The sequence below is a fragment of the Musca autumnalis genome, unplaced genomic scaffold (genome assembly GCF_047663935.1).
Source record: "Musca autumnalis isolate F117 unplaced genomic scaffold, ASM4766393v1 scaffold_2, whole genome shotgun sequence".
In the NCBI taxonomy this organism is placed as follows: domain Eukaryota; kingdom Metazoa; phylum Arthropoda; class Insecta; order Diptera; family Muscidae; genus Musca; species Musca autumnalis.
The window spans coordinates 94,800,941-94,945,119 of NW_027411755.1; the positions used below are offsets into that span (position 1 = coordinate 94,800,941).

Sequence of the window (144,179 nt, forward strand, 5' to 3'; positions counted from 1 at the left end):
TATTTTCTTTTTCACTTCGCTTTGGCTGTGAGTTACAGAAAAAATTCCTGCTGAAGAATAAATCGCAACAACAACACAGAACGAAACACCATCCGGCCGCATACACACCGCCGAAGGAAAAACAGGTTTTTCACCCTCGCTTTTGCGTCTTCTATTGCGCCATACAAACAGCTCTTTAGTACAAGCCCTGTTGTTACGCTCTTTCACAAAAATCCTCTCCCTCTCTCCCAAATTTTCTAAAATAAAAAATATGTTGGTACCCAAACAAATAAAATTGAGATATGTTACAAAATGTTGCAAACATATATTTGTTTGGATCCAAATATATTTCTAACATATATTTTTCTGCGTGCACTTATGATCTAAAATATTTTGAAAAATGTCTCTTTCTGTATTTGAATCATATTTATCACAATCTGGCTCATACTGAGCAGCTACAAATAGCCTATGAATTCCAAGAGGAGCGGTTGAACATTGAGACGGAAAACTCCAAACCTTCCAGAAGGCAACTACCCACTTAAACCAAGGTTCATAAAGATGCCAATAGGTTTTTATAATTAATAACATCGAAATAAAACATGAAAACTTATATTGGAACCAATTGGCATCACTAATTGTAGTCTCCAGACCTTAACCTATTGAGTACTGTGTAAAATATCACCAGATTTCACCTAAGCACCTGTGGTTTAAAAGCCAAATGACGCCGTTCAATTCAACTGAGTTTACTTCATCATCCACAATGTTTTTTATATTGCTTTCCCATCCCATCACCAGCTCAGATTTGAACATGAACTCCAACTCCTCTCCATTAAGAATTTCCGTCTCGTGAATTACCTACCGCAAAATTGTTCGCACTACTCCGTATGGACAGCATCTAAACGTGCAGTGAAATCCTGACTCCACAATGCACAGGCGTTACCGTTATATTGGGGCTATAACAAAACGGGGACCAGTGTCTACAATTTTTGGTTGAAAAGTTTCTCAGCACCGGGAAACTTAAATGCCAAATTTCAGCTAATTCGGTCTGAAAATATAGCTAAAACGTCAAAATATCTGTAATCGGGCAGTACGGTTATATGGGGGCTATACCATAACGAAGACCGATATAGACCATTTTCGAACTTGACCTGCTAGCAAACAAAATACGCATCTTTTGAAAATTTCAGCGTCCTATCTCAATTTTTGCGGAATTGCACAAACACCCACAAAATTAAAACACACAAAATTTTATAACCCTTCTATTTATACCCTACACCACTATGTGGAAAGGGTATTATAAGTTTGTTTTGGTAAAAATGCATGTAACACCGCGAAATATTCGTCGGAGACCCCAATGTGGTATACCAATCTTCATATCTCGGCGAGATAAAGCGATTTTGAGATGTGTGTCCGTGTGTCCGTCTGTCCATTATAAATTGTAATCAAACTCTAGGCCGCAGGTATGGACCGATCGTCACGAAATTTGGTATGGAGGTCGGTTTCACATCAGAATAGGTCGCTATTCTAATTGGTGATGATAGTGAAATATTTAGCGGGTGAAATGGACCAACAACATAATTTTTATCCGATTTTGTAGCTGCTCTGTAGATCGCAATAATTCTCTGATCGCCTCGAAATTTTAAATAAGGTAAGTGTATATGACTAAGAAGAAGCTTGCAATTTTAGATGGCGATCAGATAATATTTAGAGGGTTAAATGGACCACAACTTTTGTGTGTATTTTGTGTATATTTTTTCCTGGAAGAAACATTCCGGGCAAGTAAGCTATACTTGGAAGAGGAACGCTTGACCTTTCTATGGATTCCAATTGTGTTGGTGTACATGATAAGATCACAGAGTTACAACCAAATATACCCAGTTATTTGTTTGTAGTGTTTTCATAAACACGCTAGAGTTCGCAATTATAGCTCAATAATCACGAAATTTTGCACGAAGTAAGACTTTAGGTCGAAAAAGGTGCCTACAATTTTGGATGATGATCTGATATTATTTAGCGGGTGAAATTGACCATTACTTTTGTATGAAAAATATAAACATTTTATATTTGGCCCATATTTTAGTTTCTGGAGGGCATATACCGCCAAAGTAGCCTACATATGAAAAAACAACGACTGGCCTTTCCACTGATACAAATTGCTATAATGAGTTTGGTAGATAACGAAAGTGGGTTTTCTGTAGAAAACCACATTTTCCTCCCATGCTATAATTGTCTCTATCATGACAGAGAAATTCCCAGTTTGTGCCCCAGTAAAATGTTCGATGACAAATCACGAGTTGAATCATGAGTGCAAGTGATCTGGCATGTCATCTTTTTGTCATTTTCACTCATGAATTTTATATGAGCGTGACCCCCAAAAGATGACGTTCTTTTTTAGGATCCTAGCATGTCATTTTAACCAATGCTTTGACATGTCATTTTAACCAATGCATTGACATGTCATTTTAACCAATGCTTTGACATGTCATTTTAACCAATGCTTTGACATGTCATTTTAACCAATGCTTTGACATGTCATTTTAACCAATGCTTTGACATGTCATTTTAACCCATGCTTAAACATGTCATTTTAACCAATGCTTAGACATGTCATTTTAACCAATGCATTGACATGTCATTTTCACCAATGCTTTGACATGTCATTTTCACCAATGCTTTGACATGTCATTTTCACCAACCCTTTGGCATGACATTTTCACGTGTTCTTTGGAAAATGAAAAATGCTGTATTTAAATAAAATTAATGACAAAAAATACTGTTTATTAATTTAAACGAATTCATGAAATAGCTTCAAGTTAATTATCAATGTACATAACATATATTCTTAAACATAATAACGAGATCTGTGATCATTTATTTCTATGAAATCAATGATGTTTAATTCATGACAAAAAATACTGTTTATTAATTTAAACGAATTCATGAAATAGCTTCAAGTTAATTATCAATGTACGTAACATATATTCTTAAACATAAAAACGAGATCTGTGATCATTTATTTCTATGAAATCAATGATGTTTTAATTGATATCAAAATAACGATTTTGATGGGAAATATAATATTTTATATAATATATTATGATAGTCCATTTATTAATCGTTGGTACTGAAGTTCAAAAAAGTCGTCAGCATGATCCTTGACACCACAATCATTTTCCTTTTCTGTTTCTGCTTCTGCTTCGTTATCGGTCTTCTTGCTTTTAATTTTGTCCTTGGAAATTTTATTTTTTGCCAGTTTAAGGCCATGACGAAGTTGCTCTTTGAACGATTTATTCGTATTCCCGTCGACATATGAACCCGCTTAAATTAAAAAAAAATAGTTTTTTAAACAAATACGTACTGGGCACAAATATACTTACCAAAAAAAATTGCCATAAGCTTTGGGAAATTTAACAATCTCATTTTATTGTGCGTGCCATCGATATTAAACTTATTTAGGACTTCTGGGACAACTAAGTCAGCAACGGATTTCCTAATACCTCTCGATCCGCATATTGATCTTACAGACGCAATCTGAAATACATAAATATCATATTATATGAAATATTTCGTAAAGTCCTCTAAAACACAAACATACATATTCTTTTTCATTTCCTGAGTCGATGCTGTTTTCCAAGCAAGTAAATTCTTCTATTGACTTTATAGGAAAAGAATTGGAAAATTTTGGCGAACAATTTTTTAAATTATTTTTAATTGCAGTAGTGTTTTCGGCCAATACATTTAAAACAACACAGGTTTGATCTTTTACATCTGAAAGAGTAAAATAAGAAAGCTGCATTAGTTGAGTTTAAAATTAAAAGTGAGAAAACTTCAAGTTCAGAAATAATGGAAAGTAAAGTAATTTCAGTGAAACCGTGTACACAAGTTTCTTAAAAATATGTGTTTTTTCAAAAAATAATGCAGAAATTCAGTGAAATTACTCTAGTGTGGACAAGGGCAAAGGATATACCAACTAATTACATAACAATTATAATTCGGGCACCGAATGTACTCCTCGTTGTCTTGGTTTTTTTTTTATCTATTTTCCACAGTAAAGTCCATGATTCTTCCTGAAATAATGGTAAAAACTGGATGGTTACCAACTAAAATGCCTTGTCGTCGTTATAACTATCGAAAGGAAAAGAACTCAAAATAAGAGTTGCTTCCTATGTGCATATACCGGTACATTGCTTCAAGTACCTTCTCCGCAAAAGTGGAACTCTTTAATCCAAATTAAATCTATTAACAATGGGGGTTATCATGAATGAAATTTCCCCGTGAGTTTCGTCTTTCTGCCGTTGCAACTTAAGGGAGAAAGTGAAAAAATTCACGGGGAATTGCCGTTCATGATAACCCCAAATATGTAAATAAGGACATACATATATTCGGAACATTCACAAACATTAGTTTCTTTATTTGTTTGTCTGCCAGTTCAAACGCTCGAAGAAGTTCACAAAATTCTGAAAATTGAAATTCATAATTTGTTGGCGAAAATATTTTTCTTCGATCTGTCATAGATAAAAGTCTGATTCAGGCCGAAAGAATAGCTTTGTGGTGCATTTTCATGATTTTCCTTCCAACCGTTTGACAAATTGAAAATGCTTTTGAGCTCAAGTGATAGAAAATAGGTCTAACGCGAACAACATTTTTTCTAAAAAATTTTCTTCTCCAAAAAGCATGAATTTTTCGGAAATTTCGAAGCCTATATCTCGGAAAATATGGACTTCCCAGACATAATATATATCTTGGCGTAATCAGCATACAGCGAACTAGCTGTGTACAAAATTTCAGAATTTTCTGAGTCCGGCCACTACACTCATCTTAAGCCCAAAAAAATATATTACCAAATTTATAGAAAGTTTTTAGGAGATAGAAAAACTGTAAAGTACTTTCAACTCGCGCTACGGAGATAACACTGTGCAACACTGAAAATGCAAACAACTTCTAGTATGGATTTTCTGAAAGTACTATTTGAGACGACAAAACCCCTAGTTGGGTTTTGTCTTTTCAGATCCAGTTTGGATTTTATGACCTTATCAAAACAGAGCTAAAACTGCACTTTTTTTGCATTGATCAAGGCTATATCTCAGAGACGAGTAGGAATTTTGCTTTGTAGCCTTTAGCAATATTGTAGCCCTGCAGAAGAAGAACATATGTGTTGAACTACAACTAGGAAAACTGCATTTAGAGCTTCAAAATCAATAAAATGCAAAATTACATATTTTCTGGAATTTTGGTCAGTAACTGCTAAACTATTGGGAGTTGAACCACGTAACCTTCTGAAAAAATCTTCAAAATGTGCTCCACAATTCTTCGGAACATTCTGATACTCTAAAATGCTTAATTCACGTTGTTTCAGCTGTACAAAATGTATTTCAAATACTGTTTACACGGACAGTTTATTGCACACATTTGTAATTTCACTGCATTGTTGATATATTTATGAAATTGTCGTTGAACAAGTAAAAAAGTATCAGTCGGCTTTGCCGACAGAGATGTACCCTCAGCCTGTGCAAATTGAAACACTTTTTTCACAAAAAATTATGTATGTATTTAGGGGGTTTCAATATTTTGGTCGTATGAACCGACAAAAATGTTGATTAAGATTAAAGTTCAAAAATTTTGCGGAAAAGGTACTTAAAGGATTGGACCGACATAGACCATGGGGGTGCCATAGGATATTTTTACACCCTTCGGGCTGTTTTCTCAAGAAGTATGGACTTGCCCCTGAAACAACTTTTACCATCGTAATTGAGGCAGCGAATGTAAGTTGCTTCAACAAAAAACAAAGTGATTCAATAGCAGGCCTTAAAGTGAACTTATCCAAAATGTTGTGTGGGAGGTACGGGATGGAGTGGACAAATATAGTCCATATTCGAACCTGATCTATCTGGTAGATATTATGAGAATGTGTAAGTAGTATGGACCAAATCGGTCACTCCCATCAAGAGTTATCGTGCGCACAATTTTTCTGAATATTTTTGAACATTTGTGGGGTAGGTACCTGAAGGAGTGGACCGATATGGCTTATCTACGAATTTAAAATAAGTTTGGACAAAATATTACGAAAGCCAAATTTTGGACCGAATCGGCAGATCCGTTCGAGAGTTATCTTGCGCTCCAACCACTACACACGGTGTAACAGGGTTTTTTGTAACTTTCAGGCTATTTTCTCAGGAAGTATGGACTTGCCCCTAATAAAACTTACAGCGTCGTATACAGGACAGCGAATACAACTTGCGTAAACAAAAATCAAAGCGATTCGAGAACAGGTCCTAAACTGAACTTTTCCGAAATTTTGTGTGGGAGGTACCCGAAGGAGTGGACCGATTGAGTCCATATTAGAACCTCATCTAAGTATGGTAGAAATTACACGATGTGTACAGTATGGACCAAATCGGTTATTCCCTACAAGAGTGCGTACAAGTTTTGCGACAATTTTTGAACATTTGTGGGGGAGGTACCTGAAGGAGTGGACCTATATGGCCCATCTTCGAACTTAAATCGATTCTGCACAAAATATTTCGATACCCAAAATTTGAACCGAATCGATTGATCCGTTCGAGAGTTATCGTGCGCACCATCCAGCCAGACAGGCAGACGGACGGACATTGCTAGATCTACTCAAAATTGTCTGAAACGGATATCGTACAAACATACTTGGGGTCTAAAACCATTATTTCTATGAGGCACATTTTTGGTCGTATCAAAGTGTAAATACCCTCTTTAGCCTAAAGGCTGAGGGTATAAAAATATACAATAAACAGCGTGATAGAGGCATTTTACAGCAGTAGAATGTTCTGAAGAGTTGTGTAGAACATTTCAGCGAATATTTTTTCCAAAGAAAACAATACGGAAAATTTTACAGTTTTGGAGATACGGTGCCAAATATGTAGAAATTATGGAAATTTTAGATATATTATACATTTTGAATAAATAAATGCAGTTTTTAAAGATGATTTTTTCGTCAAATATCTTCCTCTCACCCTTATCTACAAGTTTGCTGCAGACGTCGAAACGTGGTTCCTATTGGTTTCGGAGATATAGCTCCGATTTGTTTAAAAAAGTCAATATTTAGCCCTGTATAGATGGGGCTATAAAATCCGAACTGGATCTGACAAAACAAAACCCAACTAGGGTTTTTTCGTTTGGGTCTGTACTTCCATAAAATCCATAGGAGAAGTTGTTTGCACGCAATTACCCTAAAAATGTTGCACAGTGTAATGGGAACTGCTTGAAGTAATTGCTTTTGGTCTGTTCCAGAACTGCAAGAATCTACTAATTTTTACTATTTTCTTCGATAACATAAAGGGAAAATTGTTATCGTAGTAAAAATTAGTAGATTCTTGCAGGTTCTGGAACAGAGCATTTTTTTCTTATTGAAATATTGTTTTTACTGGCAATATTTTTCTACAATGAATTTTTGGAAAAGTACCTGCATGTATCTCCAAGAAGTATACAGTTGGGATTTTTGTGGACTCCAATACACATCCAAACCACAGTAGTCTATGACATCCAGAGATCATGTTTCATAATCGATATATATTGAAAATTCATGAAAATTCCACTTTTGAACGTTTTTGTGATGCAGCTTTTTTCATTCTTACAAAGAGTTAAAATGTAAACAAAAAAATGCTTACATTAGAGTTGTATAGTTCATGAACGAACTACTTCAATTGAACGATTCATTGAAAAGAGCGATTGAACTGTATCAGTCAATGTAGTTCAACGAACGACTCCCAATCATGTCAACGCATAAGATAACGCCGTCGTCTATGTTGTTGGATACATTTGTAATTTCGCTAATTTACGAAATTTGTCGGTAATTTTGCAATCAAAATAAAGTTATCGCTAAGTTCCACCGATAGAAAGATGTTGTCAACATATATTTGAAGTTTTTATGCATAATTTTGCGTTTCAATTTTACCGACATTTGTTTCAAAAAATGAGTTGAAATGAGAGAATAGCATTACTGCGCTGTTAAACTAGATCCTTCAAATGAACTAGATTGTACAACTCTAGTTTACATGTCACCCATGGAACCATGCATGGTTTAATAAGAAAGGTTAGCCAAAGCTTTATGTCAATTTAAATTTTTTTCATTCGAGTATGCCTAAAACTTCAAAACAATATAAACAAACTGTGTATGTGTGTGTGGTGTTTGAATAATATGCCAAACAATTTTAAAAACAATCGAATTCAATGATTTTTAAAATTGTTTTTAGACCATTTGTATGGAAGAAATTGGTGAGATTTGCATTGAAACAATCATTTTATCATATTCACAACTCGATTATGTGGAGAAAACTTAACTCTTCATTCATTTTTCGCGTTTTTTATAAAATGCTCAAGAAATGCATTGTAAACAAACCCAATTGTTGCTTTTATTTTGAAGTTTTAGGAATTCAAGAAAAACAAGGTTTCTATAGATTTTTTTCATTTAAATCTACCTCTTTACTTATACCATGGAACCATGCATTTATCAAGTAAAAAGTCACACCAAATAATAGGTCTGTTTGATAACTTCGCAATTAAAACGTACTTTCATGAACAAATTTTTGGGTTATCGAACAGAACTTATGTATATATTTATATCCCATCAAGGCAAATTTATAGAAGGTAGTTGCACGAATTACAACAACTAACAATTTTACAAAAACAACATTTTTGTTTTTGAAAATAAAATGTCAATGGAAATATTGAACAATAGGGTCTTTCTAAAAAAATGTAAGGGTGAACATAAACACATTATGAAAATCCTATAAAATGGAACAAATTTGAATCAAAATGTAATATTAAATCGTTCAGAAATGTCGGAGGTCCTTTTTATTACACTCTTAGGATGAAACCAGCCATGTTTTGGAAGCCAATTTTTAAATTTATAATTTCAGGAATATACCCTATTAAATTTTGAAAACTTAATTTACAAAAAAAGTAAAAAGGCAGCTGATTGTCACTTCTACCTTCTATAAATATGCCTTGTTCCATGTGAATCAATGTTTTGTTCCTCTTTCCACAATTTGTACTTCGTTATTTTCAAATTTCAGATACATGTATATTTACCTTTAATTTCTTTTTGAAGCACTTTGTTGTTTTCCGTGCACAGTTCATTGACCTTTCCCTGTAACGTATTGACAGTTTCTAAAATAAAATATTTAATTGGTATTTCATAATATATTGCATTTAATTGTCATCTGGCAATATTTACCTGTTAATATGTCGATCTTTTTGTTTATTTCCATGAGAAATTGCAACGTTGATTTTGGTGTCATTTTTGGATTTTGCTGACTCATTTTCCTAGATGATATAGAAAAATTAATGTAGAATTGGAAAAAGTACTCCTCCATTTCTATAAGGAATCATCATTATTTTTGTTAAATTTTTTAGATCATGGATCTGTTCTGCACTGCTGGTTGAAAGATTTTCACTAAAAGCAATGCCAACATCTAGTGAATTTACAGGATAATAGAAAAATGGTTTGAGGTTTAGGAATTCTTTTCCATCAAAATTGCCATTTTCGTACAATTTCGATATAACGAGGTATGAGGTATTGCCTACGCAGCATAAATTATCCGGAGATGTGGTTTTATAAAGAAATCCATTAACATATATTGATTTAACTCGACCTTTTTTAATAATAACATCTTTTTCTTGTGGTGAAATAAGTATGTCCTTGTTGTAGAATTTCTTGTATATTTGCTGCGGGATGTGTTTAGGAATTTTTATACTTTTCTTCAAAACGTTCAGAAAATTTTCAAAGTCATACGCCGAAAATTCCATTAAATTGCCAAATTTGCTGTGGCATTCCGCAATATGGAGCATATTATGTATATTGTACGACAAATACTCCTCGCCGTAGAATAAACCGAAGTTTTGGACAAATTGTTGAAACATATTTGATGCATTTATTGGAGATATTGATGAACTGTATGTTGTTCTTCCGACGAATATCCTATAACCAACTGATAGCAGACAGAAATGTTGATAAAAATCTTCATCAACGAAGTCTTTTAAAAGAACAATTCCAGTGTATAGAGCTAGTTGTCGAAATTCAACTGATTTCCATCTACTTAATTCGTCAAGTGCCCTTGGTTTTCTGCAAAACTCGGCAGTTATATAAGGAGAGAATGATAGCAACATACTGGACATGGCTGATTTTTTCGTGGCATTAATATCTTGAGTTGTGTTCTTAGTCATTAAAAGATTTAAAATTTTTTTCGTGACACCCAAATCTAAGAGGTGCATACAGTCGAGTGGAAATTGGGTAACCATCTGTATACCCAAAGATTCCAATTTTGATTGGCACTGTATAGTAAGAGGCTTATGATACGTAATGTCAATCCTATTTTTAAAGTCCTCATCCGTTCTTTTCGGACCCACAGATGATGAAAAAACAGTTCGGTTTCTCAAACGCGTTCCCTCTTGTAGACAACGGTGACATCCATTTAATGCGTTGTGTGATTTTGTTCCACAAATGAAAGATTTTGCTGGAGTATCGCATACAAAGGCGCGTATGGATACTGTAAATCTACCTTCATCATTTATTCTCCGAATTTCCTCCACAAAGTCGTGCAAATAAGTATCGACATTTAACGGCTTTTGTTTTCCGACATAAGTGCCGACTAAAAAAACTCCAATCAAAGGTTCATCCACAACCTTACACAGAATTGGCCACAAACCTACAGCTGAACTTTTGTAAAGTGGAAGGCCATCTATTCCCACATCCAAATTCACCACAGACTTCTCTTCTATAATGTTCTTCACCTTTTCTAGTTGCTGTTGTATACCTAAGTGCACATATTGTCCTGGAGCCACTGTCCTGGTTACACACTTTTTATTCTTCTCAAGCAAACCATTTACGCTGACCGGTACGTTCAAATTTTCTTCCTTCAATATTTTCAGAAGGCTATTGCAGCACTTAACACTTGGAGCATACTTTAAAAACCACTCTCTTAGTTTTTCTTGCAACGGAATTGTCCTTGATTCCATAAATGTTTCGGACTCCACTTGCATTGGCTCCTCACTTGGTATTGGCTCCTCACTTCCTCTTAAATTTTGCAGCATTTCAGCCATTCTTAGTTTTTCTTTTCTTACATTTCTCTTATAAGTACTTTTCGAACTCATAATTACCTTTTTAGTAAAATTGAAATTTTGAAGTTTTAATTTGTTTCCTTTTTGCTTAATCGCGCTTTTTTCTTTAATGTTCGTTTGTTTGTAGTGCATACTTGGTTTGGTTACTCATAAGTAACCAAATAAGAGTAACCAAATATGCAAATATGTCTCCAAGAACCATTAATAAGGTAGCAGCAAACATAAGACTTATGAAAAATATTTTTTGAAAGTAAAATGATAAATATTATTTTCAAAAACAAATTTAACAAAACAGTGTTATAGCTGGTTTACATTTGCGACTTTTTCGTGATTTCGTTGGGTTTTTCGTAACTTCATGCGAAATCCAGCAACATTTTTCATGATTTGATATATAAGAATGAAATAATCTCATTTCGTGATTTCAGCAAAATCAACATCGTAATCGCAGTGCTAATGGTATACAACCAAAAGTTGCAACACTTTTCATGTGGCACAATGAAACAGGTAGATGAATCGGTGAATTGTTTCAACAAAAAAATTGTGATACTTTTTTAATAAAACTGACTATTTTTACATGGTATGTTCCAGAATTTGCAATAATCTACCAATTTTTACTACAATAAAATTTTTCCTTATGTTATCGGAAAAAATATTAAGCATTAGTGGATTCTTGCAGTTCTTGAACATATCAACAGTTGTTGTGACCTTATATATTTTCACAAAATAAGGTTACCTTATTAATATCCTTTAAATGGTATTGGGTAATCATGAACTTGGTACATGGGTATTTGTTTACTTCAAGTGACACATGAAAGTTGCATTACAGAAAAATAAATAAAATCAAGTAACACCTCTCCAGGCGAAAGGCAACTTAATATAGAAAAAATAAATAAATAAAATCTGATGTTTCTTTGGAATAAACAACAATAATGGTTTGTAAGTATTTTCTATCTTTTGACTTTCCCAAAATTGGCCTGCTTAAATTTTATAATTATCTTATGAAAGTTAAAGTTTGTTCCTGCGCGCACGTTTGGAGATGATTTATTTTACTGGAGACTTCTGACCCAGAGTGACAAGATTAATGGTTAGTATCACTTTATTGTATGAATTTTGCTTGCTCAGTCCTATTGACCATTATTATCTCCAAGCAGATGGATTTTTTGTTGATGACGGTTCCGAGGTGGACAATATGGCGCATTGAATAAAGGCTATACATTTCAAACTCCATTGGCTGTTCCTGTCTCATGGATGTGGGTGTTTTAGGCGATTATTGGCAGAACGCAGATTACTCCTATTACTTTTTTAAAGACTTCCTGTGTAGTTGATAATTATGTCACAATTACAGTGTATTCACATTCCACACATTCTTCCACAGTTTTTAAAAATATCGTACATGGAACTGTCTCGTTTAATACTGCGCTGTTTGGAGGCGTTTTATAAATGCGTATCTCTCTTAATCATGTTTAAAATAAAAGTCAATCAATAAATTTCAATCATAAGATGGACATTCACCTTGTGGGATGTGTAAGACAAAATTACCACTGGGTTTTAAACCCATGCCTGTATTTTCGAGTCCCCGATAACATAAGATTTGAATTTTTATGTGAATAAAAACAAATATATGCACTTATACAACAAAATTTATAAACGACGATTATTTAATAAATAGATCTTTAATAAGGAATTACAACAGAATTTTTCTGCATTAATTCAGCAAGTAAGCAAATAAAAAGTCTGTTCCAAAACTCCAATAGTCTGCTGTGCTGACAGATATGTCCCTCAACCTCGGAACTAAAGAAAATAAGCAAACACAATACTTCTGATGTCTATAGAGTTTCGAGCCCTTGGCCCAATTTCTAAAAAAGATGAGTCCTTTATCTGGACTATTTTCTAAATTTGTAACCCGAAGCAACCAAGCCCAGAAGAAAATATACGATTTGTAAAGGTTACTATCATTGAGAGTTATCTTTTTAAATTTTTTTTTGATTCTTACAGGATCTGGAACAGACCTTTGCAAGAATACACTAATTTTTACTATTTTCTTCGATAACAAAGGAAACAAGTAAAAAAAATGTTAAGTTCGGCCGGGCCGAACATTTTATACCCTCCACCATGAAATACTTATATATAGAATAATTGGTTTCCTTTCTGTTGCGAGGTAATAATAATTGGTCTGAAAACGTAGACAAACGTCAAAGTACCTGGAATCGAGTGATGGCTATTTCAAAACGTGCACCTATGTCCATATTTTTTGGTGGAGGAGTTCCTTGATCAATGAGAATCCTAAATGTCTATTTATAGCTTTTTCGGTCTGAAAATTTAGCTAAAAACGTCAAAATAGGTGAAATCGGGCGGTACAGTGAACCGGTATAGCACATCTTCGAACTTGATCTAAGTTCAGACTCAAGTCATATGTGTACAAATTTTCAGCTCCCTATTTCAAGTCGTTCGGAAGATAGCGTGATTACAACAGACGGACATGGCTAAATCGACTTAGAATTGTACGCTGATCAGGAATATATAGACTTTATATGGTCGCAAATGATTATTTCGATGAGTTACAAACGGAATGACATACTTAATATACCCTCCATGGTGGAGGGTATAAAAGTGTTATCGTAGTAAAAATTGGTAGCCTTTAGCTGGTTCAGAACAAAATTTTCAATGTACTATATCGTCACCATAAATGCCGGAAGACGTAACCCACAAAAATAAAACATTACAGGAGAAGCAAAAAACTTTATAAAATGAAAAACTGTTTTATAGAATATCAATCTTATGATGGCGAGTATTTGGAGTATTATCAATCATGTACGAATGGGAATAAGGAATGAAACTAAAACGGCGAAAACGCTTGGTTTTGGGATCCGTCATTACAACAACATCTGCAATTTTATCCCATTTTCTGAAAAACCATTTCTTAAATAGGATCCTTATTTTTCAACGTAGAAGCTTGAAATTTTGCCAGATCATGTATTTTAGCTTAATGTATCAGATTCCACCAAAAAACGAATTTTGATTTTCATGTCGGTTACGTCTTCCGGCATTTATGGTGACGATATAATAATTAAACTGTTAACAAATATATTACTAATGTTGGTTATAATAAAAAATAGTGTTTCATCTAAAATTCTGTGATATTTTTCTATATACGTAAACAAAAACACAAAATACATCTCTATTGGATCCATGGAATGAGTTCAAATGATGGTGAAAAGATCGGATCTTTCATGTCATCCATGGAATGAGTTCAAATGATGGTGAAAAGATCGGATCTTTCATGTCATCCATGGAATGAGTTCAAATGATGGTGAAAAGATCGGATCTTTCATGTCATCCTTTGAACCAATGCAAAAGATGACATGAAATCACGTCATCTCATAGAACTCCTTCCTCAAAATTTTGCTGGGGCATTATTGCGAATTGCGTGGAGCCCAGGCGTATTAATTGTCCAATTGGATTTTTTATACATATCGCACCTGTTCAACATAAGGGTAGTAACTAAAAATTTTTACTTTTTATTACGAAAATGATTTACCCTATCCTATCTTTGTCTATCCTCCTATCTTCGTCTATTCTTTCGTCAAAAATACCGGTATTTCACTTTTCATACTACTACTTATGTACCAACAGTTTTTGTCTCTACTGAAAAATATAAAAGTTTTAGTTACTACCTTTTTGTTGAACGGGTGCGATATACTGCAGCATGGGGTCGCTTCGCCACGTTTTTTTTTTTTAAATGTACTCGGTATCGCTACCTTTAAAGTTTTTTTTTTTTTGAAAAATTAATTTTGGTGAAGGTGAAGACACCCACTGACCTCCTCCTGGCGTATAATTTTGGGATTTATACATACAACAATTTACCGCCAAGTCCGAACGGCGTGCCTTAAGACACCCCTTGTAGAGAAGTTTTTCATGGCAGAAATACTCAGGAAATGTCGTCAACACTACTAAGGGGTATTTCGCCACCTTTGATCGATTCCCCGGCCAAGTAACTTCAAACGGTGGGAAAATACTCCTCAGTAATGTTGGCGACATTTTCCGAGTATTTCAGTTATGTAAAACTTCTCTACAAGTGGTGTCTTAGGGCACGTTTGTGGAGCAATTATTATATTATTATTTAATCTTGATGTGATAAGGTGGCAGAATCCACAAAGTTATTTCTTACAATAAGTTTATTTGTTCCATAAATGAATTTTGATTTGCTGAAAGCTAATTTACAGGGGTAGTGGTGTAGGGTATCACATGGTCGGCCCCGTCCGACTATAGTCTTTGCATACTTGTTTTCAGCAGATTTCATTGGTTTTTCCCATTTTCAAAAGATAACTGAATTTCCTTTCTTACTGGTATCTCCTATGCAGCATAGAGCACGAGGAAAAACATTTTCCCGTTTTTAAAGCGTTTGTCGAGATCTCAGCGTTCTAAGCCACTGCCAATGTATCATATCAACAAAACTAGTCGACATGATGCCAATGTATCATATCAACAAAACTAGTCGACATGATATCCAAAACTTCAAAAACTGAAGGCATTACAATTCATGAAGGAAACCCCCCTTCGATTGTATATGTGTATGTATTGAGAAAATGATTCCTAGACAAGACACTAGGGTGACTTGATAAAGAAAAAGACTTCCATAAATACTTCATAATTACAAAATTGTAAAAATGTTTGTATAAATAGAAGTTATCAAAATCAGCCTTTGTCTTCTAGCCATTAGCATTCAAATACGCCTGATGAGCCTGGCTTAAACCACCAGGCGAAACGATCGTAGCGTAATGGTTGAGTGTGTGGTATTTCGCTAGAATTAATTTTTCAATACAAAACTCCTTAGGCCATATTAGCTCGATTAATCCAATTAATTAATTAAAAGCGTTTTTTATATTTAAACCACTATGTCTTAGCCATTTGGTATACGTTTTGGATACGTGTCTTCTATCATGTTGTGATGTCAGAATGTGGTAAATAATCCTCCACTTAAAAAATTATATAGTGACTTCAAGCAACGTCGGTCCATTTTTAAGGAAAACAACATTTATTCTTAAAAATACATTTATTTGCTTCTTCATATAAATAAGTTTTCTTTAAGGCATAAATTGCAACTAATTACAAAGTATCCGACTCTATGGATTATATAACTCATCTTCTAATTTTTATTCAATTTTAAAGTAATATACTGCAGAACAAATGTTTGGAAATACATAAAAAGATCGTTGCTTGCCAGAGCTATAAGTTCAAATCATACGTTTTAATTTTTGAAAAGAAGTTGTCTTTATACGTAATTTTATATTGGATTTTATTGCGTTTCTAATTTAATTTTTACTCGACTGGTTAAAGTGATTTAACGCAGATATCTTTTCACAGCACATTTTCATTGACAATTGTATTTCTTGTTGTTGTTGAATTTCTTTCTACATGTATTTGTTTAAATTATATATTTATGTGTATGTTGTTTTAAATTAAGTTTCCAATAATTCAATCATTTTTATTTCCAATATTTCTTTGTTAACAACGAGCTTGGACAAAATATTATTTTTAAAATATTTATTATTTTTTTACATAAGAATTATTTTTTTTTTTATTTTTTAAAATATTTATTTGATAAAAATTTCATTTTCTACTTAAATATCTAAAATATGTTTAAAGAGACAATATTAATCGCTTAACACTTATTGTAAGAACTACACATATAAACATACATACTTACGTATACATACATATATTTGCATTTAATTGTCCGATTTAATGACAATGAATACCGCGTATACAATCGGAATACATATAAATTATTCTTAAGAAAAACTATTTCCAAAAAGGACAGGGAAACTCCTTTCATATCAAAGCCCAATTAAATTTATAATTAACATAGAAAGAAAATGTAAGAATGTTATCCACTCGAAATGAGTAAAATTTGGCATTTGATTTTCTCTAGGGACAAACAATCTCCCTGCAGAAAATTTGTTATATGGGTCCACTTTTTGAATATTTTGACAACATTATCCATTATTACCCCGTAGAACAGTGCCAACCCGATTCAGGAGTTTTTAAAGGTTTTAGCCACACTATATAATTCAATAGCCGTGACGTGGCGGTGGGCTAAGTACATTAAAAAAGGAAACTAATGGGTCGATTCCGTATTGCGACACGAGTCGTGTCGCGGTGCCAGATGCAATTTTTACATTACATATGGCAACAATCGCCTGACGCCGTCAAATTTTGTCGTCATAATGTTCATTTTCCGGCGACAACAAATTAGCTGTGGCCGCGCAATTTTACAAATGAATAAAAACGAGAAATTGAAACGTAAGTAACATCATTAGTGGTGCAGAGTGTGAGAAAATTAGCTAAGAATAAGAACACCGCTACTACAACAACTTTTACACAATTTTTCCTCTATTAACTACAAGTCATTGTCATAGGACCTTTGAAAACTTCCTCAGCAGCGTCTTTTGGAAGCCGAAAATAGCATTTAAACCTAAATTATAAACATTTGGATGATTGTTGGAAACAAAACATCTATTCACAATACTGATGCAGTTCTAAAGGATTCGAATTTCCTCTTAAATGTCTTCTTATAGATGCTACGTTAGATCTCCTCTATAATCAAAAAATAGTTCCACTAAGCTTATAATTTTATAAAAATATTCATTTTGTTTACGATTTGTTCTGATATTTTTTTTTCTCATTTATTCAAATCAAGACAAAAAACGCTTCGCTACATCGCCGATAACTTGATATCGGCAATTATTTGCTATCGCTTTACGTAGTACAAATTTTAAATTTTGTCGCAGAGACGATTGACAACGCGACACGACTCGTGTCGCAATACGGAATCGACCCATAAGATTAAATGTTACGTCAATATAACTTGTGGCGGAGGGTATGAAAAGTTGGCCCGCGCGTAACGCCGTTTTTAACTGTGACAAAATATCAGAATTTTAAAAAATTCCGTTTTGTTGTGGTACTTCATTTACTTTTACGCTGTGCAACATAATCCTTCAACTGAGGATTTTATGAAAGTACAGACCCAAACGACAAAAACTCTAGATTGGTTTTGTGTTGTCATATCGAGTTTAAATTGTATGGTCTCATCTAAACATGGCAGAATATTTACATTTTAGGGACTATATCTCTGAAACTGATTGGAATTTCGTTTTAATCTCTGGGCCAAACTTGTGGATAAATGCATGAAAAAAATATTTGGTAAATAATCAACTCGAAAACTACATTTATTGCCGATATTGAAGGAGAAGTTTTTTTCTGCATTTCGATTTCAGACTAAAGGCCTCGGCAGAAATGACTTCAGCCAGAAAGCCGCTTATGTGTCGAGGCCTTAAGGGCCATTCTTATATCTTGTCTTTAATTTGTTATCTCTTACTTTAACAAAAGTTAGGAATAAAGTTCGCATTACCAGGGATTTGTTATTACATCTTCCATTTAGAATAAATGCTATATTTTGTAAAAATATTGCAATATGAATCAAAAAAATCTGTATAATTTAAGTTTTCTCAAATCTGATTGGTTAATTTAAATTTGCTGTAATTTGTTCTTGTTTTTGGTGCAGCATACTCTCGGGCGCACTTTAAATTTTAAAAGGAACACAAAGTTCCTCTTTATTTATCTGACACTTATTCTTAAATGGGTTATTTGCCGGGTCTAACTCAATTTGAATCGTGGAAAGATACATAATCAAGCAACGCTTAATATGAAAATGGACGTTCAAATCAAAATGCATATCGTGCATGTCATCTTCAGGACGAGATAATGTACCATGTTCTTTGCCAAATGATCTATCCAGCAAATATAAATTACTCCGCCTGTACAACACAATTTTTGACACTGTTCTAAAACGTAGTACACATTTGCCACAAAACTGGTCAATTTCGTTAATATCAAAGTCTAGCTGAATAATTACTTTCCCAATCTCTAAATAATACTTTAGATATTTTGTTTCAAAAAATTGTAGCTAAATATAGTCCATCTTCGAACATGGCCTACAAACAAAAGACGGATCTTTCCAAAATTTCAGGGTCCTATCTCAATTTTTGTGGATGCTAGAGTGATAGGTATTTATACCTATATTTAAAAAAATCAAACAAAATCGAAGAGTGTTTAGAATAGTTATTACATGTAAGAGTCATTTTATGCCAGATTAGCCCCGATTAGCCTCCAGACTCAAAAACCAGGTTATTCAACCAGTTTATGAAAATGCGTCACAGGGTGTGGTTATTTTAACCGATCCGCCTAATAACAACATATTTATTTCGTAACTCCGTTTTAAAAATCGTGAAGACCATTCTTGTAGACATTTTTTTAAATTTATAACTTTTACTTTAGCTGGTATTTAATAGATATTATCATTTTTTTTTTTGAAAAAAACCTCAAAAACTGTTTAAAGGCCTCGACACATAAGAAGCATGGCATTCTTGCTTAAGTCATATCTGTTAAATGACTAAAGACCAAGTTCGACCTAATTCAAATGTGATTCTGAAATCTTTTTAATTTTTTGGACGCCTTAAGGCCTGAGTACATAAGCAGCCTCGCCTGCTTACCTTGCTTTCCTGCTTCATTTCTGACATAACAAATATAAAAGAATAAAGAAGACCGAGCCAATTTCGAACTGGGTTGCCGTTTTCTTCGTTATTCTTTTATCAGAGGCTGCTTATGTACTCAGGCCTTAAGGCGTCCAAAAAATTACCTATGACCCTGAATAACTTTTTTGCATATATGAAATCGATGGTGACTTTTAGGGCATTGCAAATGGCAAACTCTAGTTCTCCACCCCATTATACGCATGCCTATTTTGACTGGGCTAAATGTTATTGGGATTTTTCGAAAGGTCAGGATTCCCTTTTCCATCTATATTCATATATGTTACATCGTTGTAAAGTGTGGTCCACCAATAAAGATATTGGAATAGAAAAAACAAACTTTTCTTTTTTCTAAACTCTAACTTCTTCCAATAGTATTTTCCGTTCAGGGTTGCAAATAGAGCTTTTGGGTTCTCCCGCTCTACCTACCGATAAACGGGGATCTCAAAATCGTTATTCCCGGGAATATCGTATTTTTTGTTTCTAAATACCAGGGATCAACGTCTCCATGATTTGTCCATCTTCTTACATAGTTATATGAAATACAACACAGTTTCCATCCAGTACCTTTTCTTAGAGACCCAGAGCCAAATGTTCAGTTCCGACAAATGGCTGACACTATTTCGATCTTTGGCCTGACCAAAAACTAAAAAAGTACGGAAAATGCATAGATTTGCTTACAAAATTAGACAAGATAAGAAATTCTTTCGCACCGGATTGACTCGAATCCATAGTATTGCGGCCAGCGGCTGCCAACCCTGCTTAAAACCTATGGTTCTAAACAGGTTTCTATGCTGCTACAACAATAACTGAATTAAATATAATTTCCAGTAAATTTAATTGTTCATTTGTAGCTAAAAAGCTTTTACTTCTAAACGTTTATGTTTTAATTTTTACAGATGTCTTGTTTACTAAAAAAGAGTGGTAGTATTCGCCAACAAATAATTCTTGTTTAAATTTATAAATTTATTTTTATATATATTTTTTTATAACTTTAAATTTGCTAAAACATTTTTATACATATACATATGTACTCATATTTGTTGTAATAATATATAAGTATGTATGTATACATGTTTCGCAGTGTGTCATATTTAAAATACATTCTTTTCCTTTGCTTGTCACAAAATATGTTCTATTCTAAAATGTAAAATAGTCATTACTACTATTATTATTTTTATTATTAATTTTATTTATTGCAGATTTATTTGCTAAGTTTGAGTTTGTCTGTTTATAATTAATATCTATTTAAAATCAATCGCATATGTACTATATAAAATAGTGTCAGTTTCATATCTCTTTTCTCTATATATGTTATATACGTATATAATTTTATTTTATTTTTATGTTAGTATATCACACAAACCGGCTAATACAAATGACTTTGTTACCATGTTATTCGTTTTAGTTGCAATATATTTGGATATTTGCCACACAATTGTAGATAATCACTTTCACAAAAAAATAGCGGCAATTCTAATTTTATATACTAATGGTATGCATAAAGCTCATGGTATTAACCAGTAGTCAATCGTCCTTTTATTTACTAGATAAAATTAATTATTATTATTATTGATGTGCATGAAGTAGCCATAGACTTTTTTGTATCTAAACACGTTAATGAAACATAATAGATAATGTTGTATGTACTGCTCAACTACCATCAAAAATTCACCAATAGTCGCAAATGTTTGTCGCAAAGTACGATCAATTTAGACACATTTAAATTACACTTCAACATTAGCCCATTTTTCTCATCTTCTTAGTGATTGTATACCTCTTGAATATTGGACATAATAATAAATGTGAAGATTTTTATCTTTTTAATTTAAAATCTCGTTCTAAAAACGTTATTGTAAGTACAGATATAAATAACTGATATGAAGGACCTTTTACAATGAGGTTCACTGAAAACATACCTGATGATATGTGTGGAAGAAACTTTTCAAAACATTGCAATGCAAAACCAGTGCGCATATATTTAATTTTTTTCATACAGATTTTCTAAAGTTTAAAGCACACAAGCAACTCTCTTTCGATTTTTGGTTCGAATAATTGACAATTTTTATATGTTTTCGGTATTTTTGTAACAATTTTTTTGAGAGAATGATTCAAGGTAGAAGAAGAAGAAATAGTTTTAAAATATTAGACAAATTCAAACCATTTTATGAAAACTTTTTGTTGCCCAAATAAAGCAAACCCTAACCCTAATTAAGTTGGTATTCTCAATATGCCTTCATCAGTTTTGGAAAGAGTGCAATAGTTTACAAACTAGTCCTGAACGAAACTTAATGATCTTCCAAATATATGTATGTAGATGCAGGTGTTTGAAGTAAAAGGGAATGTAGTATTTATTGCACGTCCATAGGAAGGAATATTAGCATAATAGTTTTTATCTGTAGGAAACCGTTTTGGGAGACAATTTGATTGTTGTTATTCCCTCTAAATACTGGCAACCTTTTGTTGGCTATCTTCATCATCATCTTCGTCATCTGGGCCAATTAATCCACTACGGTCGTCATCAATTTGTATTTTTTGATGCGAAAGATTTCGCGAATGTTTCTTATGGCCTGAGGACGATGTCACAGGTACAGCTGCTTGTGTTGCAACTGTATTGTCGCTAATATTTGGCGTAGTTGTAGCGTAATTTAAGTCCTTGGAATTGGTGCGACGATGTCTTAGAATACTTAAAGCTGTTGTTTCATTACCTACAGTAGTGGAAGTGCTGGTGTTAGTAGTAGAGCAAGGGGCGGTTTGAGCAATTCTTATATTAAGATCTTTCGAATTGGTGCGCGAATGACCTTGAGAATCAGAGGCGGTATTACTTAGTACTGCCTCGTTTGTTTCATTGGAGTTTTTCAATTTGTTTTCCATTACCACATTTTTGAGTAAATTAACGTTTTTCTTATTGTTGTGGTGATTGTGGTGGCCGCGCAAAAATTCCGGATCAAATCTAATGTTATTCGGCATATAGATCTGATCATAGGAGTGATTACGCGAATGTTTTCGTACGAAATGGCCACATCCAGTTGTTAGTTCATCTTCTTCCTCTTCATCTGCTTGCGGCTTAAGTTGATTTTGTATAAAACGAATACTGAAATTAGGATCGTCCCGTGAGCAAGAATTGGAGTGAGCCACCAATTTATGGCGGAATTCGGAATTAAGGTCACTTGAATTATTGCGGGAATGTGTATGAAGCTTTTTCAAGTTCTTGAATTTTGATGTTTCGCACGCGTCCGTGGCATTATTAGTATTGGTATTGTGATCCTTGGCAAAGCTACGTATCATCTTCACGTCACAAGATGCGCTGCGGAAGTGTTTCTTAGATTTTGTTTGTGGCACGTTAGGACTATTTGCGGGCAATGTGTTGTTGCATTTATCGTAGCTGTAAACAGATAGCGTATAAGTTTCAGGGAAGATCAATGGAATAACATCTTAGCTTACCCATATTCCAGTTGAATTGTACGCGAATTATTACGTGAATGTCGATATGTATCAGATTTCAATGCTAGCTCACCACCGTCATCGTAATTTAAATGGGAATCATTACCACTCAGCTTTTCTTCAAATACTAAACGAAAAAGATCATTTGTTAGTTATGTATAGGTAAGTACATACAGGTATGTTCATAATTCACGACTAGCATGACTTACATTTGTCCAAGCTAATAATTGATCCTATTACTGGATCACTTGGATTCAGTGGTTTTGTTTTATCCAATTGCTTACGGCGCCTGACAAGCCAAAAATCAACGATGAATATTACCAGAGCCACAATCTTGACTGTTGCACACAGACCAACATATCTACAAGAAAATGTGGAACATGTTTATTATTTTACTATTTAACTAAACTTCTTGATTTTGTTTTACATACTTGTAGCGGAACTTTTCGATATCGTAAATGAGGCATCGCCCTCCTTTCTCACCACATGAAGACTTCCACAACAAACAGGTGGAGTCAATTAGATTACCAAACAGAATTGGTGCTGGGATATAACCAAACAAACGGAATATAACAAACTGCATACCAAGGGCAAATGATCGCTCTTCTTCAGACACAGAGCGTAGAACAATCATTAGAAGTGGCATTTGGGTGGCTGCTACAATGAATGTCATGAAGAAGAGTAAAATAAGGAACGGATAGATATTGCGACAGGGATTGGCACAAGGACCGGCAGTAGCAACAGGAACTACAGTGACTTCTGCAAAATTTTCATTGGCATTCAGGGCCTGTGCCTGACTGCCACCAGCGCCCATATAAATGCTGCTGGAAATATTCGCATGAACACCTGAAAAAGAAATTAGGTGGCGCTCTATTACATCCAACCGAATATGTTTGGATAACTTTACACTTACATGCACAATTTGTATAATTGGAACTAGAGGAAAAGGCAGTACATCCCGCATGACATGGACTAAAATATGTTAGACCGTTATTGCCACACACAGGCTCAACATCGCTGGTTAAACATTCACAACCAAAGTTACAGGCAGCTGTTAAATTTACTTGGAATGGTTCCAACGCTCCATGTTTGGAATTATTATAGTAAGGCATGGTGGTTCCGGCCATCTTCAGATTGTCGCAGCCCAAGAAAAATAACAGTGCATAACATCCCAGACAGATGATATTCGAAATCAAAACAAATGTAACGGCTCCTTTTGGCTTCAACTGGAATCGTTTAAGTACACAGCCGCCAATGAAGATGCCAATGCATGCTCCAGGTATAGCAATGGATCCAGTAAAGACACTAGCCTGGCTTTTACCCACACTGAATTGTGTCTCCAAGTATTTGGGTAAAAATACCACGAAGCCAGAAACTATCATCAACTCCATGCAGGCCCCTAGACATGTCACAATATAAACTGGGTTTGTAACCAAGCGGAGCATGGATTGTGGAATATCTGTAAATATTCAAAACATATTAGCAGATAGAAGTTTGAAAAATCACAAAGAAATGCATTACCTTTAATATCTTTTCCATAGCCGGTATCAATTTTAGGTTTTTCTGGTTCATCTTTAGTGGCCACCGATACAATTTCCTTCTTAACTCTACCGATTTCGTCGGTGTTTCGTGGTAAACTGTTCGAATTGTTCGGTATAGCCGGTTGAACAACAACAGATGCTTTACGAATTTTCTTCTTTTCATGTGTGAGAACCTGAAATATTTACAATTAAAAGAAAGTATTTAGGAATACTTATTCCCAAAAATGGGATTCAATGAAAATTATGATACTTTTTTTAAGATGGGGGTTTGAAGCACAGAAAAGCATTGCGTAATGGGCTTCATATAAACCACCAAAAACTATAGATCTTCGATAAGCTCACAACTATCCCTTGGACAATCGTTATGTAGCATCAATAAAATCGGCGCTGGGAGGGCACACCAGTGGCGAAGCTGCCCCATGTTACCCTACTTACTTTTAAATGTCGTGATTGTGATTCCATGGCATGATTTCATCCCTTTATACCCTACACCACACTGTGTAAAAGGTATTATATTTTTGTGTATGTTTGCATGTAACATGCAAAAGGAATGGTTACTTTTGACCATCTACATAGCATCACATTCTGTGTTGATTTATGTATGTCCGTGTATGTCCATGTATTTATGTAATCAAATTACAGATCGCATTTATTGTCCGATTCAAATAAAAATTGGGAGAAGATCATTTTTTCGGCCAAAGGACGTACGCTATTTATTTTGGTAAGAATCGGTTCAGATTTGGATATAGCTCCCATATATATTTTCGGCTTATTTTAGGTTTTGGTGCAACAATCGCTATATGCATGTCCAATTTTGATCAAATTTGAAATGTGTGACGGAATTTGGTTTAGAAAAATCTTTGCCAAATTATATCGAAACCGGGTCAGATTTGGATATTGCTACCATATATATTTTCGGCCAATATGAGGCATTTGATACACCAATTTGATTCTTTCCTTACTGGTTATGTTTAAGAAAACTTCATTTTTATTTTACTTACCTTGGGAAAAGAGAAAAACGGAATAGCAACAATAAGCAGCAATACTCCACACAATAGAAAACCTCCCCACCACATGCCAACCCAACGGCGATCACCAGGATCTGCAAAAACAAAGGGGAATGTCATCATTATATTAACTATAAAAGTCTACTCTCACTGTAAATACCAATAGAAATTATCGAAGATGATAACGAGTCCATATGGAAAGACAGCAAGTAGGCACCCAAAAGAAAACCAACAACCGGTCCAAATGCTGCCATACTGTACATGCAACCAATATACATGGACGAGCTTTCCGTTTTCACATGATCATCAACATATGTCGTGCCCAATGTAAATAAGGGACTTCCACCACAACCCAGTAGAAGTTGAGCTATGACAAACAACAGTACAGGGCCAAATGTAGACAATTTACCCTCGAGGCAGTTGTCTTCTCGCAGCGTATGCGGTGCTAAGGGTGGATTCGAGAGCCCACTAGACAGTCTTCCCAAATCCATGTCTTGATTACGCACTAAAGCACTGCGACATATATTATCGGATGTTTCGTTAGCTATACTGACACCCGGATTGGCTTCACCAGTAAAGTGTGGGACCATAAATACCAATGAGCCAATGCCCATAATAACCGCACCTGTTTTGTTTGTTGATACAATAACAACATTTAGATAATTATTTGTGAAATTTATTTCCTTAGTATACTTACCAATTCCGATCCAAACGGGTATGTGACGCCTGCTTCCCAAATAGCTTACAAATATAACGGTAATGACATTACCAATCTCATAACTGGACGCTATTAGACCAGAATAACTGGACGGTATTTCGAATCGTTTTTCGATTGTTGTTATCACTGAATTGATATAACCCGAACTTAATGCCTGCTGAAGCGTTACCAACATCGACAACAGCAGGACAAATATCTTGATGCGAGCAAACTTCTGAACGCCTCTGGGTCGACACGCCATTATGCCACAGTCTTGAGAACGTAAATCGTCATCATCATCATTAAGGCCACATGTTGCATTACCACTTGCCACAGCATAGGCATTTTGGTTTCCGTGTAAATTGTTATGACTGTGCAAGGTGTTTCCTAGCACAGCCGAAGATTGACGGCTGTGACATTTTATTACAGAATCCGAGCAGGATGATGTTTTGGCTTGGAGATTTCGGGCATTGTTTGTAAGTACTGTTGACATTGTAGTCGTTGCTGTACTGCCTATAGGATTCGCTGGTCTACTTGCCAGTGTGCTGCCCTCCGCCATATCAATGCTGCTATCATCGCCACTGTTCGTTTCAGAATAGAGACCGGTCATTTGATACATTGATTCCTGTCTTCTGTAAGTATAAAGACATTTTTGAAATTGAATTAAATTAAATGCTCTTGAAAACCTTCTGTTAAAATTATTTTAATTTGGTTTACTATATAGGATTTTAGTTAAAAATAAGTTTCCGGTTCATGTATAAGTTGAGTCGAAGCCGCTAATAAAAAGGATTAACTCATTACGAGTTTGTGAGCTCCCGAATTACATTTCACGTCCTTCTTCATGTAATGTAAAATAGTTTTGAACTTTAATTTAATGAAACTCTAAGTACCTATATATGAAATGTCTCCTTGTATCCCTTGTCCCTTCGGGATATTTGTGGAACAATTATAATATTGTATTATTATATGCATGTATATGAAATGATTTCATTGAAATGTCGATGTCGTACAAATTTTTCGGCGAAGTAAATTGAGTTTTTGGGAAATATGTGGTAGGAAATAGTATAGCGGAGCACTTTCCTCCTCGTTCTGTCCCATAAACACAATTTACTTTACCAAGAAATGTGTATGTGTGACATCGGACTAAATGAATGTTTAGAAGACCTAATCGGTCTGAATAAATAATTTTTCATTATATCACAAAATATTCGCTATTTGGACAACTGTTCGGATAAAAGTGGATTTTAAAGAAATTTGATTTCGCTAGTCGAAAAACATGTTCTTCAAAAACATGTACGAAATTGTTACAGCAAGGCCTTCATAAATTTTCTATTGTTAGCAATAAGAGAAACATAAATGAAGTCTATTTCACACATTACTGACAACACATTGACATGCTTATGTTTGGAATTTCGGAAGTTAATTGACCGACGACTATTACGCCATGTTCATGTTTATCCTGGCACATTTAAAATACTGACGACCCTTGCAGTGCATGTTTGTGGCCAACCCCCCAAACAACAGAAGAGTTATTGATTTTCCAACACGTCAATTATTTACAAAGGACAAATAGCAGCCAGTAAGCGACCACATAAACGGTGTGCAGTTGTTTTCACCTGCTGCAGTACTGAAAGGGCCTTCATAAAACTAGACTAAGAGCTTACCTGTGACCCTTGCGATGTGAACTAATGTTGCTGTGAACGGCACAACTGGCATTATTTGTGGTAGCATTACAGGAACTGCTGACACTTGGATCTTCCATAGACTGGACAAGATTGTCGCTGTATCTTCGAGTACTGTACGAAGGGCCGACATTGGTGTCTTGTTCAAATGAGGGATTTACATATTGTTGGTCCGTGTTGCAGCTGCAGTGACCGGCCTTTTCCGGTTTCTTTCCGGTCATGATTACAGCATTCGTGTTACTGCCTTAACTATATATTTGAAACTTCAATTTTTTTTCAACTCAGAACGCTCCGATCCAAATCTACAGTAGCATTTCCTGAAATTAATACAATAACAATGAAAATTAGTTTTAGTGACATGAAAATAAGTTTGTTCGTGTTTCGAAATAAAAGATAACATTAATCAAAATTGTTGTTATACCCTTCACCATTATGTAAGAGAGGTCATTAGATCTTTGTTTTGCCCAGAACGTTGGTAACACCTTAGATGTTGGTCTGAAAAAGGTATCTCGACGAATGTATTTTAAAATTTTATTCTATACCATTTATGAGTATTTTTGGAAGACGCATACAGTGCCACCAAAAAAAAAGGTGATCATCAATCAAAAACGTGCAAAATCGGTGACAAAATTGGAATGGAAAAAAATATTTATGTCCTGCCATGAAGCTCCAACCCTATTTATACCCTACACCACACAGTGGTAAGGGGTATTATGTCTTTGTGCATTTGTATGTAACATACAAAAGGAAACGAAATAGACCCATAGTTCCTTTTGGCGATATACATATAATCACTTTCTGAGCCGATTTATGCATGTCCGTCCGTCTGTTTGTCTGTCCGTCTGTCCATGTATTTTTGTTCGCAACGTTGGTTGGTTGGTTTTTTAGCCATAGGAAGAACGCTATTGCTTTTGGTGAAAATCGGTTCAGATTTGGATATAGCTCCCATATATATTTTCGCCCGATTTCACGTATTTGCTGCACCAATCACGCTATATACGTCCGATTTTAATGAAATTTGGGATGTTTGACTCAATTTGGTCTACAAATAAGTGTGCCAAATTATATAGAAATCGGTTCAGATTTGGATATAGCTCCCAAATTTATTTTCGCCCGATTTCACGTATTTTCTGTACCAAACACGCTATATATTTCCGATTTCGATGAAATTTGGAATGTGTGACTGAATTCGGTCTGGAAATAAATGTGCCAAATTATATCAAAATCGGTTTAGATCTGGATATAGCTCCGATTTATATTTTACATATTCACAGTGGTGTAGGGTATCATATAGTCGGCCCCGCCCGACTTTGATCCTTTCCTTACTGGTTTTTCAATGGACTAATGTATATTCTTTGCAAAAATATATTGGTAATATTTACCCAAAACACCACCGAGATCTGGCCTTAGTTTGAAAGTGGGAACATCTCAAAGGTTTGTTTAGGGTATCACATGGTCGTATTTGCCTTTGTTACTTGTTATATCACATTTGCATAGTAACTTAGACAAATAGTTAGTTCATTTAATCTAGGACCGGACAAAATATATGTACAATATTTTTATTATTTGTTTGCAACAACTATATGACAACAATTATACCATTGACAATTAAAACAACATCTAATGCGTGCATCTAATTGCCCAGACTGTCATGTGTGATACACTACGGAATGCATTTGGGCCCGACTCTAGAGGCCCATGACACCGACAGTCAATTAAATCATGCCACTCTGTGATTGTTGGTGAACATATTTTGTCTCGAAGGCCTTCTTGTTATTTACAAGCTGACAATATTAACCTCCTCAGGGAATAGTGGCTAACATTCACCCACATGGGAATTTGTTAAATTACTTATACGCGTAGTAAACACAACATACATTATATGTATGAATGTACATTTGTATGTATGTAAATGTATCTACATGAGTGTATAAACATACGCAAATAAAATACGTACATATATCAGCGATAATTGACGATACATATTATATTCCTACTTGAAAAGGTTCGGAAGAATAAATTCATATATACCAGCAAATGTATATAAATATATGACAATTAGGACTATAACAAAAAATGCAAGTCCTATATGCGGAATGGATTCGGTGAAAAAAGTTCCCACACCGAACGCGATTTGCAAAAGCCTTTTAAGTATGTTTGCTTATAAATATTTTAATGTTAATTTTTTCTAATTTTTGCTTTACCCTACTATTTGGTGGTATTTTTGATATTTGCAAAAAAGTTATAACCCTAATGTACATACACATCGTCACCATAAATGCCAAAAGTCGTAACTAACAAAATAATAATTTTACAGGAGAAGCAAAAAACGTTATAAAATGAAAAACTGTTTTATCTTATGAAGGCGAGTATATGGGATATTATCAATCATATACCAATGGGAGTAAGTATTGAAAGCAAAACCGCAGAAACGCTTGGTTTTGGGATCCGCCATTACAAAAAAATCTGCAATGTTATCCCATTTTCCGAAATGCTTTTTCTTGAGTAGAATCGTTATTTTTTATGTATAAGCTTGCAATTTTGCAAGAGCATGCATTTTAGTCTTATGCATTTTAGTCTTATTCAATCAAAAGACTAATTTTGACTGTGTTGGAGATACGACTTCGGTCATTTATGGTGACGATATGTAGATTGAAACATAGAAGAAATGTTTCATTAAAGTGATTATTTCCTTATTTTTTTAAAGAAACCGCAAAATTGTGAGCCCTGAAAAGGGTATAATAAAACAATCCGAACAAATAATCTGAACATTACAAATCAAAAAAAAAAAAACTGCTAGAATTTTGTCCATTGCCAAGATATTGCCAAAATCACAAAATTTGAATAAACATCTCGTATCCGTAATTTCTTATTGGTATTCATTCAATTGCAAACTTCAAAAAAAGCGTAACGAAAATTGCTGTCGTGTTCTATGAATACAAAATAGGTTCTGCCAACGATTTTATTCTAAAATTCGGAGATTCTAGATAAAACTAAACGTACGTGATTTAAAATTAAGCTCATAGTTATTAACAGTGATGGTTTTTAAGGTGTTGTGCCAGACGTCGTATTGTCTTTATTGTTTTTTTAATAATGTATTGAACTGCCCTAAACTACAGGAAAGCTTTCGAGGCTCTAAAATCAATCGTTACCTTTTGCTGGGTCCCGTAGCGTTGCAGCATCGAGGGAAATGAAAAAGCGGATGAACTGGCGCGTTGCGGATCTGAGTCAACCGACACTTAAATCGACAACTCAATCAAGCCACGCTTGTACAATTTTAAACAAAGATACCAGGACAGGGCTGGTCAGATTTGGCACAACAAACCCGGCTGTAAGGTGTCCAAGGCAATCTGGCCCATTCTCTCCAAGCGAAAGACCACATCTCTGCTTTCCATGGGGAAATCTGATCGAACGCCTATTATACCGCTGTCCAATGCTCGTGACCCGTAGAATGCAAGCCATGGGGGAACACAAGATCCAATCTGTGACAGCCATCGGCCAACTCGAGCCAACAAACCCGCTTCTACACGAATACAAACATATAATTGTTGAGGTGACGGCCCCTGGTCGAAGATTCCTCCGAGTCAATCCGGATCATAGAACCGGCCGCCGTGGGGTTGCATAGCATGTATAAGTCGTCCGCGCATGCCACAGCTATTTGCGATAAGATCAGAAGTAGGAACAAGGTGCTCAAGTCGATGGTCGGCAGCACTTGGGGAGCTGACAAAGAAACCTTGTTGACCACCTACAATGCAATAGGCCGGTCTGTGGTAAGCTATGCGGGGCCAGCGTGGTCTGCAAAGGTTAGCACTACGCAGTGGAAGAAGATTCAAACCTGCCAGAATGCTGCCATGAGGACTGCAACAGGGTGCCTCCTCATGACACCAGTGGACCATCTTCATGAGGAGACGAAGATTTTACCAGTGCGTCAACACAATATGATGTTATGGCAGTGAGCATCCCTGTCACGATTTAATGGACAGGCTTCATCCACCCAGGCACGTCAGGAGAGATCTTCAGGATCTAGAGAGAGAGAGAGAGGTCCAAAGGTATAAAAGAGACCCTCTAGACCTACGAGCTTATCAGGCAGGCTTGGATAGCATTCACACTGACATGGTTGCGCAGGCAGTACAGAGATACAGTGTGAATGCCGTACTTGGAGACCACCCCCATCCATCGCAGCAGAAGAACGCCAGCTGCCAAGGCAAACACGACTGGTTTTAGCCCAGTTAAGATCCGGACGATGCAGCCGCCTCAATTCGTATTGGGCCCGAATTGACGCCACGATACCCAACACATGTCCAGCATGTGGATTGGGACCACACGATACACTGCATTTGTTTAGCTGCCCAGCTAACCCCACTCACCTGTCTTCTGATTCCTTATGGACGCAACCGGTCCAGGTTGCAGAATTCTTGAATCTGGATACAGAGGAACCTGATAACTGAAATAACACACGACCGAACACATTTGCTTTGCTACAACAACAACCTGCTTCTACTCGCCAAAGGTCTGAGATGGCTTCAGCGAGAAGGAACTACTGCACCATAACATGCCAAAACTCTTTCACTCTCTTCTCTAAACCTAAATCGTATATAATCTTTCGATATCTCTGAATTTCTATTATTTTACATATACATACTTCATATACCTTTGTACTTCCTCAGGCGTCTACAGCCTGACATCTATCTTCTTCTCTACAACTTACTCTTTAACAGGATGAACACAATGGACCACAAGGTCTCCGAGTGGAGTGGCTGTCTATGACAGCTGCGCGTCCTTTAACCTAACCCAACCTAAAAATGATGATTGAGGTTTTATGCCTCATAAAATTCATAAAAACTGTAATGTTGCCCTCGATTCTCACGTTTTATGTTATTGTCCTATTGTTGTGTTATATCTTACTTATTACACTGTGCAACAAAATGGAAATCAAGGTGTGGGGAGTGGACTTTTATTTTGGGGATGAAAGCCATTGATGAGTATATACAGAACCCTAAAGGGCAGATCAGCCGTAATTATAAATTTTTGACTTATAACATGGTGAATTTTTTGCTGGAGACCCCATAAGCCATCAGAAATTCGCGTTTTATCTTTGTTCGATGTTGTTTTATCTTATTTTTGAGATGACATGTCTTCAGTCAAATCTAATGAAGATTTTTTTCGTAGAACATGCCGCCCAGAAGGTTTTAGGTACGCTTCCTAAATGTGCAAAAACGATATAATCTTGTTTTAGCAGTACTTTACCCAAACCTGCCCCGGTTACTCTATATCTATTTTAATACATACCATTTAAGGTATTGAATGTGAATAATTCTTAGAGTCATCAGATATATTGACAATAATTGGAACTGGTTTTGCCTCAATGGATTTGATTTAGGACATATCACGGTTTTCAGGTAATATGGATAACTGAGAAGGTTAAGATGTTCATTTCCTGCTGTCAAAAAATATTTTTGTAATTTGAAAACATAGTTATCTTTCCTCCTGGATGACATATTATTAAGACCATGATGGGCAGACAAAGAAAATACTATATAACCTTCCATTGTTTGCAGCAACATTCAATACAATACAATAGGCCATTCTTTGGCACCCCGAACAGAAGCTTCTTGCATTGAGTTATCATCTACTGCACAGATTATAAACCACAACCAATATTTTTTAATATTTTTATTATGAATAATGTTAAATGAGTTGCTGCTGTTGCAATCTAATAAAATACAAACATACCTTTTTAATGGCGCTTAAAAATGTTTTATAGGTATTGTTGCACAGCGGACTCTAATATTTATAACAATTTCTGTTTGAGAAAACTTATGAAGACGCTTTTGGCCAGAAAACATGCATTGCAATGAATTGGAGCGTACCAGGTATTAAATTTCCTTTCTTTCTGCAACATAACCACGAATACATCTTCTCACTGTTCAAACAAACGGTAAAATGCCTCGGTAAAAAGACGCTCTTTATGTTTCGTAGTACACGAACTATGTGTGGCTTAACTGATAAATACGTACTATGTATGTATGTAAGTACTTGGGTATCAGCTGTGGCAATGAGCATGATTTTTGAAGAAGAAATAGTTTGTTTCTCGAAATATACATTTGAAATCATATCACTTTTGGAAACCACGATTGTAGGAAAAGAAATTGTACAAAAAGTTCGCGTTTTTATTTAATTCAAATAAAACTACAACATACTATAGGCATACATACATATGTATGTACATACATATGTATGTAAAAATTAAAACTAGGTTAATAATTATATAGATGTTGGCCGATTAAGCTTAATTTATATTTACACCTAAAATAAATAGGCATTTGGGGCAATTACATAATTTAATTGACAGAAGATATTCTATGGATTTGACAACTTTAAACAACTAAAACCTGTTCGATGGAAATGCGGTTTTAAGCAAAATCATATATAGTTAGACAAAAATTTTCCCACTAATAAATTAAAGTTGTTTTAATAAAATATTAAAACAACGACTATGGGATTAAGCCTGACTATTTTGAAAAACAAAATAGAAGTCATCATCCCAAATAAAAAAACGCCAACCCTCCTAGTTAGACAAAATGTAAAAGTTATGTCATATATCTGTGGTTTTCATACATATCGACATAAGTCGACTTATGTACATTTGGTGCCACGTAGTTGGATGTTTTGAGAGCGTTCATGAAGTTAAAACCTTTAAAATACCGAAAATCGGGAGGTACCGCTCTATGGGGGCTATATGAAGGCGTGGACCTATACCGACAAATTTCAATTGTAAAGTTTTATACACTCAACGAAGACTAGTTACCAAATTTCAGCCATTTCGGAGAGATAATAGGCCACAATCTTCAAAGTACCGAAAATCGGGAGGTGCCGCTCTATGGAGGCTATATGAAGGCGTGGACCTACACCGACAAATTTCAGTTGGAAAGTTTCATACCCCCAACGTAAACTAAATACCAAATTTCAGATATTTCGGTGAGATATTGAGGCTAGAGCGGCGAAAACCCCGCCCTAAGATATATAGCCCATTTTCCATACCGAACATCCTAGGAGAAAAAAAACTTTTATACCAATTTATAAATTTCTTTTATTAAAATTGCAAGCTATATCTTGATTTCAACAGACAGGTGGACATGGCTTCTTCGACATAGAATTTTATACTGATAAAGATGTGTCCGATTTCACTCAGAAATCCCCATATATACTTTATAAGGTGTCCGACGAATATTTCGATGTATTACAAACGGAATAACAAATTTGATTATACCCTCCATATTATGGTAGTGGGTATAATAAGTCAGATGAAAGTAAAAAAAGTTGACATATATGTATGAACAAAATATACTTTGCAAATTGTTATAAAACAAAAGAAAAAATATGTTATGTTTAGAATAAAAGCCATCTAAGTATTTATAAATGAGACCACCAAAACTATTCTAGAATTGATTGTTTGGTGCAGAGATTGGCACATAATTAACCGAGTATTGGAAAAAATGGAACCCAAGTTGAAAGAAAATCCTGCAGCCATCGGAAGAGATAAATATGATAAATATAATATATAATTTTGAAAATTACATAAATAAATAAAGAAAAATAGCATATGGGGATAGAAATCGTCTGTACATTGTATTCAACAAATTACATAATTGGACTGAAAATTTTATTTCTGACTGATGCAAAATGCCATGACAAAGAATTGGAAATTGAAAGCCTGTGTCACTGCCTTGTAAATGTCATAGGTGATTCACCTAAAAATTCACCTATGACAATTCACTTGCACCCATGATTCTTTAACTCATGATTTGTCATCGAACATTTTTCTGGGTATGTACTGGGTACGTACTGTGGGAACCACAGTAGGTGACCAAATATGTAATTTCTTAAAATAATCAATGCTCTATTTTTTCATTTTTTCTGATTGGTCTTATGGGACTGAAGCGCAATAATTAACCACAAGGAGGATAGAAATAAGAAAAAAAACAAGTCACTGTTACAATTTATCAAAACAAATATAGGCAGTATACGGCTTATGTAATGGACAAAAGCGAGTACAATAAACATATTTTAAGATAAAAAATAATTCAACAGCGAAAACTGAACCAGTAACGATGTATAACATAACAGTTATAATATTCAGTATAAAAACATTAAAAACAAACATTTCAGCAGACGCACTTTTTTATCACCGATGCCTTCCTTTGTCATGGACATAATTTTCGAATTGAAATTTATTTTAACAAATATTCTCCCATTATCTTATAATATGAAAAAAAGAATATAATGTATGTACATTACGATTTACAATAAAGGCATTCATGGGCGCACAACATATAAGGACATTACTTTGTAGTTTCTGACATTGTGCGCACACACGTCTAAATTTTATTATAAAAAAGCTTCTCAGAGATGAAATACCATATAATAGCTGGTTGTACGTTGTATTTGAAGGAGACGTGAAATTGATTCGGCATTCCGACCTCAACCATGACATTCCATTTGCTAGGCCTTCTTTTGTGCAACTACGAATGCACCAAAATAAAAAGCTGCCAATCCTTATCCTCCCGAGGCTTTCGTAATAACAACGTGGAGAAATATTCACCCTTGCACATTTTGGCACATTGCATGTGTCAATAAGAATGAAAAAATCAATGCTATTGAATAATATGATATTGAAATATATGTATGTACATTAGGGTTATGACTTTTTGACCTTTTTTCTCAAAACTGATTTCCTGTAGGTGGAATAAATTAACTTTTGCAAATTAATGGCTAAAATAACGTTTATTCTATTTAATTGTTAAAAAATGTCACGTACAAACCACCTTGATGTTTTTTTTTAATACTATGAGATGGAAAACATTTTTATACCCTACACCACACTGTGTTACTTTTGGGGATTTATATAGTATTACTTTCTGAGTCGATTTTTGCATGTCCGTCCGTCCGTCGGTCTATGTATTTTTGTGATCAAAGTACATGTCGCATTTATTATTCGATTCATCTGAAAATTGGGGAATATCATTTGTTTACCTATAGGAAGAACGCTATTGCTTTTGATGAAAATCGGTTTAAATTGGGATATGGCTCCCGATTTTGATCGAATTTGGAATGTGTGACTGAATTTTGTCTAGAAAAACATATGCCAAAGTATAACGAAGTCGGTCCAGATTTAGATATAGCACTCATAAAAAATTTCGATCGATTTCTCGTATTTGCTGCACCAAACACGCTATATATGTCAGATTTCGATGAAATTTGGAATGTGATACAGAATTCGACCAAGAAATAAATGCACCAAATTATATCAAAATCGGTTCAGATTTGGATATAGCTCCCAGATATATATTCAGGCCTATTTCACATATATAATGCACCAAACACGCTATAAATGTCCGATTTCGATGAAATTTGGAATGTGTGGCAGAATTCGGTCTAGAAATAAATGTGCCTAATTATGTCGAAATCGATTCAGACTCCCATATATATTTTACATAGTCACAGTGGTGTGGGGTATCATATAGTTGGCCCCGCCCGACTTTGATCCTTTACATACTGGTTTTTTAATTATGTCCATTATTCCATTTAAATATTGAAAAAGGTCCCGCACAAACCACTTTTAAATGATATGATATATGAAATAAATTTTATATGATATAAATCTTATGCCATATGGGTTATGTCGTGTGGCTCCAAAGTTTATTTTCAGTTATGTATATATTTGGTTATAGTGACTTCAACAACTTGCCAAAAAAGCTCGTATAGAAAAATGTTCAAATGACTTTGCGCGTGAGCTTTTTTTATCGAAACACCTTATAATTAATATTTGAAAATTTATCAAAATATAATATAGGTATGTATATGAGGTTGTAAAACTGTCATAACCCTAATGTACATATCGACCTTTACGTACAAATTTAATATGTATATGGTAAAAAGTACGTTTGGAGTATTGTTATGCCCAAACAGTTGTTTTTCAACACAACCTTTGAACGCATTCCCATAAAATAAACTGTTTTAGCACGATTCACCGAGGGATACCTTCAAAAAATATGTTCTGTGATTTTTCTGTAATTGATTTCGCATTTTGTATTTTTTTACCCACAGCTTTTAGGCTAAGACTTTATATACACTTTCGTACGACCAAAATGTGTTTTATCGAAATAATGGTTTTAGGTTAGGTTGAAAAGAGGGGGCTATAAAAAATCGCCACATGTATATCTTTGTCGCAAAAAGCCGACTGATACATTTTTACTTGTTTTAATTACAAAGGGATATCAAGGTGAATTTTGAGTGCGAGATTTAGTCCTTCCTACGATTCCATGTTACTTACTCAAAACAGGCCAGTTTGTTGTTCGACGATATTGGAGATCCTCTAATAAGCAGGAAAAAACTACTCATGGAGTGTTAGAACTCATATAAGAGCAAAAAATGTTTGTTCTAGCAAGAAAGGGCGGTAAAATACCAGAACAAAATCAGTAACCTGCCATGTTGAATTATATCAACCAGAAGGCAATCAACCGCTAATCAAGAATACAAACAACAAACATAAAATTTACTCCTTTTCAAATATGCACATTAGGGCGGGGCGATTTGTATGGAAGGAGAAAAACCTTAAAGGGCGCTTCGCGATTCCTGGGATTGTACTGAGCAAAAAAGTCCACTGGACCATATTTCTACGTTGAAAATCGAGCCTCCCGATTTTGACTTGAAGTTTTTTATCCGGAGGTACCGTTCTATGAGGGCTATATGAAGACGTGGACCTATACCGATAAATTTGAGGTGGAAACTTTTATACCCCCAAAAAAGACTTAATACCAAATTTTAGCTATTTCGGAGGGATATTGAGGGCACAACCTTCACAAGACGTGGACCTATACCGACAAATTTCAGGTGGAGTGTTTTATACGCCCAACGAAGACTAAGTACCAATTTTCAGTCATTTCGGTGGGATATTGAGGCTACAACTTTCAAAATACCGAATATCGGTAGGTACCGTACTATGGGGCCTATATGAAGACGTGGACCTATGCGGACAGATTTCAGTTGTAAAGTTGCATACCCCTAACGAAGACTTAATACCAAATTTCAGCCATTTCGGTGGGATATTTAGACCACAAATCATTGAATATATTTTTGCATATGCTCAATTTATGCAGATATGTAAAAATATGCACGATATGCAGAATATGCAAAAATTTCTGGGCCTAGTTCGTTTTATTTTGTAATAAAACGAGTTTCTGTCTAATCAGATTTTCTCTACGTCCATCCTAACCATATATGCATTTGCATAGGATTCCGCTGTCTTGTTATGCCCGTTTAAATTTTCACTACTTTTAGCGTTATAAAACAAAAAAGCGAAGTGACCCAAACGAACCAAAGTATTTTCGTTGTCCACCGACCCGAATGATAGAATTGTTGCATCAGAACGCTTGAATATTTTTTTGGCCAACTTTTGTAGCACGATGTCATTTATCGATATTTTCGAAAAAATGTGCACCTTCTCAAGGCCATAACTGCTTGATAGAACTATCCAATGCTTTTGCGATGTGCTACAGCTAGGTCAAAAATGGTCAAAATCGAGTACTTCGGAATACATAAGAAGGAATTTTAATTATGGTATTGATTTGTCAAGTAGTTTTGTTCAAATCCGATAATTGTTGTTAATGTGTATTTTTGTCCTTACTCGTATTTTACTTAAATTAATAACTTGTGAAATAGTACGTTTATATATAACCGGATTTAACAAACCCACTGGGTTTTAAATGTCAATTCCATTGCTTATGTTTCAAATAAATCCTCAAAAAGAAGGTTAACCCTGCAAAAGGCTATAATATAAACATGGCCTTATGCTCCAAAATTTTAATATCTAAAGTAATTTATCGTTCTAAAATAAATTTTTAAGATTGCCTTGCATGTAATAAACATAGATTTAATTTTGTTTGGGAGTAAATAGTGTTCATATGGTGTTTGCAGGTACCCAAGTCCGTAGAACTTAGTACATCGATTTTTTGAACCAAATTTGAAAATTAGTGGAGTGGGAAAAAAATTATATAAAAGTGTATATCGATATTATTTGCTGTTTGAGTTGTGAAAAGTGAGTACTTCAAACGTATAAAGAATCCAGCTGCAGGGGTTTGCAGAAGAAAATGTTATACCTCTTTTTCAGCGTCCACCTCACTCAGGGGTTAAACCCTTTTTTAACAAAGCGTTTTGCGGTGTTGGCTATAGCGCGAAAACGATCATATCATATATTTTTGTGGGCTTATTGAGTACCTAATAATCTTGCTTTAAAACGATAGACTTTTAAAAATATATTTAAAAAAAAAATGGTGAACAGCGAAAGTCAAAATTCGATTTTTTTTACAAAAATGGACCGTTTTTGGCCATTAATCGCGCAAAAAATGTTTTTAAAGGAAATTTCTCATATATAAAGACAATAGTTTCATGTATTCAATAAGCTCACAAGAAATATGAAGACTAAACACCGAATTTCAGTAATTTCGTGTGGATATTGAGGCCACAACATTCAAAATACCGAAAATGTGATGGCATGGTTGTATGGGGGCTATAGGAAGACGGGGGCCTATACCGACAGATTTCTGGTGGAAAGTTATAAGCCCCCAACGAAGACTTAATACCAATTTTCAGCCATTCCGGTGAGATAATCAGGCTAAAAGCCTCCAAAATACCGAAAATCGGGAGGTACCGTCCTATGGGGCTATATGAAAGGCGGGGACCTATGCAGACAAATTTCAAGGTGAAAGTATTATACCCCCAACGAAGACCAAATACCAAATTTCAGCATATTCGGTGTAATAATGAGGCTAAAATCTTCAAAATACCCATAATCGGGAGGTACCGTTCTATGAGGGCTATATCAAAACGTGGACCTAAACCGAAGACTAACCACCAAATTTGAGTAATTTCGGTTGGTCATTGTGCTTAAAACTTTCAAAATACAGAAAATCGGGAGGTATGGTTCTATCGGGTCTATATCAAAACGTGAACTGACCATGCCAATTTTTTGTCCTGTAGATTGTAAGTCAATAATAGGTAAGTGTACCAAAATTGATGCACCTACGATAACTCCTTCTATTTTTTGCCACAGTTAATATGAACTCGCGACATAGTGCGACGCGCCCTTTAAGGTTTTCAAATCGCCCCGGCCTAAAGCATATGTATGTATAATATGCCTTTTTATGAACATATGTATGTTTCACATTATGTTCATTGAACTGTTATCATAGTTAACTTGAAGGTTTTCCCCTTGCACATTTCTTGATATTTTCCCCTAATATGAATGTAAGGATGTGTACGGTAATCTTAATGAAAAATCCTGAAAGAACCATAGCAACAAAAACAACTGTTATAACTATGCAAAGCATCCAGAGGAGGCAAATCCCTATCAAGAAACTGTTGAAACCAAACATAACATACGTAATTTATAAAACTGGCAGGTGGTTGAACGAATCAGAGATTAACACAGATAGAATGAAGTCCTTGTTAAGTTTGCACCCTTTTTCAATGAACTTCCGGAAGAGTTCAAGACTGGTTGGTGCTAGTTGTTAATAGAAGAAAAAAACTAATTTAAGAAAGGGAATGTGGAAATAAATTTTAGGTCTTAATAGCTCAACTCGAAAGAGAATTCAAATTTGTGTTTAGTTACAGTTTTAAAATAACTCCAAATTTAACTTTGTCTTTTCGTTTGGAAATATCACAATTTCAAAATTTCTCTTTTATCTCAAAGAACAGTTGTTTTTATTTATTTATAAATCGACAGGTTTTAATATAAAAAGTATTAACAGTCTGTTTCTTCAAACCACCAATTAAATTTAAATATTTAATAATTTTTTTGTTTTGAATCGAATTATTTTTGTTTTAACAAAAAATGGGGGTTTGGAAGAACCTCGTTACAATTCGTTAAGAATAATAATTTTAATTCAAATAATATTCCCCATTAAATATACATGCCGATGAGGGTATATTTAAATATGTACGTGTATCTTTTTGTGGTATAAGCGATATATTGTAAATTGTTATTTATCTTCTAAACATGGTTAGACATAACTTTATTGAAGCAATTAATGCAAGACACGTTTTGGCACTTTGTTAATTTTACCTGTGGCTGAAATACGTTTTCTAGCATCACAACTAAAACAAATGGAATAAAATGTTGTCCTCTTCTTGGCAACAGAATATATACTAAAAATATATAAATGTGTAAATCTATGTGAACGGAGAAACGATCTTAATCATAATAAAATATAAAAGGAAAAATCAAATTCAATGTAACAACGATTGGGTCCGGTAAAAACGAATCTCAATCGTCTCGAAGTCTAAAATTGACCATTAAATTATTTTTAGCGTCAAATTAAATGGACATTACCCTTTGTTTGATCCATAAAACAATGTGTGATTGGGAGGAAACTTATCGCGACAAAGATGAAGGCGAACAATAAACTGTTTAATTTAATTAATTAACTTCTCAAAATTACATGAATCATTTTAATTCATAATATTGGCGGACTGGCTTCCTTTGTTTGCTTTTTTTTTTTAATTAAAAGTCAATGTTTGTCCATCCCACGCATATGTATGTATGTATGTATGTACGTAAGGAGAATACATCTTCTGATACATTAATTATCATTACAAGATTGACCATACCCCAACCTAATATTCCAATGCAAATACATACATACATAAAAAGTATAAAATAATCCGTCAGCATTGCCAACACAGTCTGCATTATACGATTTTACGGGAGGTGTATTTGAACCTGAAGACCTTTCGTGAAATGTTGGCTTCCTCTAGAAAAAAACTGAACTGTTATAGCCATGATCTGCTATTACAATTTCAACAGCTTTCGATTTCTTATCTCTGATATCGACACGACTTAAGATCTGAAAAATCCACCATCAGTAAAATCTTCACCTTACACGCAGAGAAAAAAATATGTTTGATCCAACAATATTCCAAGAGTAAAATATGTATTGTTAACATATTGTTGGATTCCTCATGTAGTATTGTAAATCCAAAAATAGTTTGTGTCAACTGAACAATATTTCTCTCTTTTCTTCGAAAATTTGTTTCTCTTCTCTCGCTATTCGATGCCGTGTTGAAAAAACAATTTTGGTGAGTTGTGGTGTGTTTGTATGACATGCTGCCTTTACCTTTGTTTTTGTGTGTATGTACTTGTGAGACTCTTGTTTTTATTTGTTTCTGTTTTGTTTCATTCTTCTTTCCTTTTCATGTTTGTTATGGTGTTTAATTATTCCTTATGTTGTGGTGGGTTCTTGTGGCTTTTTGTTTGTCTTTGTTGTCAGCCAATGCAGCAAACCATGTATTGTGTTCATCAATGATTGCAATATTATACGCGACATTTATATCCAAGTTATGCGAAAAGTGTATATGAGAAGTATATGCACTCAAATCAAAAATTTCTGGGCTGGTTTTCTGTATTGACAATACTTTTTGTAAACAAAATTAGATTATGATAGTTCCTACAATCGGTATTGTTAACGATTTTAACAATATTGCGGAAATTCGAAAGTTGTTTTTGTTTTCTATGTTTGGAACAAAAGATGGTAGGGTAAGTGCACCAGTAGTCGGCACTTTAAGGATTCTCGTATCATCAGCCGTATGTCATTCCGAGTCTAAATATCCAATCAAATTAAATTTAAGTTGTTATGATTCGTTATTTTGTGTAGTTTTAGATTATATAAACAATTTTTTTGATTATTTCTGTTCAACATGCAAAAAATACAATTTTAGTGAAATACTGCTTTTTCGCCAGTAGTCGGCACCATTCCCCAATAGTCGGCATGATATGATCCAGTAGTCGGCATGTTATATTTAAATAAAGAAAAAATGCATACTTTACATTTTTTTCTTAAATATTTGAAAGAACTATAGCTTATGCATTAGTTATTTATACATTTCTAGTTTATTACATACGTTTCTATTAATTTTACTTCAAAAAATAAAGAAATTTAAACATATTGTTTAAATAAATTAGTTCGTACCAGTAGTCGGCATCTATTACCCAGTTGTCGGCACCCCACAACGTACGTACTTAAAATCATGGCTAATATTGCTTAAAATCGCTAAAGTTCCTTTTAAATTGAAACTATTTTTTATTAATTAGCCTTTAAAGTATTTCTTTAGTATTTATTATAATTTTTAGCTAAAAGTAATCGTTAAAAATCAATGTTTATAACCCCATGCCGACTTCTGGCAAATTTTATATTTTTTTGTCCCTAAAGTCGGCATCAGCAAAAATTGCACAATTATAAATATTTTTTAAAAATTTCTTTTTCTGAAGTGTTCTTTTAACTGTTCTCTACCTATATAACAAAAATGTTGTGGAAAATTTCTTCATTTTAAAATAATTACAGAGCTTATAAGGTTAACATCTCCACAATTTTTTTCTTAAGAAACATGCATTTTCGGTTGGGGTGAAAAACCCTCACTGACAAAAACTTAAATTTCGATATAATAATTGGTCCTAGCTCAATGAAATTTTATATAAAGTTAGCTGACAATATTGTTGAAGAATTTTTAAGATTATATTCCTATTATGTTTTCTTAATTTTTAGTTATTTGAGTTCAAATTCAAAAGATGCCGACTACTGGTACATGCCGACATTAGGTGCACTTACCCTATTTTTGGATTTGGATTACAATGTTTGAACAAAACAAATACATTTTTGGAACCAAAACATATATTTTTGTTCCAACAAAAGCGAAAAATATTTTTTCTGTGCGTGTACGCCGAATACTAGAATAAACTCCAGAGAAACATATACTATAAGTGAGCTTTCGATAGCTCTTTACGTCTTAAGGGTCCAGGTCAAATCTATTCAGTGTCAAACGAGGTTTCCTTTTTTAACGATCTGATGCGATGATACACCTTATCCCCGAAAGAACTCACTTTTGGTGACCATAGTGACATCATTCGAAATCGAAATATAACATTTTATATTTTATTGAAGTAAAATAGAACAATTAGTTTCCTTTCGTTTATGAAAACACTTACATTTTCCGCCACGTCCAAGCTTATTCCTAGGAGAAGTGGAATATTCTAACTGAAGAATCTCACTTTCTTTTAAACAAGGTTTAATGCCAACGATAAATTCATGTACCCGTTCAGAATCCGAAATACCTTGTTACAGTTATTCCATTTGAACGATGAGGGTGTGGTCTACAGATATCGGACCGATCAAAATTGAAGCAAAGAACCAAGTACAAAAATGGACCTTAGATCTCAATAAACAACTTTCCAGAGATTACGAACTCCGTAGAAACTGTTCTTAAAGATCAAATTAGCAAAACAAACATGACTTTTACCTAGTTTGCTCTGGTTCTGGTCCAATATTCAAGAAACAATCAACTACGATAATGTTGCAAGGATATTAGTAAACATCTTTGTGGAACATACGAACTGTTAGTGAAAGGTTCTTAAAGGTCAAAATAGCAAAACACTTTAGAACATATTCGATTTTTATACTTTTTCCCCTGATTCTGGTCCATAGATACCAAACCGTCTAAAATGTAAGAATAGAGTCAACTAGAAAATATACCTGAAATCTCAGTAAACTACTTTCTAGAACATATGAACTTTCTAGGAATGGTTCTTCAATCTCAAATTTCGATTATATTTGCCCATTCCTTGCTGTACAGGTCCGTACATGCATGACTTTTAAAAAAATTTTGTTTATGAATTTTAGCTTAAATTAGGGATGCACAAAACAGTACTCTAGCGTAAATATAATTTCGTTTATTTTTTTATTCTCTTGCACTCAGTCGTGGGTGAGACATCAACGAATGCACACAAACACGAACGTACAATCTGTTTTCTTTATGTTTTACTTAAATAGTGTTTGTACATTAGAATTAACACTTGTAATTTATTGTTTGTTATTTAAAATGACTTCTTTAATATGACCATATTAAACAAATAAAGAAAATCTATTAAAAATAGCATGTTTAAATTTTATCCCTAGCTTAAAGCGGCATTCCGAGAATATTCATATGTTCTGGAAAGTTGTTTACTGAAATTTTAGGTACATTTTTGTAGTTGACTGTATTGTTAAATTTTGAAGGGTTTGGTATTTATGGACCAGAGTCTGTGAAAAAAGTATCAAAATCAAATATTTTCTACTTTTGCTATTTTGACCTTTAAAAACCTTCCGCAGACAGTTTGTATGTTTCAGAAAGTTGTTAACCGATATCTTTCCCACATTATTGTTGTTGATTGTTGTCTTGAATATTGAACGGTTTAGTATCTGTGGACCAGAACCAGAGAAAACAGGATAATAATCCCATTGCTTTGCTTTTTTGACCTTTAAGAACAGTTTAACAGAGTTCGTATGTTCTAAAAATATATTTATTGAGATCTAAGGTAAATTTTTATCGTTGGTTGTTTGCTTCAAATTTGATCGGTTTGATATCTGTAGACCAAAACCCGAGAAAAAATGTAAAAAGAAATTACATCTTGACGATTATGACCTAGAAGATGAAGTTTGATGGAGTTTATGTGTTAACAATTTTAGTTATCTTTGAGATTAGCTACAACTTTGCCTTTGAGATGAATTCAAATTTCCTAACGGTTTGGAAGACGTAGACCTGACAAAATTACCCCTTATAACCGCGAAAGATGATGAGATAGGAAAAACGGCGAGACACGTGTCTTCTCTTGTTTGGTCTTCTATCACGCACGAATATGGTTAATAATTTTCGCGTTGCATAGTGTTTCCTACCCCCTAATTTTTTCCATTTGATTCAAAACCCTTATATATGAAATTTAATGGCGATCGGTTAACGTTAACCCGTGCCAACCTAGCGATCTTTGTTTCCATAGTAATTTGTATGGGTACAAAGGTGATTTTTCACGAAAATTCTCTAAAAGCCGCAAGTATGGTCCAAATTTTACAAAAAATTATAAAATTCTACAAAAAAAAAAAAATATGAAAATCCTCAAAATTCACCTTTGACCCCCACACAAAGTATCATGGAAATAATGATCGCTAGGTTGGCATGGCTAGAAAAGGTTATACGAGAGGCAAACGTCAAAAGAAGTGACACAATCTACACCAATAGTCACATGTTACCTGCTTATGCTGATGATATAGACATCATGGGCCGATCAGTAAAAGAAGTAACTGATACCTTTATAAAGATCGAAGGAGAATCTGCTAAAGTGGGTCTGGCGGTAAACGGTGAGAAGACCAAGTTGATGGTGTCGACGTGCAATGCATCCATTGAGCTCGGACCGACTGTGGATGTTGGTTCCTATAATATTGAGGTAGTAAAAGACTTCGTCTATCTCGGCACCTCCGTAAACACAACAAACGACATCAGTTGTGAAATAAAAAGAAGAATTGTATTGGCCAACAGATGCTACTTTGGTTTAAGTAAGCAGTTTAAAATAAAGCCACATCTCGTCAAACAAAAATAACGCTCTACAAAACACTGATACTACCCGTGCTGATGTATGGATCCGAAGCCTGGGTACTTGCGCAAGCAGACATGGCAGTGCTTGGTGTGTTTGAGAGAAAAATTCTTCGAAAGATCTACGGACCAATCTGCGTTGACGGTGAATATCGACGTCGCATGCACCACGAGCTGTATCTGCTATACAACGACATCAATATAGTTAAACGTATCGAGATGCAGCGATTGCTCATAAGAATGAGCGATGATGAACCCGCTAAAAAGGCGTATGAATACATGCCACATGGCGGTGCACGCAGAATTGGCAGGCCAAGGAATAGATGGCGCAAACAAGTGGATGATGAGATGAAAAGGCGCGGTATTCCAGAGTGCGAAGCAGCAAATAGAGAGGAGTGGAGATCTCTTCTTAGTTCGGCCTATAGAACAAATGTTCTGTAATGGGCCAGCTAAGTAAGTAAGTAAGGTTGGCACGGGTTAACGGTAACAGTTCGCCATAAAATGTCATATATAAGGGTTTTGAATCAAATAGAAAAAATTAGGGGGTTGGAGTTCCAAAAAAATAAATTTTGTTTATATTTTGGGTCACTCAAATGTACATACATATATATATGAATATACTTTAAAGTAGAGTTTTTAAATCTAGTGAGCTAGTTCAGTACCATAGTTCGTTTGCGTATGAGTCATTTCATAAAAACAAAGAGTTCGTTCCTAAAAATGACCAGTGTCCACTGAACTATATAGTGAACTAGGTCGTTCAAACGAACTAGATTTTAAGAACTCTACTTTATAGGGTCCCCGACGAATATTTCGATGTGTTACAAACGGAATGTCAAACATAATTATGGTGGAGGCATAAAAATATATACATATTTAAACATTACATCGGAACATTTAAAGCAATATAACGCTTATGGGTACTTTACACGATATGTTTTTTACATATGTTTTGTCACGTTGCATATATATTTTGTGGATAAAAAGTGACAACTCATATGTAAAAAACATATCGTGTAAAGTACCCATTAACGTGCGTACGCTTGACACAGTGTAGTGTTTTTGTCTCCAAATCAGAAGTTCGCATGTTTAAATCCAGTAGAGAGCAAAATAAAAATTTGGAGTGTGCTGAATTGAACATATATTCAACTCAACTGTTCTAAAAATAGAACATATTTTTAGTTTATTTTTCAAGTTTTAGTGGCCCCAGAATTGCTGGTTATTCAGTGCTATATGCCCTTGCAAAAATAATGAGTTAGTAAGTTGATTTGTATGTAGTTACGACTACCAAAAAATACTAGTCGTTATTGGCATTTTTTGCTGGTTCCTCATACTAAACGAGCTAAGTATTTATTATATGCTAATATCCCTAAAGTGCATTGCATATGTGTGCGATTTCAATATTTTGACCCTACAAGGAATGCTTATTTATATGTATATGTATAAGAGCATGCATACATATTTCGGCTTCCTGTTAATTTGTTTGTCAAGCACACAGCGTATAAATTTTCTATAATGCAGAAGCATCAATGAATTGGCTGACTATTCCTTCATTAAATCACAAAACGAAGATGCAATTATTCGCTGTTATGAATTTTAATTTGCGGTTTTAATTTTTCGCCATTCATGAACATTTATTTTTTCATTCATTCGAGAGTTTTTTGTTTGGCTCTGTTCTTATTTTTCTTACGAGTCAAATGAATCACACATTTACCTATGGAGTTCTCAATACAAACAAAAGGACTGTAAATAACAAATTATGAGTATTTTATACCAATATACCGGCACCCTTTCATTATTCGCATTTAATGTTGTCACAAAAGACAGAAAGAATACATTGGGCCAGTCAGTAAATTCAATGGAATCGAAACTTACAGTCCAAATATTGTTACATTTAATAATAATAATAATATTGTTGCTACATTTAATAACTGAGAAGTAAGAAATCCCTATTTTTTTATCTGAAACATTTTCGTTATTTACATAGAGAAGACTCTTCGAATTTCCAGTATCGAGAGTAGAAACCTTCAACCTTATCTGCTACAGATTTTTTTTCATAATTAATTTTGATTTCATAATTTGTTTCTTTTTATATAAAAGTTTTGAGTATGAGGAAAGATGTTTGTTTACACAGCTTCTAAGCAATGTGAACCAGAATTTATGTGCGTTCATCCATACATACACATGAACTGTTATCATTTCAAAATAAAAAAATCTGTTTCAATTTCAATATGTATTTACCCACAACAAGCACTGTACAATCCCAAATTTTAATGTTTGTTTTTAGAATAATCAGCGAGATTGTATTATCATAGACCAGCTATGTCAGAAAATGTTTGAAAACACGAATCAAGACTCAGATCTTAAGCCATATTTATGACGGAATACAGTGTGCAAAAAAGTCGAACACTTTAGTAGGCCATAAGTTCATTTAACCAAATGAACGAACAAAATCGACAGATGAAAGTGTATGCTCAAAGGATTAGTGTAATGTTATATTCCATACGGACAAAAGTTTTTTCAAGCCATGTATCAGTTCCAGATGGTTTTGCAATAATAGTCCCGGTCCACACTAAAATTGTTTCATGAAATTATGCGTTCTTAGATCGAAGTTTAAAGGTATATTTTTTTCCGGGACTGGCACCTAAACAGATGTCTGGGTAATATATAAATTCCTCTTATTTGAAAGATAATCAATGAAATAGATAACTTAAACGGCGTGTTTTATTATATCCCATTTGGTGTAAATGCGGCTCTAGAGTACACATTTTTTCTTTCCGTGTACGGAATAGAAAAACACGTTTTTGCGTCAATGCAGATTTGATGCGTTTGCTCTTGAGGGTAAATCATTTCAAGTTTGTATGAATGTTTGTCATTAGTTTATAACATTGTCATCATATTAGGATGTATTCTAGTATTTATTGCTTCTGTTGTTGTTGGCAAGCGGCAATTATTCAAAGCTGTTCAGTTTTCATTCCTTAGAATGCTGATAAGACTTTTTATTTGCTTTTTTTAGGAGACGATGCGTAAATATTCTGCTGACAATTGCCTTAGTGTTCATGTTTGTATGGAGATAAAAATGACAATTTCCCAGTTCTGTCTCTGTGCCCAGAGTTGTTTTCGTAAAGCGGATGTATATCTTTGGTTATCACAAAGACCACACCAATACAAATTAATTCTAACTACAAAACAAAAAGCAATGGAAATTTCTATTATAGTTGAAATATTCAACATCATTTCAACACGTTATCAAGATAAAAATATACTAATGTAAACAGTTTTGTGATAAAGTTCATAATTACTAAATGATAATGAACACGCTGACATTTCGACTAACAACAACCAAAAGAGGCCTGTGTTTATACATATTTCGCAAAATCCTATCCTTAAGATGATAACGGACACATGTACATAAGAAAAACATACTTATGTATGTTTACATTTTTATATTGAAAATCCTAGAATTCCGGATAACTCAACTTTTTCGTAGTCGTTAATGCTGAGCCATGTTCAAATATGTATAATTTCAAATCATTTGAAAATCGAGTTTTTCTATTTGTAATTTTTAAATTCTCGTTGACTGTCACAAATATCTAATTCTAGATTCGCGATGCGAAGCGGTGACGAAAATAGTCCACTATGGGCACAAAACCATATAAAAGATCCTACAAAACATCATAATCTATCTATAATTTCATAATCTATGATAAATGTGTGTACAAAAAAAATACAAAATGAATTAGATTAGATGTGATAATAAGGTAGCGTGGATCTAATTAACAAAATCCCTCGTTATTCGCGAGATGGATTTGTCTGAGGCACCCACCAATGATCGGTTTTAGCAAAGGGGAAATGGAAAAGGTCTATGCTAATAATTTTAATCTCTTAACACAGAGTTCCTAAAATCTTTAAGAAATCAAGTTAGCAATTGGAAAGGCAAAATATCCAATACACACCAGAACTTTACCTCATGACACGTTTGCAGGTTTAGACACAGTTGCATTTATACAAACACACATTTTATCTAAAATACATTTAGTTCCCCTGCAAACACATGGAAGATTGTTGGACGATTTTTTGATCAGATTATTCTTCTGTGCTTCTTTCCGGCGATATTTAGCGATTTTTATATAAAATTCACACACGCGAGTAATTTGCCGTTCGTTAAAGATTCTCTACAATTATTGTTTATTATCAAGCGCTACAACGAATCTTCGTCTATGCATCTCGGCGATCTTTCCGCGAATTTGTATTACGTTTCGCTTGTTGTCAGTGCAGGCGAATAATATATTATTCTTCCGAACCCCGATCACGCGATTGTTACTAAAATTTTTGATTTGGTTCCATATAATTCTCATATACATATTCTACATAACTTTGATACAAATGGCACGTATAATATTATGAGTATTGACAAACACAACGCATGTCCGGGTTTTGCCAATTGAAATGATGAAAGTGAATGGAACCAATATACAAGTACTACAACATAAGGAATAATTAAAAATTATAACAAATCTGAAAAGAAAACAAAAAGGGTAAAAGTCAAAGACAACAACTGAAAGAAGGAGTGAAAAATAAATTGTCTTTAATTTTTTCTTTATATTTTCTTCTTCTTATGATCTTCCATATGATTCGTCAGCGGATCTTGGTCGCGATTCGCCTTGCATAAACACTTACTTTAGGTTAGTGATACGCGGAAGATTTTTAGGCGATATCGCCTGCGACAGATTAATAGCCCAGGAGAATCGCGAATTATTTTTAGGCGATAGAAATTTTCTATCGCGTAAGAATAATTAGCGATACCCCTGGAAGATCAATTAGTCGCAGGCGATATCGCCTAAAAATCTTCCGCGAATTACCAACCCAAAATAAGTGTTTATGCAATGCGAATCGCGACCAAGATTTGCTGACGAATCATATGAAAGGTCTTAAGAAGAAAATATAAAGAAAAAATTAAAGGAAATTTATTGTTCATTCTTCTTTGATTTTTGTTTCTTTCATTTGTTGTTTTTGATTTTTATCCTTTTTGTGTTCTTTTCTTTTCTGATTTGTTATAATTTTTATTTATTCCTTATGTTGTAGTGGTTTTATACTGGTTCCATTCACTTTCTTCATTTCACTTGGCAAAACCCGGACATGTGTTATTTTTTTCAATACTCACAATATTATTCGTGTCATTTATATCAAAGTTATGTAGAAAGTGTATATGAGAATTATATGTAATCAAATCAAAAATTTTAGTTAGTTAAGAATAAAATATTATTCGCCTGCACTAACAACAACGAAACATAATACAAATTCGCGGAAATATCGCCGATATGCATAGCAGAAGATTCGCCGTAGCTATATAATTTTAATTTTAGAGAATCGTCTAAGAAAGGAAAATTAATCGCGTGGGTGACTTTTATATAAAAATTCGCTAAAAGATCGCAGGAAAGAAGCGCAGAATAATAATCTGATCAAAAAATTGTTCAACAATCTTCCAAATGTTTGCAGGGTCCGGTCCACACTAAAGTAATTTCATTAAAATATGTGTTTTTAGATCGAGGTCCATACTAGAGTAATTTTTAGTGGGGAACTCGATCTAAGAACGCACATTTCACCAAAAATTTCTTTCATGAAACTACTTTACTGTTTACCAAAACTTGTAGATACATATGTACAAACATAAGAAACACTTTCAATTTCAGTTATTCGTAAAAGGGCAATACGGCGGTATAACTCAAATACACTGTATATGTACATATATAAGTATGTGTGTTTGAACTTACCACCAAAAGTTGTTTCATAAAAGGTATTAACGCCTAACCAAACTGCTCCGTGACAATAGCCCACACCTCTACCACTGATTGAATTTAATACCAATTATAAATATTTGGAAGTTTATTAAAAAAAAAAATAAATATTAGAGTGAACCGAAAAGACCGGTAATACAGCATATTAACCAAAAATATTCATACATATGGGTCATGTGTACATTTATAGATATGGGCATTGCAACTTTCTCTATTATATTAAATGGTTAAATAACACTATGCAACACTGAAAATGCAAACAACTTCTAGTATGCATTTTTCGAAAGTACATATTTAGACTACAAAAACCCTAGTAGGGTTTTGTACTGTCAGATCCAGTTCGGATTTTATGGCCTCATCTAAACCGGTCTAAATCTACACTTTTTTGCGTTTATCAGGCCTTTATCTCAGAAACGAATAGGAATTTGGCCTTGCTGTCTTTAGCAATATTGTAGCCCTAAACTAGTAGAATTTATCCTTTGAAAAAACCACATAAGAAAAACTCCATCTAGGGCATCACCATCTATAAAAGATAGACAATTTTACATGATTGCTGAAATTCTGGTCAGTATCGGCTAAACTATTGGGAGTTGAACCAAGTAACATTTAGCAAAAATCTTCCAAATAATGTTCTCAACAATTCTTTAAAACATACTGAAACTGCTTACTTCATGTTGTTTCAGCGCTATTTTGCATCATATCTTTTACAACACGTATTTCAAACACAGTTCACACCAACAGTATATTCTCGCATTTCGGATTTCACTACATTATTGACATTTTTATTAAATCGTCGTTGAAAAATGTACTGAAAACAACGTCATAGAGGCATTTTACAACAATGACATGTTCTGAAGAGTTGTGTATCACATTCCAGGGAATATTTTTCCAAAAGAAAATGTTCAGAAAAAATTAACGGTTTTGGAGATAAGGTGCAAAATGTATACAAATTGTGGAATTTTTGCACATATTTTGAAATTTGAGGCAATATTATTCTTGTCCTTATCTACAAATTTGCTTCAGAGGTCAGAAGAAGATTCGCATTGGTTTCAGAGATATAGCCCCGAATTTCTATAAAAACTCAATATTTAACCATGTCTAGATGGGGCCATAAAATCCGAGCTGGATCTGACACAACAAAACCCAACTAGGGTTTCTTGTCGTTTGGGTCTGTACTTTCAAAAAATCCTCAGTTCGAATTGTTTGCACACCGTAAAAATGTTGCACAGTGTAAATAAACAAATAAATAAGTAGATGATTCTAATCTTAGCCAGCGAGAAAACCGAGTGTGTTCAACGCTCACCGTCGGCAAACAATTTTTTGACATATCCGCCAAAATTTGCAAAAAAAAAAAAAAGAAAAATGAAGAAAATTAATAGTCGCCACATTTGCCTTTGGATCTTTTATTGTTGATTTATGTTTTTGCATTTCTTTTATTTAATTTTTTGTCGTCCATGTCCCCTATCTTTATCCTAAAGCGATCTAATTATAAAAGTAAAAAAAATGCCTTTAGTTTTTCGTGGCCAATCGACCGTTGAACCTCACCATTTAAGGCGATTTGTAAATAGGTATATCGTTTTTCTTAATATTGGAGATACCACGTCCGAAATTCATGCCTACGTGTACCACGGTACATTACACAACCTTTAATGAAATTCGGTTTCTTCAGGTAAGGTCACATTAGGCAAATATATGCTGCAGCGCCAGGCAGTGTGCGCTTACTGAGAGCAAGTGAGCATAAATGCATTATATAGGCTCACTTGCTCTCAGTAAGCGCACACTGCCGGTCGCTGGAGCAAATATTTGTCTAATGTGACCTTACCTTTAGTTTCCGATATAACATGCTTAAAAAGAGGCCGTGATCGGGACTAAGGGCCTCAAGTAAGAACATTTGATCGGAGGCGCAACCACAGTTGTCTCGAAAATTAATTTGCAAGGCGATGCATTAATAAAATTAGCAAATATAGGGATTATAAAACAATAGGACCCGGAAACTGATCAACAAATATACATATCGTCACCATAAATGCCCGAAGACGTATCCCACAAAACCAAAACTTTACAGGAGAAGCAAAAAACGTTATAAAACGAAAACGGTGATATAAAATATCGAACATTTTAGTATCATGTTTTAAGACAGAGAAAAAATGTATTTTTGGAAAAAAATTAACAGCCTGTTTCTGTATGTCGAAATAAGAATGTGTGCGAATGAAACACGCCCGAACTTTTGTTTTCGAAATAATTTTACCTCTGCTTTTGCATCAAAACAAAAAACAAATTTGAAAAACACACAAGAGTTTGGACGTGTTTCTTTCGCACACATTCTCCTTTCGACATACAGAAACAGGCTGTAAATGTTTTTTTAGAATTTCAGAAGCTGTGTGGGTTACGTCTTTTGGCATTGTATTTTTCTGAAATGCCAAAAGACGTAACTAACAATTTATTGAGTATACATGTAAAGAAACTAGTATAAATGAAAAATTATAATCAAATTAGAACTGACTTATTGGCCTACGCGGTTAAACGAACTTTAAACTAGGAATCTGAAGGTGTTGGGTTCAATTCCCAGTCTTAACGGTGATATTTCAATGGACCACAATTAGGTGAACTATCTATTCCAACCAGCACTACAATTACTTATAATTTCAAGTGTATTAGGCGATATTTAAAACATCGGATCCAGATTTATCGACAAAATATAGTTAATTTAAATTAAGTGATGTGTAATAATTTAAATGTTATTTTTAATTCTCATAAGGAATGTTGCCATAAATGTAATGACAATCACTTGGAATTAAGTGTTTTAAGTCTAGCAGGTGCTGACATTTCTTTTTTTGAAACTTTTAGCCTCTGTGCGTACATCTAAGGGGGACCCACTGCTCTTTTATATCAGTTTTAAAATAGATTATACCGCTAAGATCAAACGCCAATGTTTGCGGTTTATTGGATCTCCTGTCTATTTGGATAAGTAGACAATACAGAAAAATTGCGTTTTTCTCTGGACCTATGTGAATATCATTAAAATCAGCTAATTTATCCAATCTCAAGCCATTATATTTGTTATACCACGGGTTGATAAGAACATTTTTCGGCAAACTTACACTATAATCCTAGTTGTCTTTAAAAAACATATTTGTCTTTGACCGACGAGAACACGTTTTCGGGTCACGCTAAGGATAGTTTTTGTTTTGGAAAATATGACAAATAATAATTTAGTTCGAAATTGAACTAAACATACTGATATTAGTCTTCTATCGATTATATAAAAACCTAGATTCTAACTTTCTCATCATCATAATTACGTCTTTGTGAACACAATCCACCTGACATTCGTATAAGATCAAAAATTATTGTGTCAGTTGCTTCAACTGGAATAGCGACCGTATTTCTAAAATATTTCCAAATCATTCATTCGGCATTAAAATTTAAATATTTGGTACTGAATAAAACGATATGTGTACACATTTTGTTCGCAAAAACTTTTCATAATCTCAACGTGGTTCTGAACATAAATGTTACTTACAATAGCTACGATTACTTGGGTAAAAGATCCCGGTTCTTAAGTATACGAAATAATCAATTTCACTACCCGTCCGCAAGACGATGTTCGCCGGGGCCGCTAGTATATATATATAAAACTTTCTGTAGAAATATTATGGAGGAGAGAGTTTAAAGGGTGTTACTATATTGCGATATATGCTGAGTTCTACGCAAGCCATAAACATAGCAAATAATATTATTAAAAGCTACGTTCAGTTGGCGTCTAGTTCGCAAAGAGCTTGCAACCGTAAATGAATCGTGTGCCAGTAGGCATATAATATTAAATGAATAAGCCACAAAGCGCGTGATTTAGGATAGGTTTGCCCACCGCTTGAGTTGATTATTACGCGGATATGTTTAAAACTCTGAACAATTGCGATATTTTCTCGATTTAGTGAGACTTCAAGGGTGACCGGTTTTAACATGGCAAGCCCAGGATTTATCTTGGTCCCTCTTTCATCCCAAGTGGACACTGACCTCCCCGTGGTGTCACCTGGGGAACTGCCTTTAACACCCGTTAAAGGTAGTGAGCTAACATGTGCCGCGCGTTCACCCATAAGAACGTTAAAAACTTGGGTTTGGGCGTCGGGCTAGTAACCCTCCCCTAGAAAAAACAGCCTACTATGAAAAAACGAAAGAAAAGAAAAACAAACCCCTCTAAAGTTGACGAACCCCGCAAACGTTTTAAGGACCATGATCTGCGAATCTGCACCTGGAATGTTCGCACTCTTTTTAGAGAAGGTGCAGTCTTCGCATTGGCAGACGTACTTGAAAAGTACAAGACCGATATTACTGCCATACAGGAAATACGATGGATTGGAAAAGGCGTCACAACAACACCTAAAGGTGACGCACTGTATTATAGCTGCCATGACGTAAAGCATGAGTTTGGTTGTGGATTCGTAGTTAGTCGGAGACTAAAACATCTGGTATCCAGCTTCACCCCAGTGAATGAAAGACTTGCTGCAATTCGAATAAAAGCTAAATTCTTCAACATCAGCTTTATTTGCGCTCATGCTCCCACTGAAGAAAAGGACGAACAGACCAAAGATATATTTTACGAGCGCTTAGAACAAACATATGACCGTTGCCCTGCCCATGACATTAAAATCATTCTAGGCGATTTTAATGCCAAAATTGGAAAGGAGAATATCTTTGGCCCAACAGTCGGGAAATTCAGCCTCCACAGTGAAACGTCTGACAATGGTATGAGGCTGATAGACTTTGCAGCCGCAAAAAACATGGTAGTTAGCAGTACCAGATTTAATCATCTCGATATTCATAAGGGCACCTGGCTGTCTCCAGATCAGAAAACAAGAAACCAAATTGATCATGTTGTGATAGATGGAAGACATTCATCGAGCGTGTTGGATGTACGATCGTTCCGAGGCGCGAACATTGATTCGGACCACTACCTTGTTGCAGCAAAGGTACGCACCCGCTTAAACGTAGCAAACAAAGTACGAACAGACACAACACGAAAGTTAGACATCGGTAAGCTGCAATCACAACAGATAGCCACAGCCCAATTGCTTAATCAAAGCACTCCTCATCCCGATAACATATCAGCGCAATGGCAAAGCATTGCCCACTCCATGCAAACAGCCGCAAAATCCATACTTGGATACCAGAGACCTCCACCAAGGAATGCGGCATATAGGGCTACTTTACAATCCGTAGCAACGCGTAGCGCACGAGAGAAATACAGGGAGAAAAGGAGAGAGGAGAAACGTCTTTTCCGCAGGAAAAAGAGAGAGATGGAAAAGCGGGAGTGTGAAAAAATCGAGATGTACAGGAACCAGAATGAAGTCCGAAAATTCTACCAAAGAGTCAAGCATCAAACTGATGGCTTTGGTACAGGCACATCCTCCTGTAGAGACCAGCAAGGTAATTTGGTAACTGATACAGATAGTGTACTCAGGATATGGAAAGAACATTTTTCAAATCTGTTGGTATCCAATAGCAGCGAAGACGACGAAGATACCACAGTCCCAATCCCAAAAGATGGTATTGAATGTATACCGCCCAGCCAAGATGAGGTAAAGACAGCAATAAATCGACTGAAGAATAATAAGGCAGCAGGGGCCGATGGCTTACCAGCCGAGCTGTTTAAAACCGGAGGCGACACGCTGATAAGGTGTATTCATCAGCTAGTTAGCACCTGGCAGGAAAAACGAGTACCCGACGATTGGAACCTGAGTATCCTGTGCCCCGTCCACAAGAAGGGAGATAAGACTGTATGCTCAAACTATAGGGGCATAAGTCTTCTCCCTATTGCCTATAAGATAGTGTCAGGGATATTGTGCGAACGACTAAAGCCAATGGTCAACGAAATAATTGGACCATACCAATGTGGCTTTAGACCCTGCGGCAAATCCTAGAGAAGACCCAAGAGATGCAGATCGACACCTACCACCTTTTTGTCGATTATAAAGCAGCCTTCGGCAGCCCGCTGCGTTCAAAGGTATTCCAAACCATGTCTGAATTTGGTATCCCCGCAAAGCTCATTCGGTTTTATAAAATGACTCTAACTGACACAAGATCTTCAGTTAAAATAGGAAAGAACCTCTCCGAAGAGTTTTGTACCAAAAGAGGTTTCAGGCAAGGAGACAGCCTTTCGTGTGATCTTTTTAACATCATGCTAGAAAAGGTTATACGAGAGGCAAACGTCAAAAGAAGTGGCACAATCTACACCAATAGTCACATGTTACTTGCTTATGCTGATTAATGCGAAGTAAAAGAAGTAACTGATACCTTTATAAAGGTCGAAGGAGAATCTGCTAAAGTGGGTCTGGCGGTAAACGGTGAGAAGACCAAGTTGATGGTGTCGACGCGCAATGCGTCCATTGAGCTCGGACCGACTGTTGAAGTTGGTTCCTATAACATTGAGGTAGTAAAAGACTTCGTCTACCTCGGCACCTCCGTAAACACAACAAACGACATCAGTTGTGAAATAAAAAGAAGAATTGTATTGGCCAACAGATGCTACTTTGGTTTAAGTAAGCAGTTTAAAAACAAAGTCACATCTCGTCAAACAAAAATAACGCTCTACAAAACACTGATACTACCCGTGCTGATGTATGGCTCCGAAGCCTGGGTACTTGCGCAAGCAGACATGGCAGTGCTTGGTGTGTTTGAGAGAAAAATTCTTCGAAAGATCTACGGACCAATCTGCGTTGACGGTGAATATCGACGTCGCATGAACCACGAGCTGTATCTGCTATACAACGACATGAATATTGTTAAACGTATCGAGATGCAGCGATTGCGTTGGCTAGGCCATATCATAAGAATGAGCGATGATGAACCCGCTAAAAAGGCGTATAAATACGGACCGCTTGGCGGTGCACGCAGAATTGGCAGGCCAAAGAATAGATGGCGCAAACAAGTGGATGATGAGATGAAGAGGCGCGGTATTCCAGAATGCGAAGCAACAAATAGAGAGAATTGGAGATCTTTGCTTAGTTCGGCCTATGGCGTAGTGGATGAAGACATGAAAAGGCGCGGTATTCCAGAGTGCGAAGCAACAAATAGAGAGAATTGGAGATCTTTGCTTAGTTCGGCCTATGTAATGGGCAGGTAAGTAAGTAAGGTACATTGGAAGTGTAACCTTCATTTTGTATTCTTCTACTTTTACTTTAGACAGATGTCCGTCATTTGAATAGTTTAACCAGCAATCGAATATCAACGTAAAAAACCTCGTTAGCTTCAACTTGTTTTTACCTATTTTTATTCATTTACGTATATCGTTTTTCTTAATATTGGAGATACCACGTCCGAAATTCATGCCTACGTGTACCACGGTACATTACACAAAATTTAATGAAATTCGGTTTCTTCAGGTAAGGTCACATTAGGCCAGCCAAGATCATCCATATACGTTAACGTATGTGAGAATAACAATCAGTCGTCGTTGAGCAGCCGACAAGTAAACATGTGCATGGATATACGCATAATTTTAGTGGGGACACTGAACAAAACCGCACACACCCGCCACATGTTTACTGGTCACAAGTCTAGCAACCACTAAATGTTGATACAAATTTTCTTGTGATTCTCTCACTACTTTACTCTCTTTTTTATTTTGAGCATCAATGCATTAGGCAAATATTTGCTGCAGCGACCGGCAGTGTGCGCTTACTGAGAGCAAGTGAGCATAAATGCATTATTTAGGCTCACTTGCTCTCGGGTTGATAAGAACATTTTTCGGCAAACTTACACTATAATCCTAGTTGTCTTTAAAAAACATATTTGTCTTAGACCGACGAGAACACGTTTTCGGGTCAACGTCTCATAAGACTTGTAACGTACACCACTTTTTGTTGCCATTTACTTTATATTGTTTTCATATTTGTTGTTGTTCTTGGGAGGTTTATTTAAATCAGGGCATAGGTCGGTCTTCAGACATCATCTGCAATTAGACACTTCAATCGCTTTTTTATTAAAACTTTCGACGTTTTATCAAACCTTGGTTTTGGCTATGACATGCGTATAAGGGGAAATATCAAAAATTCCCACAAATATGAATTTTGGTGCAAAAAGTTATTCGGGTTATAAAAACCGCCTAAAGTAAAAGTTGTAGATTTAAAAATTAACAACAAGAATGGTCTTTATAATTTTTAAAACGGAATCAGCATTAATGAGATATCGTCATCTAAGAGTCAAATTAAACATATTTATTTATTTATTTATTTATTTATTTATTTATTTATTTATTTATTTATTTATTTATTTATTTATTTATTTATTTATTTATTTATTTATTTATTTATTTATTTATTTATTTATTTATTTATTTATTTATTTATTTATTTATTTATTTATTTATTTATTTATTTATTTATTTATTTATTTATTTATTTATTTATTTATTTATTTATTTATTTATTTATTTATTTATTTATTTATTTATTTATTTATTTATTTATTTATTTATTTATTTATTTATTTATTTATTTATTTATTTATTTATTTATTTATTTATTTATTTATTTATTTATTTATTTATTTATTTATTTATTTATTTATTTATTTATTTATTTATTTGTTTGTTTATTTATTTATTAATCAACTTTACAATAATTCTAAGCCATCGGGCCAATTAAAATGAATTACATTATATTACATATATGTATGTTATCACTACTCTGTGTGCATATGAAACTTTATATATATGTATATGAAATAATCCTATAGTTACGAAAATACTTGAAGCCATAAGGCAAAACAAAAACATACAAATATTTATATTTATATTCCCGCGAACATTTATATTCTATAAGCTTCCAAACGACACCCACTTTGTAGTAATAGGTTCAGTAGAACTGGGTCTAACCCGGTTTTTGAATCTGAACATTCGGGTCAAATAACCGGATAAGCCCCAAAGGAAATTATACATTTCCGTAATCAGCTCAATATACTTTCCTTCTGGCATTATAATTGCTGCAAAAATCAAAGACTAAACTGTTTGTACTGCATAAAATTAGGTTCGGTAGTTTTGGAAAAATAATGTATTGAAAAGATTGGTCGTGGTTACCAGTTTTCAAGATATAACATATTGAAAAAAGTGGCGTCGTCGGGTCGGACCCAAAATACCTAAAATCGGCCTATCGAAACTATATCAAAATCCTATCCGATTTTCACAATTTTTGTAGGATTCGTTTTTTAGCCATCGACTGGACCATAAATGCGGCTTTTAGAAATTTGAAAATGCATCTTGGGTCCCATAGAAATTACTATGGAAACAAGCCTTAACCGATCATCATAAAATTTCATACATAAGGATTTTGGGTCAAATTGGAAAAATTTAGGGGGTAGGAGTCCCAATAATTTTTTTTTTTTTTTTTTGTTTTTGGACCGGTCTAATATATATATACAGTAATCAATTCATGAACTAATAATTTATTCGTACATAACAACCTTAGCACTAGAAATACACCAATTTCTATGAAAAGCAAAGGATCGTTTTTTTTTGGGAATATGACAAATATTAATTTAGTTCGAAATTGAACTAAACATACTGATATTAGTCTTCTATCGATTATATATAAACCTCGATTCTAACTTTCTCATCATCATAATTACGTCTTTGTGAACACAATCCATCTGACATTCGTATAAGATCAAAAATGATTGTGTCAGTTGTTTCAACTGGAATATCGACCGTATTTCTAAAATATATCATTCGGCATTATAATTTAAATATTTGGTACTGAATAAAACGATTTTCTATCGTCACAAAAATGTGTACACATTTTGTTCGCAAAAACTTTTCATAATCTCAACGTGGATCTGAACATAATTGTTACTTACAATAGCTACGATTACTTGGGTAAAAGATCACGGTCTTAAGTATACGAAATAATCAATTTCACTACCTGTCCGCAAGACGAAGTTCGCCGGGGCTACTAGTATATATACATATATAAAACTTTCTGTAGAAATATTATGGAGGAGAGAGTTTAAAGGGTGTTACTATATTGCGATATATGCTGAGTTCTACGCAAGCCATAAACATAGCGAATAATATTATTAAAAGCTACGTTCAGTTGGCGTCTAGTTCGCAAAGAGCTTGCAACCGTAAATGAATCGTGCGCCAGTAGGCTTATAATAGCTCTGTTCCTTTACGTTCAAGAATCTTCAAGTTTTACCACTTTTTACTCGAAAAGCGTTCCTTTACTTCTGACACCATACAATTCATATGAGAGCAGTTTACAACTTTTACTACTTTTGCCGGTTTGACCATTTTTAAAAGTAAAGGAACAGACCAAATATTAAATGAATAAGCAACAAAGCGCGTGATTTAGGATAGGTTTGCCCACCGCTTGATTTGATTATTACGCGGATATGTTTAAAACTCTGAACATTTGCGATATTTTCTCGATTTAGTGAGACTTCATTGTTTTGTATAGATTTTTTTTGCACGTTCAGCACATCGCTTTCTTAGGATTTAAGACTATGACTATGTTGAGGTCTTTGATTAGATTAGCAATGCACACACTGACTAATATCTTCGACAGAACTGCGTATGTACATAAATCTGATCAATCATCATCAGCGCAAATATGAATTCGACTGTACACATAAAAAGAGAATAAACACATTTTACATTTAACACGTTTTATAAAACATGCATCGTTTAAGTTGTCAATTCCATACAATATCTGTCAAATAAATAACGTAAACTCCCAAAACGCCTGTTTTAAGTGCAAGTGTAAAATGTGTTTAAGAGCGGTGTATTAATGGACCATTGATTTTACATTTCCATAGTTCACAAACTGTGATCAGATAAAAATTGAAAAATGTTGAACGCTTTCAAGTGGTCGGTCTAGCAGGACCAGAAAGCATGCTTTGTTATCATCGATGTCGCTACTTATTGATTCGGAAACACCAATTAGTGCTGTTGCGCAACCGTGGTCAGAGCGAAATCCTAATTGTACTTTTGTCAATAAAGATTCACGCAGAAGGAATTCCGATATATTTTTATGATTTTCTTGTTCAAAGAATAAATTTGCAACGGGTCGCAACTATAAAATCTGTGTTGGCACAGGTATGATAATTGCATGTTTCCAAATGGTGGGGAAAACGCTGGTGCATACAATGTTATTGAATTGTGGGAGTAATTTCCGAATAGACTTAGGGGTCGATTATGGATAGCAACCCAACTCCAGTTGCGTTGCCGACAACAAATTTAATGAGAGAAATGTCTATTTCTGCTTTGAAATTCAAACCTTTTACAATTAAATTAGTAGCTTAAGTTTAAAAACACTGATATTGAATGAATTTGACAAACATTTCCGTCTTTTTACCTATTTTAACTGTATGATTTTCTCTTCTGGCAACGCAACTACAGTTGAGTTGCTATCCATAATCGACCCCATAGGATCAATCTCATCTGGACCTATGACACTCGATTTGACACTGGAAAAACAGCTCAGCATTTCTTGTGTGAATCGTAATAACTCAAATATTCCCTCTATCATCAAGTGTATAAAAACGGGAATTATCATTAATTTACTTATAGAGCCAAGTGCAGAACTAAACCGAGAGTAGTAGTATTCGGTTTTAGCAGATTTAATGCGACTATCGACCGCTCTACGCGCAAGGCAAACCTCATCTCGAAGATCTGGCATTTTATTGTTGTTGTTATTATTATAGATTTTACGTAAAAATGGGGGTAGAGCAGTTTTAGCAGTAAAAATTTAATTAAGATATATGTAAAAACCTAAAACTGGAAATATCTAAACCCCTCAAAGTTTGACTTGTGCACTGTAGTATTCTTGCTATATTTTCATTTAAAGTTATTGCATTCTAATTTTATTTTTCGAAGGTGCCTTTTGGTTTTTGCTTCGAAGGTTTTTGATAATTAAAACTTAAAGAATATTATGGAAAAACTCATCTTTTTCACTCTTATTCAAAAAAAAAAAAAAAAAAAAAAACACACTAATACCCCGGTCGGTTTGGATTTCAAATGTCAATTCCATAGCGCAAACGTCAACTAAATCCTCTCGAAGTGGGTTAACCCGGCAAAAAACTCTAGTGTAACCGTACTATAACAGTCCTTGTTAATGTTTATGATGTACCGACATACTTTCTATAAATGTACGGGTTAGGGTGGTGTGTAAGGTGCAATATTTTGCCTAATTTCATTTGAAGTTTTTTTTTTATTTGGTCAGTGAAAGTTTCAACATGGAATTCACAAATGAATCATATTGACGACGACAGTACTCACAAGCAACAATGAATTCATTCATTCTTACCTTGACGGAATTTAATTTGAGGTTAGTAATACTACTTAAACAAGCGATTCGTTTGTTTTTACTTAATTTCTGTTTTTATTATTTTTTGTCTTATTTGGGGTAACTTTTACAACTTTCCGAATTAACGAAACAGATACCCCACGCAAACCCGACACACGCACTAAGTCACGTTACGTTGCTAACACTTCAGAGCAGGAGAGACTGGAACACTAGCTTGTGGTGGTCACAGTTCGAATTTCTTTGTTGTCTGTTTACATAACTCAGCGGTGGTGCGTTAGTAAGTGTTCATTTAACTAAATAGTTCGTATGTATTCTTCTAAACTCCTTTGATTGGACGGACGGACCGAGCCGCCGCTGCACTCAAGTAAATTCATGCGGTTCATGTGTTAAATCACTCCGGCACATTAAAATCTTAAAATTTATTAATTTTTTTTCTTTTTTACTTAAGCGAGCGCTTTGCCGTAATCGTCGTTATGGGGAAACAAATCTGTGTTGTTGACAACTGCCAGCAAATCACCCCAAAGTAGAACGAGATTGGCTGGCTGCTTGGATAGAATTCCAAACGAAAACAAAACCGTCACAAAAATATGTACGAAATGTGAGACACAGGCAAATGTCGATAAAAACAAATTACATACATGTAAGAGAATTGTCGAGAGAAGAGTAACAAAGAGAAATCGACATTGAGAATGAGTGAGCATTTCTCACTGCGCATTTTGTTTTGTTTACCGTTAGAAGAGCAAGGAGAACAGGAAATAAAAATAACTAGAATGTTGCCATATCTGGCACAAAAATCCCATTTTATATTATGGGACGGGCCATGATGCAATACATAAGGTGGGACAGTAACACCAACTGTAAGGTTTTTATAAGAAATGTTAACGTTTTTCATAATTATTTAAAAAATGTTCCATCTTATCAGCGTCTGAAGCAGTCGATTGTATCCGTCGAGGTTGTCTGTATCATATTCTATCTTATTTTCAAGAAATGATTAGAAATCCTTGCTTTATCGACTGAAAGAAAATTCGGCGTTAATATCTCAAAAATTCGCGAAAATAAAGTGACTGTTCTATCCTGATGACCTGATGGGTGTATGTAGACTTTATTCTTGTACTGTATTTAATTGCGTGCATTATTAAGTCAACGTCTTCACGATTTTTTCTTAAGTGACATGAATTGTCAGTTCTGTTGAAAACTTCTCACTGGAAAGAGGCCAAAATTTTGACATATTAAATCCTCTTTTACAACAGTATGACACAAAAGCTCTGTTCCTTTACGTGCAAGAATCTTCAAGTTTTACCAATTTTTACTTGAAAAGCGTTCCTTTACTTCAGATACCATACAATTGATATGGGAGCAGTTTACATATTTACTACCATTTTCGAAAGTAAAGGAACAGACCAAAAGATACATAGCTTACTAGGCGTTTACACAACACAATTTGTCTTAAAATACAACCCTGATTTACTAACACATAAATATATTTGTCGTTCGTCTCCCAGCTGTCCATAATTTTTTTGTTCACAGACAGTAGGGTTAACAAATTTTCAACATTTTTATAAAATTAAGTGAGATAATAATTGAAAGGAAAGAATGTGAGCAATAAGTCCCAATTTACATTAGGCGAGTTTACTTGCGGCAATTGTCAGTTTGATGGAGAGAGAGGTGAGGCATATGGTAACCCTTTGCCTCTCAGCCCCCTCTCTCACCTACAAACTGACAATTGCCGCAAGTAAACTCGCCTAATGTAAATTGGGACTAACAAAATATGTGAACAACTGTTTTTGCAGTTGCCGAGACGCCTACGTCACACAGGCATGTTTAGGGTTTTTGACAATCAATACATGAACTCAACTAACCTGTCATGTGTAAACGCAGGGTTATAGAATGCCCTGTCTACTGCCATTCATCAGCGCCAAAACGACCTAAACCCAAAAAAAATGGTTCTGAGAAAAACTAGTAAATAAATATTAGCTGTAATATACATATGTTTTATGTTAATCATAATGTCTTAATAAATTTAGATAAATACTGTATTAAACGGTTAATAAAAAACTTAAATTGGCTTAGGCCATTTTGGAATCTGAGGGTTATGCCATTTTGGCTCCGTTTTTTAAAACATACAAAATTTCTTCAGATATAATAATAACTATTGGTCTTCTTCCTGAATATCTTCTTCTTCGACTCTCGAATTCGTTCTTAATTATTATAAAATTAATGCTTTATAGCAAATATGACTATCAATATTTATTTTATTTATTTATTCAGTCTATGGAATTCATACATTTCCTTTCAGACAAAGACATAAGATAATATGATATGAATATCAAATTCTTCAAATAAAATATTTATGTTATTTGAATACTTGTAGTAAATTATAAATGGCTTTACATTTTGGAATCGTAAGTCCTTAAACTTTTGAAGAGTTGTCTTGATCTAGTGGTGGAAAGTAGTGGGATTTTCTAACACATTTTTGCTTACCGACAAAAGTCGGTAACACTAAAATGCTTATAAATTCTGTAATTAGCGAAATTTGTCTGCATTTCATTTTGTGGTTAAATTTTACGGACTTTTTTCCGTAACCAAAAATGAATTACAGAATTTCAGTACAGGTACCAAACATTTTTGGCCTATCTGTTGATTTTCACGTGATACATTATGAATACTAGACCACATTTCCTGTGGGCACGTAAAGCTTTTGCCTAATTCTAGATATACATGAATGACTTGTTAGTGATAAGTAGACATCGGATTTTGCATATTTGCATATTTTTTATTAATAAAGATACGAAAATTCTGATTGGACCAAAATTCGTTTTGAAGAAAACTGAATGCAATGACCGGCTCATATTTTTTGCATATTTGCATATGCATATGCAAGCATTTTTTGCCGAAAATCGTCAAAATTTGAAAAATCATCAAAAAGTGTTCTGAATTAAGTTTATTGTCGTTAAACATCGATTTCTTAGCAGATTATTATGTTATTAATTCTTATTCCGCCACAGCAATAAATCTGGACTAAAAGACTTAGATATACATAGATATAAACAAAATTAGTTTGCAACATAAGTTGCTTTACTATACAAATTTCTTCAAAAACTCGATCAGAAATGTCAAAATCAACTTATCCAAATATGTTGATAGATCTGACAGAAAAACAAATGAGTTAGAAATTAAGACTAAGAAAATATTGAATATTACATAAAATCTTTCATATTTTACTAAAAACATATAATAGCTATATTACATTACGTGTATTTCATGTGTATGTTTTGCATTTTTTACATCTACATGTTGTACACATAGTGTGATCCATATATATATAATGATCCATATGTAACTTTTTCGTTTTAGTGCCCTTCCTATTTTTGTATGTAAAATAAATAGAAAACAGCTGATTTGTCTGTTTTGATGAAAGCAGAAATTTGCAAAATTTGCTGAAAGAAATAATTTCTTAAAGAAACTTAAATAAATCGATTTGATAAAGGATTTGTTTACATTTATAGGTTATGTCACACAAAAAAACATATACTGGTGTAATAGCAAAAATTATAAATCATATGTAAAATGCCATTTTTCGCACACGCAAAGAATTACACGAGGACAAACAAATTCAAAACATACACATGAAATACACGTAATGTAATATAGCTATAAGATATAAAAAACATATACAGGGCAATCATGAATATTTCTCCCGGAATTTTCCGCACGGAAAATAATTTTAAAAAGTCAAATTCTTTTAAAATCAATATTTGTAAAACTTTGGATTGGTCTAATTATGGCATATGGGCATAATATGCTGTTTATATTAGAGCTTTTCAGGAGGTTAACCTTCATTATCAGGATTTTTTGACGTATATGTAATGGAATTGACATTTTAAACCCAGTGGGTTTGTTAAATCCGGTTATATATAAACGTACTATAAATATGGAAATAAAAAATTGTGAAATTGGGGATTCAGATTTGTATACAGTATAATCTCGATAATCCATACAATCCTATGATTAAATCACTCGTGGTAGTTACATAATATTACTTTTTTAAATTGTAATTGCTAATACCGAACACTTAAATGAAATATAGAAGTAAAAAGTGCTCTACGTTTAAAAAATAGTGAGATTTTCCTACCAACTTACTATGCAACAAGGCTCAATTTTCCCAAATTACAGAAAAAGCCAATCAGATTGTGAAAATAGAGCTAGAAAGATGACGCTTTTAAAGTTTACATCAGGATGTAAGCAAAACAGGGGACAGATGTGAAATTTCATCTTTTTGAAAATTAAGATTCCTTGAACTATTTGCATTTTAGGTGTATAGTGAATTTGGCAACTTTAATGACAAGATTGCGGCGAATATTTTTCTTAATATATTTATTTATATCGTATACAACAAGACTATTGTGCCATAAAAGGTTTGTCCCTGTACTCCATAATTTTTACTAAATGTAGCTCAAACAATTTTTCAACATCTTCTCCATTAAACAACTGTCAAAATTCGAAGCATTTGTAATAATTAGTACAAATTATCGAGTAGTTAGGGTTATGACTTTTCGACTGTTTTATCAATGGTGCAATGGTTTGCACACCCGCCTTGAACGCAGAAGGTCGTGGGTTCGATTCCCCGGCTAGGCAACATCAAATTGTCAACGGTGGCAAAACACCCCTCAGTAATGTTGGCGACATTCATGTAAGACTTCTCTACAAGTGGTGTCATAGGACACGCCGTTAGGACTCGGCGATAAATTGTAGGTCCCATATCATTGAGCTTGTCCCTTGTCCCGCCTGGGATGTTTGTGGAACAATTATTATTATAAACTAAAACGATGTCATCAATATTAAAGCGGCAGTAGAGCATCTTTCCAGATTTTTTAGTCCAGATGCTGTGCCGGAATATCTGGAGAGTCTCAATAACGTAATAATCTATTTTAAACGACAAAAAACTTAGTTTAGAACGCTTTTTGCTGATTTTCCAGTTTTAATGGACGATTTTCGTCATATTGCATGCATATTTCTTGCATATATTTTGCATATTTGTCGCATGTTTTTGATATGACCCAAATTGACCCTCAAAACACCTAGATCCAAAATTTGAGTCCAATCGGATAAGAAATAAAAAACATGCTAAAATCCGATGTTTAGTGATAAGGTCATCAATACTAAGACAATAGGTTCATTGTTTTCTTTTGTAGTTTGACTGGTGTCGGCATAGATTTTATAAAATCTAATGTTATAAGTGCATATTCTTCTTTGTTAAGACCAGTTGCATCCCAGTTCAAGCCGATTAAACTTTTCGCTTCAGGAAAATTAAAAAATTTAAACACCCATAGTTATCTTGATTTATTTTTTTCAAATATACTCTTGATTTAAAAGTAACATGCTTTTTTGGCCTAACCCACACATATTTTTACTTCATGTATTTGATTTGGCCTAAGCGGCTTAGGCCGTTTTAGCATTCACATTTTTCGAACTTTCCGTAGACGAAATAAAAATAGTTTTCAGCACGTAGTATCACCTAGGGTCAAATTATGCAATAGGGATTTTTCAGAATATATTATAAAAGGTTCCGGTTCCGGTAGCATAGTCAGTTTGATTTTTCTGAAAATGAGGGTTGGCCATTTTGGCTCTGAGCGCCAATGAATGTAAACAAACAAAACGATTCCCGTACCAATCACACAACGCCACAAACTTTTCAGCTTCTCTGAATCGTTTCATTCTCACAACAAAAACAAAACCACAAACTTTTCAATGTAAAAAGATGAAAACCGTACGATTGCTCAAATGTACTTCGGCTATGCTTTGCCGAGTTGTTTCATTCACCACCGAAACAAAAAGATTTTTTGGCAAACGTTTGCCGTGCGTTATGGTCAATGCCACACACAGGCACATGTGATTGCATAACAACCCTATAAACTAACATCAACATACCACAGTGAATAATTTATCAACCACCAAACGTTTTTGATTTATTCAAATGTGTTTAGTACTATTTAGTTTCCTATCTGCTCTTGTGGAGTTGAGTACTTTTCGCTAATCGTTTTGTTCGCACTCACGAATGTAAACAAAACGAAACTAAACAGCGAACTCCGCCAGCGTGGGTTGTGTTTCGTTTTGTATTGTTCCTTTGGAAAATACGAAACGATTGGAAATGTTATTTAAAGTATTTTTACGTACGCTGCTGAGCGCATCAATTGAAAGCTTTAAACGAATTTTGCCACAACATACGAAATATTCTGTAAATCTGGCAACAATACATTCAAAATACCACAATAAATTTACCTTTGTTCTTAGTTGCCAGCAAAGAGAGTGCCAAAAGTGTGGCTGGTTACCGTGTATACTGCAGCTGTCGACGTTGTTGTTGTTGTAGGCAGCTTAGTTGTTTGTTTTCAGTACAAAATGTCAAATGTTAAGCTGAATGCCAGATTTTTTCTCGTTGTTCTTACTTTTCTTCTTCTTTTTCTTTTTAAATTTTTTTGTCGTGAAAATTGTTAATTCGTCATTTCGTTTTTTATGTTGTTTTTAATAATTATGTTTTCATTTCTTTTTTTACAGAATTTTCTTTTCTATTGATTTTTTATTTTTAATATCGCATCAGTTGAAAAAAATCAACCACTCTCTTTTTATTTTTATTTTTTTTTTATTTTTCTTTCTGTCACTTTATTCTTTACAGAATATGTAGAACAGCTGATAAATAGAAACAAACTTTAGAGTAAAACAAAATTATCCGCAATATATTTTTATGTAACACATAACCCACAGCACTAACTACCGACAGATATAAAGGCTATAAATATGAAATTTTGAAAAACACTGATGCACTTTCTGTATAGATATCACAATGTATCGACAAATTATACATCCGGTTATTTCAAATTTACATCTATCACATCTTCATTGGGATACACGAATGCGTGCGAATTTCGATAACTGTTTGGGGTGACATGTGCCACAGTAGTTAGTAGTATCCGTGAGTCATATGAATAACTTCGTGTACCTTGAAGATAATCAAGAATTTGCATTAGCCTAAAGACCAACCAACAACAGCAGGTATAAATAACAGTTCACAAACCATATCCAAAACGTGAAATAAAAATTAACAATTCACAAACAACCACACACATTACTGAAATAAAACAAACCAGTTAAACAGCACCACTCAGCCAGCCAGCACCTTTCCGCAAAACATGAAATAGTGGTCAAACCGTGCGCTTATTTTGGTACCATAAACAATGTTAACATTTATTTTTTCTTATTTTCGCAATTCGCTAACATCGGTATCCAAATATGGGAATGATGCCAATGCCCAAATTTGATTTATTATTCGAATTCAAGCAAATTGTTTCGCTTGTGTATTTTTACCCCATTTTTCTTCATGATTACCAAATTTTTAGATAATTTTTTTTAGATAATAAGAATCTATACATTTTTTACTACGATAGCAATTTTTCCTATGATGTCGAAGAAATAGTAAAAATTAGTAGATTCTTGCAGTTCAGAACATACCAATTAAAACAGTAGAACACTAAACAAACGAAACAGCGAACACTAAAAGGACGTATTATTGAATGTGTTCTCCTCTTATACCCTACACCACACTGTGGTAAGGTATATTGTATGTAAAACACAAAATGAAACGAGACAGACCCATGGTTACTTTTGACGATTTACATAAAATCACATTCTGAGTTGATTTATGCATGTCTCGTCAGTCCGCCGGCCCATGTATTTTTTAATCAAAGTACAGGTCGCATTTATTGTCCGATTCAAATAATTTTTTTTGGCCAAGGGACGAACACTATTTTGGTAAGAATCGGTTCAGGTGTGGATATAGCTTCCATATATTTTTTCGCCAGATTTTCGGTATTTGGTACCCCAATCATGCTATTTGTGTCCAATTTTGAAATGTGTGACGAAACTTGGACTAGAATTATATTAAAATATTGCCAAATTATATTAAAATAGGTTCTGATTTTTTCCCCGAATTTAGGTATTTGGTGCCCCAATCACGCTATTTGTGTGATCAACTTTTTCACCGTAAATTATTTGATTTTTGAAGAGAAAACTATGCGAGTAAAAAGTGGTACAACATACAGATTCTTGCACGTAAAGGAACAGAGCTAATACTATGTCAAAGAATTATGGTTAATGCTGCCACTATGTGACAAGTACACGCGAAACAATGGATGTTTTATAAGAAATATTTGAAATCGAATTATTTCTCGAAGAGGAGAAAAAAATTGCCATAAATTTTGATTGTGCAGTAGTGCGATTCTATAACTCTATCTTTTGGTTACCGACTAAAATCGTTTAAATTGAAGCGCAAAATTAGGACTGAAAAGTTTAAATAAAACTTGGTATAGCTTTTGTTTTTTTTTCTTCTGCAGTGTTGTCAATTTTCGTTGCCGCCTTATTATTATAATTTTGAATAAGTTTTGTGCAAAATTTAACCAATAATAAGAAATGTGTAGACGCGAATTTGTATTTGTTGACATAAATTGATTAACAGCAACTGTTGAATCCCAAATAAAATAGAAAGATTAGTTGTATTTAAAGAAATGATTTGCAAATAGATGACCTTAATAAAAAGTACATATCGTTAATTTACTCAAAGAGTGGAATAACTCAAAAAATTCGATTTCTGATTTAGAAATTTTTATTTTTTCGACTTCTACTATTTTACCTTGTGTCAGATTTTCATGTCGATATCCCTAAAACTAAGAGAGTCATAATAGCTCATTTACTCTGAGTTTGTGATAAATTAACAAAAAAGTTCGTTGAGTTTATGAAGCACTCAAACACTTCAAATCATACTTAGTCTGTCATAGAAATTTAGCACTGATATCTGGCAATCTCTTTTCCAAGTACCTAGTTATTTTATTTTTTGTGTAATAATACCCATTTTTAAGTTTTTCTCGAAACTTAATTTTTGAAGATGTGACGCTCTTTAAGTAAATGAGCGATATGTATGTACATGCTAACATTTTCAAATCTTCCTTGATATACAATTCAAGTGTTTGCATTTAATGTTGCTTAAAATAGAATTTTTAAGATGTTTGTTTGTGACTGTTAACACTAAGTCCGTGGAACAGATTGTCTTGTAATTTGCAGAGTATATTACAGCATCGTCTGAATATAATATAGGCTATATTAATTTTTGGAATTGCATGTTGTTGTAGAGATATAGCGTCAGGAGTAAGGGTAGTTCTGAGAAATCAATATCTTTAGAACGGAAAAGGATACAGTTTACAAATTTTGTCCAAGTAAATTGGAAGAACACGCAATTTCTTACAAAACACTGTTTTACCCCGAAACACATAACTTCTCAGAAGTTATGCTCAAACCAATCTAATGTGCCACGAGTAAAAAAGTGGGATGGGCAATTTCATACTTTACTCTAGTATGTAACTCGATTTAAGAAGCCCTAGTTTCATACACGAACACAAAGCACTGTGATGTCAATAGCAAGCAATGAAAAAGGCACGAAAAAGCGAATATGCATTACAAGCGAGTGGCATTTTGCGGACCTCTGGGTGTACCCCCTTTTTTTAACCACAATTTACTTGGAACCGTTCTATGATGATAGAGGTTGTATCCACTTTTATTAATTGTTAAGAAAATATAACGCAGGTATACATAAAGGTGAAGTATCCCTAATAGGACGCCAATGTTAAATATTGCATTTCTAATTTATTACCTTAGGGGAGACACAGAACTTAGTAGAAGTCATTATTATAGTGCGCGTGTAGTTATAGAGGCAAAGGAATTAACAAAGGCTACAAATATAAAATATAGAGAGAAATAAGGCCTGTAGGCATAGATGAAGCGGTAACACTATAGGGTCCATAGTTCTTCAATGATATACGATTTAAATCATTATTGGAGTAAAAATAATTAATTCAAGTAGGAGTTATCCTAAGATCCAAGGCCGAAATGGGGAAATACTGTTTCGAAAACTGAAATTTGTTTGTTTTCGTTAGTTTAAAATTTGTTTGTTTTGCTCCAAAAAAAAAAAAATAATAATAATAATAATAATAATAATAATAATTATAATAATAATAATAATAATAAATAAAATTAAAAATTGAAAAAACCAAAGCAGAATTTATTTCTTTTTCTTTCATTTTCATATTCTTATCGACATGGAGAAACATGTTGTAAGTATTTCAAAAATATAACATATATGTATATTGTTATCACATATATTCAAACATACATATGTATGTATAATTAAAAGAGACTGGTAAAAAATGTCTCAATAGACTTTAACTATCAAATCAATCACTTCTTCAGATGTAATGCAATCATTTTTAGTGTCATAATTTTGGCCTCAATTTCACGATTGCCCACCACACCATCCTAAATGTGGACCAAAATCAATACATGTGTCATGGAAAACCTACTTTATTATTGGTTTTGTCGTATATTCGTGTCACAAATAGTACATCAGTACAAACGTACATAGTATGTATATACAGTGCGTAAACTAAATGTTTGCAAATGCCAAAAAGTGTCTGTTATCATACACGGAAACTTATGGACACTTCAAATACATGTTTTTTGTAGGCGTTTTTCTAAATTTCTGTTGAACAGGCTAGGCCATGGTACAATCATTACAAGGTAGGACAAACGAACAGGTGATTACAATTTTTTTTCTATTGATTTGCTTATTCTTTCAAATCGGTATACACAAATTCTATATGGATGTGTATTGTTTTGAAAACTATGACAAAATATTTTATACTTATTAAAATTCAGTCGAAATGAAAATTGTTATTACAACATTTTTTGAACTGAAATTCATCAACATTGTGATGAAACAAACTTTTGAACATATACGCAAGCTGGCTCTGTAAAGAAAACTTGGCCTCCCATTCATTTTCCGACCAAACCAAATAAACAGTACAACCTGTTGCATAATCAATTATGGTAATTCTAACAGAATAAGCAAACACAGCCAAGCCATGTTTTTCACAATTTGTTCGAACCTGACCCACCTTCCAGATTATTGTGCCATGGGCTAGGCCTCTTTATTATTTATAGCTTGGTTTGTACTTGTCGTTATTGTCTTAATGGAACCCCTGTAAAACGAAAGTCTCGTTTCTATGGTGTTATCTGCTTTTCAAGAAAGTAATCAATCAATTTTAACTACCACCCACTTCAAAAACAAAACAAAAACTTGTGGATATAACATATATCAGGGGCAAAAACTTCGAGAATCCGCCGGATAAAATCAATTGTTTTGTTAGTTGGAAATATGTGTTGGAATGTATAATTCACTCGAGAAATATTTAATAACTAGTAATTCTGTTTTGTCTATGTTTGCAACAAATTACTTGACAAACTGTATGTATGCTCAAATAAACATGTCATAACCATTCCGCATCTTTTTTTGCTTGATTTTCTATACTCGGTAATTTATTTGACGAAATCTGCACTCAACAAACATATGTACAAACGTGTATGTACAGTTAGACTACTAAATAATTGCAAAAACCAAAATTGTAAATTGTTGTTTTTATAAATATGGTAGTTTGTTGTAATTCATTCATTTACCTTATATAAATAAGCCTTGATAATATCTATCCCGTTAGTAAAAATGAAGTCATTCCAATGAGAGAGGAAGTAGTGCTCTTCTTCTTTATTTGCCTATTCTATATTCGAATTTTGGCGACCAAAATGCAAATGCCATAATAGTGTTATAGGTAAGATATGCAAAATATTGTTTATAATATCGGCAAAATACTCTCTGTTTCTAGCATCGCTTAGTCCCGGCCACACTAGAGTGACTTTATTGAAAAAAAGCAAGAAATTAGGCGCTTTTAGATCGAGTTCCTCACTATAGCAATTTCATGATATTGCTTTACTATGAAACTCGATCTAGAATCGCATAATTTCAATAAATTTTTTCAATGAAATCACTCCAGTGTGGGCCGGGACTTAGCAGATCTATGGCATCGCGTACGCCGAGTCATTCATTCATAGATGTTGTTGATCCACAGAAGTTGTTTTTTCCCTCTGGTAGGCCTTCCTTCAATATTTACACGGATAATACTTTGCATCAGTTTGTTTTATGTTTTCTCATAATGTGACCCAAAAAATGATGTTTTTCGTCTCTTAATCTTATTCAGCAGCTCTTTTACTTATTTGTGTAATCTTCTCAGAACTTCACTATTTGATATGAAGTGTGTCCATGATATCTTTAGGATGCGTTGATATTTCCACATCTCAAAGGCTTCGAGTTTCTTCATATCTTGTAAAGAACAATTCAAAGGAGAATGTTGGAAGTGGTTGGAAGTGAGAATAAGTTTCCTCAACGGTATGTTTTCCCTGTTTAAATTGAACCAGAATGATATAATGATGTTAAATTGGTTATTAAATGGAGCTCAAATCCGACTATGGGAGCCATTGAACTGTGCTAGCAAGCAGCCGGGTTAGGGGGGTTCTTGTCTTCATTGAGTCACTTTACATCATTCTAACATAAACAAAAATATTATTATAGACTCCCGTAAAACGAGAAGAGATAGCGAAAAAACAACATTGGATGGACAAGCTTCTGGCCAATCCCTGTACCCTTGATTGGTCAGATTAAACAAAGCAGATTAATATCAATCCCAGATAAAAAGAGAAACTCCTGGTGAGAATTGGAGTTCAGCCTCTAAACCCTCCCTTCCGTGGTCTCGTAGGCTATGGAATTTTAAAGAGACCCCTGATGCAACTTAACCCCCGCTGATTCTACTTCACCTTAGCAAGAATAAGATTTAGTCTATCTTTCCATGTTGACGAACAACCATATATTTGTAATTAAATTCAAAATGACATGGTATTGAAATAAAATAAGTGGTATTTCAAATGATAAGCTAACAATGACTAAGGCTATATATAATCTGATAGTTAACTAAGATGGAAAAATTATAGGTTTTTATAATTTTTTTATACATTGATATTAATTCTATCTTTATGTATATGACATTTTAAATCGATAGTAGTACTAATTCATCGGTAATGTTATTTTGTTGACTTTAAATTTTGGAAATGTTATGTGGGCCGAAACAGTTTAGAAAAAAATATATTTCTTTTACAAGATATGCTATCGGCTAGAATTAAACTGATCTGTAACGCTTTTATGTCGGCTATGATAATATTACCAAAAACGAAGGATCTAAAAACTATCCTTGAAAGAAGGCAATTAAAAAATAAAATTGAATTTGAAAAGGTTTTAAGGACAATATAAACTCGAAAAAAGGATATTTGTATAGATTTTTCGTTAAGGTACTACAACAGGATCACATATGCAAATATTTCAAAGGCTTATTTTAATTTGTTAACTCACTTGCTTTTGTTTTTGGCTTTTATCCTTTTAGCCACATTTCCGATGTTCGCCGAGGCCTCGAGATCATGCGAATGTGTATGTGAAGGACGATGATTTTTGCTGAAAGACTTTAAAGTGTGATTAGCTCTAAGAAATGTTGCATATGTTAAGGATGGATGGAACTCGACTTTTTAATACTTATTGATATACTTTTGTTGATTTTTGTAAATTACTTATTGGTGATTTTAAATCTATGCTTTCACTTTTAAATAATCATAAAGTAAATTTTCCGCTGTCACCAGGATTCGAACCCAGGTCTCTTAAACAACACGGTGATGCAATTCGTAATGCAGCTGCCCTCTACACTCTGGGCTACTGCGGCTTGTTGATGACGGCGAGTTAATGGTGTACTTGACTAGCTTCTCCTGGTATAATGTGGCTCCACACTGTCTAGGCTGATGTAAGCTTATCCGCCAATCAAAATTCAGATTAACTCTATTTTTAGAACACAACTCTCCGAAAAAGCTGTTGTGGAGATGATTGGTGGTTGAGTGTTAACACATGTTTCCCCGCACAGTGGATAGATTCGGAGAACTATAAATATGGCTTCCTTCGGAAACACAGCTGGAGAAACGAACCCCTATTATACACTGGCGGCGTTTTTGGCCATTTTCTTTAGGTATCGTCAAATTTAGACCGGAAACCAAAATGTACTGTCCCATTAACGGCCGCAAAATCTGCCACCGCAATGGGGATATCAGAAGAAATCTAAACGGGAAAGGGTTTGCTTATGACACTGAGTTCACATTTGTTATGTTCACTGCTTACCTTTGCACAATGGAAATTTCTAGTGAAGTTTTAGAAGATGAATATAAAACAGAAAAATTATCCGTTTACGGCAAGATTTTCTCAAAGTTGCTTTACCGAATCTTTAAAAAGAAGTTTTGTTTAAAAATCGAACATAATGCAGGAAAATTCGACCGAAGAATTACCTTTTAATAGGATATTAATTCAATTTATTTTAATTCGTTTACGTAAAACTATTGATGTTTGTGATTGGTTAAGATTTTTGGTTAAACTTATCTCAATGATTTCTTTGTGACAAACATTAATTAGCACTGTTATGGTTTAGGTATGCAAACACTGTCGATATCGGTACGTCTTGTCTTCAGTGGTTCAGCAAGGCAACAGAATGAGATAACTTTGGACAAATTATGTCTAAGCGAAGAATCTGTTAGGGGTTTATTTTCACCACTGATTTAGTAGTATGGGTACGTGAGAGAACTTAACGAAAAAGAGCTAATATTCCAGACAATTATAGCGGTGCCTAACTACTGCTCACTAATACCATTAAAACTAATTGAACAAGCATAAATCATCAAGCCCAAGTTTGGAGATTTTTAACGACAATCTCTAACAGAAAGATGATTCAGGAAAAATGTTCGAAAGACATACTTAGTTGTCGAAAATTAAAGGTTTTTTCTTTTCCAATTAGTTTAAGACATTTAAAAAGCATTAAAAAAGTGATAAAAATTTGTGTAGGGAATAAGAAAAAAATATTGACCCAATCTGGAATCGAACTGCAGACCTTACGACTCCAAGCACAATACGCTAGCTCTAGGCTACGTCGATTAGAGTGGGCGGCTCGGCAAGCTGAGTATATTAATCGTTTCTGTGGGGTGCAAGTCGTTTTTACAGTGATGCAAAAAGGCAGTTACAAACCAAAAGAGGGAATTCCGAAAATAGGGGAATCAGTCTATATCCCAGCAAACAAGTCTTGATCACTAAAGAATAAGAAAAATTAATTTGGTGAGGATCCATAATTTACCACAAAACCAAGTGATATCTGTCAATTGACTACGATATCAATTGGAATAAGAAATATAAATTATGGTCTGATATCTTTTGCATGGTAAGTTCCTACGAACTTACCCTCGATATCCTCTAGCTCATAGTATACTGTACCAACCCTTTTCCTAACTTTGGCCGGCAGGAAGATTGGTGCTAGTTTAGCATTAAATTTCTTCTCGGCACAGCTTTGTGCAAAATTACGACGATATACCAGTTGTCCTTCTGCGAACGATATTGGCCTAGTACGCAAGTTATATTGATTTCTATTCATATCGCTTGCCTTGGATATGTTATTTTGTAGATCTTTTCTGATCAACTGAAGTTGGTCTTGACGGTTTAGTATGCATTGTGGCTCGTCTAGGAGATTTAAAGTTTTCAATAATGAATAAGTATCCCCATGTGTGATCATATTAAATCCAAAAGTTGCGTAGTAGGGTGAACATTTGATTGCCTGATGTATAGAATTCCGTAAAGCACAACTTATATACGACAAATGTTCATCCCATTGTCGCTGATCGGATTTTAAATATGCTCGGATACTTGCTATTATGGAGCGATTTACGCGCTCAGATGCGTTCGCTTGCGGCGAATATAACGCTGTGTATATGTGCTTGACTCCGAACTTTGTTAAAAAAGTATTAAACTCGTTGGATTTAAATTGAGAGCCATTATCACTAACAATTTGCTCTGGTACGCCATAGGCATGGAATATAGTTTTAAGTAAAAAGTCTTGCAATGGTCCGGAGGAAAACTTTTTGAGAGGGCATAGCCAATGGTATTTAGTTAAATAATCCAGGACTATGAAAATACCGATATACCCATTTTTCGACCTTGGGTACGGCCCTAAAATATCAACGTATAAACGCTGAAAAGGTCTGGTAATAGATATAGACTTTCCCATTTCTGGTTTGAGTATGATATTGGGATGTTTTGTGGTTTTGCATGTCTCACAGTTCCGGACATATTCACGGACCTCAGTTACCATACCTGGCCAAAAGTAATGCCTTCGAAGAAGGTCTAAAGTTTTCCCTACTCCACCATGTGCTGCCACAGGGGAGTTATGAAATCTACAGATTAAGGACATTCTTAACTTTTCAGGAATCCATAGTTTCCATGCTATATTTTCTTGACCTGGATCTCCAGTGTAATGATTAGTTCGCAGATAAACAAAGTTGTCTACTATTTTTACGTCCGGATATTTAGATGGATTTTCTTTAATTGACATTTTTAGATTCTTGTAATCTGGGTCATCAAAACTAGGTGAATTGAGATCAAGCTCAGGTTCAATTTCTTCGACTTCTAATACTTCGTCAACCTGGCTTCGGGATAAGGCATCCGGGACTATGTGGTCCTTTCCCTTCCGATGGCTAATTGTAAATTTGTACGCTTGTAGTTTGAAAACCCAGCGAGCTAGCCTCCCTGTCAAGTCCGGCTGCTTCATGAGCCATAGCAGCGACGAGTGATCGGTAACTACCTCGAATTCTTGTAGTTCTAAATAGCACCTAAACTTTTTGATCGCCTCGACCGCTGCTAGGCATTCCCGCTCGGTCACACTATAGTTTCTCTGGGATGTATTTAATTTTTTTGACATGTATGCGATTGGCTTTTCACTTCCATTGTCATCTAACTGAACCAATACCGCCCCAATGCCAAAATCCGAGGCATCACAATGTAAAAAGAATTTCTTTGTGAAGTCTGGATTGACCAATACGGGTGCTGACGTGAGTTTAGTTTTGATTACCTCGAAAGATTTCTGAGCTTCCGGAGTCCATTTGAACTTCTGTTTGGTGGTGAGGGTTTCAGTTATTGGAAATGTGATAGTCGAGAAGTTGTCTATAAATCTGCGGTACCAACCGGCAAGACCTAAGAAACCTCTCACTTGTCTTACTGTTTTTGGTACAGGCCAGTTAAGAATTGATTCAATCTTTTCTGGATCTGTATGGATACCCCCGTTGCCGATGACATATCCCAGATATTTGGTTTGGGTTACACAAAACTGACTTTTTTCCACATTGATTGTCAGATTTGCTTTAGACAATTCTTGGGATATTCTCACTAATACCGACAAGTGGCTTTTGAAGTCTTCGGAAACAATGACTATGTCATCTAAATATCCGAAGACGCAGTATCTCAAGTCAGGCGGTATGATCATGTCGACCAATCTACACATTGTTTGAGGCGCTGTGCAGAGCCCGAAAGGCATTACCACAAACTGATACAGTGGCCTTCCGGGCACTGTAAACGCAGTTAAGGGCTTCGAGTCTTCAGACAGTCCTATCTGCCAGTAGGCATCTTTAAGATCGAGTTTTGTAATTATATTTGCCTTGGGCAATCTGGCAAATATTCCCTCGATACTGGGCAGAGGATAGGCGTCTTTTTTCGTGACAAGATTCAACTTCCTGGCATCCAGGCATAGGCGAACCTTATTTGGTTTAAACACTAAGCGCATTGGTGATGACCAGGCGGAAGCAGATGGCTCTATAACTCCGAGTGAAAGCATACGATCGATTTCTTTATACATCAAGTTCTCCACCGCAGGGGAAACTGGATAAAATCGTTGCTTCACTGGTTTTGCGTCTCCTATCTCAATGTGGTGCTTTAAGAGAGAAGTCCTACCTAAACCTTGTCTCAAAAAATTAGGGAAAAGCTCTACTATAGCTTTCAATTGGCTCTGTTGACTATGTGTCAAAGGATATTTGAACTGTTCAGAGGTATCAGGTAAACATTCTGGTAAATTCCCGGCAATTTCGGTATGGCAAGCAGGTGATTCTAGTGCAGATATATTGGAAGAAATAGGAGTCGAATTTTGTGTCGTAGATATTATGGAACCTTCAAAAATGTCGGGGGCTAGACAGAAAACTTTCCAAAAATCTAACCCCAATATCAAGCGTTGTGTTAATGAGGGAACTATTAAAAGTTTTAAAGGATGACTTTCTCCACGAAAACTCATTTGTACATATAAGGACCCCAAAGTTCTTTGGACTGACCCATCAGCGGTTCTAACACATGTTTTCGCTTGTGTAAATTCTTGGTATTCCGTGAAATTGTGGGTTGCCAAATCGGACCCGATACACGATATATTGGCCCCGGTATCTAACAAGCCATATTCGGTAAATTGCAGGAAGTTGACTTTTGCGTAAAATCTTTTATCATTCGGGTCATTAAGAATTGTAGAAATAATATATTTTGAAGATAATTTACGTCGTTTATAATATTGTCTCAATCTACGAGTCGATCTTTTTGGACTTTTATTTTCCTTTATGGAAATTTCAGCTACGGAGAATATCCGTTTCCTCTTCTCTAAATATGCCTGATATCGCTCGTGATAAGGCCGAATTGGATATAAAATCTTGGTTTCTGGTTGAGGACATTTCAATTCAGTTTTAAGTATAGTTATTTTTGGGGATTGTTCATGATCTTGAGCTATTGAAGGAATCTGTTCTGCTACTGAGGATTTCGATTCAGATTTTGGCTCAAGGAGTTTTTTGTCTGAGAGGTAATCTTGCGATTGGCGCATTTTACGCAATGCGGTTTGTATACCTTTTTGGTACCACAACCATAACAGAAAACTGTGCGGTCCTGGAGACAATCGTCCCAGTAATGACCTGTTTCGTCACAGTTCCAGCAGACTATATTAGATGGATCCTTCCGGATGGCATCTACACATACCTCAGTTTGAATTTCTCGTTCTTCTTGTTCCCCGCATTGCAGATCTGCAATGTTTCTGCGAGAATTTAAATTATTTGAAAAATTTTGTTTCAACATCGAATTCCTTTTAAATGATTCATCGTTTATTAGGTTCTCCCGCATTTGTACTAGCTTCCTCAAATGAGCTATGGTAAATATTGGAACATAGAGTAATTCGTGTCGAATCTCAGTTCTCAAATTCCTAGTCAAAATTTCAACTAGCTCTTCTTCAGGTATTGGATTTCGCAAACGGTCGGCTATAGAGCAAATTGAATCATAAAATGAGTCGAACGATTCGTTAGCCCTCATTTTCCTATTTCTAATCGCCTCCATTAGATCGAAATCCGACCTTAGGTCTTTAAATTGTGAGCGTAAAGCTCCACAAAATTCCGCCCATTGGATGGATTCTACACTCTTATGGTATCGCCAATACCATTCTTTGCCTTTACCGGTCAAGAGGATTGGAAGGTTTTTGCACACATACGCGAAGTTATTGTTTAGGTGTTCCTTCGTCAAAGTTTTCACCCGATATAAAAACTCATCCACTGAAAGTCCCTGGTTAGAACCGTCGAATTGAATGTGCCAGTTTTGGAGAATGAGTGTTACTCGATCTGGTCTTAATAATTGCGAAAATTCTTCTGAGTTTGAAGGGGGATTCCAGTTAGTTTCATTTTCCCTGGAAGCCATAGATTGTGAATTGAAATCTGAAAGTGCATTTCTGTTTCTAGAATTGCAGTTTCCCGACGCATTTTGAGATTGGTTCTGGCTACCTAAATTTAAATTCCCCAAGGCTTTAGCAATACTTGATTCAATCATTGCATTGATCCGGGAATAGTCAACCTCCTTTGATTTTTTTACAGTATTATTAGAAGGTTTTGGTTTTGGTTGGTAGTTACTCTGTAACTGATTATTTGGAAAACTTTGTGGAGAATGTGGATATGTATTGAAATTAGTCGGTAACGTTTGAGAATTATCCTCGATTTCAATCAAGTTATTTGGAGGGAATTCAAAGTCATGACTGGTATCTAACTGTTCACTGAATAGTTTTTGTTTAAAGTTCCGTGTAACTGGGCGATTTACCGCTGCACCACGGGGTTTTCCTCGATATGAGGGGAAATGTTTTTTAATAGCTCCTGTCTGGGAAGACACTTCTACTGACTCTAAACTCTTTATAGGATATTTCTTTAGATTTCCTAACTCGCAAGCCACCTGGCAGGAAGGACAGTGGGAAGACTTCGACAAAACCTCCTCTATACATGATTTGTGGAAAATATGCTGACAGTTTTCCAATATAAAACATTCTTGAGTTTGTACTAAGAGGACTTCGTTGCAAGAGGGACATTTAATGTCATCCTCTGTCGCATTTGAGGCTTCCATATTTGGATTCGACACAGGACTTCGAATAATTGACATTTTCAACTCAAATTTGGGTTATATCGAAAAAGAAAGGACAACTGATTTGGCTACGTTCTATGATTTAGTTATTTATTTTGCTCTTCCAACAAAATATAAACATAAATTATGTGCAAGACAAAGTAAGCGTAACTCAATGTTACTGAAACAAATAAATGGAAAATAATTTTATCAAGTAACTAATAGTATGAATTGGATACGATTGGTTATGGAATTTAATAAGGTTTTTTAAAAAAATATTAAAGCTTCAATTTCAAGTATTTCTTGCTATTAAAGGTGAAGTAGAGTTGGGTTAAAAAAAATAAGTAATACTTGTTGCAGACCTGAGGATTGATTTAATAGGAAGAATAAAACTGGGCTATTGAGGACTTATTTCTTCCATAAACATCATCTACTGGACAAACCATCATACTATTCATGCTGCAGACTGAAACTTTTAGACTTTAACTCGCAAGCAGCAACATTAAAGTAGATCCAAGAAATTTCAGGATGACGATAACTCAGTCAACAGTAAATGGACATTTAGGGAACAAACAAATTCCGGAAGATTTGACAAAAAACATTTTAAAAACATTCAGACAGAGCCGAAAGTATTGCGGAAAGATTTCTCGGTCAGTTTTCCGAAACAATCAGAATTCTGAAAAATCCTGAGAACCTCCACAAGTATCCTAACCCCTGTATTATGTCTAAAAAATACCTTTTTCCAAATGCATATATAATGAAATCTAGTTGGGTGTATGTGAGAAAAGTTTATTGGGGCAATCTTTACCTAAGGCAGAACAAACATTTAATTGTAAATCCTAAACGATTCAACATCCAGAGAGGCTAATTCCTGTAGAATTTACAACTATATGCCTTAGCTGGTTGTGAATACGATCGTCTGCGACGAAAGATATAATTTGGCCTAAAAGGATTCGGTTGGTTTGCCCCACGCTGGGCGCCATTCTATTTATGTAAAGAACAATTCAAAGGAGAATGTTGGAAGTGGTTGGAAGTGAGAATAAGTTTCCTCAACGGTATGTTTTCCCTGTTTAAATTGAACCAGAATGATATAATGATGTTAAATTGGTTATTAAATGGAGCTCAAATCCGACTATGGGAGCCATTGAACTGTGCTAGCAAGCAGCCGGGTTAGGGGGGTTCTTGTCTTCATTGAGTCACTTTACATCATTCTAACATAAACAAAAATATTATTATAGACTCCCGTAAAACGAGAAGAGATAGCGAAAAAACAACATTGGATGGACAAGCTTCTGGCCAATCCCTGTACCCTTGATTGGTCAGATTAAACAAAGCAGATTAATATCAATCCCAGATAAAAAGAGAAACTCCTGGTGAGAATTGGAGTTCAGCCTCTAAACCCTCCCTTCCGTGGTCTCGTAGGCTATGGAATTTTAAAGAGACCCCTGATGCAACTTAACCCCCGCTGATTCTACTTCACCTTAGCAAGAATAAGATTTAGTCTATCTTTCCATGTTGACGAACAACCATATATTTGTAATTAAATTCAAAATGACATGGTATTGAAATAAAATAAGTGGTATTTCAAATGATAAGCTAACAATGACTAAGGCTATATATAATCTGATAGTTAACTAAGATGGAAAAATTATAGGTTTTTATAATTTTTTTATACATTGATATTAATTCTATCTTTATGTATATGACATTTTAAATCGATAGTAGTACTAATTCATCGGTAATGTTATTTTGTTGACTTTAAATTTTGGAAATGTTATGTGGGCCGAAACAGTTTAGAAAAAAATATATTTCTTTTACAAGATATGCTATCGGCTAGAATTAAACTGATCTGTAACGCTTTTATGTCGGCTATGATAATATTACCAAAAACGAAGGATCTAAAAACTATCCTTGAAAGAAGGCAATTAAAAAATAAAATTGAATTTGAAAAGGTTTTAAGGACAATATAAACTCGAAAAAAGGATATTTGTATAGATTTTTCGTTAAGGTACTACAACAGGATCACATATGCAAATATTTCAAAGGCTTATTTTAATTTGTTAACTCACTTGCTTTTGTTTTTGGCTTTTATCCTTTTAGCCACATTTCCGATGTTCGCCGAGGCCTCGAGATCATGCGAATGTGTATGTGAAGGACGATGATTTTTGCTGAAAGACTTTAAAGTGTGATTAGCTCTAAGAAATGTTGCATATGTTAAGGATGGATGGAACTCGACTTTTTAATACTTATTGATATACTTTTGTTGATTTTTGTAAATTACTTATTGGTGATTTTAAATCTATGCTTTCACTTTTAAATAATCATAAAGTAAATTTTCCGCTGTCACCAGGATTCGAACCCAGGTCTCTTAAACAACACGGTGATGCAATTCGTAATGCAGCTGCCCTCTACACTCTGGGCTACTGCGGCTTGTTGATGACGGCGAGTTAATGGTGTACTTGACTAGCTTCTCCTGGTATAATGTGGCTCCACACTGTCTAGGCTGATGTAAGCTTATCCGCCAATCAAAATTCAGATTAACTCTATTTTTAGAACACAACTCTCCGAAAAAGCTGTTGTGGAGATGATTGGTGGTTGAGTGTTAACACATGTTTCCCCGCACAGTGGATAGATTCGGAGAACTATAAATATGGCTTCCTTCGGAAACACAGCTGGAGAAACGAACCCCTATTATACACTGGCGGCGTTTTTGGCCATTTTCTTTAGGTATCGTCAAATTTAGACCGGAAACCAAAATGTACTGTCCCATTAACGGCCGCAAAATCTGCCACCGCAATGGGGATATCAGAAGAAATCTAAACGGGAAAGGGTTTGCTTATGACACTGAGTTCACATTTGTTATGTTCACTGCTTACCTTTGCACAATGGAAATTTCTAGTGAAGTTTTAGAAGATGAATATAAAACAGAAAAATTATCCGTTTACGGCAAGATTTTCTCAAAGTTGCTTTACCGAATCTTTAAAAAGAAGTTTTGTTTAAAAATCGAACATAATGCAGGAAAATTCGACCGAAGAATTACCTTTTAATAGGATATTAATTCAATTTATTTTAATTCGTTTACGTAAAACTATTGATGTTTGTGATTGGTTAAGATTTTTGGTTAAACTTATCTCAATGATTTCTTTGTGACAAACATTAATTAGCACTGTTATGGTTTAGGTATGCAAACACTGTCGATATCGGTACGTCTTGTCTTCAGTGGTTCAGCAAGGCAACAGAATGAGATAACTTTGGACAAATTATGTCTAAGCGAAGAATCTGTTAGGGGTTTATTTTCACCACTGATTTAGTAGTATGGGTACGTGAGAGAACTTAACGAAAAAGAGCTAATATTCCAGACAATTATAGCGGTGCCTAACTACTGCTCACTAATACCATTAAAACTAATTGAACAAGCATAAATCATCAAGCCCAAGTTTGGAGATTTTTAACGACAATCTCTAACAGAAAGATGATTCAGGAAAAATGTTCGAAAGACATACTTAGTTGTCGAAAATTAAAGGTTTTTTCTTTTCCAATTAGTTTAAGACATTTAAAAAGCATTAAAAAAGTGATAAAAATTTGTGTAGGGAATAAGAAAAAAATATTGACCCAATCTGGAATCGAACTGCAGACCTTACGACTCCAAGCACAATACGCTAGCTCTAGGCTACGTCGATTAGAGTGGGCGGCTCGGCAAGCTGAGTATATTAATCGTTTCTGTGGGGTGCAAGTCGTTTTTACAGTGATGCAAAAAGGCAGTTACAAACCAAAAGAGGGAATTCCGAAAATAGGGGAATCAGTCTATATCCCAGCAAACAAGTCTTGATCACTAAAGAATAAGAAAAATTAATTTGGTGAGGATCCATAATTTACCACAATCTACAGATTTTAAGGTCGATAGACCATACATATGTTCCGATATATAATATTGTTACATTGTGACTAGTAAAATATTTTTTATTAAAAAAAAATTATCTCTATCCATTTCTATTCTGCACGTTATTTATAAGAAATGTCCCATTCGTCGTTGATTATAGCTCCAAGATATTTAAAATTGTAAACTCTTTAGTTTAATTTTAGTGGTGATCTGTAGTAGGTCGTTTTAAAATACTGCACTGAGGGACTGTTTTTGCCCAAGATTTATTTTGATGTTTTCAAATCGAAAATCGGACTGTTTTACTTTACATTTCCGACATATTGAGTTAAATATTGATTATCTGCATACTTGTTTCTGGTCAATTTATCCTTGTTTATGGTAAACTAGCTGAACACGGTGCGCTTCGCTACGCCGCAGCACATTTACTTGTAGGTCAAGTTCCGTCACACATTCCAAATTTCATTGAAATCGGAACATATATGGCGAATAACAAAATTCCTTTACAATTCCATTTGAAAAAAATTAAAATTTTTTTTTACGAGCACATCTACGATTTTTGGTACAGAGGTAAAGGAAAAAAATCCGGTTTCAAATCTGCTTGCGTTCACGAAATTGGCCAATGCGCGCAAAAGTTATAGCGGTTTTTATTCTCATATAAAGAAAAAATATTTAAAAATATCTTTTTTGTTGTTATGAGAAAATGTATGCATAAATCGTTAACAGCAGTCCATATCTACTCGTAGATGTTTAAATAGTTATTAAATTTATTATTATTTTCGCGGAAAGTCAACAAATAATAAAAAAATTTTGAAGTAAATCCAAATTATCCTGTCCCAGAATCCGTACAAACCCTCAAAAAATAAATTAAAGAATATATGCGGAATCTAGACAATGCGTAGAAAAATATGATACCAAATTTATAGAGATTGGGTACGTAAATTGCATATTATAGCAACAACAAAAGAGAAAAACTTATTGTTGGAAAATATTGTTGCAAATATTATTTTGGTTTGATTCTAAAAATTAGAAAAAAATATTTGGGAGTTCTCCAACTATTTTGCTAAAATCCCATAGAATAATGAATGTATACAGTTAAAACTTCATCAAAACATATGGTTTACCATCGCGAAAGTTTAACTGATTAGGGTAGGAAATTAAGAGTAATATTGAAATTACAATCATTCAATTAATATTATAATTAAAAAGCCTGTTATTCGCGAATTAGTTAAAGTCGGTTGATGCGCATCCGTTTTTGGATACAGCGAATCAATCTCTGTCAAAATTTATGCATATTTCGATGTTTCACTCAGGGGCCATTGTGTGCCACCAGTTGCATCATACACTGCAAAAAACCTTAAAGTTGGTAAAAGTCGCGCAATGTGCATACGATTTTGATGCGCATCCGGTTTCGTCAGCGCCTATCAAAAATACGTCCAAATATACCAATTTTAATTAGATTCTTCAAGAACCGCGGATGTGCCTCCACATTCTATTTTTGGTGAAAAAACCCATATTACACGCGAATCTCTGTAATTTATGACACGCGTTTTCGCAAATATTATAATCGCGTATAAAGGATTCCATTTACGTAAAAAAATTTCAAGAAAATCGTGGTTTAGTACGCGGATTTGTCGAAATAATTTTTTGCTGCTTTTCCTATTTTCAGGGTATCTATATCCGCGGTTTTAGTGGATGGATTCGATCACGGAAAGTCTCATTAAATCCGTCGCGTAAAAAAACTAAATTCACGCAGGGTACAAAGGAAATTGAATGGCACATGTAAATTTTAAACGCAAAAAATAGGTTTTTTAAAAAAAATCACGCATCAAATATTGGCCTTTAGACTCCAATTACTAGGATGCTGTAAGGAGCACACTCATGAGATATGCATTAAACGACGTAGAATCACGAGTTTTATAATCCTAATGTGAGTTTTGAATATTATCTTGTTGCGCGTCCGAATTATTAAAACAATTCAAAAAACCCCGAAATTCCGGCTTCAAAATGTCAGCATCAGTGGATGCAGTGGATATATCGAAAAATGATACACTAGTATCATATTGCCCATGAAGTATTCTTTGAGTCTTTCTTTGGGCATATGTCTATAAAATGTAAGGTTAAGCCAGAAATCGGAAGGGAGCATAAAAAAGCTTGTTGGCTTCAACCCATTTTTACCTATTTTTCTACATTGGTGCCAACACAGCTTCCACGTAAATTAATTTTAATGGTCGACCTTATGGGATTCCTCCTAAAACACTTCAGTTTAAAGAATGTATATCATACTATATAGAATATGTTAACAGTTCGCGAATTCTGAAAGGGTGAAACTCGGATTCATCGATTGTAAAAAATTTTTGTTTTTCGCCATATAAGGTTTTTGGTGCATCAAATGCATAAAATCGGCCGAAAATTTATATGGGAGCTATATCAAAATCTGAACCGATTTCAATATAGTTTGGCAAATTTATTTCTAGTCCAAATTCCGTCACACATTCCAAATTTTGATCTGTAACCATTCATCAGATATCTGCATACAAAATCTAAATTTCTTGGAGGTACCTCCGATCCTTAGGATATATCTCCGGATCGGCGCGAAGTTTCAAAATTTAATATAGCCTATTTTACTTTCAGACGATGTTGCAATATACCCTCAAAATTTTCAGGAAGATCTGTTCAGTGGTTTTCGAGTCCATAAATTACAAACAAACAAACGTACAAACATTTTCCTCTTTTATAGATACGGCCTCATGTGTTTTTTATCTGTCTGCAGACCCTTCATGACGGGGTTTTTTATGACTGAATCACATTCAATACTGCTAGACTATCATTAACCGCAAAAGTCGTAAAAATGCATAATGGCAAAAAATTGCAAAAATGATTAGTTTTTTAGTACACCTTCTCACCATGCAAATTGTTATTTGTTACCCCATAATAGTTGGTAATTATTATTTTTGACTCTATGGGCCATTATTACATGTGTTCTTTTACAATCTGGTGGATTTGAAAACGCAAAATAATCCAATTTTGAGGCGTTAAAATATAATTTTTATATTGAAAGTTAATTCCAAGAAGCTCCTCCTTGAAATTCAATCATCACTTTTAACTTTAAGATAACCGGAACGCTATAAATATGTTCGGTAAATCCAAACTATAACAAAAGAATACGTAGGCCATATTTATATTATAGCCTTTGCAGGGTTAACCTTCTTTATGAGGATTTATTTGAATTATAAGCAAAGGAATTTACATTTGAAACCCAGTGGGTTTGTTAAATCCGGTTATATATAAACGCACTCTTATAATAATGTGGTTATATGTTATAAATCTTAAATAATTCTGACGGAATATTGTTTTGAGGACCACTAGCAAAAAACCATTTAGTTTTTACATAATTTGTTGCCAGAAATTAAGACTTAATATGAACATTTTTACAATATTGGTTTTTGCAATCATTTAATTGTCTAACTGTATGTCTATAAGTACATACATACATTGTTTTGTGAATGTTCAACGATGCAAAGGTACGATGATAAACAGAGTGTACAACAATTGTCCATGGCTTTGTAGGCGATACACTTTGTGTTTTCTATACTAAATGAATAAACTATTTATTGCATGACATTTTTCATGTGCGAATGGTTGGTTGATACCTGCCTAGACTTGGGATCTTGGTGGGGACAAACGCAATTCAAGACTTCACAACTAGAGTTGGGTCGTTCATGAACGAACCGGCTCAAAGGAACGATTCCGTGAAAAGAACGAACGGATCCGTCTCCAGCTCATTGTTTTATATCGTTCATTTAGATCCCCGATGGACGAGTCATTGCTGCTTACAAAATTAGCAGCATTGATTTTGCTCTAAACAAACGCTGCACAAATTTCCACACAAAACAAACAATGATTCAGAGAGCTACTCTCGCTCAGTAACTCACCTCATTCAGTAGCACATCTCGGTCATATCTTTCTTTTGCATCATTTGTTCATCTGGTTCTTTCATATCAAAACCACCACCACTACGTTCAGAAACAAAACCACCCCCATTAGCACACAAACAAGCAAGTAACACAACAGTTGTGTCATTCGTGAACGAACATTTTCAAAAGAACGATTCGGTGAAAAGAACGACGGAGTCATATGCAGCAGAGAACGAACGACTTCAAAAGAAAATAATACAGTCAAATGTATTGTTGAACGAAAAAGAGCCAACGAACGAAGTAAATGACCCGGATCTTTTTGGTGAACGGAATGAAAAAGATCGATCCGCTCAATGAACGAGATTGCCCAACACTATTCACAACACGAAAACGAAATGCTGAGTAACAACTAAAAACCGCACACACCAACAATCCAATTGAGCAAACAAACCGCATCGTCATAAGAGTTGCCAATATCGTGGATTTAAATTTATCAAGTCAGGGATATTTTGTAATAATCCATAGTAAAATTGAATATAAACATTATGTATTTTGAATCTCAATTGTACCCAAATCGAATAGTTCCTGTGAAAAATTGCCATTCGGAAACCTGGCTCCTATGCCTGGAGTATAGTCTTTCTGCCAAACCATAAAGGGAGTTGGAAAATTGGATACATGTTCAGTTTTTCTAAGGTCACATACGTAAGTTATGTTGTTAAATGTTAGATATGACGTTATTAGTGGCCGAGTTACAAAATTTAAAGAATCGTCGACGTTTAAAAAACATGTTCCGATGATTAACTGTGTCGAAGTGAAACGTTAATTATTGCTGTGATATAACTATGTCCAGCTCTTAACCCTCTAAACCAGCAACGATTCACGTTGAAGATACACATACATTTGTTTATTTTTTTAAAACAATTTATAAACGTAACAGAGTGTGGTCATAGGTCGGCATTTCATATTAGATTATGGGACTGGTATGATTTTGGCATGTTTCCATTGTTAAGGATATAGCTGGAAATGAGAATAGCATGGAAGATATATGTAAAAAAAGGATAATATTCGGGGCTCAACACGGTCACGACTAATGGCATGAGATTTATATTGTTTTAAACTATTTAGAATTTCTTCATATGTAACACAAAGGAATTCAAAATTTCCAACACCAAAAAGCAGCGTACGTAAAAATACTTTAAATAACATTTCCAATCGTTTCGTAAAACTAAACATAACCCACGTTGACCGAACTCGCTGTTTAGTTTTGTTTACATTCGTGAGTGCGAACAAAACGAATAGCGAAAAGTTCTCAATTCCACAACAACATATAGATAACGAAAAAGTACAAAACACTTAACGATTCAATGAACGAATGATTCGTTTGGTGGTTGAAAACATCAACCACATCAACCGTAGTATCCCAGCAAACAAAATGTCGGATGTCCGATATATCGGAACAATTTCGGAATTAAAATCGTTCAGATTTCGTATCGATTTCTATACGATTTTTTGTAGGGGAATTCGTTCAGATTTTGTTCCGATTTCGGAGAAAATGTCGGAAGTAAATTTCCCTTCGAATATGATAATGTTTTTCTTCCGACTTCGTTACGAATTCGGATCGATATGTCGGAGACAAATTTCCCTTCGCACAACAACCACCTTTTGTATATATCTAACAAGCAACATTTGTTTGTTGTCGAAAAACAAAATGGTTGGTTATAAATTTCGCATATACATTTTTTTAATATTTTAAATATAAAAGCAACATAGAATAATTCAAACTAGTGCTGATAGACTCAACATATTCGTACACAAAGTTTACATTTTTCTACTATAACTACAAAATGATAACAACAGTGAAAATCATTAGATATCTTTGAAATTATAATCTTCCAATAAAAAACATTACAAAGAAAATTTATCAATAAAAGAGAGGCATCAGAGAAACATTTTTTCCTTCGATAATCATTCGAAATTATTCCAAAATCGTTCAGAAATCTTTACGAAAGTTCGGAAGGTACCTCAGATTTTCGTACGACATTATTCCGAAATCGTTCAGAAATCTGTACGAAAATTCGGAGGAAAAAATTCGCATTCCGAATTTCCCAAGGATTTTCTTCCGATTTCGTTGCGAATTCTGACCGAAATCGGTCCGATTTCGTTCCGAAATTATGTCAACCACTTCATACAACTTTCGTTAAGATATCGTTACGATTTCGGATCAGATATCGGACGTAACGTCCGAATTTTGTTCCGATTTCGTTACGATATCGGTACGATTGCTTTGCTGGGTTGTTCGGTATTTGGATGTTAGCGATAGGAAGGTTCCCAGCAAACCAAATGTCGGATGTCCGAAATATCGGAACAATTTCGGAATTAAAACCGTTCAGATTTCGTATCGATTTCTATATGATTTTTCGTAAGGGAATTCGTTCAGATTTCGTTCCGATTTCGGAGAAAATGTCGGAAGTAAATTTCCCTTCGAATATGTTAATGTTTTTCTTCCGATTTCGTTACGAATTCGGATCAAATTTCCCTTCGCACAACAACCACCTTTTGTGTATATCTAACAAGCAACATTTTAGTTTGTTGTCGAAAAACAAAATGGTTGGTTATAAAATTCTCATATACATTTTTTAAATATTTTAAATATAAATGCAACATATAATAATTCAAGCTAGTGCTGATAGACTCAACATATTGGTACACAAAGTTTACATTGTTCTACTATAACTACAAAATGATAAGAACAGTAAAAATCATTAGATATCTTTGAAATTATAATCATCCAATAAAAAAATCAATAAAAAAGAGGCATCAGAGAAAAAATTTTTCCTTCGATAATCATACGAAATTATTCCAAAATCGTTCATAAATCTTTACGAAAGTTCGGAAGGTACCTCAGATATTCATACGACATTATTCCGAAATCGTTCAGAAATCTGTAAGAAAATTCGGAGGAAAAAATTCGAATTCCGAATTTCCCAAGGATTTTCTTCCGATTTCGTTGCGAATTCCGACCGAAATCGATCCGATTTCGCTCCGAAATTATGTCAACCACAACAACCCAGCAAACCAATCGTACCGATATCGTAACGAAATCGGGACAAAATTCGGACGTTACGTCCGATATCTGATCCGAAATCGTAACGATATCTTAACGAAAGTTGTATGAAGTGGTTGACATAATTTCGGAACGAAATGTCGGAACGATATCGTATCGATTTCGGTCAGAATTCGAAACGAAATCGGAAGAAAATCCTTGGGAAATTCGGAATTCGAATTTTTTCCTCCGAATTTTCGTACAGATTTCTGAACGATTTCGGAATAATGTCGTATGAAAATCTGAGGTACCTTCCGAACTTTCGTAAAGATTTCTGAACGATTTTGGAATAATTTCGTATGATTATCGAAGGAAAAAAATTTTCTCTGATGCCTCTTTTTTATTGATAAATTTTCTTTGTTATATTTTTTATTGGAAGATTACAATTTCAAAGATATCTAATGATTTTCACTGTTGTTATCATTTTGTAATTATAGTAGAACAATGTAAACTTTGTATACGAATATGTTGAGTCTATCAGTTCTAGCTTGAATTATTATATGTTGCATTTATATTTAAAATATTTAAAAAATGTATATGCGAATTTTATAACGAACCATTTTGTTTTTCGACAACAAACTGAAATGTTGCTTGTTAGATATATACAAAAGGTGGTTGTTGTGCGAAGGGAAATTTGTTTCCGACATATCGATCCGAATTCGTAACGAAATCGGAAGAAAAACATTAGCAAATTCGAAGGGAAATTTACTTCCGATATTTTCTCCGAAATCGGAACGAAATCTGTACGAATTCCCCTACGAAAATTCGTATAGAAATCGATACGAAATCTGAACGATTTTGCTTCCGAAATTGTTCCGATATGTCGGACATCCGACATTTGGTTTGCTGGGAACATACAACTTTCGTTAAGATATCGTTATGATTTCGGATCAGATATCGGACGTAACGTCCGAATTTTGTTCCGATTTCGTTACGATATCGGTACGATTGGTTTGCTGGGTTGTTAAGCAATCAAATGTGTGTGTGTATGAGTGTGTCGTTGATCATTTTTCACAGTAAATGTTTGCCAAAAATTCTTTTTGTTTGGGTGGTGAATGAAACAACTCGGCAAAGCATAGCCGAAGTTACATTTCAGCAATCGTACGGTTTCCATCTTTTTACATTGAAAAGTTTGTGGTTTTGTTTTGGTTGTTAGAATGAAACGATTCAGAGAAGCTGAAAAGTTTGTGGCTTTGTGTGATTGGTACGGGAATTGTTTTCTTTCTTTCCGTTCATTGATATTTTCAGACATAACTGTAACAGAAGGGTTGCACAGAGAAGGAATATTACTTTTTAGGAATTTGTGTGGGGTTAATTGTCGTTATTTAATGTCCGATTTTTTGTATATCTCGTTAAAGCTGGCCTTTGCAGATTTCTTTGAGTTTCTTAGGTATTGTACTTTATTAAAACAACAAAATTAGCGCCAGATGGCAGATATTGAGATCCTGGAAAGCTTTAAAGTTGTCTTTGTGCATAATATACCTTCCTGCGCTTCGATTAATGCACGTTTTTCCTGATATTTCTGAGGAAGTTAATAGATTTTGCGGAAAAATTACGTACATATATGATTTGAATTTGCCTACATATACATACGCAATGGAATTGACAATTGAAATCCACATAACAATGTTAATGAACTAGGTATATTTTCTGAATATGTAATAGCTCTATTCATTTTCGTATTACGTTTCTTTCAAAAACTTCCATCTCCCTCATTACTGTAAACCAGATAGGAAATGCATGGTGTAGGATTAGCCAAATACTAACAATTTGTAATTCGAATGTATTTGAATCGTCTTAGTAAAACAAGCCATTAATTTAAGATTTTTTTATTCAGAATACCAATGGGCGACAAATAATTTGTATTACACTTATTAAAGTTCTCTTCAGAAATCCAAATGTTTTGTATCACGTTACCTTCCAAATTGCTAGGACAAATTTTAGTCGGACGTTTAAGTCAAAAGAACAATTTTTAATTAATACTTAGTTTTTTATATCACAAAAATCAGCTCTGTGAAAATATTTTCTATTTAAAACAAATATATCGGGAAATGCATACTAAAAACAACACACTGGCAACACTAAACAGTCGAAATACTGGCTTGAATCGTTGTAAACTTCTCCAAGAGGTGTAATTCTTGTTTGCCGTTCGACAATGGAGCTATTTTCAGACCTTTTGTTGGTGGGGAATAAAACCATAATTATTGTTGTTGCTTTTCTGAGCCAAATTATGACATTTAAAAAATAAACACACACAAATACATGGGCATAAAAGAGTACACGAAAAAATACGGACGGTATGCTCATATTTTGGCCAATCGATGCTGCTATTGTGGTTTTAGTTTATGTGTACAATATAGGAACACAGCAATGGCTGGATGTCTGGCTGGGAGAGAGATAATACATATTGAACCGGAGAAGGTATTGCTGATGTTGGCTGTTTTTAGTATTTTTGAACGAAATCTAGTTTTATTTTTTTTTTGTTTTTGTATCTACTGTTTCGTTTTCAAGATTAAAATTTAAAAAAAAAAATATTTCTGTTTTTTTAATTATTCACAATAGGTACAAAGTGTTGTCAAAGGACAGATAGAGGGGACACACAAACGTAACATTGATAATTTGCACATTAATTGATGACTTTTTTTTTTAATCAAGTTAAAGCACTAACACGCACAGGTGATTGACCTTTTTTGCGTTGATTTTATGATTTGTAATGCCAGAATAAACGACACTGTTTAGTTTTTCTATTTTGTTTTCTCATAATTTCACACAGATGTGCACACATACACACAATGTTTGTGTATATCGATTCAACACTTGAATTTTTTAAAATTGTTGTTTTGTTTCCTTTAAAAAAAAAAACACAAAAATTTTTAGTTTTCCTCTTGTGGTACGATTGAAATTTTATAATTTGTCGTTGTACAACTTATTTCCATTCATTTAAGATTCGTGGTCTACCTTTGAATGGGATACACACAGAAACAAAGAGATTCTATGGTTGGTTTGTATTTCCTTCTTTTTTTCAATGCAAATAAAAACAATACATAGTAAGTAAATCGGTGTGTATGTAATATTGATGGTGTGTTTTTTTTTTTTCGAATAACACGCACGACACTGCGAGCACAACTTTCTTATTCTGCGAACCAACCGAACTAAACTGATTATTGCAGCAGCTGATTATTGTCTTGGCACCGGCACAAGTATTAATTCTCTTCAAAAATACATATTTTACTGTCTGCCTAAGAGAAAGAATGAGAGCACAAATGTTGGCATATACACGTTTCTCTTAAATGAATTTGTACAAAACGTTACAGTGATGTACAAAGCATTAAACTTTAATTTAACCTGTAATCATTAAAGACCCTAGTGGGGGAAGAACTGTCACATCACACCGTGTTAAAGAATATTTAGAACTGGCAAAAAATCGATAGCACTATCGATATTTTATTTTTTGACTCAATATCGATAGCTACTTTTTTCGACATTTTATCGACATTATCGATAGAGTTCCGCTATTTGTAAATTTGAAAGTATAAGCAAAACAAAGATTCGAAGCGAAATTATAAAGGAGAATGGCGGCGGAAAGGTCAAAGAGGCTCTGGCATTCCTTTAAAATTTGACAGTTAGAAACGAATTAAGCAAGTGACGACGCCAATAGCAAACACAAGTGAAATAAATGGATTCGTGTTATTTGAAGTGAAGTTTTTCCATATATGTATATTTAATTCCACCTGCCTTACCAGTTATTTCAGTCTACTGCGAGATCGCTATTACGTACAGGATTACTATCACATTAAACATTTTGTGGAAATTTACAAGTTTTGAATTCACTATATTTCCCAATAAATGCCTTTTAACAAGTTGTTCCAAGATCTGGTGTTTCTATAATTGTAAAATCAGGATTGCAGTATGGAAAAGTATCTAAAAAATCCAAACGTAAGTTGAATTGCAAATTGAGAAGAACATCACAATATTTTCATTTTATCTTTTATAGATCCGAGTAAAGTTAGCGTTGAAACTATCAGCTGTGATAGCAGCTTGGAAGAAGAGACTGTTGCGAGTTGTCCAGTCACAAGAAAAAAATCGTCAGAGGTATGGAAATTTTTCCTAAAAACGAAAGATGGAAAGCACGCGAAATGTCGTATGTGTTCAAATGTCTACAAAACTAGTGGCAATACATTAACCTTTTCGACCTTCTAAAGAGAAATCACCCAACATTCCGGAATAATTCGATGTCAGTCCACACCATAGACACCTTTTTAAAAAATAATGATGAATACGAACAAACATCGGAACGGAAAGAAAATCAATTGATGATGTGTTAACGGCTATTATTTGCTCTGAATGTCCAACCTTTTAGTATCGTGGAGGATGACGTGTTCCAAAAGTATGTAAAGTGCTTGGATACTCGGTACATTTTGCCATCACGCAATACGCTGAAAATGGTCGAATTGAATAACTCAGCAAAAGGTAAGCTGGTGGAATTCTTAGTAATGTTGACCACTGCGCCATTACAACCAATTGTTGGACATCACGAACGAACGAGCGATATTTGATTTTAACTTCTCATTTTATACCAAAGGATTTTATATTGCGCAAAGCTGACCTGTCCACCAAAAAGCTCCTTGTCACCATCAACCACAGTGCAGACAATATAGCATTCTCGCTGCGTAAAGTTTTTACGAAGAAGGTTGCAGCTGTCGCAACTGAAAATATGTGTATTCGTTTACTCAAAATTTTTACAAATTGTTACTGGATGTTGTTCGTTTACTCTACACTATAATGCAAAAGACCTTAGTCGATTATAAGAAGTTACTGAACTTGTACAAATTGTTGAGTAAACGACCACACCTAATGATAGCACAATGCTAAAGACCTGTGCTTTTTTACAAACGAGAAACCTGCCATGCTTTAAATCTGGCGGATCGTGACTGTTTATCACAGGAAAATATCAAAGAAATTCTTTATAAGTGCAAGATTATTGTTTCTTTCTCAAGTAGAGCACGATAGCATATGGAAGATTAAAAATCGCACAATGAAAAGACAAGCCCTGTAGTCTTATACAGGAAGTCCCAACAAGATGAAATAGTGCGTACAGGATTATAGAACGAATTTTGCTTACAAACGAATTCCATCATAAAGCAATTCCATTACTTACTTATTGCCTTTTCCAAAGCCTTGTCAATATTTGATGGAAAGAATACAATAAAGTTTCTATCCTTACGAAGAGAGAACGGCTCTCCGATTTGTAACTTTGTTGGACCCTATGATTATAAAGGAATACTTTCGTGGGCTAAAAATAGCAAAAATTTAAAGATTATTGCAGTTCTGGATCATACCATATATGTAGCTGAACATTCAAAAAACGTATACTGTATAATTTAGACAAAAGTTAAAGTTTAGACAAATGAAGCTAAAATCCTTAAAACATTTGAAATCAGGTGGTACCGCTATATGGGGGCCATACCAAAACATGTACCTATGTCCATCAATTTTAGTGAGGAAGTTTCTGTACCAATGGGGGGTCCCATTGCCAAGTAACAGCCAATTCGGGCTAAAAATGAAGATAAATCCTAATAATGCTTGAAATCGGGTGGTACCGCTATAAGGGGGCTATACCAAAACCTGGACCTATGTTCACAATTTTTGGTGGGGAAATGTCTGTATCATTGGAAATCCCAAATGCCGAATGACAGCTAATTCGGGCAAAAATTAAGATAAAATCCTCAAAATACCTGAAATCGGGTGGTACAGCTATATGGGATCTGTAGGAAAAATGGCCCATATTCATATATTGTCATCCAAATCTGAAAAGTGTGCAAAGTTTTAGTCCGATTGGTCAACTGCAACTGTGTCAAAATTGAGTTACCAGATTTGAAATGTAATTTTAATAAAACACCGTTAAAACACTATAAAAATGGACCAATATTGGTTTTGACCTATGTTCACAATTTCTGGTGGGGAAATGTCTGTATCATTGGAAATCCCAAATGCCGAATGACAGCTAATTCGGGCAAAAATTAAGATAAAATCCTCAAAATACCTGAAATCGGGTGGTACAGCTATATGGGATCTGTAGGAAAAATGACCCATATTCATGTATTGTCATCTAAATCTGAAAAGTGTGCAAAGTTTCAGATCGATTGGTCAACTGCAACTGTGTTAAAAGTGAGTAACCAGATTTGAACTAAACGGACGCCAAAGCAAGTTAAATAAAACACTGTAAAAATGTAAACGTTGATAACTTGGAAACGAGTTGAGATTTCTTAACAATTCAAAAACAATTTTGGAAGCTGAAAAGTTGTCTTTAAGATGGCATACAAAAACATTCCATTTACAGTACCGTTATACTAAAATTTTGTCGGAAAACAAAAAATGGGCATTTTTGAAGTGAGCATTAAAAATGATGCACCACGATAATCGATCAATAATTTCCAAATTTTTCGCTTTTTATGCTATTTTAGTAATCAGGATGGTGGAATAATTAGGGAACTAATTCAGTAGTCGTTTTCAGTAATTTTGACATTCATTCCGATCGGGTGCCACCGTGGTGCAATGGTATGCACGCCCGCCTTACACGCAGAAGGTAGGTGGTTCGATTCCCCGGCCAGACAACACCAAACATTTTTCAACGGTGGCAAAATACCCCTCAGTAATGTTGGCGACATTTCCTGAGTATTTCAGCCTTGAAAAACTTCTCTATAAGTGGTGTCTTAGGACACGCCGTTCGGACTCGGCGATAAACAGTAGGTCCCATATCATTGAGCTAAATATGAATCGGGGTGCACTCATTGATATGTCCCGTATGGGATGTTGTGGAACAATGTTTGTTGTGTCCGATAGAAAAAATGATGTTCCTGACGTAATTTTGGCATGATTGTAATTACTATCCCTTTGTAGGTCATTTGGCTAGAAATTTCTAGTTTTTGTAGCTATTTTCCAACAAATTACTATGAAAAATCATTAAGGGTTATGTCTAGAGTATGTACAAACAATTTAATGATATATGGAAAGTCCTGTATCAGCCAGGCTTGCCCCATATTAGACTAGTCTTTAACGTCATTGCCCTGATGGAGGAAAAAATCAGGACATAGAACAAAGGTTTTTGCACTTTTCTTTGAAAATAGATTTTAGAAACATTGATAACAATGTCTTGACCATGTCTGCTTTTATAAAAACAAAAATTTCCACACCCATTATTGGTATTCAAGCCCAAACAATACTACTCCCTTCGACAAGATTCATAGAAGCACTCCAATTATTTTTTGGTGCGGTTTTTTTCAGGCAATGTCGTATTTTTGCGGGCATTGTGTGGTGTAAGATTCTTAGTTCGGATGAAAATCAGTAAATCTGGCGTAAAATCGACATTTTACTTGTGGAAGAAGCCAGCACACACCTGCGTTTAAATAAATACACTGTCACTATCAAAACGCTTCGTAAGAAGTATTATTGTTTGGGCTTTAATGGCAACAAAGGGTGTTCAAATTTTTATTTTTATAAAAGCAAACATGGTCGAAACATTCTTAACAATATTTCTCAAAACTAATTTCAAAGAAAACTGCCCTGAAAACTATGCCCTGATTTTTCCCTCTATCAGGACAACGCCGTTAAAGGCTACTATAATAAAGGGCAAGCCTGGCTAATACAGAACTTTCGATATGTCATTAGATTCTTTGTACGTACTCTGGACATAACCCTTAATGATTTTTCATAGTCATTTTTTGGAAAATAACTACAAAAACTAGAAATTTCTAGCCACATTACCTACAAAGGGACATTAATTACAATAATGCCAAAATTACGTCAGGGACATACTTTTTTCTATCGGAATCAATGACGAAACTACTGAAAACGATAGGGAACACTTTATTCCATTATCCTGATTACTAAAATAGCAAAAAAGCGAAAAATTTGGAAATTATTGATCGATTATCGTGGTGCATCATTTTTAATGCTCACTTCAAAAATGCTCATTGTTTTTTTTCCGGCAAAATTTTAGTATAAAGATAACTTTTCAGCATACAAAATTGTTTTCAAATTGTTAAAAAATCTCAATTCGTTTCCAAGTTATAAACGTTTACATTTTTATTTCAGGTTGCATCATTTTCGGTGACAGTCACTGTATATTCAAATTAATGGCCTAGTTCTCTAAGACGATTCAAATTCGTTTGAACTACTACCAAACTTCTGTTTTTTGAAAAATATTTGATTAACAGGTAACATCCAACCTTTTCAACGAAAGGAAAAAATAATAGAAATCCGTGCTGAAATGTGCTCGTTTAAAGTTAAAAATCCAAGTTTTGCAGGGATTCCAACAAAACCGAATTGGTGCATTAGTACCCCTGCATTTTTTTTTTGTCGTAATTTTTATCAATTGTTATTTTACCAATAGGAATAAAGCTATTGTCTTTGGTGAGGTTTAGATATAGATCCCATACATACATACAGTGCTGATAATAAAAAGCACTGACGTACTAATTTGTTAAGTTTGATTTTCATTTTGTAACGCATTGGAATAATCGTTTGCTACCCTATAAAGTATATATTCTTGATCAGGGTAAAACTCAGAGTTGATCAATGTATGTCCGTTCGTCCTTCTGTGGTTAGCACTGCGGGTTTTTGCAAATGCCTCTTTTTGTTTGCAGGCAGGTCAGTTTCGAAGATAAGCTATATCGGTCCACGTTTTTAATACAGCACCCATATAACCGTACCGCCTGATTTCAGGTATTTTGTTGTGTTTAACTAAAGTTTCAGTCCGAATTAGCTATAATTTGGTATTTAGGGCAGAGTTAGCTTTAATTTGGCAGAGTTAGCTTTAATTTGGCTTCTCCACGAAAAATTATGGACATGTGTAGTCCTGGTTTGGTACAGCCCTCATGTAACGGTACCGACCGATTTCAGTATTGAATTCTCTAACTCTTTTTTGAGTTACCGACAGTAATCGGTACAATTAAAATGCTTATATTTCGGCAATTAAGATATTATTCGGTAAGAGGCAGCGATCAATAAAACGTCCGTCTGCGTGACTGGCTGGTACACGCGATAACTCTCGAATGGATTAACCGATTCGTTCTAAAATGTGGCATTCTTTATATTTTGTCCAAACTTAGTTTAAGTTCGAAGATAGGCCATATCGGTCTACCCCTTCGAGTTCTCCACAAAGAAATGTTTAAAACTTTTCGCTAAAATGTTGAGCACAATAACTCTATTGTAATACTTCTACCAGATATATGTATATAGGTCTGGTTCGAATATGGACTATATCGATCCACTCCTACGGATACCTCTCACACAAAACTTTGGAAAAGTGCAGTTTAAAATCTGCTCTCGAATCTCTTTGATTTTTTCAACAACTTGTATTCGATGCCCCCATTACAACGCACAGTGTTGCCGCTTCCATACAAAAGTGGGCAAAAATAGAAAGCGTTGACCTAGGTTGATTAATTTTTGCACAAGTACTTATCAGGGCACAGGAATGAAAAATATCATGGTTCATATCGGTTCAGATTTTGGATATAGCCCCCAAATTTAATATGTGTTGTTTTCTTAAGCCCCTGAGTAGCTACACCGATTTTGACAAAAATCGGTACAGATTTGGATATAGCCTATATATATATAATTTTGCTATAAATCGGTCAATTTTTGAAAAATAACCTTCAAATTTAACATGGGATGTTCTCTTAGGCCCCTGTTCAGTTTCACCGATTTTGACAAAAATCGGTATAGATTTGGATATAGCTCTCATATATGTTCGCCCGATTTTATGTATTCGATGCACTAAACACGCAATGTATGTGAAAAATTGATTAGGAAAATGTGACGTAATTATTTGTAATTGAGTGACATCGGGCTAAATTATATATGGAAAATATATTCAAAACTCAACCGATTTTTGTTAAAATCGGTGAAACTGAACAGGGGCCTAAGAAAATATACCATGTTACATTTTGACCGATTTATAGCAAAATCTATGAAAGTTATATACGGGGGCTATATCCAAATCTGAACCGATTTTTGTCAGTACCGGTAAAACTAATCAGTATCGCATAGAAGCAAGTATCGCATAGAAAATTTGAAGGCTATTAAATTAAAATTGACCGAGTTATAGCAAAATTGGTGAAATATATAAGTGGGCTATATCCAAATCCGAACCGATATATCTCAGAAGGTTGCAGGGATGGGCATAATGTTTCTACACATTTCGCTTCGGAAGATCAAGAGCCAAGGTGGCAATCAAAAGATCCACTCTACGAAATACTAAGAATTTATATATTTTTTTTATCAAATTTAAAATTTTAATTCTTGATAACGGTACTTTGCCCATATCCAGTTGATGTTAAATTTAGTACCAATTGTATATTTTCAACGGATATAGCTAGAATCTTTAAATTTGGTATGGGAATAAAGGATGGGAAGTGATGCTGATATAAGAAAATGGTTTTGGAAATTCGTACTTATGTGTACGAAAAGTGCTAAATAGTAAAAAATTTGGTACAATTTTGATTCGGATGAACGTACAGAGCTATAAACCTGAAATTTGAATTTAAGATTACTGTTGGAGTGTAAGATTGAGATATGAAGGCATTTTTGAAAATTCGTACATATGTTTAGGAAAAGTACTAAGTAGTACTAAATTTGGTACAATGTGGATTTGGGTGAACGGATAGAGCTAAAAATCTGCAATTTGGAGCTAAGATTCCTGTTGGAATGTAGAATTGAGATATGGATGTAGTTTTGGAAATTCGTACTTATGTGTACGAACGAAATGTACTAAATGGTACTAATTTTTGCACAACTTGGATTTGTGCAAACGGATGGAATTGGAATCCTGAAATTTGGATTACTGTTGGAGTGTCGGTTCGAGATATGGATGCAGTTTTGGGTATTTGTACATATGGGTACGAAAAGTGCTAAAAGGCACTAAATTTGGTACAATTTGGATTTGAGTGAACGAATAGAGCAGGAATACTGAGATTTGGAATTACTATTACTGTTGGAGTGTAGAACTGAGATAGTTATGGAAATTCGTATTTATGGGTACAAAAAGTACTAAATGGTACCATATTTGGTACAATTCGGATTTGCGTAAAAGAATAGAGCTGGAAACCATGGGATTTGGAATTAAGAATACTGTTGGAGTGTGGGATTGAAATAGTTTTAGAAATTCATACTTATGGGTACAAAGTGTACTAAATGGTACCAAATCTGGTACAATTTGGATTTGGGTGATCGGATAGAGCTGGAATTCTGAAATTTGGAATTGAGGTTACTGTTGGAGTGTATGATTAAGGTACTTTCGGAAAGTCGTACTTATGTGGACGAAAAGTACTAAATGGTACTAAATTTGACGCAATATGTATTTGGGTGAACGGAAAGAACTGGAATCCTGAGATTTGGAATTAGGACTACTGTTGGATTGATGTAGTATCAAAATTAGTACTTATGTGTACGAAAAGTACTAATTGATATCAAATTTGGTACAATTTAAATGTCGGTGATTAGATACAGCTGGAATCGTGAAATTACTGTTGGAGTGTAGCATTGGGGTAGTTTTAAAAATTCGTACTTATGGGTATTAAAAGTACGAAATTTGGTATAATTTGGATTTGGGTCAACGGATAGACCTAGAATCCTGAGAGTTGGAATTAAGATCACTGTTAGAGTGTAGGATATACTCGTACATATGGAGTTTCTTTTGGAAATTTGTACTTATCTATTCGAAATAGGATAGACCTAGAATCCTGAGAGTTTGAATTAAGATCACTGTTAGAGTGTAGGATATACTCGTACATATGGAGTTTCTTTTGGAAATTTGTACTTATCTATTCGAAAAGTGCCAAGTAAAACTATATTGTGGACCTTTGGTATTTGCTCAAATATGGAACTGGAATTCTGAATTTTAATATTATGATAACTGTTGGTCTGTAAAATAGAAATAATAAAGAGATTTCGAAAATTAGTGTTTATTATATGTATAATATTGGGTGGATCTGGATGTGGTTATGGAAATACGTATCATACGAAAGGTAATATATTGTACTCAATTTGTTATTGGGTGTAGGGATATATATAGTTGGAATCTGTATTTTGGAGTAAGGGTGAGTGTTGGTGTGTATCGTTGATATACGAGTATGGAGATGTTTGAGAAATACGTGCCATAAATATACAAATTGTTTAAATTTTGTTTTGGCTTTAGGGACAGAGCTAGAATTCTGAAATTTGGCATAGGTTTGAGATATGGTAATGGTTTTGGAAATCAATAACAGGGACACTGTTTTGGTGTAGAATTGAGATAAGGAGCTTGCTTTGGAAATGCGTACTATAAGTGTACGAAAATCTAATATTATAAAAGAGTTCAGTAATGATGACCGACTCACTGGCTGACTGACTGATAATCAACGTCCAGGATAAACGGCTAAAACTAGAATTTTGAAATTTTGGGTGAGGGTCGCTCTTGGTCCGAAGGTGTCAGATAAGGCTGGGTTTTTAGAAATTCGAACTAGAAGGGCACGAAAAGTTCTAAAAGGTACTAAATATGGTACCATTTGGCGAACCGGTAGAGATAGAATCCTGACATTTGGAATGAGGGCCACTAATGGAATATAAGATAAATGTACCGAACGGCTTTCAAAAACTCGTACTAGAAGAGTACGAAAAGTACAAAAATGTACTATATTTGGTACCACTTGCTATTATCTGAACGGATAGAGCTAGAAGCTTGAAATTTGAAATGAGAATCAAGGTTGAGAAGTTGGGTTGATACAAGGAGATGGCTTTGGAAATGTGTACACATTTGTACGAAAAGTACTGAATGGTACTAAATTTGGTACAATAGGGATTTGGGTGAACGGATAAAGCTGAAATACTGAAATTTAGAATTGAGATTACTGTTGGAGGGTAGGATTGGGGAAGTTTTGGAAATTCGTACTTATGTGTACGAACAGTACCAAATGATACTAAATTTAGTACAATTTGGATTTGGGTAAACGGATAGAGCTTGATTCCTCAAATTTGGACTGAGGGTCACTGATGAAGAGTAAAAAAGATGTACCAAAGTACAAAATTGGGTTCGATGGGGATTTGAGTGAACTGATAGAGTCGGGATCCCGAATTCGTAATTGAGATTACTGTTGAAGTGTAGGATTGAGATAGTTTTGGAAATTCATACTTATGTGTAAGAAAAGTACTAAATGGTAATAAATTTAGTACAATTTGGAATTGGGTGAACGGATAGACCTGGAATCCTGAAATGTGGAATTGAGATTATTGTTGAAGTGTTGGATTGAGGTAGTTTTGGAAATTCGTACTTATGGGTACGAAAAGTACTAACTGCTACTAAATTTGGTACAGTGGGTATTTGAGGGAGCGGATAGAGCTGGAATCCTGGAATTTGGTAAGACTACGGGTGGAGTGTAGGATTGAGACATGGAGGTAGTTTTTGAAATTCTACTTATGGACAGGAATTATACCAAATGGTACAATTTGGATTTGAGTGCACCGATAGCGCTGGAATCCTGTTTTTTTCGAATTAAAGTCACTGTTGAAGTGAAGGATTGAGGTAGTTTTGGAACATCGTACTTATGGGTACGAAGAGTACATAATGACACTCAATTTGGTGTTGTGTATAGGGACAGTGCTGTAATCTGTATTTTTTGGATTTAGGGTGAGTATTGGTGTGCAACGTTGGTCTCGCTGTTAATATGTAAGGGTGAGATACGGCTGATCTTTTTGTAAATCGGTCTAAAGGGGTAGGAACAGTACTAAAATAACAATAAATATTAATTAAAATTGGTATTAGTGCAATAAAATATTCAGTGTTCGCCATTTCCGTATTATATATTTTTTATTTGTTTTTTTATCCTTTTTTTATATCCTTTCCGCATACGAAGTAGCGGGCACTTTGCTAGTATGTAAATAAATTGATACTTTCAAAACACTTGGTATGGAGTATTATTGTTTGGGCTTGAAAAGCAACAATGGTTGTTGAAACTTTTGATTTGATAAAAGCAGACATGATCGAGATAGTGCCAACAATAATTCTAAAAACTATTTTTAAAGAAAAGTGCAAAAAATTTGTTCTATGTCCTGTTTTTTAACTCTGTCAGGGCAACGCCTTTAAAGACTAATATAATGTAGGGCAAGCCTGGCTAATACAGAATTTTCCATATGTCATTAGATTGTTTGTACGTACTCTGGACATAACCCTTAATGATTTTTCATAGTCATTTGCTGGAATATAACTTCAAAAACTAGAAAGTTCTAGCCAGGAACATCATACTTTCTGTCGGAATCAATGACAAAACTACTGAAAACGATAGGGAATCAATTCTCCACCATTCTGAATACTAAAATGGCATAAAAATCCAACATTTGGAAATTATTAATCGATTATTGGTGCATCATTTCAATTCTCAATTTGTACTGTAAATTAAATACTTTTCTATGTCATCTTAAAGACAATTTTTCAGTCTACAAAATTGTTTTTTGAATTGTTAAAAAATCTCAATTCGTTTCAAAGTTATCGACGTTTAAATTTTTTATTTCAGGTTGCATCATTTTCTGTGACAGTCACTGTATATTTATAAATAAAAATATTTAAAAATGGTACCATGTAAGTTTTATATAAATATCGTCATTCCTTTATAATTTATCTTTGTCAGGGTAGCGAAGCGCATCGGGGTCAGCTAGTTCTATAATGAATTTATTAAATAATTACACTGTGATACAAAAGTGGACAAAATCTTTTTGCAGGATTTCTAATGCATAAATTCGGTTTTGTGGGAGTCCATAGAAGACGAAAATACCTTTGGTTTCTTTAGGTCACTTCGGTTTTTCATTTTATAACGGTAAATGTAGTGACAAATGTGATTTCTTGGATTTTCAACTTTAAACGGACATTACTTCTTTTTTCCACAACCGATTTGCACACACTGTTTTTCATTATAAAGGGGAGAGTAATGTCTTTCGACCAAGCCATAGATTTTTAAAATCGGTTAACAAATGGCTAAGTAATAGTGGTTTAAGTGTGACAAAAACGCATTATAAAACAGTAAAATGTTTTTCCTTGTGCTCTAGGCTGCGTAAACGACACCTAACAGTACAATTATTTACTGTTAACAAGTAGGAAATTTAGTTGGCTTTCCAAAATGGGAAAATCAACGACATCGGTTGAAAAATGAGTGCGTTATGGCATTTTTTGTGTTTCAACTTTTTGGTTTTTTTCATATTTTCCTTTATAAAAGATGGGTATCTATCTTAGCATGTATGATTCTAATTGTGATTATCCTGCTTAACTATTACGCACATGGTATCAATGTTTTATAAAGGAAAATATGAAAAAAACCAAAAAGTTGAAACACAAAAAATGCCGTAACGCATTAATTTTTCAACGGATTTTGTTGGTTTTTCCCATTTTGGAAAGCCAACTAAATTTCCTACTTGCTAACTGTAAATAATTGTACTGTTAGGTGTCATTTACGCAGCCTAGAGCACAAGGAAAAACATTTTACTGTTTTTTAATGCGTTTTTGTCACACTTAAACCACTATTAATTAGCCATTTGTTAACCAATTTTAAAAATCTATGGCTTGTTCGAAAGGCAATGCTCTTCCCTTTATAATGAAAGACAGTGTGTGCAAATCGGTTGTGGAAAAAAGAAGTAATGTGCGTTTAAAGTTGAAAATCCAAGAAAGCCCATTTTTCACTACATTTACCGTTATAAAATGAAAAACCGAAGTGACCTAAAGAAACCAAAGATATTTTCGTGTTCTATGGACTCCCACAAAACCGAATTTATGCATTAGAACCCCTGCAAATTTTCACTGTAGCACAGTGTTATTAGACATCGGATTTTTGCATGTTTTTTATTTCTCATCCGATTGGACTCAAATTTTGGATCTAGGCGTTTTGAGGGTCAATTTTTCAATATTTGGGGTCATATCAAAAATATGCAAAATATATGCAAAAAATATGCCAAAATATATGCAAAATATGCAAAAAAATATGCAAAAAAATATGCAAAATATGCAAAGAATATGCAGAATATGCAAAAAATATGCAAACAGTTTTTGGGCGAAAATCATCATAAAAGTCGTAAAATTTACAATTAAAGTTGGAAAAAATCATCAAAAAAACTTTAAAGTGTCCTAAATTAAGTCTGTTGGCCATTTAACGTCGATTTTTTAGAAGATTATTATGTTATTGATACCTCTTACGACGGTGTGGTGTAGGGTATATGGTATTATAATACTATTTTTATTGTTAAACTATGCAAAAATATAAAATTTGATAAAATATCAATCATTTTATGTAAATTCAATATTTTCTTTGTCTTAATTTGTAGCTCTAGGCTGGTTTTAACTCAAAGGGAAGAAATCGATGTCGGATTTTTTTAGGCGGGGGTGCCGCCTAAACTGTTTGCTTACATTACATTACATTTTAGATAGATTTAAGATTAAGATTGCCAATTGAGCACCATTGGAATAAGTTAACACGTGCTACTGGAGCCTCGAAGTTATGAAAATCTCGTCTCTCTCGCCGACCCATATCTGTGGAACGGTTAAAGCTATTTGCACGTATTATGCATTAAGTTAAAGGCCATTCTCTTTATTTTATATTCAAAAACAAAATGCGTAAGTATTACTGAATTCGAGATAGAAAGCCATTGTCCTGATTAACGTGACTACGTACGCCTTAGTGCAAAAATGGAGCCTATCTGGGTATAGCCGGCTACTTGGAGAACGCATTGTTTTAGTTGTTCATCCTTTGTAATTAATTGGTTGTTATCTGTGGTGAGCTCGACTCGGAGTTAATGTGACCTTTTTATGGATTTCGAACAGTTTTTATTTTGTAAGTTTGGGTCGAATATTTCCGGAGAAGTTTCCATCTTCGCTTTTTTAAGATTTTTGTCGCCATTTGACTCTTTACAACAACAAGTTCAGGACTAAGATACCACAGGTGATTTTTAATTTTTATTTCCTTTTTCTGTCTATGTTTTCGAATTTCAATAGATTTTCAATGAGGTCTAGGTCTTCTTTTGATGCTAAACGCTTCGTAGAATCTGAAGAACCATCTGTCCCGAAAATAATCAAGCGCAGCTTCAACAAAAACTCCTATCCATTAAATTGTCATTGCTGCTGGATCCCTGTACAGTGTCGTATAGGAACGTTAGTCGTATCATTTTATCTACAGTAGAAGCTCTCGGGGAGGACCCCAACAAATATATGATCTTTAGAAGCTTTATCCGTTTATTCCGGAGAATAAACAGTGAAAAATACTAGCAACAACTTCAAGGAAGATACCCCAAAACAAGGCTATTTGCGTGCACTGGCATGGGAAACTATTACCAGGTATTCCCAAAACAGTGCCGAAAGAACGGGTTGCTGTTCTCGTATCATCTGGCATGGGGGTAGAGAACAACTCCTGGGCGTTCCTGAAACTGACAGTAGCTCAGGGGAAAAACAAGACTTAGCAGTGTGCGAATGCCTAGAATAATGGGGTCTTACCAGCTTGAGCAGATGTTAAGTCGAGAGATTCTGTACCTGCGTACAGATTTATAAGAAGTATTGTTGAGAGGGATTTTTGACTGCAAGTTTGACATCCGGACATCAACCAAACATATTCACGCGATTTCTGTAAGAATAGTCTGCGATTGACAAATCCAAGTTCGATGTAGGCGAGAATGTTTTAAAACTACTTCCCAGCTGACTTCCCAAGAACAAGAGGTCGTCGAAGCACTTTGTGTTTTCATCTTTCGAGCCTGGTTTAACGCGCCCAGGACGTTTCTTATTTTGTTTATTTATTCTGTATCAAATGACAACAATTGAGTGTTATAAATAAGAGTGTGGGTTATTGATTTTACAAAACGTATAATGAACAAGTCACATGTTACTTGCTTATGCTGATGATATAGACATCATGGGTCGATCAGTAAAAGAAGTAACTGATACCTTTATAAAGGTCGAAGGAGAATCTGCTAAAGTGGGTCTGGCGGTAAACGGTGAGAAGACCAAGTTGATGGTGTCGACGCGCAATGCGTCCATTGAGCTCGGACCGACTGTGGAAGTTGGTTCCTATAATATTGAGGTAGTAAAAGACTTCGTCTACCTCGGCACCTCCGTCAACACAACAAACGACATCAGTTGTGAAATAAAAAGAAGAATTGTATTGGCCAACAGATGCTACTTTGGATTAAGTAAGCAGTTTAAAAACAAAGCCACATCTCGTCAAACAAAAATAACGCTCTACAAAACACTGATACTACCCGTGCTGATGTATGGCTCCGAAGCCTGGGTACTTGCGCAAGCAGACATGGCAGTGCTTGGTGTGTTTGAGAGAAAAATTCTTCGAAAGATCTACGGACCAATCTGCGTTGACGGTGAATATCGACGTCGCATGAACCACGAGCTGTATCTGCTATACAACGACATGAATATAGTTAAACGTATCGAGATGCAGCGATTGCGTTGGCTAGGCCATATCATAAGAATGAGCGATGATGAACCCGCTAAAAAGGCGTATGAATACATGCCACATGGCGGTGCACGCAGAATTGGCAGGCCAAGGAATAGATGGCGCAAACAAGTGGATGTTGAGATGACAAGGCGCGGTATTCCAGTGTGCAAAGCAACAAATAGAGAGGAATGGAGATCTCTTCTTAGTTCGGCCTATAGAACAAATGTTCTGTAATGGGCCAGCTAAGTAAGTAAGTAAGTATAATGAACAAGATAATAATCAATAGGTTGAAAAGGATTAGAGACAATAAATTGAGTTTAATACAACAAATAGTGAAAACGAAATTCAGAAATATTTTTTAGGTCCAAAAAACGACCTAAACCACATTGAAGATTTATTGAAATACGAAACAAATATCAGATAAAGGAAATAACAAAATGATTAATCATCTGTGGTATCTTAGTCCTGAACTTGTTGGCCTGATCTGATAGTTCAAACCACCGTAAAGAGCCAAATGCGACAAAAATCTTAACAAAGCAAGCAGAAGAAGATGGAAAGAACCAAATAGTCTAACCGTACGACTAGAGTTGTTTGCTGGGTTAACCCACTTCGAGAGGATTTATTTGACGTTTGCGCTATGGAATTGACATTTGCAATCCAAACCCACTGGGTTAATCCGGCTAAGTGTAACCGGGGTATAACAAAAGAACAACTGCCGAAATTTCCAGAAAAGTCTACCAGGCGTAATTACAGGGTATACTTACTTGTTGTTCAAGAGATTAAGCATTAACTCCGATTTTCTTGAAAAAGATCCTGTGACTTGACCTCAGAACATCAATTACCAGGAAGGGTAAAGGATGTTAAACAACTTGAAAGTTGTGAACGACATAGCAGAGCAAGAAGTCGAGTTCATCACCAAGTAGTCATCTTTACCCAGATGTCTCCAAAATCACATTATGTCAGTCCCTTAAATAAATTTAAATATGAACAAAATGTAAAAGACATTTCGTCTGCTCCGTCGGAAAAGGTCGTAAGTCCCTCACAATAAATTTTTCAGGAGATAGAAAAAACATTCCAACGCTTTCTGTATTAAAAATTGTATTATGGTGGTAAAGGCAGTATTTTTCGTTTATTTATTCCGCTTCAATACCTGTACTTCGTTTGGTAAAATTCCGTCGCGTTTGGGAGATAATTGGATGTCTTTGGACTTACGACCTTTTCCTTGTACAGTTTTGTATATTGTAGGGACTTACGACCTTTTCCTACAATTTACGGACGTTTTTAAAATAAAATATTTATGCATTACGAAAGAATGTGGAAAGGGTATTATAAGTTTTTTTGTCCAATATTCGTGTAACATCGCGAAGTATTCGTCGTAGACCCCCTCCCCTGGCCATTTTTTCATATCTTGACGAGATAAAGCGATCTAGCTATGTGTGTCCGTCCATCCATTAACAATTGTAATAAAAATTCAGACCTCAATTTTGGACCGATCGTCACGAAATTTTGTGGAGAGGTCGGGTTCCGACCAGAAGTGACCCCATTAGATGTTGGTTATGATCGAAAGGTGTGAAATGGACCAAACCCACAATTTTTACCCGACTTTGTAGCTGTCCTGTAGATCGCAGTAATATTCCGATCGGAGCGAAATTTTAAGAATGATTTGAGACAAAAAATAAGTTTGCAATTTAACATGGTGATGAGATAATTATTAGCGGGTTTAATAGACCAAAACTTTTGTGTGAAATCTTATATATAAAAGACAATGTGTTTATGTTTGTATGTTCCGCATAGACTCAAAAACGGCTGAACCTTTTTTTTTTTAATTTCAGAGAAAATACAAGGAACAACCGAGGTGAAAATAGGCTTTATATTTTTTGAATTTCGGAGGGGGCGGGTGCTATTTTTTCGAAAATGCTTTTTTGCAAAAGTTATGAAGGTATAGGTCAGAAAATTAATTTGCGAGGTAACGGTTGTTAAATCTCCGACCCTAAGTACTTATTCCATGTAATTTTCAGATTACGCACAGGGATGTCCCTTGGTGGAAGTAGGCTATATATTTTGTTGAATTTCGGAGGAGCGGGTTACACCTGTGCCCTATTTTTTAAATGCGCTATATATATAAAAAACTTACGAACTATTCTGTTTCCCCAACCCTGGGTACATATTTTAGCAATAAGAACCGACCAGAGTAAAATTCTAAGTCGGTATAACCATGACCGTCTGTCCGTCTTTTGAAATTAAGATACAGCTCGCAATTTTTAAGATAGATCTTCGTGATTTGGTATAGAAGTTTTCATTACTTCTAGTATGTTTGGTATTGACGCCTTCATATAGCCCCCATAGAACGGTACCTCCCGATTTCCGGTATTTTGAAGGTCTGGCCTCAATATTCCTCCGAAATGGCTGAAATTCGGTATTTTTCTTCGTTTCGGGTATAAAACCATAAATTTGTCTATATAGGTCCACGCCTTCATATAGCCCCATAGAACGGTGCCTCCCGAATTTCGGTATTTTGAAGATTAGCCACATTGTTTTACCGAAATTGCTGAAATTTGGTATTTAGGCTACTTCTTAAACGAAAGGAAACTAATTGAAGTAAAGTTCAAGACAACTCATGGTGGAGGGTATAACAAGTTCGGCCTGGCCGAATTTAACGACGTTCTTACTTGTTATTGATATTCACTTGCATAACCCAACTAATTTGCGATGCAAAAAAATTTAACTGACATAAGAAAAGGTAACATAAACTGTTTCAAGGGCCAGCAACGTGGACCGGTTTGGCTAATATTCAATATAAAACATGACTCGTTGTACCTTGACCGTTGACCTTGTATTTCTGCCTTACGACCTTTTCCTTCAATTAAATTTCATGATTAATTCCGTTAATGTACGTGGTTTCTTAGCTACATTGTAATCCCAAATAGTGTCCTTTTTTGTCTTCCCAAGTATTTCTGCCCCAACTCACTGCATCTTTTTTGTTTTTGTCTGCAAACCATGTAGAATCTTCAGCATGTAATGTCTTCCTGCATTTAGGAAGTTCATCATCAGAGCTTTCAGAATCACCGTGAAAACCATGGGGAGCTAGACCCATGACACCATCCTCTAATTCCATTCCAATGTCATACTGCTCTTTGTTAGCAAAAACCATGACGTCTTCTTAGTTTAATAACATTTCAATCAATTATAATTTTAGAATCATTTAATAATATAAACATTGCAATTACCCGTCCGTTAGAAGGTATTACTTTATTGAATTCAGAATACAAACTAATCCCGTTATGTGAATAAATGTCCCTAGAGAAACCACAAATTACCAGTTCATAAAGTTAAATAAGATATACGACAGTAAAAACAGTAAAAATTTTAATTTTTTTTTACAAATTTTTCAATATATGAGGTATTTGAACACATACAGCATCCCAATTTGTATCAATGAAAAGGCCAGAAGTCCATCTTTCATAATCAGTTCGCTTATAGGGGAAAATATATTTCAAATGTACGTTTTCGTCGCAATATAGAAATAATCACATTTTTGTTCAAAAGTTTGGTCCACAGGCTCGGCCAAATATCATCCTATTATCATCCAAAAGTGTGGGCTAGTTCTTTACATTGTACCCCAACCATGGATGACGTTAAACATTATATCTGAACTACATTAGCTGTAGTATTCTTTTAAAGTATACATTTTCCTGTGGACTTACGACCTTTTCATACTCAAATTTGTACGTTTTGTGGACTTACGACCTTTTCCGACAAGGGCAAAACATATAGAAAAACGCGACATACTACCATTTTCTTTGTAGCATACGACGTGTTTTAACTTGTACTATCATCCTGTAACAAAAACGCGATTTCCCAAAAAAGTGGACTTACGACCTTTTCCGACGGAGCAGACGATTTGTTTTCATTCCCAAAAATTGATAATATGGAAAAAAAAAATAATTTAAAAAATTAAGTTACAATGTTTTATTTATAAAAGCACTTAAAACTAGAACATAATTTTTAATGATGGTTGCTCTCAAATAAAACGCTGGTGGCCGTTTAATATTGCCACAATTTTTAATTAAAATACAAGCGTTTTATTTGAGAGATTAAATCATTAAAATTTATTTTCTAGTTTTAACCCCCTGTTTTTGTAACTATTTTTTGTTCGTCCGTCTATATTCGTAATAATTTGGGCATCCATAAATCTGCCCCTAAATGTCATACAGAGGGTGACGTAGGGGATGGAAGATACCAAGGAACGGTCCTGACCGGTTTTAACATGGCAAAGCCCAGGATTTATCTTGGTCCCTCTTTCATCCCAAGTGGACACTGACCTCCCCGTGGTGTCACCTGGGGAACTGCCTTTAACACCCGTTAAAGGTAGTGAGCTAACATGTGCCGCGCGTTCACCCATAAGAACGTTAAAAACTTGGGTTTGGGCGTCGGGTTAGTAACCCTCCCCTAGAAAAAACAGCCTACTATGAAAAAACGAAAGAAAAGAAAAACAAACCCCTCTAAAGTTGACGAACCCCGCAAACGTTTTAAGGACCATGATCTGCGAATCTGCACCTGCAATGTTCGCGCTCTTTATAGAGAAGGTGCAGTCTTCGCATTGGCAGACGTACTTGAAAAGTACAAGACCGATATTACTGCCATACAGGAAATACGATGGAGTGGGAAAGGCGTCACAACAACACCTAAAGGTGACGCACTGTATTATAGCTGCCATGACGTAAAGCATGAGTTTGGTTGTGGATTCGTAGTTAGTCGGAGACTAAAACATCTTGTATCCAGCTTCACTCCAGTGAATGAAAGACTTGCTGCAATTCTTCAACATCAGCTTTATTTGCGCTCATGCTCCCACTGAAGAAAAGGACGAACAGACCAAAGATATATTTTACGAGCGCTTAGAAGAAACATATGACCGTTGCCCTGCCCATGACATTAAAATCATTCTAGGCGATTTTAATGCCAAAATTGGAAAGGAGAATATCTTTGGCCCAACAGTCGGGAAATTCAGTCTCCACAGTGAAACATCTGACAATGGTATGAGACTGATAGACTTTGCAGCTGCAAAAAACATGGTAGTTAGCAGTACCAGATTTAATCATCTCGATATTCATAAGGGCACCTGGCTGTCTCCAGATCAGAAAACAAGAAACCAAATTGATCATGTTGTGATAGATGGAAGACATTCATCGAGCGTGTTGGATGTACGATCGTTCCGAGGCGCAAACATTGATTCGGACCACTACCTTGTTGCAGCAAAGGTACGCACCCGCTTAAACGTAGCAAACAAAGTACGAACAGACACAACACGAAAGTTAGACATCGGTAAGCTGCAATCACAACAGATAGCCACAGCATATTCCACTCAACTAGCCCAATTGCTTAATCAAAGCCCTCCTCATCCCGATAACATATCAGCGCAATGGCAAAGCATTGCCCACTCCATGCAAACAGCCGCAAAATCCATACTTGGATACCAGAGACCTCCACCAAGGAATCCATGGTATGATGAGGAGTGTCGTGCTGCCACCGAAGAGAAAAATGCGGCATATAAGGCTACTTTACAATCCGTAGCAACGCGTAGCGCACGAGAGAGATACAGGGAGAAAAGGAGAGAGGAGAAACGTCTTTTCCGCAGGAAAAAGAGAGAGATGGAAAAGCGGGAGTGTGAAAAAAATCGAGATGTACAGGAGCCAGAATGAAGTCCGAAAATTCTACCAAAGAGTCAAGCATCAAACTGATGGCTTTGGTACAGGCACATCCTCCTGTAGAGACCAGCAAGGTAATTTGGTAACTGATACAGATAGTGTACTCAGGATATGGAAAGAACATTTTTCAAATCTGTTGGTATCCAATAGCAGCGAAGACGACGAAGATACCACAGTCCCAATCCCAGAAGATGGTATTGAATGTATACCGCCCAGCCAAGATGAGGTAAAGACAGCAATAAATCGGCTGAAGAATAATAAGGCAGCAGGGGCCGATGGCTTACCAGCCGAGCTGTTCAAAACCGGAGGCGACACGCTGATAAGGTGTATTCATCAGCTAGTTAGCACCATCTGGCAGGAAGAACGAGTACCCGACGATTGGAACCTGAGTATCCTGTGCCCCGTCCACAAGAAGGGAGATAATACTGTATGCTCTAACTATAGGGGCATAAGTCTACTCCCTATTGCCTACAAGATCGTGTCAGGGATATTGTGCGAACGACTAAAGCCAATGGTCAACGAGATTATTGGACCATACCAATGCGGCTTTAGACCTGGCAAGTCCACCATTGACCAGATATTTACCCTGCGGCAAATCCTGGAGAAGACCCAAGAGATGCAGATCGACACCTACCACCTTTTTGTCGATTATAAAGCAGCCTTCGACAGTCCGCTGCGCTCAAAGGTATTCCAAGCCATGTCTGAATTTGGTACCCCCGCAAAGCTCATCCGGCTTTGTAAAATGACTTTAACTGACACGAGGTCCTCAGTTAAAATAGGAAAGAACCTCTCCGAAGAGTTTGGTACCAAAAGAGGTTTCAGACAAGGAGACAGCCTTTCGTGTGACCTCTTCAACATCCTGCTAGAAAAGGTTATACGAGAGGCAAACGTCAAAAGAAGTGGCACAATCTACACCAATAGTCACATGTTACTTGCTTATGCTGATGATATAGACATCATGGGTCGATCAGTAAAAGAAGTAACTGATACCTTTATAAAGGTCGAAGGAGAATCTGCTAAAGTGGGTCTGGCGGTAAACGGTGAGAAGACCAAGTTGATGGTGTCGACGCGCAATGCGTCCATTGAGCTCGGACCGACTGTGGAAGTTGGTTCCTATAATATTGAGGTAGTAAAAGACTTCGTCTACCTCGGCACCTCCGTCAACACAACAAACGACATCAGTTGTGAAATAAAAAGAAGAATTGTATTGGCCAACAGATGCTACTTTGGATTAAGTAAGCAGTTTAAAAACAAAGCCACATCTCGTCAAACAAAAATAACGCTCTACAAAACACTGATACTACCCGTGCTGATGTATGGCTCCGAAGCCTGGGTACTTGCGCAAGCAGACATGGCAGTGCTTGGTGTGTTTGAGAGAAAAATTCTTCGAAAGATCTACGGACCAATCTGCGTTGACGGTGAATATCGACGTCGCATGAACCACGAGCTGTATCTGCTATACAACGACATGAATATAGTTAAACGTATCGAGATGCAGCGATTGCGTTGGCTAGGCCATATCATAAGAATGAGCGATGATGAACCCGCTAAAAAGGCGTATGAATACATGCCACATGGCGGTGCACGCAGAATTGGCAGGCCAAGGAATAGATGGCGCAAACAAGTGGATGTTGAGATGACAAGGCGCGGTATTCCAGTGTGCAAAGCAACAAATAGAGAGGAATGGAGATCTCTTCTTAGTTCGGCCTATAGAACAAATGTTCTGTAATGGGCCAGCTAAGTAAGTAAGTAAGTATAATGAACAAGATAATAATCAATAGGTTGAAAAGGATTAGAGACAATAAATTGAGTTTAATACAACAAATAGTGAAAACGAAATTCAGAAATATTTTTTAGGTCCAAAAAACGACCTAAACCACATTGAAGATTTATTGAAATACGAAACAAATATCAGATAAAGGAAATAACAAAATGATTAATCATCTGTGGTATCTTAGTCCTGAACTTGTTGGCCTGATCTGATAGTTCAAACCACCGTAAAGAGCCAAATGCGACAAAAATCTTAACAAAGCAAGCAGAAGAAGATGGAAAGAACCAAATAGTCTAACCGTACGACTAGAGTTGTTTGCTGGGTTAACCCACTTCGAGAGGATTTATTTGACGTTTGCGCTATGGAATTGACATTTGCAATCCAAACCCACTGGGTTAATCCGGCTAAGTGTAACCGGGGTATAACAAAAGAACAACTGCCGAAATTTCCAGAAAAGTCTACCAGGCGTAATTACAGGGTATACTTACTTGTTGTTCAAGAGATTAAGCATTAACTCCGATTTTCTTGAAAAAGATCCTGTGACTTGACCTCAGAACATCAATTACCAGGAAGGGTAAAGGATGTTAAACAACTTGAAAGTTGTGAACGACATAGCAGAGCAAGAAGTCGAGTTCATCACCAAGTAGTCATCTTTACCCAGATGTCTCCAAAATCACATTATGTCAGTCCCTTAAATAAATTTAAATATGAACAAAATGTAAAAGACATTTCGTCTGCTCCGTCGGAAAAGGTCGTAAGTCCCTCACAATAAATTTTTCAGGAGATAGAAAAAACATTCCAACGCTTTCTGTATTAAAAATTGTATTATGGTGGTAAAGGCAGTATTTTTCGTTTATTTATTCCGCTTCAATACCTGTACTTCGTTTGGTAAAATTCCGTCGCGTTTGGGAGATAATTGGATGTCTTTGGACTTACGACCTTTTCCTTGTACAGTTTTGTATATTGTAGGGACTTACGACCTTTTCCTACAATTTACGGACGTTTTTAAAATAAAATATTTATGCATTACGAAAGAATGTGGAAAGGGTATTATAAGTTTTTTTGTCCAATATTCGTGTAACATCGCGAAGTATTCGTCGTAGACCCCCTCCCCTGGCCATTTTTTCATATCTTGACGAGATAAAGCGATCTAGCTATGTGTGTCCGTCCATCCATTAACAATTGTAATAAAAATTCAGACCTCAATTTTGGACCGATCGTCACGAAATTTTGTGGAGAGGTCGGGTTCCGACCAGAAGTGACCCCATTAGATGTTGGTTATGATCGAAAGGTGTGAAATGGACCAAACCCACAATTTTTACCCGACTTTGTAGCTGTCCTGTAGATCGCAGTAATATTCCGATCGGAGCGAAATTTTAAGAATGATTTGAGACAAAAAATAAGTTTGCAATTTAACATGGTGATGAGATAATTATTAGCGGGTTTAATAGACCAAAACTTTTGTGTGAAATCTTATATATAAAAGACAATGTGTTTATGTTTGTATGTTCCGCATAGACTCAAAAACGGCTGAACCTTTTTTTTTTTAATTTCAGAGAAAATACAAGGAACAACCGAGGTGAAAATAGGCTTTATATTTTTTGAATTTCGGAGGGGGCGGGTGCTATTTTTTCGAAAATGCTTTTTTGCAAAAGTTATGAAGGTATAGGTCAGAAAATTAATTTGCGAGGTAACGGTTGTTAAATCTCCGACCCTAAGTACTTATTCCATGTAATTTTCAGATTACGCACAGGGATGTCCCTTGGTGGAAGTAGGCTATATATTTTGTTGAATTTCGGAGGAGCGGGTTACACCTGTGCCCTATTTTTTAAATGCGCTATATATATAAAAAACTTACGAACTATTCTGTTTCCCCAACCCTGGGTACATATTTTAGCAATAAGAACCGACCAGAGTAAAATTCTAAGTCGGTATAACCATGACCGTCTGTCCGTCTTTTGAAATTAAGATACAGCTCGCAATTTTTAAGATAGATCTTCGTGATTTGGTATAGAAGTTTTCATTACTTCTAGTATGTTTGGTATTGACGCCTTCATATAGCCCCCATAGAACGGTACCTCCCGATTTCCGGTATTTTGAAGGTCTGGCCTCAATATTCCTCCGAAATGGCTGAAATTCGGTATTTTTCTTCGTTTCGGGTATAAAACCATAAATTTGTCTATATAGGTCCACGCCTTCATATAGCCCCATAGAACGGTGCCTCCCGAATTTCGGTATTTTGAAGATTAGCCACATTGTTTTACCGAAATTGCTGAAATTTGGTATTTAGGCTACTTCTTAAACGAAAGGAAACTAATTGAAGTAAAGTTCAAGACAACTCATGGTGGAGGGTATAACAAGTTCGGCCTGGCCGAATTTAACGACGTTCTTACTTGTTATTGATATTCACTTGCATAACCCAACTAATTTGCGATGCAAAAAAATTTAACTGACATAAGAAAAGGTAACATAAACTGTTTCAAGGGCCAGCAACGTGGACCGGTTTGGCTAATATTCAATATAAAACATGACTCGTTGTACCTTGACCGTTGACCTTGTATTTCTGCCTTACGACCTTTTCCTTCAATTAAATTTCATGATTAATTCCGTTAATGTACGTGGTTTCTTAGCTACATTGTAATCCCAAATAGTGTCCTTTTTTGTCTTCCCAAGTATTTCTGCCCCAACTCACTGCATCTTTTTTGTTTTTGTCTGCAAACCATGTAGAATCTTCAGCATGTAATGTCTTCCTGCATTTAGGAAGTTCATCATCAGAGCTTTCAGAATCACCGTGAAAACCATGGGGAGCTAGACCCATGACACCATCCTCTAATTCCATTCCAATGTCATACTGCTCTTTGTTAGCAAAAACCATGACGTCTTCTTAGTTTAATAACATTTCAATCAATTATAATTTTAGAATCATTTAATAATATAAACATTGCAATTACCCGTCCGTTAGAAGGTATTACTTTATTGAATTCAGAATACAAACTAATCCCGTTATGTGAATAAATGTCCCTAGAGAAACCACAAATTACCAGTTCATAAAGTTAAATAAGATATACGACAGTAAAAACAGTAAAAATTTTAATTTTTTTTTACAAATTTTTCAATATATGAGGTATTTGAACACATACAGCATCCCAATTTGTATCAATGAAAAGGCCAGAAGTCCATCTTTCATAATCAGTTCGCTTATAGGGGAAAATATATTTCAAATGTACGTTTTCGTCGCAATATAGAAATAATCACATTTTTGTTCAAAAGTTTGGTCCACAGGCTCGGCCAAATATCATCCTATTATCATCCAAAAGTGTGGGCTAGTTCTTTACATTGTACCCCAACCATGGATGACGTTAAACATTATATCTGAACTACATTAGCTGTAGTATTCTTTTAAAGTATACATTTTCCTGTGGACTTACGACCTTTTCATACTCAAATTTGTACGTTTTGTGGACTTACGACCTTTTCCGACAAGGGCAAAACATATAGAAAAACGCGACATACTACCATTTTCTTTGTAGCATACGACGTGTTTTAACTTGTACTATCATCCTGTAACAAAAACGCGATTTCCCAAAAAAGTGGACTTACGACCTTTTCCGACGGAGCAGACGATTTGTTTTCATTCCCAAAAATTGATAATATGGAAAAAAAAAAATAATTTAAAAAATTAAGTTACAATGTTTTATTTATAAAAGCACTTAAAACTAGAACATAATTTTTAATGATGGTTGCTCTCAAATAAAACGCTGGTGGCCGTTTAATATTGCCACAATTTTTAATTAAAATACAAGCGTTTTATTTGAGAGATTAAATCATTAAAATTTATTTTCTAGTTTTAACCCCCTGTTTTTGTAACTATTTTTTGTTCGTCCGTCTATATTCGTAATAATTTGGGCATCCATAAATCTGCCCCTAAATGTCATACAGAGGGTGACGTAGGGGATGGAAGATACCAAGGAACGGTCCTGACCGGTTTTAACATGGCAAAGCCCAGGATTTATCTTGGTCCCTCTTTCATCCCAAGTGGACACTGACCTCCCCGTGGTGTCACCTGGGGAACTGCCTTTAACACCCGTTAAAGGTAGTGAGCTAACATGTGCCGCGCGTTCACCCATAAGAACGTTAAAAACTTGGGTTTGGGCGTCGGGTTAGTAACCCTCCCCTAGAAAAAACAGCCTACTATGAAAAAACGAAAGAAAAGAAAAACAAACCCCTCTAAAGTTGACGAACCCCGCAAACGTTTTAAGGACCATGATCTGCGAATCTGCACCTGCAATGTTCGCGCTCTTTATAGAGAAGGTGCAGTCTTCGCATTGGCAGACGTACTTGAAAAGTACAAGACCGATATTACTGCCATACAGGAAATACGATGGAGTGGGAAAGGCGTCACAACAACACCTAAAGGTGACGCACTGTATTATAGCTGCCATGACGTAAAGCATGAGTTTGGTTGTGGATTCGTAGTTAGTCGGAGACTAAAACATCTTGTATCCAGCTTCACTCCAGTGAATGAAAGACTTGCTGCAATTCTTCAACATCAGCTTTATTTGCGCTCATGCTCCCACTGAAGAAAAGGACGAACAGACCAAAGATATATTTTACGAGCGCTTAGAAGAAACATATGACCGTTGCCCTGCCCATGACATTAAAATCATTCTAGGCGATTTTAATGCCAAAATTGGAAAGGAGAATATCTTTGGCCCAACAGTCGGGAAATTCAGTCTCCACAGTGAAACATCTGACAATGGTATGAGACTGATAGACTTTGCAGCTGCAAAAAACATGGTAGTTAGCAGTACCAGATTTAATCATCTCGATATTCATAAGGGCACCTGGCTGTCTCCAGATCAGAAAACAAGAAACCAAATTGATCATGTTGTGATAGATGGAAGACATTCATCGAGCGTGTTGGATGTACGATCGTTCCGAGGCGCAAACATTGATTCGGACCACTACCTTGTTGCAGCAAAGGTACGCACCCGCTTAAACGTAGCAAACAAAGTACGAACAGACACAACACGAAAGTTAGACATCGGTAAGCTGCAATCACAACAGATAGCCACAGCATATTCCACTCAACTAGCCCAATTGCTTAATCAAAGCCCTCCTCATCCCGATAACATATCAGCGCAATGGCAAAGCATTGCCCACTCCATGCAAACAGCCGCAAAATCCATACTTGGATACCAGAGACCTCCACCAAGGAATCCATGGTATGATGAGGAGTGTCGTGCTGCCACCGAAGAGAAAAATGCGGCATATAAGGCTACTTTACAATCCGTAGCAACGCGTAGCGCACGAGAGAGATACAGGGAGAAAAGGAGAGAGGAGAAACGTCTTTTCCGCAGGAAAAAGAGAGAGATGGAAAAGCGGGAGTGTGAAAAAAATCGAGATGTACAGGAGCCAGAATGAAGTCCGAAAATTCTACCAAAGAGTCAAGCATCAAACTGATGGCTTTGGTACAGGCACATCCTCCTGTAGAGACCAGCAAGGTAATTTGGTAACTGATACAGATAGTGTACTCAGGATATGGAAAGAACATTTTTCAAATCTGTTGGTATCCAATAGCAGCGAAGACGACGAAGATACCACAGTCCCAATCCCAGAAGATGGTATTGAATGTATACCGCCCAGCCAAGATGAGGTAAAGACAGCAATAAATCGGCTGAAGAATAATAAGGCAGCAGGGGCCGATGGCTTACCAGCCGAGCTGTTCAAAACCGGAGGCGACACGCTGATAAGGTGTATTCATCAGCTAGTTAGCACCATCTGGCAGGAAGAACGAGTACCCGACGATTGGAACCTGAGTATCCTGTGCCCCGTCCACAAGAAGGGAGATAATACTGTATGCTCTAACTATAGGGGCATAAGTCTACTCCCTATTGCCTACAAGATCGTGTCAGGGATATTGTGCGAACGACTAAAGCCAATGGTCAACGAGATTATTGGACCATACCAATGCGGCTTTAGACCTGGCAAGTCCACCATTGACCAGATATTTACCCTGCGGCAAATCCTGGAGAAGACCCAAGAGATGCAGATCGACACCTACCACCTTTTTGTCGATTATAAAGCAGCCTTCGACAGTCCGCTGCGCTCAAAGGTATTCCAAGCCATGTCTGAATTTGGTACCCCCGCAAAGCTCATCCGGCTTTGTAAAATGACTTTAACTGACACGAGGTCCTCAGTTAAAATAGGAAAGAACCTCTCCGAAGAGTTTGGTACCAAAAGAGGTTTCAGACAAGGAGACAGCCTTTCGTGTGACCTCTTCAACATCCTGCTAGAAAAGGTTATACGAGAGGCAAACGTCAAAAGAAGTGGCACAATCTACACCAATAGTCACATGTTACTTGCTTATGCTGATGATATAGACATCATGGGTCGATCAGTAAAAGAAGTAACTGATACCTTTATAAAGGTCGAAGGAGAATCTGCTAAAGTGGGTCTGGCGGTAAACGGTGAGAAGACCAAGTTGATGGTGTCGACGCGCAATGCGTCCATTGAGCTCGGACCGACTGTGGAAGTTGGTTCCTATAATATTGAGGTAGTAAAAGACTTCGTCTACCTCGGCACCTCCGTCAACACAACAAACGACATCAGTTGTGAAATAAAAAGAAGAATTGTATTGGCCAACAGATGCTACTTTGGATTAAGTAAGCAGTTTAAAAACAAAGCCACATCTCGTCAAACAAAAATAACGCTCTACAAAACACTGATACTACCCGTGCTGATGTATGGCTCCGAAGCCTGGGTACTTGCGCAAGCAGACATGGCAGTGCTTGGTGTGTTTGAGAGAAAAATTCTTCGAAAGATCTACGGACCAATCTGCGTTGACGGTGAATATCGACGTCGCATGAACCACGAGCTGTATCTGCTATACAACGACATCAATATTGTTAAACGTATCGAGATGCAGCGATTGCGTTGGCTAGGCCATATCATAAGAATGAGCGATGATGAACCCGCTAAAAAGGCGTATGAATACATGCCACATGGCGGTGCACGCAGAATTGGCAGGCCAAGGAATAGATGGCGCAAACAAGTGGATGTTGAGATGACAAGGCGCGGTATTCCAGTGTGCAAAGCAACAAATAGAGAGGAATGGAGATCTCTTCTTAGTTCGGCCGATAGAACAAATGTTCTGTAATGGGCCAGCTAAGTAAGTAAGTAAATGTCATACAGATCTAATTCTTCGTAAACACGTTCTATATATAGTTAAGAATTCCTCATTCAAAAATCAGCGTTCCACAGTAAGTCGAGTAAATCGATCTAAAAAATTTGACAATTCGTGTAAGAACATAGAATTTTTTTACAAAAACTGGGGGTAAGTGCATTTGTAAATAAAACAGTGTAACTTATTTTTTTTAACTATTTTTATTTTTAACTTTTCAGCATTTATTTTTTTTTTGACCACTGGGAACCTCATAACAAAATTATAGCCAATTTAGGCCGAAAATGTAGATAACAACTTTAAAATACCTGAAATCGTGTTGCACCGTTATATAGGGGCTATACCAAAACCTTGACCTGAGTCCAACATTTTTAGTGAGGAAGTTTTTGTACCATTGGGAACCCCAAATGCCAAGTTATAGCCAATTCGGCTAAAAATGTAAACAGAATCCTTAAAATACTTTAAATCGGGTGGTACCGCTATATGGGGGCTCTAAGGAAAAATGGACACATATTGGTTTTGGTTTCATATTCATGTATTGTCATCCAAGTCTGAAAAGTGTGCAAAGTTTTAGTTCGATTGGTCAACTACAACTGTGTGGAAAATGAGTTACTAGATTTGAACTAAACAGACACAAAAGCAAGTTAAATTAAACACTGTAAAAAGGGTTTTTTCACAATAGACTCCATTTTCACCCTAAGGCGTTTTCGGGACATTGCACGATAGGGCCAATAGCAGGTTTTCGAGGCAAAAAGTCAATTTTTGAAGTGAACAATTTGAAAAAAATAATAACGGATTTCTATTGCCAACACTCTGAATCACTAAAAATAAAAACATAAATCAATCTGGTAACGTCACATAGCGACATACTGATCTGGCAATGGTGACATATTTTCTTATGCATCATTTTCTGATATTCATCATAAATAAGTAGTGAAAGTATTTTAGGCGCCAAAATGAACATTTCAACATTTTTATATTTTTTAAAAGTGGAAAGCTCTTCAATTTGTACGTAAAATAAGATAGTGTAAACATATAATTAAAATGTTATGTGTGGTAAATGTATTTTTGAGTTAAGATGTGAAGTCTTTTTTGGAGTATTTTGCTTTGTTATCCATGTGTTCTCTGGAGTATAACTTTTGAGATCTAGGTAGATCTAGGATATTATGTATATGTGGTGAAAGGTATTAATGTGTACTATCATTTTGTGAAAAAATTAGCTGCGCCTATCTGCGCCTTTTCATAAAAATATGATTTCAAATGTCTTAATACTAAAAAATATGGACAATTTTATGTTTTGGTTGGAGAATAATCGGAAACCCATTAATGTCAGCAATTGGATTTCGGAAAAATTTAATAGACGCATTGGCGACAACCAAATGGTGAAACTAAAAAAGCAATTAATATAGTCTGTGCGCACCTTAAGCAGAAGTGGTTTAAATATGGCCGGAAAAAAGACCGTTTTCTACAAAAATTATCGAGTCGGTTTTCTACTGAGACCATTTTTAAACTAGTAGATAATGATGTTGTGAGGAAAAAAGGTCGCCCATATGTTGGTTATAGTGAGGGAAGCCAGCGACAAAAGAAAAAAATTGCCTCAGAAGTGTCTTCTGAATATGGGGACAATACTCAGCTATTGCTTCATGCCGCTTCTGTTGCTTCCAATAAAGTAAAATAAACTGATTTAAATATCATTCTTAAGGAAGCTGCATCGTCTCCATCTCACCCATATAAAATGAGAAAAAAAATAGTTCTAACGAAAAATTGCCATTACCCCTGTTACCTGAATAAGAACTAAGCTAAGGGATATACCTAAACTCAATGAAATTTAAATTACTTTATTTTTCTTTAAAAACAGAATTGCACTAAATTTTAAAGGAATTGGATGCATATTCTGGATTGGGTGGATTGAAAGAATGACGTCGGGGTTCAACGGTTATACGGGAGCTATAATTATATCTGAAACAGAATAAATAATTTCAAAGATATCGCAGACAAACTTTGGCTTTTGTGGCGGAATCTTAGCCGATTTGTACTAAATTTGGAACCTCTTTTTATACCCTCCACCATAGGATGGGGGTATATTAAGTTTGTCACTACGTTTGTAACTACTCGAAATAATCATTGTAGACCCCACAAAGTATATTTATTCTTGATCAGCGTGCAATTCTACATCGATATAGCCATGTCCGTCCGTCTGTGGAAATCACTCTAGCGTCCGAACGGATTGACGTAGGTTAATGAAATTTTGGGAAAATATGTTATATTTACGTAGGACTTTTGGTATTGAAAGCGGGCTATGTAGGTCCACGCTTTCGTATAGCCCCCATACAAAATGACGCGTGACGCGTCGTCGTTTTAAGGAATTTTTAAGATATTTGGTCCATTTTACCACCGAATTGGTTGTAATTTGGTACTTTGTGTCTCCAGAGGCCAAAAAATATTCCTACCAAAGTTGGGTTATATAGGTCCACGTTTTGGTATAGCCCCCATATAAGGCCAAATATAAAGTACGCGTCATTTTAATATATTTTGAATGTATTAGACCCATTTGACCACAGAATTGGTTGTAATTTGTTATTTTGTGTCTCCAGAGGCCAGAAAACATTCCTACCAAAGTTGGGTTATATAGCTTTACGTTTTGGTATAGTCCCCACATAAGACCCCTTATAAAGTACGCGTCATTTTAATATATTTTGAATGTATTAGACCCATTTGACCAAAGAATCGGTTGTAACTTTGTATTTTGTGTTTCCAGAGGCTAAGAAACATTTCTACCATAAAATGTTTATATAGGTCCACGTGTTGATATAGCCCCCATAATACAATTTCTCCCGATTTTCGATATTTTGAACGTTTTAGCCTCATTATCACACCGATATGGCTGAAATTTGGTATTTAGTCTTCTTTAGGCGTATAAAACTTTCCCCCAGAAATTTGTAGGTATAGGTCCACGCCATCATATAGCCCCCATAGAACGGTACATTCCGAATTTCGGTATTTTGAAGGTTGTGGCCACATTAATCCACCGAAATGGCTGAAATTTGTGGTGGAGGGTATAAAAAGTTCGGCCCGACCGAACTTAACGCTTTTCTTACTTGTTATTAACTTATAAAAAACCACAGACAAAACCATGGAATTTGAACATATGTATATAGGGGAGCTATATCTATATCTGAACCGATTTCAATATAACTTGACAAACTTATTTGTTGTCCGAATTCCGTAATATTTTCCAAATTTTATTGTAATTTGATGGAATTTGCATGCTTGGTCAATCATTTGCCTGAAATCGGGCGAACATATTTATGGAAGCTATACCCAATTCTGAACCGATTTCAATATGATTTGCCAAAAATATTTATAGACCAAAATCCGTCACACATTTCAAATTTCATCAAGATTGGACATACATAGCGGGATTGGTGCACCAAATACCTAAAATCGGGCGAAAATATATATGGGAGCAATATCAAAATCTGAACCGTTTTCAATATAACTAGGCAAACTTATTTGTAGTCCTAATTCCGTGGTATTTTCCAAATCGCATAAAAATTGGGTAGAATTTATGTGTTCGGTCCATCAATTGCTTGAAATCGGGCGAACATATATACGGGAGCTATATGTATATATGAACCGATATGAACCAAATTGGGCATATTAGTTTCTAAGCCCATTATAAACATCTGTACAAAATGTTGAAGGTCTAGCTTGCCTCAGTGATTTGTTGCCTCAAAAACCTGTCATTGGCCCCATCGTGCATTGGCTTTATTATCTTGAATTCAGTATTACTTACGTATTTTGTTGTTCGGCAAGAAATATTAAGAATAGTATGGCATTTAATTTAATGCATAACACGGGCAAACAGTTTTAACCATTTCATAGATATGGGTAGCAGAAGTCGTCAAATAGCCAAAAAATCGAGATTTTCATAACTACGAGGACCCAGTGGCATGTGGTAACATATTCCAATTGTGCTCAAACTTTAACAATCTTAAAATCTAACCACACTAAACACTTTAGGGGAGTGCCGCATAAAAAAATCCGACATCGATGTTTTCCCTTTGAGTTAAAACCAGACTAATGCATCAAATTAAGACAAAGAAAATATTGAATTTTAAATAAAATATTTGACAATTTAACAAATTTTATATTTTTTAATAGGTTAATAATAAAAAAATGGTATTACAATATACATATAACCATATTTTTATATCCACACTGTGGTAAGGGGTCTCAATAGCATAATAATCTGCTAATAAAGCAACGTTAAACGGCAAACAATTTTTATTTAGGACACTTTGATGATTTTTCCCAACTTTAATTGTCAATTTTACGACTTTTATGACGATTTTCGGCCAAAAAATGTTTGAATATTTTGCATATTTTTTGCATATTCTGCATATTTTTTGCATATTTTGCATATTTTTTGCATATGCAAAATATGCAAAATAAATACAAAATATGACCCTGCCATTGAATTTAGATTTCTTTGAAACGAATTTTGGTCCAATCAGAATCTTCGTATCTTTATTATTAAAAAATATGCAAATATGCAAAATCCGATGTCTAATAATTATCATAGATCAGTGTTCACCAGCAACAACAACCCTGTCGGACTTTTATTAACCAGTTGATAAAATGATTGATAATAGATCGATAATTTTTAAACTGACTAAAAACTGGCTGAAAAGTTATCTAGAGATGAACCTCTTTAAACAGAAAAAATTTTCGGCAATTGTCCATGTCTAGATAACTTTTCCACCAATATAAAGTTAGTCGAAAAGTTATCTAGAGATTAACCACTCTGAAAACAGAAACATGTACCGTCTGCAAAGTATTGGTGTTTGTCGAAGAAATAAGGCACAAATGTATAAATAACTCGCACTTGCTTTTTCTTAATATTCTTCGTATAAATTCAGCATCCAGTTATAGAATACAGTGTTGATGCACTGAACATATTCGTACATATTATTCATATTGTTCTGGAATTAAAAAGGAACACAAAGGAAATATACAAATTTGCCCCTTCTTCTCTCTAACAAAAAAGAGAGAGAAAGAGACAAAGAGAGGGAGAGAGAGAATATGAAAAGTCAAAAATAAAAAAACACACAGAAACAAAAATTGTTTTTTTTTCACATTATGTTTTAAACGGACTAAAAATAGGCAAAAAAAAGTTAATTTATTATCAGTCGAAAAGTTATCTGGCGTTGGACAATACTGACTACTCAGGCGCTCATCGCCTTGTAAAATTAGTCAGTTGGCATAAGGCAAAATTATCGATAAAATGCCACTTATGTTTAAAAAAAAGCTAGCTTTATGTGAGCTTTAAATCGGTCCCTACAGGGAAATTCAACCGCTGCGTTTGTGTTGGGCACACATACGAGATTATCTTTCCCTCTCTAGATAAACATCGTGTGCGTTAATTCGTTGCTAAAACAAAGAAGATGATCGGTGGTGAGAGTAACGTAGAAACTCACCACAATTTAGATTGTGTGTGTTCACACAGACACGGCTCGCGAGCCCAGTGGTGATTAACACTGTCATAGATTGAATAATCTCAAATTTATATTGAAAATGTCATTCCCGCGTTCGTTTTGTCATTGCCGTGGTTAGAAAATACCAACGGTAATGAGCACACGATAATGATGGAAACGTGTCTATTCTTGGATTTAAATGTGCAAATCTTAAATTTTTTATAAAATATAAAATAACTTAATACAGACTAAAAATTAACATACCTATACTATCAATTTGGAAATTATAATATAAATAAAAAACATACTCACCACGGGAATGAAAAAATTTCAGGAACATGCTCAAAAAACACTAAACACTTCAATAGTTCTCGAACAACTGACTACATTTTTTCACTTCTGTCGATTATATTTATAACTAACGGGATTTGTCGTTACATTGACAGATTACATATAAACAAAAAACCGGTTTAAAGCATTTTTTCTTAATAAACACATTGGCCCACGGGAATGAAAAAAGGGACACGACTAGAATGTCTCAAAATCATAATTTAAAAAATAAAATTATAAAATTAAAATAGACTCTGTTCATTCATGTTTAATGAATATTAGTGTTTTTTATCACAAAACGACTGGGGACACGCCACGGTAATGAGTATTGCACCTTGCAACCAATTTTTTCATATAAATATGTGGAATGTTTTATTTTGATTTTCGAGGCTCGTTAAAGGACATTTTGTTCTACTTATTCCGTTTCTATAGTGCTTGTCACATAAAGGCCAGAACAGAATCAATCGTCGCTTGCTTCCCAAATGTCAAGTAATAAAGGAATGCCAGAGCCTCCTAAAGGGGTTTGCAAAGAGGCTCTGTCATTCCTTTATAATTTGACATTTGGGGAAGCAAGCTACGATTGATTCTGTTCTTGCCTTAAGAGGATTTCTGGCTTAATTCATTAAGTTGCATGTTCTTCAGCAGCGTAGAGTAGCCGCATCTCTATTTTTCAATATTTTTAACCCTAATTGCGTCGGGACAGAGAAACAAGTCTTTCCGCAATATTCACCAACATAACAATGCAACTCCAGTCCCCAACTATTTTTTTTAATTCAAATCACATCCTCTGCCATCAATTAAAAATAAATTTTCTTTAGTTTTATTAAGAATTTATTTAACAATTAAACAAATATGAAGACAGTTTTTTTAGCAACAATTTTCTTAAAATCTGATCCGGCAAAATTTCTTGAATTTAACTGATTAATAACTGAGTGAAAGTTTTACAACAACAACAAAAAAGTAAAAACTATATTTTAGTCAGCAGAGTTTCTGCAATCGATCCCAGCAAAAAACGCCTCCCAAAATCATGGGTTTTGTAAGAGATTTTTGTAGCCGTAACTACTTGCAAACCCCCTTCCTTCCCCATTATTTTTACAAGGGCATGTCGCACTCAGTTTGTAGTTATTTTATGACCACTAGAATAACTAGTTATTCTGTGGCCACTAGAAGTTGAAAAGTAAGTTGAAAAAAAATCTATTTTTAGAACATTTGATGTAGAGATTTTTTTAATTTCATCACACTTCTTACTTTTATTTTACTTTATTTTATTTCGCTCGCTGTGCGAGTTGAACACACGAACCCTCTGATTTCTAGCCAAAGACACTACATACTATGCCACGCACACGAACATTAAGGGTTGCTTAAGAACTTAAATGTGCAGTGCACATGTGCACCACGAACTGTTATTTTTTATTACACAAAACTCGCGTGCCGACAGTGAGCATTGAACACACAACCCTAGGATTTATAGTCGGACACACACTCACTGTGCCACCGTCCTCATTACTTAGTGAGGAGCAAAGTAAGTAGGTTTGCCTTGTAATTTTTTTAAGAAGTATCCCATTACTTTTCAGATTACTTGTAATGGGAAAGAAGCTTTTTTACATTACTTTGTAATGGGTTACGGTATGACTAATGGATCCGAATTTATGACTAATGGATCCGAATTTTTTATAGCACTGATTTGACATGTACAGTTTGACAACAAATGTATTGCAACGACCAAAATTGTAAAAAAATTCATATTAATTGTTCGCTTATGGAAACAAATTATGTAAAAACTATACGGTTTTTTGTTCACAACTCTTTCTGTTGGTCCTCAAAACAATATTCCGTCGAAATATACAAAGTTTGTTTGCAATTTATAACAAATACGGACAAAAAGAAGACAATAATAAAACCAATCAAATATGGAAATTATATACCTTCTAGAAAAGCTAGAATACCGAGTTTTCAGAACTTTTTGGCAACATATCAGAGTTAATATATGTTCAAACAATAGACATATTATTAATCGCATATACTTTTGGGTGTATCATTTATCAAATAACTCACAAATACAGTGAATGTTATATAATTCAGTGATATCACTTCGGTAAGACCAAAAGAAAGAGTATACAATCGGAAAACCTTAGAAATATCTTAGTCTTTCTTTTGTTTCCTACTTCACAAAAGTTCAAAATCATTGCTTCAATTTTCCACTCCAATTTTATTGAGTAATTTATGGAAGGAAAATGGGATTAGTAGAGAATTGATTTATGCAGAGGGAACGTTAGGAAATCATGGCGTTATCCACTAGTATTTTTTATATTTGCAGGTAGATTTAGGAGTTATATAAATAAAGGAAAACATGCCGAAACAAATGTCTTCTTTTTTGTCTTTTATCACGCTGCGGTGTCAGAATATCGTCAGTTTTTCAATTTCGGAAATTCAAGTGTCCAATCGTTGTTACTGTCATTATATTATAGACTATTTTGGCGTCCAATCGTCGGACTTCTCTTATAGAAATTCTTGTTTCCTATCGTGGATTTTCTCATAAATTCATCAGGAACCAAGAAAACTCATGTCTTGTCAGTCTTGAATATTTTTAAAATGAAATTCTGGCGCCCAGAATTTTAGCAAAAACCTGTGAACACAATTTTACCCAATCTACATTTTTTATACTCTCAGCCTTTAGTCAAAATGTGCTTCATCGAAATAATGATTTTAGTAAGAAATCTGTTTCAGAAAATTTGGAGTCGACTTAGCTATGTTCGTCCGCCTGGGTGGCTGCCTGGAGAACACGATAATTCTCGAACAGATCAACCGATTCGATCCACTCTTTCGATAACCTCCCACAGAGTATTTGACAAATTTTCAGAGAAGTACAGTTTAAGACCTCTCTGGATAATTAGTAAATATACCTGCGTAAGCTTAAGACCTCAGTAGTCATGGCTTAACTTCATTTATGCTAATAACTAGCAAAGTGTCCGCTACTTCGTATGCGGAAAGGATATAAAAGACAAATAAATAATATATAGTATCGAAATGGCAAACACTGAAAATTTTTTTGTACGTGCAGTACTATCGCTTTAAATAAATCAACGTTGAACACCAAAACTCACCCTTACTAAAAAAATAAAAATTCCAGCACTGTCTCTACACCCAACAACAAATTGAGTACCATTAAGTACTTTAAGTAAGATTTTCTAAAACTACCCCAATCCTTCACTTGTAACAGTAATCTTAATTCCAAATTTCAGAATTCCAGCCCTATCGGCTAAACCAAATCAAAATTGTACCAAATTGAGAACAATTTAGATAGAACTTTCGTACCCATAAAAACGAATTTTCAAAACTTTCTCAATCCAACATGCCTACAATAATCATAACTTCAAATTGCAGGATTCCACCACTATCCGTTCACCTAAATCCAAATTGTACCAGATTTGGTACCATTTCGTAATTTTCGTACCCATAAGTACGATTTCTCAAAACTACCTTAATCCTAATCTTCGACTGTAATCGTAATTCCAAATTTCTGGATTCTAGCTCTATTAATTCACCCAAATCCAAATTCTACCAAATTTAGTACCATTTAGTACTTTCCATAAGTACGACTTTCCAAAACTACCTGAATCCTACATTTCTATATTAATTCCAAATATCAGGATTTCAGCTTTATTCGTTCACCCATATTGTACAATATTTAGTATCATTTAGTACTTCTCTTACCCATAAGTACGAATTTTTAAAACTCCTCAATCCTACACTCCAACAGTAATCACAATTCCAAATTCCAACTCTATCCGTTTACTAAAATCAAGCTCTATCCTTTCACCCAAATCCAAATTGTACTAAATTTAGTACTGCTCGTACACATAAGTACGAATTTCCAAAACTACCTCAACCATACACTTCAACAGTAATCTCAGTTACGAATTCAGGATCAAGGCTCTATCAGTTCACCCAAATCCCCATCGTACCAAATTTTGTACCATTTAGTACTTTTCGGACCCATAAGTACGAATTTCCAAAACTACCTCAATCCTACACTCCAACAGTAATCTCAATTCCAAATTGCAGGATTCCAGCTCTATCCGTTCACCCAAATCTCCATTGTACCAAATTTAGTACCATTTTGTACTTTTCATAGAAATAAGTACGAATATCCAAAACGTCCCCAATCCTACACTCCAACAGTAATCTCAATTCCAAATTTCAGGATGACAGCTCTATCCATTTACCCAAATCCCTATTGTACCATACTTAGTACCATTTAGTACTTTTCGTACACATAAGTACGAATTTCCAAAACCACCCTCATGTCTCCATCCTACACGTCAACAGTAATCTTAACTCCAAATTTCAGGATTCCAGCTCTATCCGTTCACTCAAATCGAAATTGTACCAAATTTAGTACCATTTAGTACTTTTCTTACACATTAGTACGATTTTCCAAAACCATTTAATTACATCAACACCACTTCCCAACCTTGATTTCCATACCAAATTCCATGATTCTAGCTTTATCTGTTCAAAATATACAATAGGTACCAAATTTTGTAAATTTAGTACTTTTCGTACACTTAGAGGTCGAAATTCCAAAAACCCTTTGGTACACCTTTCTTACTCTCCACCAGTGACCCTCATTCCAAATTTCAGAATTCTAGCTCTTCCCGTTTGCCTAATACAAAGGGTAACATATTTAGTACCTTTTAGTACTTTTCGTACCCTTCCAGTTCGAATTTCCAAAAACCGAGCCTTATCTCACGCATACATACCAACAGCAACCTACACTCAAAATTTCAAGCTTCTAGCTTCAGCCGTTTCGTCTGGGCGATGATCTGTCAGTCACTCACTCACTCACTCACTCACTTATCACTAAGCTCTTTTATATATATAGATTTAGTTATAAGTAAAAATATGAAATAAATAAATTAATAAATAAAAATACCTCTTTGGAAACGGTTTGCTTTTTGCAACAATTGTTCTCGGGGCCCCTATTACTACAATACAAGTTTTTTCAGGAACATGCCCATACTTCCAGAGAAAATGGCCCGAAAGCTGTAAAGAACACCTACGGTCATCATGTGTAGTGGCTGGTGCGCACGACAACTTTCGAACCGGATACTACGTTGGTCCAAACATTGTTTATAGCAGTAGTTCTGCGAGCCTTATATAAAGTTCGTAGATGGTGATTTTCGCTCTACTCTTTCCGGTATTCCCGCCAAAATTCAAGAATTTTAGCTACAGTGGTATGTGCGGTTTTTCTTGAACGAAGCAACAGATTTGTTCCAAACTTTGGTTTTAGTAATACTTTGTCCAAACTTAGTTTTAGCTCGAAAATGGGTACATCCCAACAAACCTTCAAAATAGTTGTTTAATGCAGTTTAGGGTCGGTATTCTTTGTGTTTAGAGCGGTATTATGTTTTTCGTGGGCACGCACTGAAATGACTGGTGGGCGAAATATCTTTTAAAAGGAATGACTCCCAAAATAAGATATACTTCCAAAATGAACTATGTCGGTCCGGTCCATTTCTTCAGTTACCTCCTCCGTAATATTTGTGATCAATGATAAAATCCATATTTTGTTGGTGAGTTCATACGGGCGAAAATGGATACACAATTCTGAAAATCTTCAAATAGATAGGTTTTGGGTTAAAGGATTTTGGTTGGGTAGCCGCTATTCGATCTGTCCATAGATAAAAGTTTCAGTTCACACAGGCTTAGGGTATATTCCTATCCGCAAAGCCGAATTATACTTGTTGAGATTTTGACGAATCTGAATCTGTTTCCGATCTGTTTTTTTATTTGGTTTGTCGTTATAAAGTCCTTTGCCGAAGAAGGAAAAACGAACAAATCTAGAAATGTGCATTCATTGAAAGTACTTCCCAAAATACAATTCGAAGAGTAATCGACAAAAAATCTCTGAAGATATAATTTCGAAATATTTAAAATAATATTCAATCAATAAAATATAAAAATTAACCTCAATCTTAATTATCTTGATTTTATTAGCATTCGAAAGATCGAACAAAACATAAAAATACGACAGAAAAAATCTTTTTGTACTACGTCGGTGGTATACGTACGCCCCATAAATCTCGGGTTTTAGAAAAAGTAATGATATTTATGAAATTCCAAGTACACAGGTTTATTTCGTCTCACTAATAAACAATATTTAATACAACAAAAGTATATTCATTAATATAAATAACGGTAAATTTTACAAAAACCAAAAAATGATACTTACAAAAGTATACGTACGCCTCAAGGAAATATGAGTATTATCGTACAATTTATGGAATTAGCAGCAAAATTTATACATTTTATTGTTTTGGCGAATGTGCCTGGGTGTCCGAGATATATTTTAGAGAAAAAAAAAATAATTTTTGGGTGTTAAATGCCTTTATTTAATGCCAAACTTCTTGTATAGCTCGTTAAAGCGGACACCTTGCTGATTTCTTTCCGCTTTAGGTATTTGAGTATACAAAAGCCACAATATTAGTGTCAGATTATAGATTTTGAGATCCTAGAAAGTTGACCTTTTTTAGTTGACCTTGTGCATAACACACCTTCCTGGGTGTCGATAAATTCACATTTTTCCTGGGATATCTCAGGAAGTTAATAGATTCCTCGGAATTCTTGGCTCAAATTACATACAGAAGACCTTGAATTGTGTTTTAATATGGTCTTATATAATCCTTGGACACCAATTGAATCAGAAATGTGAAATATTCTGTTAAAAACCTGCTCCCAAAGCATCAAAATATAACCACTACCAAAAAGCATGAAATTTACACTGTGAACAACGTAGTTTTCGTATTATGACCATTACCGTCAATATAGGGCCGGAAAGTATCGGATAATTGATATTGTATGTTTGCAAAATTATAAAACACAACTTTTCCTAATAAAGTTTTCATATGTCATCACGCTGTTGTTCTTTATTTTGGCGTATCTAAAATATAATTAACAATATTTGTTATTATAAACAGCTTTTTACAAAATGTGTATGCAAACTTCCAATTTTAATTTGTTTTAAAACACACATTAATTTACTCGCGAGAAAAAGAAACAGATCAAAATTTCTTTCAGATTATGTGCAGAGTACTCAGAAACTAATCGGAAAAATCGAATTAAAATTTCCCTTCAGAGTATGTGAAGAGTACTCGGAAATTAATCGGAAAGAAAACGAATCAAAATTTCCCTTCCGAGATTGTGCCGAGAAAAAAAGGTTACGAAATCTCGGAAAAAATCTGATATCAGAGCCATCGGCAAAAATTGTTGGCTGGGCGGTTTAGCGATTAGTATATATTCAAAGCATATAAATTGTGTTTTATCTTTCATTGCAGTTACATTTCTTGTTCATTGTTTAAAATTCGAGTACAAATCTAGAATCTAAAATCATATGCCTGTCAACAAGTCCCGGTCCATACCAGAGTGATTTCATTGAAAAAATGTCATGAAATTAGGTGTTCTTAGATCGAGTTCCCCACCATGGCACAATAATACAGGTACAGCGGCAAAAACAACTGATCTTCATACCAGTTGTCAAAATGCATTATTGTGAATAAAGTCACATACAAAATGTAAACAAGCAATTCACAGTAATGCATTATTGTGAGCAAATTTGACGTTTGGTATGATTTCATGTAACACCTTCTTATTCCACCATGGTCTGTACGATAACTCAAATTTTGTACAAACTTTTACAAAATGCTGTTCGATAAAAAACTTGTTCAGTTGTTCAGTAAAAGAGAAATGAGAAGTACTTGCACGTAGTTGCAAGAACTTGCAAATACTTTTTACTTGCGAAGTTATAGAACAGGGGCTGGATTCTTGTTCTATGAAAATTTGAAATGAAAAATATTCCCTTTTTAATTTTTTCATTTGACATTTTTTTCCTTTATAAAAGTTTTCATTTCACATTTTCATAGAAACAGAATTGAGCCCCAGGCCTAATTTTTTAAATGAAATCACTCTAGTGTGGACCGGGACAAAATCTGTATACCAAAAAATAATTTTCGCAGGCCTCTCTCATTAATTTCGAAAATATACAATTTGAAAAATATATTGAAAATATCAAAACTTTGAGGAAAAATAGGAAACACACAGTTGTTCAATAAATAGCAATAGTCTACTTTGTCATAGTTATGTAACTACTCATTGATCCTAGTTACTTTACACCTAAAAATGGCACACAAAATAGCCTATAGCCTGCTTTTTTCACAAGAAATGGGCTTCCCTGACTATCATATCCATTCACTAGTTACAGGTAATGCGACATGTAATATATTGACTATTTTATAGACTACCCATGGGTAGTGTAATCGACAATGTTTCTATATTGTAATCTTTTTCAACATTATTTTTTTTAATAAAATAGAAAAAAATTCTGTCACTTTGTTTATTCATAATTAAAAAACGTATTTTGATACGTTTGTTGCGAAAAAAATTTAAGATGCAAAACAAGAACGTGCCACGAGGAAGGATGCATAATTTAAGAAGAATATTTATAAAATACATACATATGTACACTGCCGCTCACTTGAATAGAACCACCCTGCAAAATTTTATTCAACC

General features: G+C 34.9%; 2 protein-coding genes and 1 long non-coding RNA gene across 13 annotated transcripts; 1 reads left to right on the forward strand and 2 right to left on the reverse strand.

Moving 5' to 3' along the window:
* Positions 1-2,725: 2,725 nt before the first annotated feature.
* Positions 2,726-11,192, reverse strand: LOC141392966 (uncharacterized). 3 transcript variants are annotated; one of them, XM_073965931.1, is made up of 6 exons: positions 11,107-11,192; positions 9,185-9,273; positions 9,040-9,117; positions 3,575-3,747; positions 3,357-3,510; positions 2,726-3,297 (listed from the first exon to the last, which is right to left on the reverse strand). In XM_073965931.1, the coding sequence occupies exons 2-6, from the start codon at positions 9,267-9,269 to the stop codon at positions 3,074-3,076; spliced, it is 714 nt and encodes a 237-aa protein (XP_073822032.1). In that variant the 5' UTR covers positions 9,270-9,273; positions 11,107-11,192; the 3' UTR covers positions 2,726-3,073. The 3 variants fall into 3 exon arrangements, with proteins under 3 accessions (XP_073822032.1, XP_073822031.1, XP_073822033.1); XM_073965930.1 differs by lacking the exon at positions 11,107-11,192 and having other exon boundaries at positions 9,185-9,337; XM_073965932.1 differs by lacking the exons at positions 9,040-9,117; positions 9,185-9,273; positions 11,107-11,192 and adding an exon at positions 7,412-7,654.
* A 676-nt stretch (positions 11,193-11,868) lies between these two features.
* Positions 11,869-12,751, forward strand: LOC141392967 (uncharacterized). Its single transcript, XR_012409930.1, has 3 exons — positions 11,869-12,003; positions 12,073-12,151; positions 12,219-12,751. It is a non-coding gene; the product is annotated as an uncharacterized lncRNA (long non-coding RNA).
* A 7,872-nt stretch (positions 12,752-20,623) lies between these two features.
* On the reverse strand, positions 20,624-99,852 carry Oatp30B (Organic anion transporting polypeptide 30B). Of its 9 annotated transcripts, XM_073968524.1 has the most exons (14): positions 99,652-99,852; positions 99,098-99,540; positions 72,570-72,698; positions 71,855-72,259; positions 28,012-28,346; positions 26,348-26,979; positions 25,811-26,275; positions 25,645-25,745; positions 24,624-24,816; positions 24,016-24,561; positions 23,534-23,948; positions 23,312-23,463; positions 23,103-23,229; positions 20,624-23,043 (listed from the first exon to the last, which is right to left on the reverse strand). In XM_073968524.1, exons 5-14 carry the CDS (start codon positions 28,248-28,250, stop codon positions 22,101-22,103), a joined length of 3,813 nt encoding a protein of 1,270 aa, XP_073824625.1. In that variant the 5' UTR covers positions 28,251-28,346; positions 71,855-72,259; positions 72,570-72,698; positions 99,098-99,540; positions 99,652-99,852; the 3' UTR covers positions 20,624-22,100. The 9 variants fall into 9 exon arrangements, with proteins under 9 accessions (XP_073824625.1, XP_073824626.1, XP_073824624.1 ...); XM_073968525.1 differs by lacking the exon at positions 99,098-99,540 and having other exon boundaries at positions 99,671-99,852; XM_073968523.1 differs by lacking the exon at positions 99,098-99,540.
* Between the last annotated feature and the right edge of the window lie 44,327 nt (positions 99,853-144,179).

What these genes read in the sequence shown, in the direction of transcription:
- LOC141392966 (XM_073965930.1), bottom strand. Translation starts at nt 9,323, where the DNA reads ATGGAGGAGTACTTTTTCCAATTCTACATTAATTTTTCTATATCATCT. An exon ending in AAAGATCGACATATTAACAG is followed by an intron (nt 9,118 to 9,184) that starts GTAAATATTGCC and finishes ATTTTATTTTAG; the next exon opens with AAACTGTCAATACGTTACAG. An exon ending in CAGGAAATGAAAAAGAATAT is followed by an intron (nt 3,511 to 3,574) that starts GTATGTTTGTGT and finishes TATGTATTTCAG; the next exon opens with ATTGCGTCTGTAAGATCAAT.
- Oatp30B (XM_073968522.1), bottom strand. Translation starts at nt 28,250, where the DNA reads ATGACCGGAAAGAAACCGGAAAAGGCCGGTCACTGCAGCTGCAACACG. An exon ending in ACCCGTTTGGATCGGAATTG is followed by an intron (nt 26,276 to 26,347) that starts GTAAGTATACTA and finishes CAAACAAAACAG; the next exon opens with GTGCGGTTATTATGGGCATT. An exon ending in ACAATTCAACTGGAATATGG is followed by an intron (nt 23,044 to 23,102) that starts GTAAGCTAAGAT and finishes ATCTGTTTACAG; the next exon opens with CTACGATAAATGCAACAACA.